Source organism: Colius striatus, chromosome Z (genome assembly GCF_028858725.1).
Source record: "Colius striatus isolate bColStr4 chromosome Z, bColStr4.1.hap1, whole genome shotgun sequence".
Classification (NCBI taxonomy): Eukaryota; Metazoa; Chordata; class Aves; order Coliiformes; family Coliidae; genus Colius; species Colius striatus.
This window is the reverse complement of record NC_084790.1, coordinates 75015226-75128993: the sequence shown is the minus strand read 5'-3', so window position 1 is coordinate 75128993 and position 113768 is coordinate 75015226. Positions and strand designations below refer to the sequence as shown.

General features: G+C 40.4%; 2 protein-coding genes and 1 non-coding gene across 7 annotated transcripts; all 3 read right to left on the bottom strand.

The window, feature by feature from the left end:
* Positions 1–16571: 16571 nt before the first annotated feature.
* On the bottom strand, positions 16572–50990 carry MTMR12 (myotubularin related protein 12). Of its 2 annotated transcripts, XM_062018576.1 has the most exons (16): positions 50857–50990; positions 43157–43211; positions 41888–42027; positions 40094–40166; positions 38748–38878; positions 37990–38083; positions 36462–36585; positions 35230–35305; positions 32243–32349; positions 29889–30013; positions 25858–25936; positions 24135–24205; positions 22941–23113; positions 22046–22213; positions 20955–21116; positions 16572–19885 (listed from the first exon to the last, which is right to left on the bottom strand). In XM_062018576.1, exons 1-16 carry the CDS (start codon positions 50914–50916, stop codon positions 19310–19312), a joined length of 2214 nt encoding a protein of 737 aa, XP_061874560.1. In that variant the 5' UTR covers positions 50917–50990; the 3' UTR covers positions 16572–19309. The 2 variants fall into 2 exon arrangements, with proteins under 2 accessions (XP_061874560.1, XP_061874561.1); XM_062018577.1 differs by lacking the exons at positions 41888–42027; positions 43157–43211.
* A 15463-nt stretch (positions 50991–66453) lies between these two features.
* Positions 66454–109492, bottom strand: ZFR (zinc finger RNA binding protein). Of its 4 annotated transcripts, none has more exons than XM_062017596.1 (20): positions 109394–109492; positions 109002–109086; positions 99730–100012; positions 98274–98418; positions 97307–97525; positions 95513–95760; positions 94334–94525; positions 92387–92687; positions 91282–91475; positions 87521–87640; positions 85826–85971; positions 85281–85443; positions 82508–82713; positions 82129–82279; positions 80610–80751; positions 75541–75638; positions 74626–74721; positions 69682–69793; positions 69474–69571; positions 66454–68844 (listed from the first exon to the last, which is right to left on the bottom strand). In XM_062017596.1, exons 1-20 carry the CDS (start codon positions 109428–109430, stop codon positions 68665–68667), a joined length of 3216 nt encoding a protein of 1071 aa, XP_061873580.1. In that variant the 5' UTR covers positions 109431–109492; the 3' UTR covers positions 66454–68664. The 4 variants fall into 4 exon arrangements, with proteins under 4 accessions (XP_061873580.1, XP_061873581.1, XP_061873583.1 ...); XM_062017597.1 differs by having other exon boundaries at positions 92399–92687; XM_062017599.1 differs by lacking the exon at positions 87521–87640.
* On the bottom strand, positions 102467–102603 carry LOC133628979 (small nucleolar RNA SNORA66). Its single transcript, XR_009820939.1, has one exon. It is a non-coding gene; the product is annotated as a small nucleolar RNA SNORA66 (small nucleolar RNA).
* Positions 109493–113768: the final 4276 nt, after the last annotated feature.

Here is a 113768-nt window from a genome sequence, read left to right as displayed (position 1 = left end):
CCAGGGAAGGGGAGAAAACAAGATGGGAGTCTCATGGGTTGAGATAAAAGCGGTTTAATAGAGAAGCAGCAAAGCCGCGCGCGTGGGAAATGAAGCAAAAGCAGATGAAGCTGTTACTCTCTGCTTCCCATCAGCAGCGATGTCCGGCCACCTCCCGAGAAGCAGGGCTTCAGTACGTGTAGCGGTTGCTTTTGGATGGCCAAAAATGAATCTCGCCTCCCCTTCCTGCTCCTCTCCCCCAGTTTACATTCCTGAGCTGACGTCATATGGTATGGAATATCTCCTTGGTCAGCCTGGGTCAGCTGTCCTGGCCGTGGTCCCTCCCAAGATTGTGCCCACCCACAGCTATTGGTGAAAGTGGGGGAAGGAATGCTGGAGGGACAGCCCTGATGCTGTGTGAGCAGTAGTCATAATATTGATATCAACAGTAAGCACAGCACTGCAAGAGCTGCTGTGGAAAATCGCTACCATCCCAGACTCACTACAGTCTTGTAACTTGAACATCACAAACCTGATGTTGTGTTGGTTAAAGCAAGAAGCTGTGAAAGTCTCTGGCTCTGAAACTTAAGATGTAGTAGATTAATCCTAGTGATGCTGTCAGAGCATCATAACAAGATACTGATAGATTTTTCTCTAGAACAACAATTAGTTTAATAGCATATGCATGTTTGGGAGTTGATACAAGAATACAGGAGTTTTCTATAAGTCTGCTGACTCCGGTACAGCTTCAGAATCCAGTGTTTCCACAAGTCAAGCCTGTTTACATTCCTGCCCTTGTCTACCATTCCCTCCCAGTGAAAGTTTGCCCCTCCCAGTTATGCCAGTGGAAACATGTGTCAGGTGGAGCTATGGCTTGGATCCCTGAAGGGATCTGACTTAAAAACAATAGTCAAAAAGGCACTTGTGCTGTTTCACGGATCTGTTGACAGGGCAGCCTCACAAACAGGAACCGTACTGTTGCTGAAAAGGGTGACAGGAAGATTTCTTAAGGTTAAGTCATCTTTAAAACTATGCTGATTCCAAATATGCTGCTTGAGTTCTGGAGTAGACATTTATGCCAGAAAGCAAGGATAAGAAACAAACTATCTTGAGATTTGTTTAATCCAATATTATCAGCATGATCTCCAAGAGCAGGATTTTCCCTTCCACTAAGAATCCAGATGCTGAAACAAACAGAATGACAAGCTAAGGAGTGTGATTTCCTCAGAAGGCTCTGCTGCCATTCAGTGAGATCTCAACCAGCTTGAGAGTTGGGCAGAGAGGAACCTCATGATGTTCAACAAGGACAAATGCAGAGCCCTGCATCTGGGGAGGAACAACCCCACGCACCAGGACAGGCTGGGGAGCATCTCTGCAGAGAGAGACCTGCGAGTCCTGGTTGATAATAAACTAACCATGAGCCAGCAATGTGCCCTCACGGCCAAGAAGGTCAATGACAGCCTGGGATGCATCAAGAAGAGTGTGGGCAGCAGGTCAAGGGAGGTTCTTCTCCCCCTCTCCTCTGCCCTGGTGAGGCCTCATCTGGAGTCCTGTGTCCAGTTCTGGGCTCGCCAGCTCAAGAGAGACAGAGAACTGCTGGAGAGAGTCCAGCGCAGGGCCACCAAGATGATCAGGGGACTGGAGCAACTTCCTTGTTGGGAAAGGCTGCGGGATCTGGGACTGTTCAGCCTGGAGGAGGCTGAGGGGGGACCTCATTGATACAAGTATTTAAAAGGTACATGTCAAGAGGTTGGGGCATCCTTTTTTTTCTGTGGTGTTCGGTGACAAGACAAGGAGTAATGGACAAAAGCTGGAACCCAAAAAATTCCACTAAAACTTAAGCAAAACTTTCCTGTTGAGATGAGGGAGCCCTGGCACAGGCTGCCCAGGGAGGGTGTAGAGTCTCCTTCTCTGGAGGTTTTCAAAACCTTCCTGGACATGTTCCTGATCTAAATGGACCTGCTTTTGCAGGGGAGTTGAATTAGATGATTGTTAAGATCCAGCCTCTGCCATTCTGTGATTCTGTGATCCACTTTCAAGTGGAAAGAGACTAGAGTCAGTGATAACTGACTGTACAAATTGTGTCTAGTATGTGTCAGTAATGTTCGTTCCTCTGGTTTCAGCTGCACCTGTTTTACTTGTACTGTTATTCTGGTTGCTAAATACATCCTTCACTAGACTGTGCAGATCAGCTGTGATTTTCGTATTCGTATTTCGTATTGGAATCAACTTTCCAACCAAGTGAGTAAAAAGCACCGACTGATACGACCTTGCACACACAAACCTTTGCTTTCACAGCTTTTACTGCCCAATAGATGATGTTTCCATTATTACTGGTTTCCAAAATAAAAATTTGCCAATATATCTTTTCCAATAAGCTTTTCTCTTGGGATGAATTATGAATGATATATTAGGCTTGACATAAAAGATAAAAAATTACTACTTTTATTGGCATGCTGCCAGCTCGTGTCACTTAACTTGTATAAAATCATATGCAGCCACTAAGTAATAAGTTTTAACTTCAGGAGGCTTTGAAATAAAAATTTAGTGCTGCTTTCATTCTCCTATGTACAAAACCAATAAATTGTGTATTTTTGAAGATGTAGTGACAGGCAATTTAGTAAGACCAAAGGCATACATGCAAAGGTGTGATTCACATTTGCTTAATTCAAAAAGGTTTTCTTCATTTCTAGTATTTCCAGATCTTCTAATTTTCTCATCTCCTGTGGAGTTCAAATGATTACTTGTTCTTGAAATCTGATAGCATCTTCCTTCTTGTACCTGAGTGATAGCACTCAGTAGCAAGAATCTGTACTGGATACACTCATGTTAAAGTTATAGTACTGAAATCATAAGGACAGGAGTATCAGTCAAGGTGCTGTTTTCTACACAGGGGTCCAGTTCTACCAGCATCACCAGGAAAAATGTGCAGTTTTCTTAACCAATGCTTGTTGAGTAAAATGAGTCCCATGGAGCCTCCACCAAAACTGTCAATGGTATTTTGGCAAAATTTAAAATGCTTAATGCAGCAAATTTTTATACACAATTAGGTCTGAAAAAATAAAAATCTTAATTTTACTTTCTCCTGTAAAAAATGCTTTACTATTTCTTCCTTGTAAAGTACATAAATACTCATCAACTCATTAAAAAATACAGAAAGCCAGATGGAGCAAAGAAAATGTTTCTGTGGAGTTGCAATTTACAAGATAAATGGTGATTAGAACAGTATTCTTGTTGTTTAATTAGAGAGTACTTGTGCTCATTCAGAAGCATGTGATTCTGTGGGTGTGTGTAGATTACTTTTGGTAGCTTTACACCCTCTCGCGTTACCAAAGACCCGTGCAAAGAGAATCAAAGCATGAATGTTAATTTTGGAACAGCAAAAGAGGCAAAGAGGTCAGTCAGGGAGAAAAACAAGGATCCCAGGATCTAGTGGTCTGTTCGACTCAGCAAAGGTGTGTGAGCAGTTGGGACAGGGGAAGGGAAAGAAAAATGGAGAAATATTTCGCAGCAGCCATCTCAGAGCTTCTATAATGACTGTTATTTATAAATGAGATAAAGCTGCATTTTTTAGTTACCTTGTTCCTGAGAAATCAGCCAAGTGCGCTGCAATGCCCGTCCTGCTTCTGGCAGAGGTTGCGTACCCTGTGTGTGCTGTATGGTTTCTACTTCTGATGGCAGACAGGAGGTTGTGATCGCAGGGAACACCAGAAGGTTTTCAAGTTTGGCAAAGATCATAGTGTGTTCCATAATACCTTCTATCCAGAGAGCAAAAAACTTTGTAGATTAAAGATGCAGACACATTGATTCATTCAAGAGTCAAACCAGGATGGAAGCACATCTAATTAGTTTGTTACGTTTGCCTTTGAAAACATGGAAGGAGAAAATCTTGTGCAAGTTAAGTCTTAGAGGAGTGTGTCTCACTAGCTTGCTGTGAACTACTTTGCCCAGTTGTTGCCATCACAACCTGCTAGACAGCAAACATGGATTTGATTATGACAGGGGGAGAAATTTCCAGATGTTTTTGGAGGGGATACACGTGGGATACACTTGGGAAGTTCCCATGTGAGCAGCAGAGCACTCCACCAGCACTGCCTTTTTCTGTTTTGACTTGTATTCCAGTTGCCTCCATTGACTGAAAGGTAGATGGCTTGAAAATATTGTCCTGTGAACATTTCCTCAGAGGCTTAAAACAAGCCAAATGTGGATTTTGGGGGGTTAATTCTGCACTGGATTATGTCTGTGCAACAAGATTAATCTTCAGTGTTGTAAAATTACATTATTGCTGTATCATTTCTGTGTCACAGCTTTTAAAGATTTTACTGGTTAACACTTTACCATCCATGCAAAGATTTATTAACATATTGGATGTAAAAGAGCTTCTATTCAAACAGAAATCTCTTCATAGTAGACATGAAAGGAAGTTTTGATTCAAATACATACTGCAGACCACATTCCTAGTTCAAACTGAAGTAATAGTTTGAATAGTTTGGACAAAGGTCATTTAGGATGTTACCTGCTTAGTAGAAATTGACAGGCATTTGAGCATTAAACACAGCACTGTCTCTGAGGTTAGCCAGTTATATAGAACTTGTTGCTGCCCAGCTGATTGCATTCAAGAGTTCATTTATAAATTTACAAATATGTAAGAAGTCCTGCCATATGCTCATGTAGCACCGAACACAGGATTACCTGCACAGGCCATGTGAGGATGGTGTACAATATCTGTGAGACATAGAGGGGTGTGATTCTAGAGTGTCTCCGTTTAATACTGGTATTTGTAGCAATCACAATGGGTTCAAACAGAGCAGAAACCTGGCTAGTGGTCAGGAACTATCAGGATAAAGCAACAATTTCACATTCAGCCTTGTACACATATAGCATGCTCATGTTTTTGCCTTTTAGTGGATTTTTTTTTTCTGCGTGTAAACTGGATTGAGGATGAAGACAGCAGATTTGGGGCTTTGTTGTTGAAGTCAAAAAGAGCTAAAACAGCACCAGAATTACACAATGTAGCTGAAAAGGTGATACAACTGTTTTTCCAGGGATCCTGGAATGGAGAAAAGGGGACTCCCTAGACAAATGCCTCTCTTAACTCTCTGAATACATTTCTCTGCATGCCCAGATATGCAGCAGCACTAGGAAAGAGCCGGGGAGCCTGACAAAAAATTCATTGAAAAACTTGGAATGAGAAAAGTTCCCCAAAATACTTTCCTATATTTGTGAGGAAAAGGAAAAAAATTACTAAAAAGTGGCTGCATCAGTAGTTCAGTTGTATGAGCTGCTGTCTTGCTGAGGGCCACTTACTTCTGCATTATCTTTTTTTCTTTAAATAAAGCTATTAAGTTGTTTCAAAAGTTAGCTCTGAACAGGGCAGAAAAAGCTTTCTTTTATCTTGAATCCATTTTCTGTTAAATTATGTCTTCAAGGACATTGATACCTGTCTCCCTCAAAGCCTCATGCTCAGAATAATGGCAACATGCAGCAGGTGACCATCAGATCACTTTCTCACGCTGATGCAGGAAGTTGCAGTACTCTCTGCAAAACATAGCTTACCTTTTGGGCCTCCCAAAAAGCTGCCAGAGGTGCTCACAGTGGGAGGCTGTGTTGCTGAAGCCAGGATTAAACCTTTAGGACTCCACTGACTTCCTCAAGAAGGAGACAGAAAAAAAGGATTAGCAGATAAATTACCTCCAGCTGAAGATTAAGATGGCTGTTAGAAACCAAAATTTAATGGAGAAACCCAATTGCTGACTGGTAATAGAAATACATCCACAGCTTAAGAAGGTGGCATGGTCCTGGAACCTCCAAACAACATGGATGCACCTGCAAGGGAGGCCCTTGGCTGATGCAGGGGAGGAAAAGGGCTGTGTAGCAGTATTTTCTCTGGCATAGACAGTAATATCTATCTCTTGTCTGACTTATGTCATCTTTAGAAGAAAAAATAAATCTTTTCCTGCTCTTGCTGAAATACAACAAATGACATCTGAGCTTTCCATATTTAACACAGAACCTGTCAAAATGATGAGTCAGCTATCTCTAACAAGGTGTCCTACTTGGATGTCTATGGTCTTTTCTCATGAAATGTTTTCCCTAATGTTTACTTTGGCACCAGCTTAATTGTCTTTGCTAAAGGATAAAACAATGATTTTACTTAACAACTATTTCCTACACAGCTTAGTCCTTCAGGGAGGAAAAAAACCCCATCCTTTCAAAATCCCCTAAAACTAGCCTAATTGTTCATAGCCTAAGTTATGAAGCAGCAAATGCAATTCTTATGTTTCTGCAGGACACAGCAGCAGAAGACACTTGAGATTTTACTGACCTTCAGCATCAAAACATTCTGGTGGCTGAAATCCAGTGAGGTGATCTCTCACTGCTTGCAGCAGGAGAGCAGGATCAGGCAGCTCGCCAAAGCAAAGAAAGCACACCCTATCCTGGAAGCACGATCCCACTCTGAACAGGTCTGTAAAAACAAATTTAAGACTTTCCTTCTTTAAATCAAATGGGCTCTGTGTTTCAAGCTGGAATCTCAGCCTGGAACTGAAGAACCAACTTGGCACTTTACCATCAGTCATAAACATCTTGCCACCAAAACCAAAGCATTACTTACATCTGCACAAGGCCAGGACCGTAAATTGGACTCAGATAGGAATGCTATGTTTAAATACATGCTCCCTAGCCATTGTTAATATAAAGGTACACAAAGTGCTGTTTCTAACATCCTATTTTATGACAGGAGCTACATCTCAGGCTTCACAACGTCACGTTGCTCTTAGCTGTACTACTGCAGCAGAACTAAAAGCTTGAGCAAATAATTTTTATGAAGTTGTACTCCAAGCTGACAGTAGCAGGGACTTTATTTTGCTATTAACATTGAGGAATACTAATATATATAGGAAGGCCAAAACTGCTTAAGGAAGAAGATGACATTTTTACCACTTTCCATGGGCAAGACTGTATTGGAAAAATGCTGTGGCACAGAAGTTATTCTAAAATTTGAAAAGACATAGATAGGTAAAACTATTTCAAAGTAGACTTTTTACTATGTTTCTTCAGCACAGTTTACAAAAATAATTCTAAAAAAATGATTAACATTGCCAGTTCTGCTCCATCTGCGAGTTTCCCTCCCACACGAAGAGATCTTTCTTGACCTGGGCAGTTGGCCAGCTCAGAGTCTCGCAGGTTACTCAAGTTACAAATTGAGCATCTTTGATGCAGTTTGGTTTATTTACAAAAATATACAGACTTGCTTCTTTGAGCACAGTATAAATCAAACAGCTGGAGATAGTTTCTTCAAATACAGTTCTTTCAGCCAGAGCCCTTTTACAAGGCTTCTGCCAGTTCTCCAAAGGGCAATGCACTCCATGCTCCTCACACCATTGAATACATCTCAAAAATCTGAAACTGACATGCCAAAGTTACTAGCGAGTGGCCACACAGCCATTGCCTGGGGCAACGTGCGACAGACTGCTTAGACTTCCATAGCAAGGATTCAGCAGTGAGGATTTGGTGACAGCCACACCAAGATTACTCACTTATTAACACAATGTGTACCTTCTCACAGCAGGCCCAAGGAGACATTCAGGAGACCTGGGAAATATGAATAACTGGGTGATTTTAAGTGACTAACATCTCCCTGCAAGTGTAGCTGTCTGGGTGGTACCTACTGGCAAACCACCATTTTTAAAAGTTTAAAAAGTTGAACACAAGCTAATATAGATGCAGGAAATACATTTTCTACACCTTTAAAACAGCCATACCTAAAGAGACTGAAAATATCACCACAAATGCTTTTAAAAAAAAATCACACAGTCAAACAGATGCTGTTAAAAGGTACAACTATTACAGTGTTTGTGGTGGGCTGACCTTGCCCGGCTGCCAGCTGCCCAGCAAAGCTGCTCAGTCACAGGGCAGAGGGAAAAAATACAACAAAAGATTTGTGGGTTGTGGTGGTTTAGCCCTGAAGATCACTCCTCCTCCTAAACTGGACAGGGGAGAGAGACATATAACAAGATGTTTGTGAGTTGAAATAAGGACAGGGAGATCACTCAGCAATTAGTGTCACAGGCAAAACAGACTCAACTTGGGGAGAAAAGGGTTTTATTTATTAATGAACAATCAGAACATAGGAGGGAAAATGAGAAGTAAAACCAAATCTTAAAATACCTCTCCCTACCCCTCCCTCTTCCTAGGACTCCCCTTCCTTCCCATCAGCAGCACAGGGGATGGGGCATGTGGGTTGCAGTCAGTTCATTACAGATGCTGCTTCTCAAGGGGAGGCCTCATCACACTTCTCACTGCTACACTGTGGGGTCCCTCCCCACAGGAGACAGTCCTCCAGGAACGTCTCCTACATGGGTTTTTCATACACTGCTCCAGCATGGGGTCTTCCACAGGGACAGCTCCTCACACCCTTCCCCAATGTGGGTCACCCGCTGCGAGAACTGTGGCTGCACCATAAGGCACAGGGGAGTTATTTTTCCAGTGCCTGAGCACCTCCTTCCTCTCCTCCAGTGACCTTGAAGTCTGCAGAGATGTTGTTCTCACATTCTCACTCCCTGTTGCTGCTGCAGTTTTGCAACTGCTCAGCAACTTCTTCCCCTTCTCCAATACATTTTTCACAGAGGCATTACCTCAGTCACTAATTGGCCAGGCCTGGGTTAGCTGCAGGTACATCTTCAAATTGACTGCCATTAGCCCTGTCAGCTACAGGGGAAGCTTCTGGCAGCCCTTTGCCACCCCTGTATCCCCCCGCTACCAAACCCTGGCCCAGGCAAAACCACTACAGGGTAGAGATAAGGACAAGAAGTCACTCAACTACCATCACAGGCAAAATATACTCAAATTGTGAAAATGAGTTTATTGCCAATTAACATCAGAGTAGGATAATAAGAAATAAGAGCAAATCCAAAAAAATACCTTCCCTCCACCACTCCCTTCTTCACAGATTCATATGTACTCCAGATTTCTCTGACCTCTCCCAAAAGCACCCCAAAAGGATAGGGAATAGGGGTTTGGTCAGTTCATCACACATCTCTGCTGCTCCTTCACCCTGAGGAGGAGGACTCACACTCTTCCCCTGCTCCAGCATGGGGACCCTCCCACAGGAGACAGTCCTCTATGAACTTCTCCAGTGTGAGTCCTTCCCATGGGCTGCAGTTCTGCACAGACTGCTCCAGCGAGGGTCCTTCCATGGGGAACAATCTTTCATGAACAGATGGCTCCACAGCACAGCTGTAGGCTCCTCTCTCTCTACAGGTCCTGCCAGGAGCTGCTCCAGCATGGGCTTCCCATGGAATCACAGCCTCCTTTGGCCAACCCCGTGCTCCAGTGTGGGGTCCTCCCCAGGCTGCAGGTGGATCTCTGCCCTACCCTGTACCGCCATGGGGATGATCTTCCACACCAAACATGGTGTATCTTCCCTCCCAATATTCATGGAAATAAGAGACAATACTTAAGTAGGATTAGATTCTCTGAAGATCTCATAGAATCCGGAATGGTCAGTGTTAGAAGGGACTTCTAGAGATCATCCAGTCCAATGCCCCCTGCTAGAGCAGGTCCATCTCGATCAAGTAACACAGAAGCATGTCCAGGAGACGTATTAAAGAATTCTATTTTTAGTCCTGTGATTAAATTTACCCTAACTTCAGTTTGGTATACCCCAACTGACTCTAACTTTTCCAAAGAAATTTCTCATCAGGGGACCAGCTGCATACAGCGCTTCTCTGACAAATGCAAAGATGTAAGTCAGTTTTTCTCTCATGAGTGTGCACTGGGGAGACATTTTCCTTGCAAGTGTGGAGCTGGTAGGCAGCAGGTTGTATATTAATAACTGAAAGGGAAAATGTTCAAGAAGGAGAAGGATGTCTGCCAGGCTAAACAGAACATTAATGTCAGCAGCCAGCACCAATAGGGCTATTATTGCTTTAGTATCATCCAATGATTACGAAGAAGCATAACTCGCTGGTTGTTTCCTATTACTTAAGTGAGCCTGGGTCCTTGGTAATTGTACTTCATCTGTTTCCAGCATCCATTATTACCTGCAGAACTCCAGAGGCTTTGCATACAGCCTCTACTTAATACCGAGACACTAACTAATGGATTTACTATTACTGTATTGCATTTCAGTAACCAGCCCTTTTGATCATCATCTCTGACACACAGCTATTCAGCTGCAATTTGAATCATAAGAAGGGCCACTGCCTTAGGAACGACACTAGGTGGATAAATTTCTGTCATGGTTTAGTGAGGAGCTGCTTTTGCTTGGTAACAAGGGGATGGGGCTGCAGTGCAGACCTGGTAAAGAGTTGCTGGACAGTCCCCCAGCTCTTGGGTTCAGAGGTGTTGGACTGGTGCAAGATGGAGGCGACCATGCGGGCCCCACAGTCAGAGAAAGAGGAAGGAAGGAAGGAGCGCCAGACCGGAGACCCCTCTGCAACCTGTGGCGAGAATGCAGCTGTGCCCTTGCAACCCATGGAGGGCCATGGCAGGACTGAGAGCCACCAGCAGCTCCGTGTGAGTGCACCTGGACAGGCCGAGACCGTGTGGGGAGGCCACCATGGCGTAGCGCAGGCCATGCTAGAGCCTGTGGGCCGCAGAGCAGCCCCACACGAGAGGCAGAGAGGAGCTGCAGCCTCTGGGATGAACACACGTCAGAGCAGCCCGTGCAGGGCTGCTGGGTGTGTGAGGGACCCCACAGAGGAGCAGGGAGGATCACAAGGAGCCCACCTGCCCTGAGGAGAGACAAATGGCAGAAGCCATCGGCAACAGACTGACTGAAACCCCCATTCCCTGTCCCCCCAGGGCAGTTCAAAGGGGGTGGAGGTAAAAACACCAGGATCAGGACTTTGAGCCCAGGAAGAGGGGAGGGGTGGGGAGAAGATCATCTTAAAAGGCTGGTTGTGCTCATCATCATTGTACTACTCTGTGTTGTCTTACATTGGTTATATTTTTGGGTTTTATGGTGGTGATTTAGTTGGTGGTGGATAGAATTATTTTCTGTTTTCTTCCTCAAGCGGAGTAGCCTGGTCTGTTTTGTCCTGGACCATAAGTGGCAATTAAGCCCTCCCTGCCCTTTGGTAATTCTCAAGTCTGTGGTACTTGAGTCTAATTGCAGACTTGTGTTCCTGGATGGGCCTAAACAACAATTTCCCCTCACAATCAGAATGGAGAGAGCTCTGTCCTACGCCTGAGAAAAATAATGGGCTGCTTATGGACAAAACACATCCCCTGCATTAAATCTAAATAAAATTGAGAAGTAAATAAGTAAAATATGCTTAAAAAGGGGTGGGTCGGTGGGCATGAGCAACCAGTCAGCTTAGCTACGTATGGCTGAAGCTTAGAACAGAAAAAAGAATGCATCAGGAATCCAATCTCACCTTCTTAGTTATGGGTTTCAGATTACAAGTCAGAACATGACTCTTGCTTTTGAACAACAGCACTCAATCACTGCTTAATCACAGTCTTGACAGCATGAAGGTGTAGCAAAACTCTGCCAGTCCAAACCAGGGCACAGCCTAAGGAACCACAGGCCTGAAGTGTGTCAAAGTGTGTTTGATGGCCATAGAATCGATTAACTGGTTTTGCATACCCTACCTTCCTACTGCAAGAAACAGGTCATATCAAATACAACAGTACTTTAAATCACCCACTCAGGTTTCTACAGATAACCTCAAAGTTGGTTTGAGTTGTGGCTTTTTTTTCTGTGCCTTTTGTTTTTTGTTTGGGTTTTTTTCTTCTCAGAAGTGTTAAATAGCTGGAGTTAGCTGTGCATATTATTTACTTGTCAGCTAGCCACATATCAGATGTTCTATCCAGGATCTATCTCTTCAACAGCACAGGAGCTTGAGAGCTGGATTTACTGCACTGCTGGTTGAACCTTTCGCCTCAATGCTGTAACTGGAGGCTGCCTACTGAAAAGAGCACAAACAATCTGCTCCTGTTATTCCCTCTTGCTGCACCGTGGGGTGATTTGGATCAACAAACTGATCTGATGGAAAACTGATCCACAGATCATAAAATCAGCTGTCAGATACATGAGACTAACAACAAAGGTGCTGGGAGGGCAGTGCAGGGCAGCACATGCCAGGACCACCTTTGGCCACTGTCTGCAGTTGCCCCACACTGGGTGTAACTCAAATCCAAACCCTGCTGGGAGGACAGACCTACGTCATTCTTCGGTCGCTCCTGTCTCTTCACTGCAGGCAGCAGCAGAACAAACCACTGCAAGCTACAGGAAGAAGAAAACATGCCTTGGTATTATCACCTTGCTTCTTTGATGTGGTTTGTGTTTGTGAAAATTGCTGCATGGGAGGATTTTGCTTATTCTATGATTCTTTTAATTATTATGGGACAACTTCCGGAGCTGCCATGCTCCATACTGGCAGGGAAGTAAACTATCTCATACACTGAAACCACCAGTTAAGCCATCTATCGTACTTCTTGTCTGGCTTTCAGATATTCCCACCACAGGAAAGACTAAGCATAAATAGCAGGTATAAAATCAACCACAGAATCACAGAATCCCAAGGGCTGGAAGGGACCTCGAAAGATCATCCAGTCCAACTTCCCTGCCAGAGCAGAACCACCTAGAGTAGGTCACACAGGAACTTGTCCAGGTGGGATTTGAATTTCTCCAGAGAAGGAGACTCAACAACATATCTGGGCAGCCTGTTCCAGTGCTCCATCACCCTCACAGTGAAGTTCTTCCTTATGTTTCTTTGGAACCTCTTATGTTCCAGCTTATACCCGTGGTCCTTGTTCTATTGTTGGACATAATTGAGAAGAGGCTGGCTCCATCCTCCATGGATTTCTGTACATCCAGACTGCTCAACTTATCCTTAGCCTAGTCCTCATCAACCAAACAAAACCCCTTCAACCTGACTTCCTCTGGAGTCTGGGGCTCCTGAGGACAGTCTCCAGCAGTATAGACAGAGGCAAGGAAGGCATTTAGTAGCTCTGCCTTCTCTGTCACCAGAGCACCCGCCTCATTCAGCACTGGGCCTACATTGCCTCTATGATTAGTTCTATCAGCAATGTATTCGAAGAAACCCTTCTTGTTGTCCTTGACCTCCCTTGCAAGGTACAACTCCAATGAGGCTTTAGCTTCCCTGGTTGCCTCCCTACATCCTCTGATGACAGCCTTATATTCATACCAAGTGGGCATCCCTTCCTTCCATGACCTATAGACCCTCTTCTTCCACTTGAGTTTGCCCAACAGTTCCCTGTTTAATCATGTCTTCTGGCTCCCTTTCTTGATTTCCTACCCACTGGGATGCTCTGATCCTGAGCTTGGAAAAAGTGATAATTATAGACCAACTATCTTGGTCCCCTTTACCTTTTAGTACCCTGTCCCATAGGATGTCCCCTAGCAATTGTTGAAAAGGCCAAAGTTGGCCCTGCTAAAGTCCAGGGTTGTGATCCTGCTTGATATTCTGTTCCTAACACACAAGATCTTCAACTCCACCATCTCGTGGGTGCTGCAGTCAGGGCTGCCCTCAACCTTTATCGCTCCAATCAGACCCTTCTTGTTTGTGAGTGTAAGATCGAGTAGTGCTCCTCCCCTAGTTGGCACATCCACCATTTGCATCAAGACGTTATCATTGTTACAGTCCAGGAGGTTCCATCAGTGCAAGTGGCTAATCTTTCCCAAACTTAAATGAACAGCCATCAGAAAAGCGTGTCAAGAAAGACTGTTTGAGAGTGAACCCACTGTGAAAAGTCCAGGATGGAAAACTGGAAAATGCAGGAAGTGGCTTGTGGGAAACAAACTGGGACTTATCTGTGGAACTCAAGGAGCTTGGAGCATCCTGTTTTGGTGTCTGAATTGGAGTCATAATGAAAGATGAAATATCTTCTTATATGACCATCAAAGTATGAAGCAAAGAGCACTTATGCCTTCTGTGTAAGATTTTATTCTCTCTCAACACATTCAAGCATAAACCTACTTCAAATCAACACCTGTAGAAACACAAAAGGAAACGAATTCTGCTGACTGCAAAGTGAGCTAGACAGTGAGCCCACAAGGCTCTGACATTTAAAAGCTTACTAGTATTTAGAAAATACTTGAGGATTTATACTCTTAATTAGCAAAACTGCACATTAATTCTAGCTGTGTGAGCTGTTCTTAATTGGAAATTTTCTTCAGATGGAAATAAAAATAAAAATAAGGATTATAAGTGACCTTTCAGAAGTCATTCAAGTGCCACTTGATTTCCAGGAAACTCAGTGGTTCCCTAGCCTGAATTTTGGTTCCTACAGGGTAATGAAAAAATTACTTAAGAACACAAAAACAGACATTAGCTAAGATAAACAGCAAAGAAACCCTGTTGTACAAGGAGAAAACTGGGATACCTGATCTGACTGTAAATGAGCAGATTTTCCCATCTGGGAGTAGCACTTCTCTTAGCCTGAAAACGTAGATTTGAACTGTGCCTCAGAGGCAGGTTCAAGGTTTCTAGTTTCACTCTCACACCCAGACTCCCTTAGTAACCACACAAGGCACCAAAGCTTTGGAAACTGGTAGATAAATGTGACTATACTTGACAGAAAGAGATGCCAACAGGCAGTCCAAAGAGTCTATGGCCTGGCCACTCCAAGTCATGTCTATTTAGCTCAGGACCCAAGATATTGAATTTGGTGTGACCAGGAAGTTTGTAGCTGCAGGAACTGGGGCTATTTAGTCTGGAGAAGAGGAGGCTGAGGGGGGGAATCTTATTAACATTTACAAATATCTAAAGGGTGGGTGTCAGGAGGCTGGGACATCCCTTTTTTCTATAGTAGCTACCAACAGGACAAGGGGTAATGGGATGAAGCTGGAACACAAAAAGTTCCATTTAAACATAAGAAAAAACTATTTTACTGTTCAGGTGAGGGAGCCCTGGCACAGGCTGCCCAGAGGGGTTGTGGAGGCTCCTTCCTTGGAGGTCTTCAAGACCCACCTGGACATGTTCCTATGTGACCTGATCTAGGTGACCATGCTTCTGCAGGGGGGTTGGACTAGATGATCTCTAAAGGTACCTTCCAACCCAACCATTCTATGATTCTCTGCACGTGACTTAAGAATAGAGAGGAGGTGGACAGAGGGAAGTCTGATGGTGCTACAGTATGAGCAAGGGTAGGAAATGCCAGAGTACGAAGCTGAGGTAAATGTGGTATGGCCAGACCAGACAGTGCCATGGGAGATCAGTCCTCCTAGTTTGCTTTTCACTAAACAAATTCACACATGCACTTCCCAGAACCATAGTATCTGCCTGCTCTAAGCATCCAGGTAAGTGCTTATTTCAGTTTTATTGGATTGCTGAAATAGAAAACTGAGACATCGGATACTCACTGAAAGAGGAGTAACATGCTGCCATCAAGAAAGTTTTTACTCTTCCATGGAGTTTCCACATGAGGACAAGTCTTCACAGTGTGGTTCAAAACACAGCAACACGAAGCACCCCTTTCCCATAAAAACACTTGCCAAGATGTCTGCAGTCTTCTGTTAACCTCTTCTCAGCCTCCCTAACAAGCTAAATGCTGATACTCTTTAATGTCACACTTGCCTCCCAAGGGAGCCTCTCTGGGACTCTGAAATGTCTGCAGCCTTTACTATGTTCTTACAATGCAGCTGAGCAACCCCATTTCGACTCCCTTTGTATTTAGTGTGAGAATAGCCTCTCCACAAAAATGTTTCTCCAGCTCTAACAGCCATTCTCATCTTCTGTGTTCAATCCTTTAAAAGGCAACTCTACTCTTCCATGAGACAGGAGTTCTGTTATCTTGTCACTGCTGACAAAAGTATTTATCACAAGTTATAGCAAATCAAGATAAGGGCCCTCAGATGATGTCAATAAAGGGTCTTGCCCCTCCCACCTCCCCTGCCACTCAACTCATCCTGGAAGAGCACATATAGTTCCGTATACAGAATGTTCTTTTTAGACTCAAAGAATTCACTAATCTGTCTCCTTCCTGCCCCAGAAAATGGAAGTCCATCCCCTGTAATTTCTAAATAGAGTTTCATGCAAAACCTAGCTCTTTCCAAGAGAGTACCAAGCAGTAAATACTGCATTTGAAGTCTCCAGCTAAAGATTAGAATGAAAGTAACCTCTAGTGTGACAAAACTAACCCACTGTAAGACATAGTGTCATAGAATGATAGCAGAAAGCAGTCTACTTCCACCTAGAGAATTTATGCTGCCACAGACCAGGTTGGCTCTAAGTGTGTTTATAAAGTAGATGTTTGCATTCCAGTGCAAAGTACAGTAACAGCTGAACATTGCCACTAGTGAACACAGTCTTAAATCAAAGCCAAGCAGTCAAAGTACACTCACTGATCTTTAGAAGGCATGGGTGAGGCAGAGGCACATCTTGTGTCACAACACAGCCCAGCACTTCACAGCTGCTACAAAAGCTCTTGCTCTACAGTGACTTCACGAAAAGTCTGTCACAATCTCCTAATAATCTCTTGGGGAAAAAGGCTATGTGGCATGATCTTTGAATACATGTCATCTGTGCGAATGCTGGTTTTGTACAGAAGCTAATAATTTGTAATCTCTAGAACAAAAACCCAAACATATTTAATTTGTGCTCTACAGCTCACTGTGACCACTTCCCAGACCATTCTGAACACATATCTCATCGGACAAACACACTGCTGTTGCAATGCCAAAAAGCTGCTTATTTTAATGTTGCAAGAACAATGTTCCCCCTTCAAATAGGCGAAGACAAACATATTGCTGAGACTGAAACCAACATCATTTAATAAGCCCTCAAAACTGACATTCATCAACTACTTTCTAGACCACCTTAGTAACTTTCCATAGTCATCCTACTGCACTGAACTTCCTTCTTTCCTGAGCTCACAGCATCTGTCCAGTAAGTATAACGAGGTCTAAAACTGCATAGCTTCCTCCCTGTTAACAGTTTGTAAAAACTCAGCATGTAACTGGAAAAACCTTATCACTGCAGATTGTGAAGTCTCCTATGATGCAAAGCATCATTTGCAAAATACGACCTTAAATATACATTCTCATTTCAGGACAAATGCATCAAAGTATATTTTATTGATACTCTCCAAACAGCCTGCTGGCAGAAATGACAGTATTAAAAAAACCCACCCAAATCTGTAAAGCTTCTTGCTTGCATTCAGTGTAAAAACCTGGAGGTATAAACAGAAGCTTGGAGCAAAAATATTAAGTATATTTCCAATCTCATAGTGCAGAAAACCAGTAACAACGTTATTTGCTCTACATTAGAAGTTTTCCCATGTTCAATTCCACATATATGTTTCTCTTCTATAAAACCTTTTGAGAACTTATGTACAAACAAGATGTCCAACATCTCTTTAATATAAATATGCAAACATCAGTTTGATCAAAAGTATAGAAAAATCCATTTAATTTTTTCCCCCTCCTAACAGCAGTGTTTAAAAAAAACCCCTTGAACCCAAATTAGAATGACAGGTGTTTCTTCACCATAAAAATGCATTATCAGTCATTCAACATGTGAAGTATCATTGCATACATGAGTCACTGGAACTGTAATAATAAAGTCTGAAGGACATGTCCTGGACTGCCCATTCTAGCAAGTGCTAGCTGCAAGATCATATGGAGATCACAGAAGAAAGCTAAAGTACTAGTGTATTTTTAATAAAATCCTACAAACTCAAGTATTGTCCTTGCACTACTAAGACTTAAGGCAATCAAGAGCTGGGAAGCTTCAGTTTGGCACAGCTGCATTAAGCTCTTCCCCTTTCCCCATTAATATATGTATTTAGCATATTAGATTTTATTTTTAGAGGACTGCTGATAATTTTTTGCAATACATATTAATACAACTCAGTGTGAAGTGATTAATCAGTAACACAGTTTAATATCCCCGATTACACTGAGCTGATCCAATGTAAGAAACAGTTTCTCCACCAGTGATACATATTAATACAACTCAGCGGGAAGTGAATAATCAGCAACTTTAATATCCCCAGTTACACCAAGCTGATCCAACGTAAGCAACAGTTTCATCACCAGCTAAGTTTTCCAGCATGAATTTCTAAATTGGTATGAGAACAGAGGAAATAGTCAGTGTCTATCCTCTTGTGTAACTGATTTTATGACTTACATCGCTTCTAGATATTCTAGAGTTTAAGGGTTCAAAATAGATTTGATAGTCAAATAATACTCAGCTTTAAAAAGTACAGTTATTTGCAGTAAAAATACTTTATATATAAACAGACACACAGTAGATCAAAGTCAACAGGCATTTCTCTATGGCTTTTTTCACTGAGGTACTGTTATAACATCCAGCAACAGGATGCAAGTGTTCATACGGTATGAACGCCACATTCATAAGCTGCACCACCAACTCATGATATGTGGCAACCGACTGCAAATACAGCTTTGCTGCAGGATTACAGAAAAAAAGTTTTCCCTTCTACCTGCAGGGTCTCAGTGCAAGCTACAGAAAGCCTCAAAGGCAACCGACACAAAAGGGGAAAGTCACAATGAAAGTGTCACTCTATTAAAAGAAGTATTCATGGCAAATTAAAATCTCAGTCAGGCCATTTCTTACAGTTAATGTCTGGGACAGAATATTCCAAGGCAGCAAGGGCATATAGCACAGCAGCTACACAGCAGGACTTAAAATGTATAGCTAAGCTCTGCATCCGACCCTTAAGCTAAGTGCATGCACAGGCTTAGAGCAGCCAAGCTGCTGTTAAAATACCACACAAGGTGAAGTGCTGCAAGCTGAAGATGAACACTCTCAGAGAAGATGAGGTTAACAGGCACATGACCTCAGCTGATGCCACAGCAGACAGAAGACTCCCGGTGACCACAAGTTTATTCTTCAGCTGTAAAAAGCTTATTTGTGAATGCATGTTAAGTTGGACCTTTCACTGTTTAATGTATATGAGGGAGAAAATGAAGATAAGTTCCTAGTCACAGTATTTCCATCCCAATACTCCTAGCATAAAGGGAGTAAGTTTTATGTTAAGCTAGTGATTGTTGCTGTATGTATTTGGTATTCCACCTTTACATCCAAAAATAATGGTTTTTTTGTTGTGTGTTTTTCTTTGTTAAACAATGTGGCCATGTGGCTACTCCAGCCTACTTTTTTGTTTATTACAGCTATGCTAAAAATGTGTTTCTGCAATAAATAATGTTAGTGAAACGGAAGTTCAAAGTATGCTCAATTAATCATGATGACTGGTTCCTTCCAACCAAGGTGAGGTTTTTTTAAACCCTACAAACCCTTGAGTGAGTTCCTTGTTTCAGGATACAGCACAGTTAAAACTCAGAGCTCAGCCACATACAATTCATACTTTAACACGTACATACTTTATATACAACTTATGACATATCACCACTTAGATCAACAAATTCATCATCCCTCTTGACCAAGTCATCTTCAACTTCCAAGTCTTTCCAGGTGCTAGTGGGTAAAGCTGGTTTGAGAGACTGTCTCTGAAGTAAAGCAAATGGAAACAAGGATGACAAACGGGCAGAATTTCTTATCATTGAAACAGAATGTATATCCCCAGAAATAGCTTGACTATGTTCTTCATCCATTTTCACCTGCAAGCTTTGCACTTCCTCCATCAAGTCCAAAATCTTGGCAGCTGTAGCTATTGTACCACCACCATGAAGCTGGGCTTCAGGGATCCATCGCAAATACCGTTGTGCCCAGACTTTGATTTCAGGGCCATCGATGTGAGGTAACAGAAGACCGTGATAGTCAACAGGTTTACTATGCCAGCTGTCATAAAATTCCCTGAAGCTATTAGGTGGTTCCTCTGAAGAATTTATGAACTTGCCAATTCTTTTACCCAGAATGTTTTTTATTAAATGATCTGTTTCCTCCCTGAAAAATCCTCTCTTCGTGGAAGATTTTGTTTGTGTCAATGGCAAAGAAAGTTGCCGTTGATGCTTTAAGAGGAAAGAAGAGAAAAATATACTGAGATATATATTGGTGGGACTTTAGAAGGCATCTTAAGAGGATGAAAAAACACAACTTGTATTCAGAAAATCCTTACAGGCAAAAAACCACATAAACACAGCCACTCCTTTGCTATACAGTCTAAAACTGTTGCTCTTCAAGGGCTAATACACCAAATACTTCACACAGCATAGTTGATACTCCCAGACACATTCCCTGCACTGCAACTATAGCAATGAAGTAGCACTGAATGAAGTTTTTTCCTCTGAAAAAAGTAGAATTTTTTGCACAAGTTCAAGTATTAGACTTCCATGTTTGGTTTAAGATAGCCATACAAATTCAAAGGCACTTGAAGCTTTTAGCCAGTAGTTCCTTGTTGTATGCACAAGAGTTCTTTGATGAATTAGATCACAGTGTGTGTCTCATTCGAGAATGCTTTGTGCAAAACAGAAATTAATCAACAGGGATATTACAATCAAAAGTGGTTACTCCAAACTTTTTTTACTGAATTTGTACTGCTTTGCACTAATGAGGTGGTCTACCCATAATCCTTCCATACCCTAGACAATTTTTCTTGCTGTTTCCCCTCCCCCTCCAAGTGCATACACACACATTCCAATTGCACTCAGACAAAATTAGGAAGGCAACTGTAAACCTGCTATGTTTAGGTTTATATTTCTGTGTCTATACACACTGTACATATAGGAGTACCTATTTTTGTTAGGTACTCTGTAGAGCAACAAAATTAACTCACTTCAAACATGTCAATGCAACTCATCTGGCTGTTAAGTCCCACGAATTATACCTACACTTGCACAAAAGTATGAAGTAAAAGCCCACTAAGCTCATGGCTACACACACCAACTGCAAAAAGAATGATTTCTAACTGAGATGGGTACAACTTGTATTCTTCACAGCCATGTGACTGTGAGGTGCCCATGCACTTTCTCAGTTAAAAAGCTTTCCACCAGTACTTCCACTGTGAATACATTTGAAGTAGGGGATGTGCAAAATATTTTTATCTTAAAAAGAAACCCAGTTAGGTAGCACATATCTTACTCTGAAACATGAAGTTTTCCGTTGACTTTTGTCTGGTTTTGGTTTCTCTGCATAAAGAGGGTTGTTGAGGAAAGCCTGAGCCTTGGGGTCAAACTGCACAGACCAGTCCCACACAGTAAGAAATCTGAAAGGACCGCTTTGTGTCTTGAGGGTTTCACCGCTCTGTCAAAACAAACAGGCCACAATCAATGCTGCTATAACTGAATTCTATCCAAGTTAAGGTGAAATTAAGAAACTGGCTTTCCACAGAAGGGGCCACAGAGTTACAAGAACACTTGTGGTTTCTACGTATTCAGTAGCTGAAAAAGATTATTAGGTGAAGTGAGTAAAGATATAAAGAGTGTTTATATGTTACTCTCTGTACCTTCAGACAGTATTTCATGTTAACAGTGCAATTAGCACCAAGAATGCCTTGCACAGATGAATATAAGACTAAATAATCTAAAGAAGAAAAGAAGTTTTGGAAATTGGGAAGGAGATAGACAGATGAATTCTTCAAACATAGAAAGCATGTTAGGACTGTGAAATAAACCTCTCCAAGCTTCAGAAGTTAACTGCAGTTATGCAGTGCTACCAGCTACAATTTTTTTATACGCAAGATGGTAGTCTTCTCTTGGTTTTTTTCTTCCAGCCTCTGTGCAGCCTTGCGGAGGATACTCCCATTGCTTCCAGCTTCTTAGGTTAGAGAAAAGCACGAACCAAATGTAAATCAACATTCAGCAAATGCTGAATTTGGAATATAACAGAATATACTATACAATAATTTTATAGATAACTTATTCTGCAGGATGGCAGGATATTCCTCTTAGGTTAAGGAGCTTCATTTTCATCAAAAAGCAATAAATGTAAGCCCATAACTGTACACTAGAAATAACATATTCCTGAGTCGTTTTCCTTTTGTCATCATACACTCACAAGTCCTGAACTTGACTCCTTGCAGCCAAGGTTCAACTCATTCACCTTTCAAGGCACCAACCTTCAAATAAGTTTGGAAAAAAATTCTGCTAGAGATTTTGTGTGTGTGTGTGCCCTGGCTTGTTGGTCAAACCTGGTCTCCAACACATTGCATTGACAAAATAACAAACCCTTACCGTATTAGTATCTTTTTGATGCTGCGAGTTGAAGAAGAAAGTGCTAAAAATAGGCACATAGAGGCTGTCTGACAAGACAGTTAAGTAAGTTTCTGTGAACTCAAATGCTGGAGGATACTGTTGTACCAACTGCCAAACACAATTTAGCAGGAGCAGAAAAACAGGAGCCTAAGAAAAGAAAACATTTCATCAGTTTCAGAAAAATACAGGTTCCACCACACAGATTATTACTTTACAGTATTTAGTGTCTCCAAGTACAAATCTTAAGGAAAGCAATCTGGCTAACTGCAGAACTGCTGCACATAACTTTGGCTGAACTCCGAAGAAGTATCATCTGAGTTACTCTTAGCCAATTGTTGACAAGAAGAAATGAACACTTTCTAACCTGAATTTGCACACATTAACTTGTTATGAAAGTTGCTGCTATGCAGCCTTTTAAAGTTGGCAAAACAGAGCTGGTTTATAGCAATTATTGATCATAACTAGCCAGTTTACACATATGATCTCCATTCTGTACAGCAATCTGACCTATTCCCAAAACATAAACAAAAATGGAGAGGTGAGATCACATTTGGCATGACAGTATCAACTCTAGCTTTGACAAGAATAGACAATTCGCTATTATCTATACACTACTACCACTAAGCACAGTTTCAGAGGATGTGAGATACATGTTTTCTAAAATATACCAAGACAGAATGGGAAATTTTACACCTCCTCAGTTTTAGAGACATTGCTGAACTCTAAAAGGCAAAAACGGTGAAGTGATACAAAACATCAGCCCTTAAATCAAAAATCCTCACAGTAACCAGAACTTCTGAACTGACATCTAAATCCCTCCTTATGCTGACTAAACTTTTAAATAGTAAGGAAAGTAACAGGAAAACAGTATTACCTCTTCTTTGTCACTTTTATGTAAGTGGTTACAACGATCCAAAAAGCTGTGTCCTCCAACTACCCACTCCTTCTGAATAAGGCTCTGAAACCCTGACTTTGTTCTGCTGTATGAATCCATCATCACTTGAACCAGGCTAGAGATCACACAGCACAGATCAGTAGCACTCTCTTCTACAGAAGAGAACAGAAAACACATTGTCTACTAAGCCATTCCTAAAACTTTGGTTAAGAAAGCAATGTATTGCTAGCTTCACATAAGCAAACTGGATTTCTGGATCAGAGAAGTACACACTTCTTGCAACTCTTACAGCACCAGACAGAAATTAATCCCCGTTTCCAATACTTCCCTTTGCAAAAAATGTACAATTTCTTATACACTTATGCTAGGATAATACTTTGACAATAAAACCTGAAAAAAACTGAGCTTTTACTACTATACCTTTCATGCCTATGCCTTTCAGTCTCCCACAATGCACATAGTGCCCCTCCTGCCATATGCTACCAGGCCTGCTATCTGCCCTTACCCTTTCTATTCTACATGCATCTTTTCACAAGATCTGAAACTGCCTCCTCATGCAACACACATTCTTCACATGCCTTCTAGAAACATCTCTTCCCCTTGTTGGGTTTTCAAATGTTAAGTGTGTGGAAAAACAACTGAATTATTAATTGAAAAACTGCTTAACTGCTAACAATGAGTTTGGCTTCCCAGGTGATTCCTTCAATCTAGGAAAGCAAACCGCTCAAGATGCATAATATGCATCTTCTTTCATCTATAGATAATAAAGAGACTACATAATATTCAGTGTATATCTAGAACTTTAAAATGTCCTTTTAGAAAGCTTTCACGCTCCCTGTTCTTTGTGTAGGTGTCTGCCCCCCACATCCCACTAAAGTACAGCAAGATGATAAAGTAAGTTAGGAAACAAGAATGCATAAACAAGTGGTAGGGTGACTCTCTTGCCAATTCATCAGCAGCTTTCTCATTCACAACATTTCTCTTAGCCCAGAACTATGCTTAACATGGAAGCATACAGGAGGAATTTGACTACAGGAGGAATTAACAGGAGTCTGGTACTCTACTAATTTTACCAGCCTCTACTATAATTATAAACTTACAGCTTAAGCTACATCTAAAGAAATTCAAAATACTTTTTTTTTTTTAAAAAGGATAATCTGACAAAATTCTTACCTATCAGGACAACATTGGTATGCTGTCTTTCCAGGCACTCAACAACTTCTATTGCTTTCTTCAAGACTCGCCTGTCGTGGTAGAGGAAAAGATATGTGAACATTTTCATAGCAGTTTTACAAACAAGTTTCTCACATCAGTTTCCCCTAAAAGGGGTTAGAATGTCATCATACTGAAACTTGACTACACCTTTAAAACAACAAAAAGCATGCTCCACTTGTGTACATGAAGAACTGTTTAGCCTCAAGGTGAACTTTCAAAGGTGTCTTTATCTGGCCATTGGTCATGCATTTCAAATAGTTATATTTGTCCACTTGTAACAAAGTGCGTTATTCTGGATCAAAAACAGTGACCACACACCTCCCACACCCCCAGGTATTACAACTGCTAAGAGACGGATGTTTATCCTGGAGAGAGACAACATCACCACACTTATGTTCTGATCTACCACACATTAGATTTCTCCCATAACCTAGTTTTAAGAAGCTGAGGAGGATCAGCAATCATGCAGCCAAAACTTATTCAGAGATTATCACTACACAAAGAAGACTGAGTAAAATTAAAGATCACATAGAAACAGAAGTAAAGCTCTTGGTTTCCAGACCTAACTATTAATAAAGTTGGTTTGTATTAGCTAAAGCTTGCAGACAGATTAGGATTCTTGCAGATGCCATGGTCAGTAATAGAAGCTGATAGTTTGAAAGTGCGGAGTTGTCGGAGTCTTTGTTCTATCATCTAGAATAGCTGAGAGGGCATACCTACTAACTGAACTGCAAGAGTCAAGTACAGGCTGATCCAGGAAGCAACTGGATCCAAGTATGGAAATGACCAATCTCAAAACAACATCAGGATGGGGACTTAGGCTGCTGTTTACTTTAAACTGCTTGTGCCCTGGGTTTTGTCAGTGCATTTCTCAAAACACAATCTTCACTAGAACTTATCATTCAACATACATTGAACTGGACTAAGGAATATCTATCAGTATTTACTGATTGTTATTAAGACTAGAAAGAACAGAAGCTTTCAGAAGCAAAAGATTGCAAAAGCACTTCATGGTAACAAGCTGATCACAGAATAAACTGGCAGACAATAAAGCTAGCAGGAAGTAACACTGAACACAAATAAAACCCCTCATTCCACTATAACAAGCCTTAAGGTAGGCAACACCATTCCAACACTTACTCACTGTGGACTGCTGAGAGAAGAAAAAAGAACTTGAGGAACAATCAGGAGAGGAAGGGGACAAAACTGAGAACAACTGTCATTTTATAAATCTTTGGTGGGCTAACATCTTGAATACTGCAGTTCATCCCGTCCTAAAGGATATTACAGAAGTAGAGAGTACAAAGAATGGCAAGGCTAGTCAGAGACACGGAACAGGTTTCATGCAAGAAACAAACAGGATTCTTCAGTTTGGAAAGAAGGTGACTAAGTGCAGGAGGGAAATTACTGAAGCTATAGTTTTAAAAGGTTTGCTGGAAGAGTTGCAGTTGGAAAGACCTGCTACTTCTTACATCCCTTAACATGGGAGGCTTCACACAAGCCTGTACTGTAAAAATACCGTCTCGACTTCTAGAAATAAGATATATAAATGGGACCATAAGTCTGTCTTAATTTTCTTTCCTACTGGAGGTGAAGAATGTTGTCGTATTTCAAGAAACTAGCTAGAAAACCCACCACAAATGCTTTTAACAACAAACTGAAAGCTACAGATATAGCAAACCTGATTATCTCCAGCCAGTTTGTGCTCTCCAGTAATGAAAACCATTTCACATCAGTTGCCCAGAAGTCTGTACCGTTATCTGCAAAAAACCAAAACAAAAACCCCCAAATTTATTTGCTCACATGTGTAGTGCTAATTAGCAGCCGTACTTTGTATTATTTTTCAGTTATGAACAAAACCACCAGGAGTACAGAGTCAGTAAATCCTAATCACTTTTAAAGTCAACAATCTGTAACTCAATGAGGAAGCGAAGTAGTCCTACAAACACTAGCAAAGTTTTATAGCACTATAGGCTTTTAGAATAAATACGCTCTAGGTTCACAGCAGCCAAGTGAAGTAAACAAATCTGCTGACAAAATGGGAAAGGAAAAGAAAAGGAGTTTAATGGGAGATGATGGTTCTTCCAAGTTCCAGTTCCCTGATTTCAAAGCATGATCTATACAAAGCTCTATATAAAGTGGCTGGAATTTGAAAGCTATTACCATTAGAGCCAGAAACAAAAATGTGCTATCAGAGGGTGGTTACACAAATTTATGGAATGTGAGACTACTTGAAAAAGGTTTTAAAGAGTTTTCACTGCAAATGAAGACTCATTAAAATACACTAAAAAAGGGAATAGCTAAGATAAACAGGGAGGCAAGTACAATATCACAGTCACAAACCCCATGAATTTCATTAAGATTTTTGTAGCTTTTAAAAGGCACTCTAAACCTCTATTGCTTTTATTTCTATCAAAGCCAGTATTCAGAAAGTGCAATCCTCTCTCATAAGCTGATATGGTAGATTACCTTTCCTGCATAAGATAAACCTTGAAGCCCAAGGTCTATCACAGTTCTACTGTTGAGAAACAATTGACATACACATTTCCCTCCTTCCCCGATGGCTTCAGTTCCCTGTTTTCTGTATAACTTCTTTATACTTCCAAAGTTTCTCCATATGCTTCTCACATTTAATTTTCACACACAGACTTCCATCTTGTGTTCTGCAGCTTGCATCTATGATCCTCAAGTACACAGGCATGTATCTGGTTTGCTCCTGTAGATGATCTGCTCTCATGCCTGCTCATGCCCCTCTTGCCCCTCTTTCTGTTCATTATAACTGCAAATTAAAAAAAACTTTCCCTGATTCATTTCACCTTGACCACAGAAACTAGTTCTCCACAAAATCGTTTAAACACACCTTCAAAGCTTCCAAGTCAGTTGTGTTCACATTAGATGTCGGTTTCTCCATTTTTTTTCCTGATCAGCACCCCTCAATTCACTTCCAACCTTTAAGTATGACACCCTTTAAAGTACACACACTGCAGTACTTCAAGTGAGATACCCTTTACTCCTCATTTTGAGAATATTCCCTTGCACCCAAATCTCACATTCCCTTTAGCCTGCCATCACTATTTGAAAAACTTCTGTCCATTCTGAATCAAGGCAAAATTACAGTACCAAGTTATAGTCCTTCAAAACCTCCCAAAGAATAGCAAGGAAAAAGGATTTCTCTTTTCCACCCTCCCCATAGAAATAACAGGCCTTCACCTAGGGAGACATTTATATTCCACACTGAAGTCTTCTTTATTTCTATTACCTTATGGACAGTATAGAAGAATTTTACTCAAAAAATAAGTTGGGTAGCTACATTCAGTGTGGCTTGCTTCAGTGCTGCTCAACCATAATCAGACTCAATAGTATGCAGGCCTCAACTGACAATTGCCTGATCCAGCAGTCCTACCTCAGACAAAGTAATCTCCAAATCAAAATAGGAACTTTTTTAAAGGCACAACAAAACACTTGCAGCTTGTTTTATCCCTTAATTAATGTATGTTGCTTAATAATATCACAAAAAAGATTAAACGTTCCCTTCTTCCCCATTTTCTAGGACAATGAGGAAATTCTCCACTAGGATTTGAGAACTGATACTTCAGTTAAGGTATGTGGATAAATGGCATACACTGAGGCTCATGAGAACTCTAGCAAAAACAAAAGAAATTTAAGTTATGCTGAATTTCACAGAATCATAGAATGGTTTCAGTTTAGAAGGGACTTTAAAGATCACCTGGTTCCAAACCACCTGCCATGGGCAAGGACATCTTCCACTAGCCCAGACTGCTCAATGCCCCCTCTGGTCTGGCCTTGAACACTGCCAGGGATGGGGTATCCACAGCCTCTCTGGTCCACCAGAGAGGTTAGGCCAGTGCCTAACCAACCAGTTTAAAGCCATTTCCCCTTCTTACCACTACAGACTCTTCTAAAAAGTCTCTCTCCAGCTTTGCTGTAGGCCACTTCAGTTACTGAAAAGCTGCTATAAGGCCTCCCCTGAGCCTTCTCCAGGTTGAAAAACTCAAACTCATATGATCTTCACAGCAGAGCTGCTCCAGCCGTCTGGTCATTTTTCTGGCTCTCCTCTGAACCCACTCCAATAGGTCCATGTCCTCCTGTTGGGGACCCTGGAGCTGGATGCAGCACTGCACAGGAGGTGTCCCAACACAGCAGAGTAGAGGGGGAGAATCTCCTCCCTTGACCTGCTGCCCATGCTGCCTTTGATGCAGCCCATGACACAGTTGGCTTTCTGGGCTACAAATGCAGAGTGCTGGGTCATGTTGAGCTTCTCATCAATGAACACCTCCAAATTACCCTTAATCAAATTAACCAGGCACATACAGGACAAAAACAACGGTTAACGTGTTCCGACTTTGAAAAACAGTAGTATTCAATTTCTGTAAGAGCTTAATACTTCTGCAAAAAGCTACCAGAACAATTTTCTCAGGCTCCCAATGCCAACTGCTATATTCAGTGAGATACAGTACACTACCAAAGCTTATTTAAAAAGCAGAGAGACAAAACCACTTATTAGAACGCAGTTTTAATATATTACTTGAAACAAAAGAGAATTTCAGATAATGATACAACTACACTACGGAAATGTGCAGTTTATCCCTAGAGGTATTAAATGACTTAAATTGAAGCTTTTTTTTTCTACTGGAGGGTAAGTTACCAGAAACTACATTAAAATATAGGTAATTATTTTTGGCTCCTAAGATTCACTGTGCATTTGACAGCATACAGTGGACAAAATCCTCAACATGAAACTCTGGCAAATACCTCACATATCTTGGACTTCTCTTCAGACTGTCACTGAAATCTTTACTATGTATTTACCAAAACCCATTCATACTAATTTACTAATCAATAGCAACTTACCAGCTACATTCCCTATATAAAACCAACAGGACTTGGATACTGTCTGTAGGCTACACTGCAAATACAGTTTGTATATAATATACAATGATGACTGGTTTTGTTATGTTCAACATCAATAGCCATAGGTGAACTGCCCCAGTGTTCAGTACTTCACCAGAGATTACATTTACCCTCATTATCTTGTAGAAGACCTACTGTCCAAAACGGCCCAGTGGTACACTGCACAGTTTCAAGGTAAGGTCAAAGTCCCAGAAAAACATCTGAAAGCGTAGATTATGCTTTCACATGGCTCCCATTTTCATTCCTTTCAAGTAAACATAGTATTTATAGTAGTCATGTTTAGCCCTACAGACAGAGTGATAGAATTTTAAGCAAGTTGGTGTTTTATATGGTTTGAGATGTGACTAGCTTGTAACAAAAGTGAGGGTAAAAATTAATTTACATTTAGACTAAACTTTTGACATAGCACCAAAGCTTTAAAGGTCAACACTTAACATTCAATTTCAGTTGCCTACAGAAGACTGAAAATTCTCTCCTGATAAATTTCAGTCCAGCTAGTGTATTCCAACTAACATTTAAACTCCATAGTCACTCTCTTTAAAAGTCATTTTCAGGTACTATGACTCCTTAGCAAAAAATACTAAGAACTAGAAACCTCCAGTAACACACCAGTCATAAGCATGGTCTTCAGCTACATATTTAAAAGTCTACTTTTAACCACAGTCAAAAGCAAGACAACAATCAAGATATGGACTGAATTCATGAGACATAGAACAGTATTGTTACGCTTTGCATCTCAGTCACTTTACAGGCAAAAGACAACTTTGAAGTTTGACTTACCTATCAAAAACAGCTGTTTAAATCTTGTGTATGCTGTCTGGATATCTTGCAGAGATGGAAGGCTGCTTGACAAATCATCCATCTTCAGGAGTTCGTATGGAGGTTTAGAAATTGTCTTACAGATTCTAAATCAAATCATCAAGAGATTAAAGCCTTCTGCTTCACAAGTCGAATAATGTGCCAACTATTATCACTGAAGACAAAGTTAATAGAATCATAGAATGGTAGGGGTTGGAAGGGACCTTTAGAGATCATCTAGTCCAACCTCCCTGCAGAAGCAGGTTCACCTAGATCATAAGCACAGTTTGGGAAACAGCTCTAAAACCAAAAAGATATACACTCTGGAAAGCTAATGGCCTCCATGCGTTTTTACATTGTAGCTGAAAAGTTTTGCTGCTCATAACTGTTACACTGATGAACTAATATTCATACATATTTGTGCAGTTATCAATATTACAAGCATCACTCAATTTCTACTACTGCTTTTTTAGTAATGTCTCACTACACACACCAAAATTACTTTACTAGCAGGCTATTTAGAGGTGAATTGAGAAAGAAGAGACGGATAGAAACACACAAACCTCCCAGCACACACAATTTTTCTTGACTTTTACCAATCAAATTACATTCTAATACCTAGCTGCTGAGTCTGATAATGAAATGCATGAGTAAAAGAAAGAAGAAATAATTTGGACTCAAACAAGGCAGTATACCTGCCTTGTACTTCCCTATGTATCTGACTTTTTCCCTAGGAGGAGAGAAAAAAATACCAGGTCACATGAAGCTTTGGTCTGGACCTACAACGTCCCTTCTCATTTAGGCTCCAGAGCTCAAGATGATCATCAGCTTAATAAATACTTTTGTTGTCATGTTGGATTTTTAATTTCATGATCTGGGAAACGCTGCTCTACCTTATACTTCAGAAGTGAAGCCTTGCAGGCACTTGCCCAGACAGGACAGAGTAGTTTGTTTCCTGTATGTTGTAGCACAGAAGACTGCTTTAAATGAGAACTACAGGCATTTGTATCAGAAATGCAGGTTACTAGACATAATGGAAGATGCATCAGATAAACCAGCTGAGGGAAAGCAATCATTTTTCAGTTGTAATTCTGCTTCCAAATTGATGTAATTAATTTGTGCTAGAAGATCTGGCTCTGAACAGCTTTTTCAATAAAAGAAGCTAACTGTAAACATCTGCTGTGTGCTTAAGTTCAGACTACTATCACAATGGCAGGTTAACACACCCTTATGGTTAATTGTAGATATATTTTTAAACATGAGTGGTTAACCACCAGTACTCATATCAAAGAAAGCCACTGATACTTCCCCCAGTTCAGATGACCCCAGACAGGGGATCAAAATATCAGCTGATACCTTGACATAGGTTACTGCTAGTTTTACTTACTTTAATATTACGAAATAGTGTTAAAAAAGAGTCAAGTCATGTAAACTTCCTAATGTTATGGGAGAAATATTAGAAAACCTACAGGAAGGCTCAAAAGCCCTTCGCATGGAAGTAAAACTAATTTTATAATCAAAAAATGTTTAAGGATCAAGCTATTTTCTGTTAAGTTTTGATTAGCATGTTCTCCGTCTATGACGAGAAAGGAGCTGGCACCAAAGCAATACAAACTGTACATACTAGCCTGATCTAACAGCTTGCTGCTAAGATAGAAATTCTCTCCAGGACACCTGACAGATTAAAAAAAAGACAGAAAAGAGCAGTAACAAGTCATTGCTGTAACTCTTGGATAGGTAGCTGTGCTTTTTCCCTTATGTTAACTTTGGCATTTTTCAGACTGCTGAATTAATTCAGCTCATTACCTCAGCTGAAACAAAGTGCTGTCTGCCACTGCATCTGCAAGTAGCAGTAGTGAACTGCTAGATTGTCACAGTCATTTTACATGACTTCATCTAAAGTTATTAAGGACACAAATCTAGTTATCAGAGGACAGCAGAGTTCAGCAAGATTTAAAACTCAGCTTGGAAATCCATGTTTATATATGAAGTCTAGATTTCTCTTACTTGCAAACACATCTGGGCCCATCTGCTAATGACACCTTTACTGCGTGTAAGATCTACAGGCTTTAGTGCTGCTTTACCTAGTAACACACTACAGTTTGTACACGGGTTCATCTGATTTCTGCAAATAAGCCTTCAGCGATGTTGCAGTCTTTCACAACTGACCAATGCTGTTAGGACAAGGGCTTAAACCCATTCCACTACAGAAAACTACTTTTAGATCTAGAACTTGTTTCCTGATGCGTGCAAGCTTAAAGGTACAGCATATATGGAAAAAGAGAAGCAAGGTCCATACCAAGCAAAGTGTTGTGGACAGAATAGCTATTACTGACCCATCCAAGAAGGCTTTTTGTGTTTCTGAAGTGATGTCATCCTGTTCTTTGGGAAATGCAGACATTTTGAGAAGAGCAGCACCATTATGGCAAGACCAACACCAAATCTGCAGAAAGACATTTACGAGGTGATAAAAACTGGTAAACTGTCTCATATAAAGTATTTACTTAAGTGACTCAGTGATTAAAATGAATTCTCTATGCTGTGCTTCACTGAGTTTTTGAGGTATTGAACAATCCCACCAGTAGAAGCAGACCTCTGCTTCTGCAACAAAACTACATGCATCTGTATGCTGTGTTGTCACTTTCAAGTTTTAAGTTAAGCTTGATACAGGCACAGGAAAATGTAAACTGTCAGATGATACCAGAATATTACTTCCTCAACTGTCCTCATAGGAAAGAAAAAATTGATCAAAATATCTCTGGACAAATTACGTTGGAAGACATGCCAGAGCAGAATAGCTCTTGTAAATAACTTGTATTTATTAGGCATCAGTTTCTCCATAGCTGTGTTTTTCTTACAGTTCAGCTTTGAGATAACTCACAGGAGATAAAGTCAGGCATTTCCATGTGAGTTATGCATAAAGGGTCATCTAGGCATACAAAATGCTGAGGGTGCTGAGAGAGGTGCCAGCCACTATTAGTGCTGGCTCACCAGGGAGGTCTCAGTGGACTGGGAGTTGGTAAATATAAAACCCATCTACAAGAAGGGCCAGAAGGAAGATCTTGGGAACTACAGGCCTGTCAGCCTGAGCTCGGTGCCCAAAAAGGTTATGGAGCAGAACATCCAGAGCACCATTGTGAGGCACATATAGGACAATCACAGGTTCAGGCCTAGTCAAGGTTGCTTAAAGAAGGGCAGATCCTGTTTGACCAATGTGATCTCCTTCTGTGATAAGGTGACTGGCTTAGTGGATGAGGGAAAGGCTGTAGATAAGTTATTCCTGGACCTCAGTAAAGCCTTCAACACGGCATCCACATCCACGGATGTATCAGAAATAGTGTGACCATCAGGATCAAGGAAGGGATTGTCCCCCTGTACTCAGGACTGTTGAGGCTGCACCTCAAATAATGTGTTCAGTTCTGGGCTCTGCACTACAAGAAAGACATGGAGGTGCGAGAGTGTGTCCAGAGACAGGCACTGAAGCTGGTGAAGGGTCTGGAGCACAAGTCTGAGGAGAAGCGCCTGAGGCAACTGGAGTTATTCAGTCTGGAGAAAAGCAGGCTGAGGGGAGACACGATCACTCTCTACAACTACCTAAAATTGGGCTGCAGTAAGGTGAGGGTCAGTCTCTTCTCCCCAGTAATTAAAGATAGGACAAGAGGAAATGGGCTCTAGTTGTACCAGGGGAGGTTTATATTGGAGACAAGGAACTTATTTACCAAGACAGTTGTTAGATACTGGCACAGGCTGCACAGGGAGGTGATAGAGTCCCCATCTCTGGAGATATTTAAAAGATGCAGAGATGACGTGCTGAGGGACATGGATTAGTGGTGGGCTTGGCAGTTTATGATTGAACTTCTTAAAGGTCCTCTCCAACTGAAGTGATTCTATGAGTCTATAAAACAGGATACTTAAACACTCCAGAACAAAATTAGCTTGCATAATCGCAGGTATTCCTTGTAGCAAATCAATCCTCAAATCTTCTCATATACCTTCACACATAATTTCTCAACTCACACTACTGCTTGAAGCTTAAAACAGTAAACTCACTTGAAAAGTGAGTTAGAAGAGTTTTCCTCAAGAATATGACACAAATCAAACCAGGAAGTTAAAAGCTCTGCTACCAATTTGTAGTAGCCCAGAGGTACAACTCAAAGATGCAGAAACCTCATAATCATCAAGAATAACTATTGTCCTTTCACTGATGTCTCAAATCAACTTCATATGGTCAAGTTCTTTTAACACTAGCTTCCGAAAATAATTTGGAAATAGAAGGGTTCTACAAGGCCTCTAAAAAGTAGACAAGTGAACATGTCATCTATCTGGACTTCTGTAAGGCCTTTGACGTGCTTCTGAACAAATTCCTTCTCTCTAAACTGGAGACAGATGGATTTGATGGGTGTACTATTCAGTAGATAAGGAAGTGGCTGGATGATTGCATCCAGAGAGTAGTGATCAACTGGTCAATGTCCAGATGGAGATTAGTGACGAGTGGTGTCTCTCAAGAGTCTATATTACGACAAGTACTGTTTAATATTTCCACATAGACAGTGGGATTTTGAACTTTACTATTCCAAAGGACAAACTAGGCACGACAGTACAGGACTTGAACAATTAATTCAAGAGCATGAAGGGAACACGGTTTTTCTTGGCAAATTTGATTGATGTGCAGCAACTCATAAGACTTCCTTTACTTTACTCTTTGTTTCTATCTACTCTGTCTTATTGGTTCTTAAACTCTGGTATGAAGTGGAAAGCCAAAGCCACCTTGCTACAGGGCACAAAGCTCTGTATTTAACTTTGTTTTCTGTTGAGACTGGTCCAACTAGTTTTTCAGTTAGGCTGCTTGCTTTGTACAAATGCTGCATCATCACAGCCATACAACTTACCAGCACCCAAGCCAGATAACTGCAGGTATTCAGCTATACTTGTATATGTACCATCTTCACCTCAATATCCAAATAGTATTTCAAGCCCTACATCCTGCCCCAGCTAGATGCCAGTCAGTACCATCTCATGAAAAACAGGCTGATGAATAAACAGACTAGTGGTATAAGCAGACTATAGGACATTAGATATCTGATTTAAGTAAATGGGGGCTATGAACACTACATATATATTTTGCTTTACACTGTTTAGAGGAATAGAGAATATTTTCAGCACTTCTTCCAACATATATTTCCCCTTCTATAAGAAAACTAGGTATACGTGTGAGCTGTTAAAAACAAGTTCTGAAAATAACATGCAGTAACATCTGAAATGCTTATTGAAGTTTTGTTCTCTTAGTAAGACTGCTTACCCTCAGCCACGCATATATACTTACAGGAATGCCTTTGCCTTCATACTTCAAGATACTCTCTTCAGAAACGCATATGGGAACAACAAAATACAAAGGCAGCCTAAGATAACAAAAAACCAGTTTCTTGCATTTAAAAGCTGAACAAAGAATAATCTCCAAGCTCTTTCTAATGATGGTGTTTTAGCCCACATGCTAATTATATATTCACTGTTACTGCTACTACAGTCTTTCCTACTAGATAATTCTGTTGTCCTCGGCACTCTCGCTTTATTTTCAGCTGGATAAGAAATTTTCTTCCAATCTTGAGCTCTTCATTATTTTCACTGCAACATGCCCCCACCTTTCCAAGGCTGCAATTAAGTCCTACATTTAATTGTAACATCTCAGACTGCCTTGGTTCTCTCATTCCTCAATGTTTCGAAAGATACCTTTGTAGTACTAGATAACTAGTTCTGCTTTGATGCCTTGTAAGCAGTTCACAGCACGGTTGAAGAATAACCTTTAAGATACCATGAATTTCCAGGATCAGCCAACACTATTTACATTCAAGGCCTACAGAAGCAACAAAATAAGTACTTAACCTCTGCTTGGGTCTCTCAAGACAGTAATAGAAAAAACAGTTAAGACTTCTTTGAAAAATAGTATTTGCTTCCAAAGTTTGTGAAACCCTTCAGCATCTGACTATTAAACAATAGTAGTACACAACACCTAAAAGGTTCACTGACAAACACTACTTAGCTAAGTTGGTAGAAGTATATACATCTCCAATCTTCCACTAATGGCAATGCAGCTTAATTTACATCAGCACATTTTAAACCAGCTACTCTTTCCCCTTGCAGCCTCCCAACTAAAACAACAGAAGATTACAAGTGTATGTAACTTGAAATTTTACCTGAGTAAAGTCAGAGGAATGAGAAAATGTCATCCTTATCAGTATGACAGAACTGTAGGGACCAGAACTATGTATTTTCTGTTTCATTTCAAAGTAGTATTCTCTACTCCTAGAGATATTCAAAGCTTGACTGACCGAGGTCTTGAGTAGGCTCACCTAATGTTGAAGTTAACCCTGCTTGACCAGGGGTTGTGTAAGATGACCTCCTTAGGTCTCAAATCCAAGTATCCCATAAATTAAAATAAAAACCAGATCCAAAAAACCCATAAAACAACTCTATAATGCTCAACAAATGTAGCACAGATTTTTGCAAATCTTAGTAAGATGGATATCCAAAGCTCACTATTAATCAAGGCAAGCTTACTTTTCAGACACTCTGTAGCCCTCATTCGTAGTGACTGCTTTGTATTTCGCATTCCCTTTGGTCCGCTCCAACTCACCACGCCAATCTTCAAGAGTATCAAACATCACAGTTTGGTTTCTTCCATCTGTCAGACACCAATGATGATAACTTTGCTGACTACCAGGAACTCTAACATGAAAGTATTGCTAAATCAAGTTTTAAGTTTTCCTTAAGGTAAGCAAGACTTCTTATATACAGAAAGCCTCAAGTCAAAGATAAAATGTCTTTGTACACTACACTGCTTCTATAGATCTTTAATGTATCTTCTGTCAAATACTGCTCTAACTAATACATTCAGGAATAGTTTCTCCTACTAACCCATTCTCATGGAACTTTCAAATAGTTGAGGCTGTTCTCATATGTGGTCTAAAATCCAGGATATTGTGCAGCAAATACCACTGTACACTAGTGCAGCTGACTGGCTTAAATGCAGAACTCAAAACCATATCTAAAGCCTTTCTGCAATTCATATATTACATTTCATTCTTTCATTGCATTGCATACTTTTGTCATGGCTAGGAATTTTATACTAAATAGAACATTTCAGGCACTTGGTAAGAGCAAAAAATTGATTCCAGCAGTTCAGTCTCAATCATTTCAGCAGAGAACTGTTTAGCCACCTCAGCAACAGTTAGAACAGCAGGTTTAGCCTGAGATCTTGCATAATAACCACAGGACATGACTAGATGACCTCTAGAAGTTTCTTCTAACCTTGGTGACTCTGTAATTCCTTGACATATTTTGGTAAGTATCTGATTAATTACTTGGGTACATCAAAAGTTCGCCCTGTGAAAGGAATAGGCATTCCTAGTGCCTGAAAATCAGGCTCCTAATTCAAAATAGTGCTATTACTTCAGTTGAAGTCTGAACTATGAAACTTGCTATCTTGAATTTTGCAGCTTACTGTATTAATCAGACAAGTTTGATTATGTAAAATTATGTAAGAAGTTAGCTCTAAGAGGAAGTCAAAAGTCTATTTGAGTCTTGCTATGCAAACCTATGGGGTTTTTTTGTAGTTGCCTGGGAGAAGCAGATCGCTTGCAAATAAGAGCAAAAAGGGAAATACTTTGTCAGATGCCACTGAAAAAATAATAATTTAAGAATTAAGAACAGGAAGTTTGGTTCACTGCAACAGTACAGAAAAAACACATTGACAAAATATGCAAAATACTGTCTAGATGAAAGCACTCTAGTCAGAAACACATGAAAAGCATTTTCACATACTGATCACAGTAAGTTTTCAATCTAATCATGCTGCTCTCGCTTGGAAAATTTCTGCACAACTGAAGGACACAAAAGCCAATAGTAGACAATTTAGAGATATTTAGCAACAAGCTAACAATGTATAACAAGAGGAAAAAGTAATTTTCTGAGGCTATCTGCCAGCAGGCAGAGTCATAAGCTAAGCACAAACTCAGCTACTGTCTCAGACTGCTTAAGGAACTACTGGTATGCAACAAATAGAAATCAAAAATAGAAAAACATTTACCTGTGTTGTTTGGAGCAGCTGATGCATAAGAGAACAGAAACAAGCGTTTAAGCAGCTTAGGGGTCTGGCTGTGATGAACTATACCACTGACGATCTAGAAAGGACCAAAAATTAACACCCAAACACAGACTGAGGCTGTCAGTGCAAAAAAAAAAACCCTAAAAAAACCCAACAAACAAACCCAGTGATTCTTTTTACAAGCCCCAGGTTTTAAACAAAATCTTTCAATAGGTTCTATCCCCAACAGCTGAAAAATGTTTTTAGAAAGCCTATGTCTGCAGGATGCAACACCTACTTGGCTTTATGACAAGTATTACAACCATTCAGCTTACTCTTATCAAAATAAAGGTAACAGATTCCTATTTTGGAGGTTAGATTAATCTTTAAAACAACTCAAGGTGTCAGGAAAGTAACTGCATCCATATGAAAAAGGCTGAAGTCTAAAATGTAGTAAAATTGCAACAGACAGAACAAGTTTGCCTGAGCTGAAGCTAATTTCATATAGTACCCTAACGTTCTAATTTTCTTCAAAGAGTCAGAGCATCTGGTATTTTTAATTGCTATACATAACAATGTTTAATGAGTAAGGTTAGCTAGAAATCAAAATCTTTCACCTTCTCTCCCAACTGGGACTGACCAGAAAACACTTCAAGTGTAAGGGATCTCTTAGGGTGCATTTCATTCTACCTTCATCCCCACAACTAATCAGCCAATGCTAAGCTTAAAGAAGAAAAAACTAGTTAAGTTACCATACTTACCCTTTTCACTTCCTCTTCTTTTGTGTATCTCAAGCAGAAATTAAATACTCTAAGGTCTTTACAGTAGATAATGAGCTTCTCTGGGTATTTTCTCAGTTGTCCAGTTAGAAGTTTCTTTTTCTCATCATAAACTGCAAAATTAAAAAGTCTATGTAAATAGTAAAAAGGAACCTTGCCATCAGTTGATAAAGCTATCCTTGCTTGACTTTTCAAAATTCAAGAAACTAATTCAAGTGCAAGTTTCAGCAAGTCAAAGCAACGATCCCACCACAGAGACTGGCAAGCTCTTGTGCTAATATGCTAACTTACTTTTTTTAAAACCCATTCAAACTACTTCCAGCAAGGTAGAAACCAACTTGCAGCAAGCCAGCTGCTCAGTGATTTCTTCTGTTCGCATTCTGACTGCATAGTAGGTTTAAAGTTCTGAGATGCATAAAGACACAATCTAGTAGTTTTGCCCAAAGGCAAGTCCACAAACAACTGAGAGAATTCCAAGTTCCTAAAAAAAAACCAAACAACCAAACCTTTTTTCAAACTACCATAAAGTTTCCAAGAGAGATCTTCGTTCACTTCTGTTTGAGAAAGTATAATTTCACAACTTCAAGTGCTGCCAGAGAGGCCATTGTATTAGTGTCTCATTATCAGCTTCCACTAGCCTGCCACTAGTCTGCTCCTTCACGAATCCCTATCACTATTCACAAACACTCTGAATACTGTAACGCTAGTCTGAGTCCATGCTTCTCCACACAGCCTCCCCTACTTCTTACAAATTACCAGCCCTCATTACATTTCACCGTTTTTAGCAACATGAGCATATCTGTAACTCCTGCTGCAAAACACCTATAGAATTACTTGCAAGTTAAAATACTGTTTTCTGTCTCCTTTGATACTTTGAAGACATTGTGAATCTCATAAAAACAAGTTCTTACAGCCAAACAAAAGGTATTGTTTAGGAATTTGGTACCTGTACTGTTCTGAATTACTATTCCTCAAATGAACACCTCCCTATCTAGAGAAACAGTTGATGCATTGAAAGATCCCCATGCATCAATCTTAATCAGAGACTATTCACAGCACACTCTTCTCTGCTTTGAATCATGTCCTTTTAAAGGAATTATTTCGTCTGTTCCAACAAGATAATGAATCAAAATGCAGCATTGGACAAGACTAGGTTCTGACAGATATCTTCTCTGTCATTTCATCATTAAATATAACTGCAGCTGTTTTTCCTCAACTACTCAGACCTAGTTTCCTGTTATTAGCCTGTATTTGTACAAAGAGGGCCAGCACTGTAAGAAACTTTGAAGTGTGAGGTATGTTAGAGCAAGACGAGAAAGCTGACATACCTCCATAGATTTGATCTACACATTGCAGGGTTATGTCATTTTCTCCTACAATCTTATTCTTAAATTGTGGCTCCTAGAACACAAAAAGAAAAATATCTTAGCAATGTCACACAACTAGACAGAAATACCATCTCACAAGCAAAGGACTCATTGAGGGCATATTTTAGTATCAGCATTACTTCTTATAAGCTGTGTGAGATAGAACATTGGAAAAGAATTATTAAAACACAGACAACTTCAGGTTACACAGACATAGTTCATAAACTGCAGATCCAGTTTATTTAAGTCTTAGTCACACTTGAAATATGGGTAGCATTTCTATTGAGACTCAATTTTCAAACTAGAAGCATTGCAGTAAACAGGAAATACAGTAACTTGATGTAATCCAAGTCCTTTTATGACAAGTTTCCTTGCTATGGGAACCTGGCAGGAAACAGAATGTCTCTAACAAGAACAACTATCTCAGGAATATTCCAACATAACAGCCAGATTTATCACTGCCTAAAATGAAAACAATCTCTAATCTACTGTTTTGCCATACTTAAAGTGATTTGGGGCTCCCTTCACACTTATCATTCCATGATTCCAGAGTTTAGAATTATAATTGAGTGGTGCTGCAATTAAACATTGTGTTAAATACTGTTACCAGAATCTTGATGTACACTATATCATCAAGCTACATTTTACACAGAGATTGCTGTGAACAGTTAACTCCATTCAGTTTTTTTTCCAGGTCTGCAGTACTCTAAATCAGGTGGCTAATACTGAAATTTTGTTAAGAGAAATATAGTTGAGGTGGCATGCTATAAACTCAAAACATGGAGTTAGTCATGGAACAGAAATTAGCATGGTCATTAATGACATTAGTATAAATCTCATGTTATCTGTGGAAAGAGCATTGCAGCTTTGACCCAATTAATTCCAGGAGGTCCAAAAATCTGGTTTTGGCTGCAGAACCCTTAGTTTAACATTTAAACTCCCTGAAATTTTACCCCAAGACACTTCCAACTACAATCAACAGATGTCAAATCAGATCCTTCCCATTCTTACTTCACCATCAGGATCAACTTGCACTCAAAAACCATACAATAGGTTCTCCTTCACTTTTACCACCTAAACAGACCAGACTGTTTCACATCAAATGTGTAATTACCACTCCCCTTTGACAGCTCAATTTGAACAGCTGAACCAGACTTAACTAATTGCTAAGATTTGGGGACTTTTTAGCCTTTTTAATGTTTGCCAGCTCAACAGCATCAGGCTGTTAAATCTTTGCAGTCAACAGCTGACTTTAAATAGAATCATTCTTAACTTTATGTAGAGCATTTCCACTGAGCATTAGCTTACCTAGTCCTGTGCAGCCCTGAAATGGTTCTACAGATGTAGCCCAAAGTCAATTCAGACAGATGTTATAAAACATTAGAAGTACATTTGACGCTCACACTTTTGCAATTGCTACTAGATAAGCAGTCAGAAATCAGGATTAAACAAACTGATGATTTAATTCTCAAAACAATTCATTCTTTTAAGCTTCACAAAATTACCAACTCATATGATATAAAGACTTTTAAACCACATCTAATGTAAGTGTCCACATAAAGTCTTGCACTGTGTTTATTTAGTCATCACAGCTTGAGGAAGTATCTGCACAGATCAAGCAGATGCTGATTAAAATTAGCCTGCACCTACTAAAATATTTGTGTAAATCTATATTCATTTTGTACCCTTATATAACGGAAAGATACTGAATCCTCAGAGCCTGTTTGGTCATAACTAGAAGATTTGTCTTCCTACATTATCATCTGAAGCAGAATCATCGTCAAGGAAAGCAATCTTGAAGTTTGTGCACACAAGTTTCCCACAAGTGCCACGATTCGACCCATCTTCTTGGATATACTTGTACACTGTGCTTGCCTCACAAAGCAGCAGTTCACCTGTATAAAATAAACAATAACTTGCAACATAGCAGACATTGATAATTTCATTATTCCAACTGTTATCTCAAAGTTAGCATTCACTTCCTGGCAGTTTCTTGTAACTTTATGCCTGAAGATATTTCATCCCTGTTATACAAAAAGACTGAGAGGCAGCTCCTGGAATCAGTACATTGTGAGAGCCTTTCAGGTTATTAACATTACTCAAGATGGACTGAACACTGTTCAGCTTCACACATTTAGGAGTTCTGTAACCAGAGGTATCTGCATCATGGCCTACTCTAAGTCAAAGGAGAACAATGTGTGGAGTTGCAAAGAGCAATTATACAAGCACACACACAAAAAATCCTAAACCCCACTGAAGAATAGTTCATACAGTAAATAAACAAGTTCAACTGTTCCAGTTTACTGCTAAACTCTACAAATGCTGAAACATTTGAGTTGACTATTACCAAGTTCATCATAGTTTCATAGCTTTGACTGGAGATGTTGCTTATTGTACAAGTCCTTGAGCTATCTTAAAGTTCTCAAACACAAGTTTGCATAAATAATGGTCAGTTAAGTTCTAATCTTAAAGTCAGCACAAACTGAACATTAAATTTAAGAATCTTATGTGCAGAACACCCAACAGAAAAATACTAGTTTGTTCTAAGCTTTTACTTACATTTTATCTTACTAACATCTTTTCCTGACCTTGGGAAGGGTTTGGGGAAAAAAAATAAAAAGTAAATTTAAAAAAAATTGTTACAGTGAGCGAGGCATCAAAAAGCCTAAATAACGCACAGAAAAAAAGCAACTAGAAAGTAGGTTTCCACTAGTTCTTGGTCTTCTGTTCCCAAACAAACAAAAAACCTTTCAACTTTAAGAAACAGGACAAACTGAAGTACAGAGTTTTCCACATGCAGCTTACCTGAAGATACTGTACTCCACAAAACCTGACATTTCTTCAACAACCCATGAAGATACAGCTACTTTAAACATTTCAACTCATATGGGTTGTTACACCCTGCATTTTATTGCTTGGGACACTGATGTTCCACGTTTGCTGCAGACATGGGACTATTTAAATACTGCTTACACTATTAACTTTTTATTGATGAATTCTAATAACACAATATACAATAGTTACCTGGTAATAAGCGAGGATTTACTTCTTTTTCTATGGGTTCCTTTATGTGTATTTCCTAAAGAACAAAAGAGTAACTATTACTTTGCAAAGACCACACCTTCAGCATACGCTGTAAATGACTGCAACCCCCCTCTTAAATTCCTCACATTCTAGCAAACAGGCACATTAACATTAAGGAAGAAACTTTCTAAATTAAGGAGAGTAAGTTTGCAATGAGCTCTTTCCGCTAAGAGTCAGTAGTCTGCTAGCTAAATGATTGTCAGTGGTTTGATGCACACAGTGTCAGTTACATGCAGTTGTGGACACAAAAAAGGAAACTCACAAAAGTAACAATCAGAAGCATTACCAATGCTTTTAAAGTTCCTCCAGCACATATAAAAGGATAAGCATAAATTTATTATTACATTATCTCCCAGAGTTAATTCATAATCTTTTCCTTGCGTGACTTAATATTTGTTTATAATGTACTCTCCAGAGCTTTTCAAGCTTCAACATTTATCTTGTTTCTGATTTTCTTTACATGTATTATTGCAATCAAAGTATGAAAGTTACTTAATCAGCACCACCAAGACTTAAGGTGATTTCAGAATCTCAAGAGCCCAGAGGTAAAAACTAGTTACAGGATATCCTTTAGTTTGGACTTAAATTGCGTAAAACAAACCTATTATATTCTCAGTATCACTTACTTGAGAGGGCCAAAGTCTGCTTAAAGACTATTAAACTAAGAGGACGTGCTACACCCTTCCTGCTCGGAACTTCCTCCTCCAAGTCACGCTTTGGAGTCCTTCTGGAAAACTAATAGTTAACTGGAAACCCCCCAGGGGCCACTGCAGTAAGCAAGCTAATTTTAGTTTGTCATCATTCACAGTCAGATATTGCAAATCAAGGCAAGCAATCAAAAAGGAGACCTAAGTAACAACAGTTATGCTGGCTTAAAGACTGAGAAACAAAAGCCCTTAAGTGCAGAAAAGTAATTCCCCTTTGCCATTCATATAAACACTTGCTCTCAAAACTAAAACCATCAGGAAACCATGTTAAGAGAACAGTGGAGATGTTCAAGGCAGGTTGAAATGAGGCAAAGGTTATAAAATGAAAGTGGTGGTGGTGTGAAGAAATTGCTAACTACAATTGGCAGCTAATGCAGAAAACAAAAGTCAATTTGCTGCCTTTGGCTTCTAAGTGTGAATGATGTACACCTAAATTCAAACTTCACACTTGTCAACTGAACAAGTTCTTGTGCAAACATGGCTCAAGCTGAATAGTGCTGCATTCAGAGGAAAAATGCATACATGTTTTCCCCAACACTGTCTCTTCCACCACTGGTAGCTCCAAGCTTAATTTTGCATTTAGTAGTGCCTTTAAAGCTATGCTTTTTCCTATCACTATTTGTGTGCAACTAAATGCAACACTGTTTGCTCACAGACTATATGCCAACAATCATGGCTACAGAACAGTAATGCAGTATACTAACTAGGTGTTTTTCCAGTAACTTTTACTTTGGGAAATATCATCAGGCATGTAATAACTACTGTTTATGAATACACACTGCCTGAATGTTCGTACTTAACTGCCATGAGTACTTGTTTGTGCTAGTGTTGGCAGAAAAGACCTGAGCAAAAAAACAAACCCAACACAAAACTGATCCCAAAGAAGTTCTTGGAGGTTACATCCCTTTGTTAAAATGCACTGAAGCCTTTATAATAGGTATCAGAGGCAAATAACTTCTGCCATTGGTTTGGGTTTTGGTTACAAGTTAAATTGGTTATCTTTCGAAAGGAATTAGAACTTTAATTAAATAGTGTCACAGCAGAATAGAGACCTTCAGCAAACGTGAAGATCAGCATGTAAAACCCAGTTTCACTTTCTCTTGACAAAACCCCACAGATATTGAAGTGCTTGCTACAGGTAGAATTCCGGTAGCATACGGCAGCTTCCAAGAGTGAGCCTCCAGAAAAGTTCCACTTGAAAGACAACATTTATATTCTCATAATCATAATTGAAAGACAGTTTTCATACATATACATTAGCTATAATGCAAGTCACAAACGCTGCTGAAGGATCCATGCTTCTGCACTTCCAAGGGAGGATAGTAAAATACATTAAAATCTACTAATGTCATATTTTGTATTTGCTCTTTTAAGAGAGAAGGCAAGGATTTTTATGAAGAAAAGCTGCGAGTCAGTGCAAGTTAGGCAGGAACCCCTAAGTTTAGCTAACATCTCCACTCTGTTTCATTTTTCTGATGGATCTTGGGACTAACTTACAAGGCTAAAACACATGCTCCTCATCATCCCTTTAATCACCCACCCACCTCTTTCATCCCTTGGTTTGTCTGACTACATGGTGAGGTAATTTGGTTTATACCATCAGCTGGAAAGTTTGTGCTACAATTGGTTTTGTTGTTGCTGCCTATTGTTAGCACAATTGGCTCATCAACAGGTCAGATGAGCACAGAAACAAAAGAAAGGGAAGCCGTATAAGTGTGCGCCTTTCCATCAGCTACTAATTCCACACATAACCCAGTAAACTTCACCCTCTAACCATTTGCTGAAGTTAAGCATGCAAGCACTTTCCATATATGACCACTGAAAGCCTCACACGAGCCTCTAGATTGATACTTCTTTGTATGTAGCTTCCCTGTTCTGAGCGCCCCAAGCAGCATCTTGCCACTTCTTACTCATACCAAGATACAACACAGGAAACCCTACAACAGCTAAAAAGCAGATACCCATAGGGCACCATGCAAATGAGGAAAATTAACTTTGGATTTCCTTGGAAATGACAGAAACAAAGACCTCACTTATGCTGAAGGTTTTAGAAACTTCTTTCTCAGAGATGTTTCTCACCTATGCACTTACACCTTGTGTTACATTCCTTTTTCCAGACTATCAGTGATAGACAATACAGCAACACTCCATAACTATCAATTATAGTAGTACAGAGTACCAAGTCATACCAAAAGGGCAGGCTGACACATCACACAATCCTTATTCATAACCCATCACTCCTGGTGGGGAGACAAGACAAGAAAGAAACTGGTTTTCTTAAGGAAGGGCTCACTACTTGTTTTTCTATTCCAATATAGGGAACAACTGCAGAGTTTGTAATACCCAAAAATTACATTCATCTTTTCCCCTAAAATGTATTTAAAGGGGCTAAAATGTAATCTTCTAGTCTGTCTGGGGAGATGTGACTTCCTGAAGTGCTGAAGAATAAAAGAATCACCACAGACGAGACAACATCAAGTTTAAGGCAGCAAGACCAAGTAGCAGCAATGCTTTATTACAGGGTCCTAACAGTTAAGGCAGAAGAGGGAGCCCAAAAGACTCCAGATCTTTGTTCTTGAGCCTTCTCACAACTGAGAGCAACTCCTCACCTCCTGCTGTACAGGAGGTAAGCAACTGTGGACTGAAAGTGAGTAAAAAGTGAAAACATTTCCTGCATGCCAGAATCCAGATGTCAGAGAATCTAATGGTTTTTTTTTAATTGCTTATGCAAAATATATGTTTAGGCCTATTGATACTGGATGTTGCTTGTGGCTCTCGGTAGACAGACTATGCATAGTCTGCTGATCCAAATTACAGGCTGCAACTGAATGAAACACACATTCTTTCAAGGCTGACAGCAAATAGTAGTGCTGTGAGAACAGGATATTTCAATGTTGTTATATAGTTATCCACAAGTAATCTCTGCACAGCCAAGGTCTACATCATGGTGAGGTCTGCCGTGAATACAGATTTGTTTGTTTACTTATGCTTCATTAAAGGACTAAAAGATGGCTGAGACAGCTTTCTTAACTATACATTTATCAGTTGCAAAAGCCAAGCTATATACTGAAATACGTGCAAGTTAATTGTGGTGCTCCAACAAGTCAACACAGTATTCCAGAGTAAAATACATCAACATTTTGTCTAAACATTCCACTGGAATTTCATGCAAAAGAGGAAATACCTGTGCGCATGCTTCGCATATACTTTACAGTCAGAAACAAACCACAATATGTACTTGTTATTTTCTGAAAGACTACTTCTTGCTCAAACAAGAATAATCCCATATTGTGTGCCACAGAATCCAGTGGAGACGCTTTCTACACTTTAATAGCAGTGCTGAAAATAATCTCTTAAGTGCTTGTTTTCCTTCCTTTCATGGTTCCATTATCCAACAGTCCATTAGATCATAGCACATGTTTTCCATGTCCGTTTCATCTTTTACCCTCTCCTCCTTCCTTACATTGTCCTGTCCATCTCCTCTGACTTCAACACACAGCTTCTCCCATGTCAATCCAGAGCCCAGCTGTCCACTTTGCTAACTCCTGTTCCTTATACCACCCTTTGGTGCCACTGTTCCAGTTTAGAAGGAATGACACACTGTTTTCAAAGCAGTTATTACAGAACACAGAATATTGTACTAAGATTTACAAGCTGTAAGTATTCATAGTGGTAATGAGCTAACAGCAGCATACAATTTGAGAGACAAAGAGTAAGAGGTAGGAAAGTCAGCTCAGCAGCCTGAGGTATACTCCAGATTTCAGGGACAAGCAGCATGAAGCAGAACGAACTCTGATACAAAAGCTGATAAAAGAACTAATACCAGAAAAAAATAAAAATGAAGGGTTTAACTTTTAAGAATGCCCCCACAAAAAGTAACAACAGGCTTCAAATTAAGTTCAATATCCAGATTTTTGTTCAAATTAAGATTTTTTTCTTAAGCAATGTATGAACCCACTTGGTAGTCTTGAAAATGCTTTCACTTTTGAAATATTAAGAGTTAGAAATCATGAAGTAATTCACCGGTTCTTGTTTCTGTGTCTCCATAAACAAATACTCCTAGTCCATGATCAAACATGTCAAAACATTGCCTCTATACCCTAGTATTCGCCCCACTTCCTGCAGGGTAGCCAAGTCTGTCCTGAAGGGAAGTGTGTCATTAATATCAACATCCTACGGCCTTGCTCTCAACAGACCATTGATTGATCTGCGATTCTGTATAGCAGAGCATATCTAGGTTATATTTAGTCAGACATCAAAAACTTTGCTTTTCCAGACATTCTGGGGTTTCAAAGCAGAAAATTCTTCTATTCCTTTAACAAACATAATTTTCTGTTCACTCCTTACTTCCATCTTGCTATATATTAACATGAATAGAGCTCCTGTTTCTTTTCATATTAAAACAAACAAAAAATACCCCATACAAAAAACTCCACTCAAAAGCCAAAGCTTCTTAAAACCAACTTCATTTTCTTTTTCTGAACATTACCTAGCGTGTCACTTGGGTATCTGAGGATGGACTAAACAAGTTGGGGCTAAAACTCAGCTCTATCTGTTGTGTTCTCTTCTTGTGAGGCTTCCTTAACCTAGAAGCAGCAACTTAAGGTCTCAAACAACTTTCCAGGTGCACAAGTCCAAAGAATCTGGAGGTTGCAAGCAAGAGGGACCACAGCATAGCACTGCTATATTGCTCTGTATTGCACAGTGGTTGACAGAAAACCTTGCTGCAAGTCAGAAGTATAAACAGATTCAAGTCCAGGCTTCATAAGTTTGCTGACAAGTCCACCACCAACTCAAATGCTATCTAGATGTAACTTCAAGCTCATTAAGTCCCTGAACTGCTGTTCCACGTATTTTGACAGAATCTACCAGAAGAAGCATCACCCTGAAAACACTTCTACCCTGGACTTTTACCCAAGCATCCGGCAGTTTTGCTATCTCGATGAAAACTCCCAGTTGACCAAATCATGTTCCATATAAGAGTGTTCAAGCATTTCCACTGTTTTATTAGTCTAGCTCCAATTTTAAAACTTAACTGTGTGAACATTAACATGTACAGGAAATCTGTCTTTAGAAAGTTCTTCTCAGGTGCACACAGAACACAGTTCCTTGAGAGATCCCCACTTCTGCTTATTTGAGGATATCTAGACAATGTCTTTTCCAGATCCCCAAATAGCTTCACGGGTTTCATCATATCTCTGAAGTTTTATTTCTAATCCTCATAAAACCCACTAACATCTTCAGCTTCCTGTGTAACTATCCCATTAAGGCAGACACAGGCTGTCAAAAAGAGAGCAATACCCAACAAAGCAAATAGTTAATCTTGCTATCCTGGCCACTAGCATCAGACCTCTGTATCACTAAGCAAAAGAGACACTAATTCTCTGGCAGCAGTCAGGTCTGTATTTCAAAGCTTCTGCTGCAAGAGCCCATGAAATTCTCAAATACAATTACATAAAAGGAGATGGTTAAAAGCAGTAAGAATACATAAGGTGTGAATGACTGCAAGCTCTCGTGCTTCCGTATATTCCATTAAGAGTTTCATCTTCCAATATTAAATACCTTCATTACTCTTCCTGCAGCCATTAGGATTGTATTTGAAGAGTTGCATTACTGCAGTTACACGCAAGTTAAAGTACTCCTCTTTTTTATTTGGTATCTTACTGCACGACGTGTATTTAACTATTTTCCCACTGGCCAGGAGGTTTCTCTCCACAAGCTTTCATCATCTAGCATGCTTGTTTAAACAGTGAAGTACCTTTCAGCAAGTCCAGCAAGTGGTGTTCTTAAAACTCAGATTTCACAGATTTCACTCAGACAAATCCATGACCTAAGTTTTGAATAGCACAGCTAACCTAAGCCATAATTTAAGATTCAGAGAAAAATAAAAACAGCAGATTCTCCAAGGTCCTATCAGTGACAAACTCCATACTAATCAACAGAACAGACAAAAATCTCTTCCTGAAGAAGCTCTCAAGAGAACTGAACAATTAAGAAGAACCAGTCTGACATAGTTACAAAGAACTATGGATGGGAAAAGAAAACTCAACCCACAACTGGATAGTTCTCATGAAGACTGTTCTTCCTAGAAAACAGCTGTTTACCAGGAATAAGAATGAAGGAATACTGAACAACAATATCAATCTAATACCATCTGCTAACAACATGACCTCAGTCTAAAGCTACTTAAATCAAACAGCCAATGTAAGTTTCAATAAATACGTGAAAGGACAACAGGAAGAAAAATATGAAAGATATGCACAGCCAAGAGTTCTGCATCGAGCTGTTAAGGAAAGGGCTTTACAGCAACAGATTGGAAAAAAGGGGCGTTTACAAAGACAGAGCACTCGTCGGGAGCGATGTTAAACGTAAAGAAGAGCAGGTTCGCAAAGTCCCACCTCACACGCTGAACTGTCACGATGACAGTCCAACACCTAGCCACTGCTCACAAAACAATTCCAGTGAAGTGCCAGAAAAACGAACCAGTTTAAAATTGACCCGCCAAGTACTTTTATTTAAGCTTCCTCGAGAAGCAGCAAGATGCTTCCCCCTCGTTCTCGGGGCAGCACCTTGCAGGGATCACACGGAAAAACACACGGCGGCTGGCACCAGCCCCACTCCGGCTGCATCTCCGTCCCACCGGCGCTCTTCACTGCCCCCCACGGAAACCGCCGCTGCGAAACCCGAGAGCGAGGTGAGCGGAACGGCAGCGCTGCCGGAGCCCGCCCGTCCCCGCACGCCCACCCGCCCCTCCCGGCGCTGCCGCCCGGCCCGGCGGCCCCCCGCGCCTCCCGCCAGACCCCAGCCGGGCCCGCGGAGGGCTCCCCGCAGCCCCGAGGGCCGGGCCCGCCGCAGCCTGACAGCTCCCCGCCCGCCTTCCCCCCAAGGGCCGCGGCCACCGCCTCCCGCAGGACGGCCGCACCCGCGCCGCACCTCTGGGCTGATGTAGGACACGAAGGAGGGCTTGGCCGCCTTGGCCCCGCTGCCCAACATGGCTCCGGTCGCCTCTCGTCTACCCTGGAGCCTTCCGCGCCACCGGCCGGCGGCGGCACCGCGTCCCACGGCTCCTCCTCCGGGGGGGGGGGGCGGGGGCGGGAGTCAGCCCGCGGCAGCGCCCGGCGGCATCCGGCGCACGCACCCGACCCCACCCCCAGCCCAGGGCCCGGCCGCTTGCGGGCACCGCCTCCCGCCGCCCCCACTGGGCAGCGCCGCTGTCAGTCATCGGCGTGCCCCGCGCTCATTGGCTGCGGGCAGCGCCTCCGGAGAAGAGGGAGACAACTGGGGTGCGGCCCCGGCCGCAGGGGGGCGCTGTTCCCCTTGCCCCCGCCGGCGGCGCGGCGGCGCGGGGCCGGGGCCAGGGCCAGGGCCGGGGCCGGGGTCGGGGCCGGAGCCGGAGCCGCCGGAACACCCGTGTTTGTGCCCGTGGAGGCCACAGGCACCCGCTTTTCGGCGGTTGGTACCCGCGTAGGTTGGCGGCGGCGGCGGGGCTGCAGCCGCACCCATGGGTTTGTCCCACGGGGAATCCTCGCTGCTTTGCACCCAACCGACTGCCCGTGTGTGACCAGAGTGTGTCCGGCACGGCTCTCCCTTTGGCTCTAGCAATGCACAGCGCCAGCTAACTGGCTTCGCGCTGGATTGTTTTCGTTCCAGAGCGTCTGTCTGTCTGTCTTGTGCCACCGCGAAGCCTGGCCGCTGCCACCTGTCGCTGAGTTGTCACTCTGTGGTCTGCAAAATGCCTGTACTGTATCCAAGCTCACTCCCTAAGTAAAATCTAAGCATGGACGTGCTGAGTGTTACTTTTGACAGGAGAGGTGTGAAGAAAGTGACATAAACGAGCTTTTCACGAAATAATGCCCTAAATCCTGTAATTCCTGGCTTCTCGTACATCTCAAGAAGTCCCCTGCTCAATGTCTGTTAAAGTGTTACAGCCTCAGCCCCCCTGGAATGTTGTCTTTGGACACTGTATAATCAGAGCTGTAAATAAACGCCAGGTTTAACAGATATCTAGGTTACATTTAAAAGCCTAACTTGTATGCGGACACAGAACAATGCAAATATTGTTCACTGCCTGTGGCAGTGCAGCAGGCCTACCCAGCAATTTAAATGATGAATGGTAACCCAGGTGACAATTTGCCTACAGAGCAGATATTATTGAATTCTTTCTTTAAAATAAATCATATTCTACAAACTTGAACGAAACACAGGATGTGAAAAACAATAACTCCTTCAAATGCAAATTATTTCACATTTCATGACACAACTGCTTCCACATAATTTCTTTACATTGTATCTGACCTGAGCTGCATCAAGGTCAAAAGTACAGCCCGTGAGATTTACATTGATGTAAATCTAGGGTGAGGGGAAGCTCAGGACCGCACCTCTTTGCTCTCCAGTGTGTTAAAATACACAAAAAGAATAGCACTATGAAAAAATATTTCAAAGCATCTGAATTTACAGTGGCAACAGCAGGACTACCTCCAAACATGCCTTGAAGTTTACAGCACGCTAGGACAGAAAACAGCTCACTGGCATAGGACACGTCAGAGAGCAAAGGATGTTTTGACACCAGGCCAGAGCCTTAACTCCAGTGGGAAGTGCAAAAGGACCTCTAATTCCCACATAGCACATGGGAATTCATTCTTCAACATCTCATCAGAAAAAGCCTTACATTCAAAAAAAAAACACCACCAAAAAAAAGGAGCGTAACTGCTATTCTGCATTAGCAAAGTGTTCTTGTGGCCCCTCATCCTGTCCCTGCTCGTGCACAAGGAGTGCTCCTTCCTGGGGTTTGCTCCCCAGGCTGCCCAATGTGCCAGGCAGAACCTATTGTGGAAGGGATCTGAAGCTGTTTTCCTGACATTTGAGGGCCAGATCCTCAGTTCATCAGTCAGCCTGTTTGTCTTTTGTGGAATGGGAGAAACAAAGCTACCACACATGGAAGTCAACTTACCTCAGAAAAGTACATTTGCATCAGAAAAGGCTAGCTGCAACCCAGACTCTGTATTCCAACAGGCTACAGACCTCAAGGGCTTTGGTGATCTTCCATTTCCCCAGAAAGATCTCTGTGCAGTCTTCTCCTTTTCTCTTTTAAAAGCTTGAGTGCCTGTGAGGAGTCCTCACAAAATCTACTCTCTGTAGATTCCCCTGCTGACACTGGAGGGAACAAGGCTCCTTCTGAATGTCATGGGAAGTACTCGAGTAAACGTGCTTGGAAACGGCCTCAAGAGATTGCCCAGTAGTCAGGGCACCTGAGGAAATCAGCTTGGCTTGGCTGAGGTGGCTCTTCTAAGTGCCTCCCTTTCCCACTCTGTGGTTACTGTAGTCTTCTACTGACTCTCATTTATGTATTTACATAGTAACTTTTCAGTTATTTTCTTGTGCCCACTCCCTACTCAGTAGTTTTGTTTTGAGTCGCCTCTTCTCCATCAGAAAATGAGATGGTTCGGTATTACAGCATTTGGGATTGTTCTCATCACCAACAAAGGCTTTTTTAAAAAAATCACTTCTGCATCAAATAGAAGCTCTTGGGATGGTGTATTAACAGGATCTGCCATCACACACTACTTCTAAATGGGAGGTTTTGTTCCATGCTGACAATGGCTTTCTGTCCATTTTAAAATATTTTTGTTTTTAAAAGTGAGCTTCTAAGATTGTGTCGCTTGATTCTGTTTCATTTCAGAGGTATGTCAATGACAGCCTTGCAAATGTACAAGAGAAAAACTTTGTTAAACGTAAGTTCTAGACTGTCTGTCTGCGGTGGGTGAAGGGTGTACAGCGTTTGACTGCCCCTGTTTTGCATATTCTGATATTTTGCATTCTTTCTAAAAATATAATTGCAATATCTACCTTTAAATCTGTCTACAGGAGGGAAACACACCAAACAGCTCTGCTTTTCACATGAACAGAGATTGCTTTGTTTAAGACACTTACATGCCATTAATTTGAGTAATTCTTTGGGCTGAATTTGCAGCTGTGCCCAGGCTCAGTGGGAACAGCTGATGGAGGGGAGCCACAAAGGAGCTGTTTGCAGCTTTCATATCAATTTTCTTTCAGGGATCCTCTAACTACGACATGTTGTATCTCATATTTTCCTTTGTGGCAGCCCTTCTCATAAAATTTGCCTTATCTCTGGGAAGTGAGTTGCCTGGATAAGGCACTGTCCCAAGCAGTATTTGAAGTGCCACCACCACAGATCACTGAATACAACTTTATAGAATCATAGAATCATTTCAGCTGGAAGAGATCTTTAAGGTCATCAAGTCCAGCCTTTGTCCCAGCCCTATCAACCACAAGACCATTTCCTTAAGTGCAATATCTAGCCATCTCTTAAATACCTCCAGGAACGGTGACTCCACCACCTCCCTGAGCAGCCCGTTCCCATGCCTCACATCCTTTCACTAGAGAAATTCCTCCTCGTATCCATCCTGAACCTCCCCTGGCACAACTTGAGGCTGTTTCCTCTTGTTCTATTGCTTGTCACTAGGGGGAACAGACTGATCCCCACCTCACTACAACTTCCTTTCAGGTAGTTGTAGGGAGCCATGTCACCCCTGAGCCTTCTTTTCTCCAGGCTAAACAGCCTCAGACCCTCAGACATTTGTCATATGGGATGTGCTCCAAACCCTTTACTAGCTTGGTAGCTTGCCTCTGGATCTTCTCCAGCACCTCCATGTCCTTCTTGCAGAGAGGGGGCCAAAACTGGACACGGTATTCAAGGTGTTGCCTCACCAAGGCCAAGTACAGGGAAATGATCACCTCCCTGCTCCTGCTGACAACGCTGTTCCTGATCCAGGCCAGGATGCCATTGGCCTTCTTGGCCACCTGGGCACACTGTTGGCTCATGTTCAGCTGCTGCCAACCAACACTACCAGATCCCTCTCTGCCTGGCAGCTTTCCAGCCACTCTTCCCCAAGCCTGTAGCGCTGCTGGGGGTTGTTGTGGCCCAAGTACAAGACTCAGCATTTGGCCTTGTTGAACCTCATGGCACTGTCCTTGGCCCAGCCATCCAGCCTATCCAGATCTCTCTGTAGAGCTTCCTTATCCTCAAGCAGATTGACCCTCCCACCCAGCTTGGTGTCATCTGCAAACTTACTGAGGGTGCACTCTATCTCCTCCTCCAGATCATTAAGAAAGATGTTAAACAGGAGTGGCCCCAGCACTGAGCCCTGGGGGACACCACTTGTGACTGACTGCCAGCTGTATTTAACTCCATTGACCACGACCCATTGGACTCAACCATCTAACCATTTTTTCACCCAGGAAAGTGTATGCCCATCCAAGCCTAGAACAGCCAATTTCTCTAAGAGAATGCTATGGGAAACAGTGTCAAATGCCTTACTAAAGTCAAGGTGGGCAACATCCGCAGCCTTTCCCTCATCCAACAAGTGGGTCACCCAGTCACAGAAGGAGATCAAGTGTGTTAAAGAGAACCTGCCCTTCATGAACCTATGCTGACTGGGCATGATCACCTGGTTGTCCTGCATGTGCTTAATAATGTAATTTAGGGTGATCTGCTCCATCAACTTCCAAGGAACCAAAGTCAAACTGACAGGCCTGTAATTTCCTGGGTGATCCTTCTGTCCTTTCTTATATATGGGTGTTATATTGGCCAACTTCCAATCAGTTGTCATAGAATCATAGAATGGTAGGGTTGGAAGATCTCCCCTAGTCTCCTCTTCTCCAGACTAAACAGCCCCAGTTCCTGCAGCCTTTCCTTGTATGAAAGATGTTCCAGTCCCCTGGTCATCTTGGTGGCCCTGTGCTGGACTCTCTCCAGCAGTTCTCTGTCCCTCTTGAGCTGGGGAGCCCAGAACTGGACACAGGACTCTAGATGAGGCCTCACCAGGGCAGAGTAGAGGGGGAGGAGAACCTCCCTTGACCTGCTGGCCACACTCTTCTTGATGCATCTGCATCATACCACATTTCAGCTTTTCTTAGCCTGGAGCTTTGTAAACCTTGGTGCCTTGGAGAGTCCCAAGGGTGCTTGGATGGACAAAGGTTGACAGTCACTATGTGTTGTAGGTGTGTTGGTGTGGGTTGGTGAGGTTTAATGAACTGTTAAAAGCCATTTATGAGGATTGAGCAAACTTGCGTGACTACATCTGAATTTCTACTTCCTATTTCCTCTTTTTGAAGAAAATAAAGGGAGCCTTTGCCCTGATGTAGGCCTGCAAAGTTTAAGATGTTTTCAGAGCTTCCATTCCAGAGTGGTAAAACACTGGCAGGGCTCTGTGGATACGCTTCCCCCTTTGCCTTCTCATCATGCCTGGATCCAGGCTTGGAGATTTCTTGTAGTAAATGTGCTTCCCATGATAACACAGGTAAAGATTTTGAAGTGGCACCTAGAAATATAATCCCAACAAGTTACCATTTGTCAAGGTTTCCTGATCCTCTTCTATCCAGAAAAGCTACCTAGGTATAATTTGAAGATTCTTCTTTTTTTACACTTGTCTGGGCATTACCAGAACAACTGCCTTGAGGTGTATAAATCTGGGTATTTCAGTAGTATATGCATAATTAGCCTGACACTTCCCAGATGATCATGGATGGCTGTGCATGCTCAGAAAGTAGGACTGGATTTACCCTGAGTATACAGAAGTTGACCATGCATGCTGGGCCTGATACTCCCTATTGCTATTGTTCAGTTAAATAACTCAGTTTAAGACCTTGTGTATTGAACAATATGAGGCCACATTAAAGCAGCTGAAATCAGTATGCAAGAAATGCAGAAGATTTAAAATGAAGCTGGAAATCAGACTGTTGGAGTCTATCGAGGAAAACTGGAAGTGAGGGATGTGCTGTAATGTCCTTTGACAAAGGACAGCAAATCAGTCTGCCCATACATGACCAGCATCTATCTCTGAGTTACAGAGGTTAACATAATTTCCCACTAAAAGTCATGTATGTTAGTGTTATGCAAATTAAGACTTTAATTCCTTGAAACCAGAAGATGATACAGGAAGGGCTCTACTCTAAGGTGATAGAGATAGTAGTTTTAGTACGGGATTTACGTTGATACCTTCATCTGACTGTACTTTCAGGTGTCCTTTGGGCATTAGTTTCCAAATTTGTTTTAGAATTTATCTTTTACACTCTGGTACCTTCCTAGTGAACCCCAAGGCAGTATTTGTAGTTGTGAAATATAATCATTTGTTTCATTCTCATGTACTAAGTATGTAGTCAGAAACTGTGTCATGCTGTCATGTATAAATTCATGTCTTTCATTTTTGTTGAAGTGTTCCTTCTTTACTGACTGTATTGTGTGTTTCAGTGGTTTAAGCAGAGTTCATTGTTGTGAGAAACTGAATTTCCTTGCAGAGATTTTGTGTGAATTATTGACAGTAAAGGGACAGCAGCTCTGGACTAGCTTTCCTCAGCTGAAGGTTCCTGCTCTGACTCATGTACCACCTTGTGCCTCAATGCTGGGACACAAAGTGCCCATTTCCTCCCTGAGGGTAGTTGAAGAGAAGCATTTTATTTCTGAAGTAAAGCCTTCTGGGAGTTCCCGCTTGGCCAGTTCATGACTCAGATGGCAAACACCATTTCCTTCAGCAGCAGCAATACAGACCATCACAGTTTTGTGTCTGTCACCCCATTAATGAATGTTCTGTTTGTCAAAGGCCTTCCAGAGCTAATGAACAAACTTAAATTTTCAGTCTTGGTCAAGTGATAATCTAGACAGTAAAAGGCTGTGGAGCAGGTCCATGGAGGCATCCCACATCTTATCATGAAGGTACATCTGCCATTTGGGGCATATAGTGCTGAAATATGAATGCAGAAGAGTGCAAGACTAAATTAGCCAGTACATAATGAAGAGTAGGACAGAGACATTAACTGCTGAGAACACACCCTGGACCAAGTGGTTAGTTCAGTCATAGAGACATGGCTGGGAATTGCATGTTTTACACTAGAGGATGGAAAACAAAGTATTGCTATGTGTGCTGTGAAAATGGAGGGAACATCAAATAACAAAACCACCTCCTTTTCTTAGCTACATGTGAGAAATAGTAGTGAGTAACTAACAACTGTACTCACTCAAGGAAGGATTGTATTGTAGGATTGTGTTCTTCCTTTTATTTTCCAAAAGGCTGTGAATCCCAGTACTTCAGGCTGGAGACTTCTTAACAGAACCCAAAAGGTGAGCCAAGCCCATCTGTATCAGGAGAGAGCCTGCACCATGGCTAGATTTGAGGCAAAATTAAACCAGGACTCACATTTTGCCCTCAGTTCTGCTCAATCCACAGTCCAAAGGGAAGTGTCCACATCTGAGCTCTTAGAAAACAAGAATGATAAATAGCTATATGGTTCTCCTCATGTCAAAGAGCTTGAATTGACTCTTCTGTCTTGAAATGAACCCCAGGAAAGAAAAAGCGCAACATTCAGCTCCCAATTTCAGTGCCAGTTTCTGAGCTAGGTGGTGGAAAAAGCCACTAAGGAGTGCTTGGTGGAGTTAGTGGATGGCCCAATTATTTTTGCCCAAGTATCTTCTCCAAATACAATGTAGATGGAAAGTCCTTGGGGAATATTTCCAGCTATCCATCACCAGCTGGGAATCTGGTCCATCTATTCCTTGCAAGACTCTTCTTAATGGGCACGAGGAGTTCTGCTCTGGGAAAAAAGAGGAGCTAGTGAGAACCATCCAACATCTGAGTCATAGGGTACAAGACAGACACGTGCTAAAGTATCATTAGGAAGAAATACTCAGTATTAGGTCTAAAAAGTAGCCTCTTCTTTCTGTGAAGTACACACAGCATTTGCTAATGTCTTTAATTCTTTCCTTTAGCATGGGTAGGACCTGATTTAGGTTCCTTCCAACTCCTACCATTATATAATTCTATGAAAATAGTATCTAGCACATGACTGCAGTAAAAAAATACACTGTTTGTACTTTTGCCTACCAGGCCTTTGACATACTCCTGGCTTTGATTTCCTAATGAAAAATGCATGTGTGAGTAATTAGTCATGGATGTTGGGTACCAGGAGAAGCCATCCAGCTGAATGCTCACGCTGTTGCCCCCAGTTCCCATACAGCTGCTGTAACTGAAAAACCCAGCCCAGATAATTTAAGAAACAGACACAAACCTAACCTTCTGCTCTTTAGCAGAAACTAATGGTAAAACACATTGTGAGTCTAGAAGCTGTCTCTAGCTTCTCGTTTTGGTCTCTGACTCCACAAAAGCCTTTGTGTAAGCAAGCTAAACCTTTATTTGGCTACAACAGACCAATCTTTGAAGCAGTAATATCTGCAGAAGCAGAAAATCTGGTACAAGAAATCTCATGGTCCATATATTCTTCCCTGTTAGCAACTGTCTTTGATTTACTAGAAGTTTTTTCTGCAGAATTGATTTGGTTTTCAGCTCCAGGACTTTGCTAAGTTTCTCGGCCAAACTTTGTAGAATTGAAACATATTCATGCTCACGTCTGCATGGGAAATTGGCACATCTTCATGTCAGATGGGTATTTGGAAACATTTGTCTTAGGCACTCCAGAACTTGCCTGCACATCCAGAACTCCAGAAGTTTGGGGGTTTTTCCAAGGAAATAAGTTATTTTAAATCTTCTTTTCTGGTATGTGGGTGACATTTGTAGAGGCACTTTTCCTCAGGGAGAATATATAAACCAGCAGAAGCTTGGTGGAATTTTCTTGTGGGGACTTTGTTCTGAACCCTTGACTTTCAGGTGTGTTTTCTCTCACTCTTCTCCACTTCTCCTTGGGAAACACTTCAGCCCTAGCTATGCCTGTAACAGGAGCTCTGATTTGGTCACACTGCTTCTAAATTGGCACATCTTATGCCTTTAATATGCTGGGGGACATTAAGTTAAAGCATCCAGAATCCTGGTTTATGATTTACCACTGGAACACTTATCCTGAATCTCTTGCCCAGAAATCACCCCTTGGCAGCAGCTGCTTGCACGTATTTCTTTAGAAATGGGTGCAAAAAAGGCAAAAATGGAACCTATCTCCTCACACAAGAGTTGCATCTGGAGTGTCTCTCTCCCTCTGTTCCCAATGACTTGCCAGCTATACTCTTCTGACACACATTTTCTCAAGTCTTCCGTTACAACCTCATTTTCAGGTTACTTTACTCAGAGGGAATCTTTACCTGAGATAACTTCTTTAGCTCATTTCTTCTTTGTAGCTCCTCAGTGATGCTGGAGGAATGTCTCTTCTCCCTTCTCCTGTGCCTACTCTGAAATGTTTCATTTCATTACCCCCAGAAGTATTTACTTCTGATTTATTCGTGAGACAGTCCTGATTATGTTTCTAACCATTACTCTCTCCTTATGCACTAGTGGAGATTTTATATTGGATTTTGCTGCTATGGCAACTTTCATTGAGTCATAAGGTCATAGAAGGGTGGGGGCTGGAAAGGACCTCTAGAGATCTATGATCGTTGCTGCATCTTCCCTCCCCCTCTCCCCTCCCATCTTTATATTCTTTTAAAATGCATTCTTTGGCAATAGAGAGGGATGCTGGAGTAACTGAAGCACCGCAGTTTCTGGTTCATGCTTGTCACAGGAAGGTGAACGTAACCTTGCCTTTCTGAGCGGAGGCTGCTGCTGAGGACACAGCGCACTCTGCTGTTAAGAGCACCCAAACACAAGTTCCAAGCACGAGCCCAATTGAGCCTCTTGTTTGGCTGCGTAACACAGCAACTTTTTGTTTGTTTGTCGGGTTTTTGGCTGTGCAGTATTCTTTGCGATTTCTAAGTGTTCAGGAGAAACGTGCTCACACATTCCCCAGCATTCTCCTCTCGGTTCCCATGTAAGGAAGCGAGGCATGGACACTAGATGAACAGTTTTGTCTGTCAAGTATGGCAGATGTGTTAAAGGTCAGTCCCTTCTCTTCACTTGCCCCTTCACTTTTCCTTCCAGTCCGTTTGCAGCAACATTTCATGTAACGTTTATTAACACCTGGCCTAAACCATTTCAGTCTCAGCCTCCTCAATCACCTGGCACATCTTTTTTGTTCTTCTTGTGGAGCACATGACAAGTTGTGTACTGGGCTATATCCCTCTGCATGAAAAAAAAGCCTTTATCTTCATTTTTCCACACTATGTTTGTAGTTGACAGTTTTACTACATGATATGACTTTTCTTTCATTTTTATTTCTTTAAATTACTTTAATTCTTTCATTTTCTTTAATTTTTAATTTAGCTCTCTAATTGCCTTCCTCATTTTATTTTTTCATTTTTTCAAATGCTTTTTAAGCATTTCTGTTTTTCTTTCCAATACCATTTCTCTTGTTTTGTTTTTTTTTTTCCTCCTCTTCTGTCTTCTCAAACTTTTAGTTCATTTGTTTTCCCTGGAAAAATGAAGATATTGAGATGACTTACCATCAGAGGTAAAAAGTTTGGGAAAAACAGACATTTTCCTGATAAAATATGTGTGCCTTTGGTTCTGTAAAAGCCCAACAAAACTATAATGAACCTGAAACGGGACACATTATAGGAAACAATATATTGGGTAATGAATATATGTTGGTTGATTGCCGCGAAGTTTTCAGCTCTTGGCCTAAAAACCAGGCTCAAAGTCTGAAACCAGGCTTGAAGCCTGAAGAACAAAACCAGACTCAGTCTGAAACCAGGCTCGAAGCCTAAAAAACAAAACCAGACTCGAAGTCTGAGACCAGGCTCAAAGCCTGAAAAAACAGCTCCAAGCCTACTTCATGCGGCGATCAGCCCAGGGTCCAATTCTCAGCTGGGTGGGAAGAAATCAGTCCTACTCAATCTGAGTGATAGCAGAAATCTTCTTCTTTATTGAGAGCAAGCTCTAACTCATATACACAGCAGCTGCAAAGCTAGCTCAGCAACAGCAGCTAACAGATTCCATTTTCTTGCTCATCCTACTTGCGGTTTCTGCGACAAGCAAGCTCCCTCACATTTTCCCATCTTGTTTTTCCCCAAAGTTGTTTACCACCTTTAGCCGAAAACAGCCCGACCTTGAGGGAACAGAAAGCGGCCTGCTGTCTACGTGACAGCAACTGCTTTAACCATGGCTCTGACTCTGGTCTTGATTGTGCATTAAATTCACATCACTAGAGCCCAGGCTGCCTTGCCCCAACGGGCCTAGCATTATACCCCGGGATCCATGTCCATGCTCCCTCATTTTTTCTCCACAGTTGATACCGATACTTATTGCCATAGAATGCTGGTTGTTTTCTGTGTAAGTAAAGGTACCCATTGTTCTCTTTGATTTTTACCAATGACCAGGATGAAAGGGTTGAATGCACCATTAGCAGATTTGCTGTTGATACCAAACTGGGAAGTGCTGCTGAATCTCTCAATGGACATGAGGCCTTGCAGAGGATCTAGATCAGAGCACTGGGGCATGATTAAAGGGATGAAATGTAATGAAGGAACACCAGGCACCAGCATAAATCGCAGGAGTGTCTTAGACAGTGTCCTGCAGAAAGGGATGTGGGGGTGCTGGTCAGCAGCAGGCTCAGCAGCAGGCAGCAGTGTGCCTGGCAGCCAAGAGGCAACCCACAGCCTGGGTGCAGCGCACACAGCAGAGCCAGCACCCAAAAGAGGGGGAGGGGGGCTTCTCCCACGGCATTCAGCGTTGGTGCGGCCTCCCCTGGAGTGCTCTCTGCAGTCCTGGGCCCCACGGCTGAAGAAGGACGTGAAGGGCCTTGAATGCCTCCAGAGGAGGAGAAGGATCTAGAAGGTATGTCCTGTGATAGTGGCTGAGGACTTTGGGCTGGGCTGGTTTGGAGAAAAGGAGGCTGAGGGGAGACCTCATTGTCCTTTACAGCTTCCTGAGGAGGGGAAGCAGAGAGAGAAGTGCTGAGCTCTTCTCCCTGGTAGTCAGTGATGGGGTCCATGACAATGGTTCAAAGCTGTGCCAGAGGAGGTTTAGACTGGACATTTCTTTACCGAGAGGGAGGTCAACGACTGAAACAGGCTTTTTAAGAGAGGTGATCCCCCTATGCCTGCCATTGTTTAAGAGGCTTTTGGGGAATACCCTGCTTTAACTTCTGGTCAGACCCAAAGTGGCCTGACAGGTTGACTAGATTATTGTTGTGGGTGCCTTCCAACTGAATTAGTCTATTCTTTGAAACTTATCAGAAACCATTTAGATTCTTATCTTTCTGATGCAATGTTTGGCTTTTGATCCTGAATGTATCCAGATGATGACTTAACAGTTTCATACTTTGAGGTATTTCAAGAAAGGCATATATCCTAAGAACTGCACAGATTTATTCTGTTGTACTGTAGTCTATTCCATCTCCCCATAAAAATACACATAGCAAAACCCTGAAGTTGCTGTGAGAAACTTGGGATGGCACTTAATTATCAGAGGCACTTTACTGCTACAAGCACAGTCCATTGCTGATACCACAACGCTTTCTTCTTGATTATCTCACCTGCTTATCTTTGCCATTTCACACAGCTAGATTAGCAACACTGGATCACACTGGCTCAGACTCCCAACAGCACCTGCACTTTTCTATAAATACATGGTAGTTACCTAAACAGTGTAATTCTAGATATCCTAAGGCTTACTGAGGTACCATGTGGGGCTGGCAGCTGTGGGCCTGGGCCTCTGAGAAGCCTGTCCCTTTTTGGAGCAGAACCTACCTAGGAGCATCTATGATGACAGCAAACTGGGCAGAGATGAACCTCATGAGGTTCAAAAAGGGCCAGTGCAGAGTCCTGCATCTGGAGAAGAACAACCCCATGTGCCAGGATAGGCTGGGGATTGACCTGCTGAAGAGCAGCTCTGCAGAGAGAGACCTGAGAGTCCCAATTGATAATACACTAACCATGAGACAGCAAAGTGCCTTCATGGCCAAGAAGGCCAATGGCATCCGGGGATGCATCAAGAAGAGTGTGGCCAGCAGTTCAAGGGAGGTTCTGCTCTCCCTCTCCTCTGCCCTGGTGAGACTTCATCTAGAGTCCTGTGTCCAGTTCTGGACTCCCCAGCTTAAGAGGGACAGAGGACTTCTGGAGAGAGTCCAGCACAGGCCACCAAGACGGTCAGGGGACTGGAGCATCTTCCTTGTGAGGAAAGGCTGTGGAAACTGAGGCTGTTTAGCCTGGAGAAGACTGAGGGGAGATCTCATTAACTTGAGCATTTAAAAGGTGTATGTCAGGATGATAGGACACTACTTTTTTTCTGTTGTTTATAGTGACAGGACAAGGGGTAATGGCATGAAGCTGGAACACAAAAAGTTCCATTTACGCATAAGAAAAAACTATTTTACTGTTCAGGTGAGGGAGCCCTGGCACAGGCTGCTCAGGGAGGGTGTGGAGGCTCCTTCTCTGGAACCTGCCTGGACTTGTTCCTGTGCACCCTATCAAGAGAAATGTGCTTTAGCAGCGGGTTGGGCTGGATGATCTCTAGAGGTCCCTTCCAACCCCCACCATTCTGTGGATCTGTGATTCTACGAAACTTCTGTATTCAGGCACTTTGATCTCTCCAATTCTGTTCAGACTTGCCTTGCTAGCAATGCAGCTCAGCTTACTGTCTTAGTAAGAAAACATTAACTTGTGGATGTATACCAGAAGTTAAGACTGTTTTACATATTCTGGACAGAACTACCTAATCATATAGCCGTACAATGCAAACACAATGTAGCAGAAAAGGAAAGAAAAAAGCTTACATAAGGAGCAAGGTTTGTGATTTTCATGTAGAAACAAGAGGATTTTTGTCTCTCTTTTTATGTTAAAGTGACTTTTACTGTAAAGAAGTGATTTGTTTAGTCTTGGTCAGTCATCCCATTCTGCAAGCTTAAATTTTTACATAAGGGAAGCTTAAAAAGCCATAGAGGTTTCTTGATGCCATGCCATGTATCTTTGGACTTGGGATTTCAACCTGAAATAGGACTCATGTAGAAGTATTTAAGCTAGGCAGAGTTTCTAAAAGCTGACTACGCTGCAATAAATGCATCACTGGCTTCAGAATATTAATGGCCACGGCTTTGCAAAACAGTTTAAGAACTAAAGAAGATAACTCTTAATGATGATCCTTGCTAATGGGTGTAAAGGCTACGTTAAATAGGAAAGTGTGCACTGTGCAGGATGAAAATCTCCAGCAACTGCTGCCAATCATGTACCTGTGAAAGACAATGACCATTACTCTATTAGGAACTTTACCTGTGTCACGTGTTATTGGGGCAGCATTTCTTAACAACAGTAAATTCTCTCAGTACTAGGAATATATATGCACATTTCCACAATCCAAATGAGCACAGTGGGAACACAAATTAACATGTATTTACATAATGGAGTCAGATTTTTATTTGGATGTAAATCAAAACGATTGTGGCAACTCTGTAGATGATACTCCTTGGACTATTTTTTTTCCTCTCCCAAAAACAGGTATCTGTTTAATTTCTAAAAGGCTGAGAAATATCACACTGAAGGAAAAAAGAACTCTTGAGAAGACTTAAGAAAGAATCTCTCAGGAGGAATTTAATTTTCTAGCCTTTTTTGGCTAGAAAGCTCATTGGCTTACAGCTGTCAGAGAAAAGAACCCAGCAAACAGAAGGAAAACATGTTTTTGTTGAATCTGTCACTCCACTTTGTAAACCTACAACGTAAGTGGAAAAAAACTGCACATTGTGCCTATTCCCCCCCGCCCTTATTAATGCTATGCTATTAAAATCTATTTGGGTAGTCCACACAAGTCTTAACTATTTAATAAAGAAATGAATTCAGCAATGTGTGGCATACTTAGCAGACTAATGATCAACAGATACTCAACTGCAACAAGAATGTTAAATACGCACACAAATTGTTGTAGGAATATCTGACGTTGATTCTAACTCTCAGAAAGTTGCTAGGTACAACAATTTGAAGTCTCTTAATAGGTCAAAATAGGCCTAAGAATAGAAGAAGCCCATCACACTGAACAGTTCTGTAAGAGTAACAGTTCAGCTAGAATTTCATGAAAAGCCAAGAAATTGATGGACTGTGTCCAACTAATTTCTAGCAATGTCTCTCTACAGGAATCCGAATGAAACCATGCTGGTCACAGACAGGACACACTTATAAACTAGACAGACAATTAAAAGTTTGAAAAAGCTTCAAAACAAGAGCAGCTCATGTCTTCGCAAACTGTTCTTCTAAGGTGAGCACTGAGGGGAAAAGTCTTGCTGTGTACATTTCTCTTCTATGTATGATGATCTAAGCGGATCTGCTTGAGCAGGGAGGTTGGACTAGATGATCTTTTAGAGTTCCCTTCCAACCACTACCATTCTGTGATTCTATGATGACTGTGAGATTTTGAGATTTAACATACAGCATTGCTGAATAAAAGGGTAAATGCTGCTTTTTAGTAAACTGCTAGCAGTACCGAAACACAGGACGTTAAAATGATTATTTGTTCGTGAAGTGATTACATGGTCTTGGTTTTATCATCCTAAGTTTATAGTCTAGTACTTAAAAAGCCAAAGCTAGCTCTGTCCTTCTTAAAACCTTCTTCTTAGATTAACAAGAGTCAGAAGTTACCTAAAATATCCCACTAACATGGGCAGGATAACCAGAAACAAACTCCAAATTCACTCTTCACCACACAGCGCAAATATCAGGGTCACAGCTTCATGTTTAATGTGGAATCACTTTGAGTATACAGTATTTCAAAAGATCCAGAAACTGCTTAGGAGTTAAAAGCCAGCAGAACAAAAGCACAGGAAATCCAAGATATGTCTTTGACCTTTTTAATCCTAACTTTCAGGGTCACATGCCTTCATAGACAAGTTTGCTTTATGACGAAAGAAACTTTGGTAGAAGTTGAACTAGCCAAATGGATAGCACCTGTAGCTTTCAAAATAAATAGTAATGGATAACTAGACACTGTGGCAGCAAGATACTCGCTCAAAAAAAGACAAAGAACAGCACATGCTTGGAGCTGTGCATGAGGGCTGGACAACAGGAACTAGCATAACTGTTTTTTAAGTATCTTTAGAGGAGTTCTGCTGTTTGTATTTCTGATGCTGAATATTGAGAAATATTTCCTATAATGAGAAAGCTTTCTTTTTTATTTGCTAACCACTACTAATCACTCCCTTGAAAATCGCACTCTGATGTGTGAAGGACACTGTGTTAACTTTTTTCTTTTAAGTCTTCAGACTCCTCCTACTTTGCTAAAAGGTATTTTTATTCCATGGGTCCATGTTTTTAATGGTAGGTGTTGCAAACAGACACATCCCTCTACGCCAGGAGTTGCATATTAAAAAGGTCAAAGACAAACTCAACCTCAAAATGGAACAAAAGTGTTTTTTTTAACAAACGGTATTAGAAATAACAAATGATCTTCATAATGTGTGATTTTCTCCTACAGCAATCAACAAAGTAGTTACCGGAATGTTAGGCTATGTTAATCTGTGTTTTATGGGTCTGCAGCAAAGCATAATACACACTGAACAGAAGGAGTGAAACTTCAGTTTCCAGTGTATAATGAAATTTAGTCATTTAATAAATTTTAATTTGTGTGTATTCCACTGTAGTGCTGTGACAACAAATCACACCTGTGTACCAGAGCATACATCAACAGTATGATGTAACTTTACTTACACCACTGCTATATTTAGCTTTTTGAAAGAGACATAAGCATACACTATGGCCACATCAAATAATTTTCTGGGGTTTTTCTTTGATAGCCTTCACTTTTCCCGTAATACTTCACTGTCAAAATTTGAATTATTGAAAAAAAAAAAATCACAGAAAGATTATACAGGAATAGCTATAGGGAATAACCTCACAGGCACTGATATGACAAACATTTATTTTAAGGGCTGAGAGGCATTAATATCGTATCAAGTTGACTTGAAGAGTGACTATCTTGGTCTACATGGGAAATGCCCGCTTTTGCTTTAGAAAAGAAATTCAGAAAGTTATTTTTTGGCCTTGCTATGTCACAAAGTCAGTCATACAAAGACCTATGCATTTAACCTAGAATGATGGATTTTAAAGCCCTTCTATTAGAAATAAAAACATCATGCAAAACTTTGATCAATTACGCAGCTGCTTCAAAACTGTTGCAAGACCATACTGTATATATTAGCTTTTATACTGCTAATGCACAACTAACAGCAAACTTGATTAGATTAACACAAATTTGTATTAATTACACTGTTATATCACACTAAGGAGACAAATGCCACAAGATTGGCAAAAACATCTAATTCTGAGCACTCAAACGGCAGGATAATTATGTGTTGTAACCCCTTCACATTTAGAAAAAAAAATAATCCTGCAGTCTCACTTTACAAAAAAAAAAGTTCTGTAAAATATTATTTGGGAAGGGAACGGTTTTTACTATCCTACACAAAGTAACTTATACAACTAGTGTCAAAGGCAAACAAAAAAACATCTAAATAAAAAGTCAAAGTACATATAGCAACAGAAGCACAAATGCTGCGTTAAATACAGTCAAGGAAAAAGACAACACTCTCGTTAATAAAAAAGACAAAAAAAAAGAAGAAAAGTCACTAAAGTTAGCAACACATTTAAAGAAAATGCAATGAGAGCAAACTATATTTATCCTATGATAACAGAGCTTCCATTTGAAGTCTTTCCATCCATAACTTGTCTGTTACAATACATCCATTGAAATATTCAGAATCTGACAGAAGAGTTACATTGCTCCTGTCCCATTCTAATCCCCAAGTTGGTTTTGGATGTTTTGAACAGACATTATTATGAATGAAGGAAAAGCAAGGCAACAAACGGACTTTTTATCACCTTCAATCCTAGCACTTATGACAAACATTGTTATCACAGACAAAACATCTTTAAAAGTTATCGTAATCTTTTTTGTCTTTTTTCCCCTCTGCTTCAAATCCATCAACTCCATCACTGTCTCTTCTCCTTTTACGATTATTATGGATGTTGAAGCGCTGATTCATTTGTGGTAATGGATCCATTCCTAAAACTTTGTGTATCTGACGGAATGCAAGGAGTCTCAGTGCAAACTAGAAAAAGGGTAAAAAGAGGTATTTATGTTAGAAACAAGTGTCAGTTTTGAGTATTCTGCCAAACAATGATGAACACTGGTGGTAGATGACATCATCTTTAGCTCTCATTGTCTTCTCTTCCTTCCCCCAACCAAGCCAGCAGCACAATAAAATGTGCATGTCAGATTTGCTGCTTCTGTACAAAGTACATAATCTTAATTAAAAACCTATGTACATATGTTTAAACTGCTGGAAGCAGCCAAGGCTTGTCACATGTTCCAGTGCAAGTCAGTCAACTCTAGCAAAAGCATCAAACGAAGAGGTAGGAGCAGTAACCTTTTAAGCTGCCAGCGTGAATGCTCAATACTGTAAGTGGATACAATAAATATTAAAAATTAAACTTACACAGATTTCTTCACAAAATATTAAATGCCAATGTAATTTAAAACACAGTAACTTTCTGCTGCAGAGCGAGCATCTTTACAGATACATATATAGATGTGAGTGCTCCAAAGTTAATTTGAGTGCTAAAATGAACACTATTATTCATCCTCTGTTGTGACATGTTTGTTGCCTAGCTTAAGACAAAACCAAAGAAAAACCACTCATGAAATTTAGTTACCTCAAACATACATTTCCATACATACCTGTGCACTTGAAGTAATATCCTCTCGTTGCTGATCTGTCATTACAGCAAGTGTATCAAAAGGATCTTTTTCACAAGGGTCCAGAAGGCCAGGACCACCTACAATGGTTAGGCTAATTAGTAGCACATCTCTATGTGATTTCAACCAAGACCACAGATTTTACATTAGTTAAGCGTCAGTGCACAGACCCTGATGAAATGCAACTTGCCTTTCAGGATGATTCCTGAAGATATACACTCAAAAACTCTTCTCAGTGCATCCCCAGGACTCTGTGGTCCAGTAGCACTGCTAATTGCTTTTTCCACAAGCAACTCCATGGCCTAGACCAACGATAAGAGAAAACACCCTATTCAGAAGAAAGATTAAACCAGACAAAACCTGCTACTGTTGTTCAATACAGAACTTCTGAATCTGGCATTTTGAAGAACGTTATACAACATAAAACACTTTCAATTAAAATGGACAAAAAGGTCAGACACTTTTATAAAGATGAATAAGGAGACAGTTGGTGCAAGACTAACACTGAGTACTGATACTCATAAGCTTCTCATCAAAAGCTGTTTGAAAGCATTGTGGACATTTATGCAGTAGTAGCCTGCATCTGCAGATTAGCAACTTCTCTGGTCATTCTTTGAGAAAGTGTGAAACATGATGGGTCACCTGTATCTGTCAGCCACATGAATAAACAGAACTATAGTACATCTAATGAAATTAACAGGATGCTAAAGGCAAAAAAAGATTTTTTCCTACAAGAGCAAAAAAAAAAATAATCATCTTCTAACATTTACGTGGTTACTAGTTCTTCAGTTTACCAGACTGAAATTCACAGCAGGTTTTCTCCTGGAAATAGGCTAAAAATAACTCAGACGTTAAACAAGTGTAAAAAAACCTTGATGATAAACAGGTTTTCTAAAATTTGGACATTATTTGATATTAGTTAAAATGTTTTAAATTACTTGCTGTATTTTAAATACTGGGATTTTTTTTCCTGTGAATATTTCCATTGTTTACCTTTATTAGACACTATTTTTTCCAGAAAAACTAACTTTCTGCACAACTTAGTTCTGCATCCATTAAATAGTTTCAGTACTATGTCTTTGGCAAATTTATTCTCCAACAATGTATCTCTTGTGTTTTGGTTCATCTCCTCCCCACTGAGTATACAGCTGTTCAGAGGTTGCCTTTATTTTTAACTGACTTTGACTTTTTGCTTGTTGATCTGCTTGAGGGCAGGAAGGCCCTTCAGAGGAACATGCACAGGCTGGATCGATGGGCTGAGGAAATCACATGAGGTTCAACCAGGCCAAGTGCCTGGTCCTGCACTTGGGCCACAACAACCCCAGGCAATGCTACAGGCTTGGGGCAAAGTGGCTGGAAAGCCGCTGAAGGAAAGAGATCTGGGGGTGTTAATTGATAGCAGCTGAACAGGAGCCAGCAGTGTGCCCGGGTGGCCAAGAAGGCCAGTGGCAGCTTGGCTTATGTCAGAAATAATGTGACCAGCAGGGCCAAGAGGTGATTGTCCCTTTGTACTCTGCACTGTTGAGGCCACATCCTGGACACTGTGTTCACTTTTGGGCCTCTCACTACAAGAAGGATATGGAGGTGCTGGAGTGTGTCCAGAGATGGGCAACAAAGCTGGTGAAGGGTCTAGAGAACAGGTGTTGTGAGGAGCAGCTGAAGGAGCTGGAGATGTTTAGTCTGGAGAAGAGGAAGCTGAGGTAAGATATGATCACTCTACAACCTCCTTTCAGGTAGTTGTAAAGTGAGCTGTGAGTTGGTCTCTTCTTCCAAGTAACAAGCAACAGGATGAAAAGAAATGGCCTCAAGTTGAACCAGGGGAGGTTTTGATTGGAGATTTGGAAAAATGTCTTCCCCAGAAAGGGGTGTCAGGCCTTTGAACAGGCTGTCCAGGGAAGTGGTGGAGCCACCATCCCTGGAAGTATTTAAAAAGACATTTAGATGTGGTGCTGAGGGACATGTTTTGGTGCTGCATGTGGCAGTGCCGGGTTAACAGTTGGACACGATCGTCTTTAAGGTCTTTTCCAACCTAAATGACTCTACAACTGTATTTTATGATTCTGCTTTCAAGACTAAGGTGCCTATTCTGATGCATGTGAGTAACTATAGGTAGTTCTGATTACAATCCTTCACTGAAGGTGCCCATTCCTTTCTATTTTAGCTCCATTGAACTGATAAATTTCAGTTATTGAGCATGGTGCTTCCATACTCTCACTGTATCACTGAGGATTTAGCAACAGTAATTTAGTTGTTTTAAATTATGAAGCAAAATACAGTAGGAAAGAAAAAAAAACCAGAATGAACAGAATCACAGAATTGTTACAGTTGGAAAAGAACTTTAAGATCATTAAGTCCAACCACTAACCTCATACTGCCAAACTCACTACTAAACTAAATCATATCCCTCAGTACTCCACATCTTTTAAATATCTCCAGGGATGGTGACTCCACCACCTCCCTGGGCAGCCCGTTCCAATGCTTAATAACCCTCTCAGTAAAAAAGTTCTTCCTAATGTCCAACCAAAACTTCCCCTGGCACAACTTAAGACCATTTCCTTGTGTTCTATCATTCATTACTGGGGAGATTGACTCCCACCTCACTACAACTCCCCTTCAGGCAGTTGTAGAGAGAGATCATGTCTCAGCCTCCTCTAGGCTAAACATTCCCAGCTCCCTCATAGGACCTGTTTATGACCTATTCGGCCACTCCTCATAAGACCTGTCTCTAGACCCTTCAACAGCTCCAGTGCCTGTTTCTGGACATGCTCCAGTACCTCAATGGCCCTCTTGTAACAAGGAGCCCAAAACTGAACACAGCATTACAAGAAGATAATCACTTTCATGACCCTGCCAGGTCACACTATTTCTGATATAGGCCAGGGTGCCACTGGCCTTCTTGGCCACCTGGTCGTACTGCTGGCTCATGTTCAACTGCTGTCAATTAACTCTCACAGGTCCTTTTCTTCAAGACAGTTCTTGAGCCACTCTGCCCCAAGTCTGTAGCACTACCTGGCCTGTCCAGGTCCCTCTGAAGGGCCTTCTTGTCTGCCTAGCGTGGTGTTATCAGCAAATTTACTGAGGGTGCATTTGATTCCCTCATCTAGATCACTGATAAAGATGTTAAACAAAATAGGCCCCAGCACTGAGCCCTGAGGAACACCACTGGTAACTGGCTGCTAACGGGAGTTAACTCCATTCCCCACCACTCTCTGGGCCTGGCCAATTTTCTACCCATTGCAGAGTAGGTCCTTGCAAGCCAAGGGCAGCCAGTTTCTCCAGGAGGATGCTGTGGGAGACTGTGTCAAAGGCCTTACTGATGTCTAAGAAGACCACATCCACAGCCTTTCCCTTGTCCACTAGCAGGTCATCTTGTCATAGAAGAAGATGAGACTGGTAATGTTTTTGTATTTATTCAAGTCTAGTTCCTCCTACAAGACACTGAGGTGTACACTTAATTCTACGAAAAAGTGAATTATGATGACCTGGTGCTTATGTGTATGAAAGGAAGACTTCCAGTTTGAAAAACCAACTTTGTAGGAAGCTGACAAAATTCTTCTAATTTATTGCTTTTAGGTGCAAAAAGAAGGTGCTACTAACTTCCCAATATCTTCTACTTTTACAGCTACTAAAAAAAGTTCTAGCATTTCTTTGGTTTGTAACAGACTTCTAACATATGGGTTTGGAGAATTTCTGTACTCAGAAGAATATACTGAATCTATGAAACTCCACCTTTGACTGACAGGAATTACATATATTTAAAATCACGACCTTCAGTCTGTCATTATTAGCAAGACTTTGCCAACAAGCCAAAAGAATAGCTGACTACACAGTCTTCAAGGTTGATACATGTCACCGATAATGGATCGGGTACCGGAAGCAAATCAGAAATCACTTTTGGAGAGAGCTGAGACAGAGCTAGATTGAGAGACTGCTTCATACCTCTCTTCCCTTCTGGATGTGCCTTAGAACAGATAACATAAGAAATAAGATTGCTTCTTTTTTCCTCTTTCTTCATCTAAGAATCTTCAACTAAGGCTGCTTTTCTAAAAGTATGCCAGAGTTTATTCTTTGGCAAGTCAGTATCACTACTGAGAGGGCGCTTAACATACTTTTTAGCTTCTTTTAAGCTATATTTGTACAGTGTGTCTTTCATGAAATGTAGCACAGAAACTGGCACTATTTTTTCTATTTTAAATATTTTTAAAAAACAGAAATAACTGGTCCACATTTTTCCCAGAAGCAATAAATATTATCAGAACGAATTTAATAAAAAATTGTCTGCAAGCTTACTACAGTTGTAAAACATTTCTGTTTGAAATAATGCCAACTGCTCAAATCGTCTTGACAATGTTAGCACTGTTCCTGCCACAAATGAAAAGGAAGCAGCACAACGCAAGGTTTGGTCTGTGAGACAAACAAGTCAGGGCTAAGTTTGCTTCTACGCAATACAAGTTTCAGACTAGCTTTATTCAGTCCACAGACTGAACATTTGTTAATATTGAAGCACAACTTGCACTCCTGGAGAGTATAATTTAAAACAGTCAACATAAAAGGAATGCTCCAGAACACTAGGAGACATTACCTGGTACAAGCTAGAGATGTAAATGACACTGACTGAAATGCTAGTGGTGATGCATCCACAGATTGTTCTGAAGTATTGTGGTATTTTATCTTGTGGAAGGGATGTATTAATTATCACAGGGATTACTGTGATTTATTCTTTCAAGTAGCCTTCTGTTATCACAGAACTATCTGGGCACAGCTGATGTTATTTTAAATTTCAGTAAATTCTGAGCAATTCAGAGTAGGTGGTTAAAAAAAAATAAGACTCTCCAAGGAAGGGGAAACAGGAAAAAACCACTAAGGGTGCCGCCCACCAAGAACGTAGAAGAACAAGAAAATTCCTTTTGGGAAAATAAAAAAATTGAGCTCCAAATGACAAAACCTCAGAAAATGGTTTTTTTAGAGGGAATCTGGATTATTTGTTGGCAGAAAAATATCCCCAAAACCATACAAAATCCTATGTTACCTCTTGTGAAGAAGTTTGCATTTAAAAAATGTAGCGACACTTCCCTATGCTTTACTTGTAGCACCATCTGTATTAAAAACTCTCTCTCCAAAGAACATTACTCACCCAGCTTGGAAAATCAGACCAAGTTGGAACCCGCTGACAGAGGTCACGAAGAATACGTATGATAATCACACAGGACTGCAGACCATTAGCTCTAGCCTTGAGAGCAATACAAAATCAAATTAATTAATCCCAGCACCTACAGCAAATAGGACTCATTGAAAGACTAAAACACCACTGTTCAATGGAAGCTCAGATACAAGACTGAAACAAATCATTCTACAACATTATTCCATGAGCTGCCATTTACAGCAGTATTTTATACAGGGTTAGTAATTTGAGGTGGTAGAAGTCAAAGTGCACAGGTTATACAAGAATAACATTTCTTGATCCCCTGTACACTTTGACCTATGTTCACTTGTAACAATACAGTATCTTTCTACATTAGAGATAAAAAGGATAAAGTAAAGATCTAAGAAATCGGTATAGAGACTGAAAGGTCAAGGGAATCTGTTTGGTTTCTTTATTGTGCCTTTGCCAGAACGCAAAGTCACTAAACCAAACAGTTGCTTCTCACCTTTCATTCCCTACACTTAATGCACTTAAAGAAATAGGAAAAAAAGTCTTAAATCTAAACATGAAGCTTTAAACACATATTCCATTATTTAAAGCAAAGTTACTCTGCAGCCTTATGGAACATATAACAAATATACAACATGTGATCACCCCAAGCGAGTCAAGCTTTCAACGTCGCCTTCTCCATGACCAGAAAAAAACAAAATCACGTCGAATGAGCAATAACTGCGTAAAGCAGTTCCTCCATACTCAACCTTCTACCTTTAAATTTAGGGACCAGAAAAATATTAAGTATTATTAGCATGAACAGCGCTGAGTGTTTTCACACAGTTAAACACTTACATTGCAACTGAGCTAATCTCTCATAAGGCTACAAGAAGAAAGTAAAATGATGTTCCGAACCTGGAACCACTTAGCGTGGCGTAGAGCAGCCAGAGCGTCAAGGCATTTTTGCCTGTCCAAGACGTCCGGTGGGTCTTTCACCATACCCGAGGTTACATCTAAAATGGATTGAATTGGCAAAATGCAGTGAGGAATGGGTGTTTGACCAGGTGAGCAAGACACTTCCTTAAAGTAGCTTCAATGTCACACATGCCATTTAAAGTTCAAACCCTTCAACAACAAATGTAAATGTTCAACAAAAGCCATTCAATTAGGACTAGGGCATCAACCCAGCATGAAGATCGAGAGCATATTATAGTTTAGCTCTGATGTTGTTTTCAAATGCACTGCGGGTTATGCAATGCGTAGCACTTCTTTATTTAAGCTAACACTGGAAAACACGTATCCCCTAGAATCAAATACTGAAGGAAGGACGGTTGGACACAGTGCACCAGCACAGAGAACACAAAACAGAAGGAACACAAAAATCCACTTTAACTAAGTAAAAACGTTCAAATTTAGTTTCTTGTAAATTTTAATGGTCACATGTTGCTTGGGACCTATTCTTAAAAGAAAAACTAAATGTAAGAAATCTTAAAAGCACTAGATGTTTAGTAATGATATTATTTTCATATCTTAAACTTGAAATTATTTTGTTTTAAAACCCGCCTCAGGGAATGCAAAACGTTCTTCAATATTACATAGTTCCATTACTTTCTAGTACCCTCTCTCTTACTCAGATAAATAAAAATTCCTCAGCCCATAATATATGTATTCCAGTATCATTTAGGATGCAAGGATGGATCTGAAAAGGGACTGTTTTACTTAAGATTCACCAGGAAAATGAAAAGCAAGGAATAGTTTTAAAAACACAAAGCAGAACGTCTAAGAGATAAAGAAAATATATAGGAGATCTTGTATATTTAAATGTTCAGAAACTGAATTAAATTATCAAGCTGATTGCTTTGTTACCAAAAATGAAAAGACCACAAGGACCTTTTGGAAGTGGTTTTATCAGTCAAACTAGAACCACTGAACAATGTGAAACGGTATTCCTGGCTTACTTAAGACTGTACAGATATAATGCACCGATCAGCTTTAAAAGTCCTTTGTTTTACTAATTATGAAAATGGGTACTGTGGCTAGTAACAAACTGTATTAGTAGCATAACTGGTGATACACCAGATAAGAAGAAAGAAAAAGCCCTCACTCAAGGGTAGTCATTTCACAGGAAGCGGCTGTATGGAACAATATATATTTTACTCCAGCAACATAAACATTTAAGTAAGTTGGAGGATAATTTTATAGAAAAGAAATATAAATTGAGACTTATGAAACATGCCTGCAATGATAAGGTTTTAGGCAAGCTGTAAAAAGACAGCTTTGAAACAACCTATTTCACACCAATGTAAAAATAAATAGTAGGATACTTAACTACACAGAGAGCTAAAAAACCACGAATGAACTTGTTGGTATAATTTTGCAATATAATAATTAATCTGAAGTACTATATTCAGGTTTGTGCATTTTTTACAGGATAGTCCCATTGCTCTGTAGAGGGCTAAAAGAGAGAAGATTTCAAAACATGAAGTTGAGAAGAACGTAGGTATCTTCTCACTTAGATATTCAAACTTACAGATTGTATGTTAAAAGTGGAAAGATGAAAATCTTAACTAACAAGGCAGTTACAGAGCAAATTAAGACATTTAAAGCGGTATTTTCTTTAAAGCAAAGCAAATCCAAAAAACCCCCAAACCTGTATGAGAGAGGTGCCAGGTAAGATAATTAATGAAATGACTACAACCTGGATATAATAGACAACGAGTACATTTAAAGAAAACCCACAGCAGGAAAAAAGTAAGGTTGAGAGAGTAAAATAAAAATATGGGTTGTTGGGCCTAGCAGCCTAATCAAGTCAGTTACTTACATTATTCTAGAATTACTATGCAAATAGGTGACACTGTGCAAACTTTTAGCACAATCATTCATTCAATAATTTGAAATTCCAATTACTCTTAGCTTTGAAAAAATCTCAATTTGGACAATAATTTTACTAAGGAGAATTCCAGTTTAAATGTGTGGAAAGAGACTCTTATTCGGTGCTGTAAATGTCCATCTGAAATGCACTACCGATTGATACTACACGAATACTCCTGAAACTTAAAAAGACTCTGAAAGCCACAAGTTGCCAAGGCACCTATTGCACTGAGAATATTTTGACTGAATGAATATGTCAAGAAAACTCTTTTAATATTTAATCTGTGGATTTTTGCATCTGTTTCACATTTCAGGATTAACCCCTTAAAGACTATTTAACTAAATTCAGATGCCTAACCTACCACCCTGTCAAGCTAAGGCAAAAAGATGGATTAATTTACGAAACATGAGCACGAATTCTCACCTTATATAACTTACTTTAACTACTTGCCTAAATATAAGGGGTTAATCTTCTGTTAGACATGCTGTGTCCACACTACCTCTTCATTAAAAGTTAACAGGTATGTCAAATTCATTAAGTTTTATTATGTGAAATATGTTTTACCCAGTCAACTATTTTAAGACTAGTGTGAACACTGCTTAATTCTAGGAGAGAGACAAAGACGGAAAGAAAAAAAAAGAAACAAACAAAAAACCAAAACACAAAGTAACAGCAGATGCTAGGACTATGCATCCAAACCCCCTCCTTTGTAAAGCATGGCAGGTGTGACACTGAGCTTTAGAAAACCTTGGTCAAAAATCCTTCCGATGTCTTGGCAGCAACCCCTGACAGGGAACAAGTCCTCTGCTAGAAGGCTTTGGACCGGGGCTGTTGGCTAGGGATAAAAAAAACACACGCGCACACATCTATGTGTTTATAAGTATGTACACTTTGTATGCTGAAGGAAAGATTCCACAGCAGGGGTTAGAGCACTTTGAATATATCAGATTCGGCAAACTGTCAAACGCACAGTACTGTTAAGAAACAGGAGCTATGCGGTTAACAATTTTATTTCACTGGGGTTTTTTTTTTAGCCTTTTATCATGTAATGGGATTATTCCATGTCAAACATGATTCTGCTCCAAGTACAAGTCTCAGTCTCATCTTTACTCAAACTGGTTCTTCCGGTAAAGCCTTCCTTATCACCTGAGCTAGCTCCCCAAGCGGGATAAAAAAAGGAAAAAACTTTAAACCATTGTAAGACACAGAGCATGAGAAGCTGCAGTAAGGAAAAGCACAGATGCATACTGTTACTCTGCAGCAAATAAGCAGCAGTTTTCGTAATGAGGCCTTCTTTGCTGCAATGATTTGCAATTCAGTTTTCTATTTTTTCTAGTTTCAAAAGCAAACTTTTCTGCACATCCGTTTTATGCTGCTCAGTGTCTTGAAGAGAAATCTGATTTGATTTTCCTTGCCCAGAGGCAGTACTGCATTCAGCAGTGAATAAACTCACAATTTTAACTCAAGTGTGGGTCAGACAAAAATACAGATTTGTTTCCTTTAGGTGGCATAAATTAAGGGATTGATGGCAGTAATTTGAAATGCAGTTTCTTTTTAGTCCACCTCATAGAATTTTAGGCCAGAAACCACTTAATTGAAATTCACTATTGTGGCAGGAACCAATATCGCACTTCTGCACAGTACTTAAATAAAAATGGTGCTTAGGGTTACCTTCATTTAACAGTTAATCTAATTTAACACTTGAATCCTTTAAGTTAAAGCACTCTTTATGGACTTAAATAACATGTGAAGTTGGATCCAGCAGAGACAAACCAAGAGTCGTGTTACACTTAAGATTGTCAAAAACCAAATAAAATCAGTTGGTTGTGACAGTACATGTACAAAGCCTTTATAGCTAGGAATGATAAGCATAGCTTAAAAATTATGTACAAAGCATTCTTAAAGACTATTCAAAAGTCATCCAAGCCAGAGAATGCACCTTGAAATTTTTCTTTCTGATTATGCCGGACGACTGTTAAGACAGCTTGCTTATAATGCACTAGTCACAGCTACAGGACATTTACTAATGCAATATAAAAACTTCAAGAATTTTAGAGGACATGTAATGATGAGATGAAGTAAAAAAACCTCCGTGACTTATATAAATACGGATATACACCAGCACATTTATACATACACACATTCAATTTTTTCAACCTGCATATGAGAAGTGTTAAGATAGCCTGAGATTTCCTATTTGTAGGTTCACTGTCAAACACTAGAACCCTGTCTGCAATGATCTCTTTCAACTACAAAAATACAGGATTAAAAGGAAACAAAAGTTAATTTTATCTGACCCGTACACAAAAAGAACCAACGTACTGCAGACACTAATCATGCTTCTTGGCTTAAAAGCTTTTGGAGCTTTGAAAGTGTTACGGAACAGACCCTAAAGCAACACTGCTGGCACCAGAGAAACTGTGGACTTCAGAAATGTAAACTGTTTTACAACTCCACCTTCTGCTTCAGCTCAATGACAAAGTCATCCCTCATTGTACTAGTCTTGGTTTGCCAGTTGGATAGAAGATTGATTGTAATACCAGGAGCCTAAATATACTCAAAAAGCACTCCAGACCAAAAAGCAACCTCAGAGAGCTGGAAAAAATCACATCGTCTTTTAAAGTTAGAAGAACTGCTGTAATCAAAAGTGTCATTTTAAGTGGCGCTGCTATTGAAATGTGCAAGTGATAGTGACAGGAATACTGATCCAGTTTGAATCAAAAAACCTGCAATTTGATTTTCTAAAACCATACATTCTCTTAGGGCAAGACTGTTCTAAAAAGCCAGTTTATAGCCACTTGCTATAAAAGACTTAAGTTTTCCACACAATTTTAAAAGAGGGGGGAAAATGGTCAAGTTTGTACCTTTTCCAGAAAGCTGAGGTTGGACATAAAGTTATAAATTTAAAAAATTAAATAAACGCATCATATAAGCATTTATTTTAACCAACTGTTCTCTACCAAGACTAGTTGTTGAAAAACAAAGTTTCGATCAAATACATGTGCCAGCATGTTGCCTTCCAGGACCTTAATGCCATCTTAAGCAGAACAGATAAATGTAAAAAAAAAAAAAACGTGTGAGAAAGAAGTAACATCTTTAACAACTTCCCAACCTCCTTCCCTCATGTTCTCTTCGCGAATGACTGGAGATGTCAGTGTGATAGTAACTTGCATTTTGGGTTCCACACATGAATTTAAAATTATTGCTGCTTCTGGAACTGCACACTTGATATCGTATTTCTCAGGACTTATTACCTAAATATTGAGAAACAGAAATGTTCATTAGCATGAGGCCAATAAAAGTATGGTGAAAGAATGGATTTCGACATAGCTCTTTTTAACAGAAAGACAGAAACAGAATGTAATCATGTGAAGCATATACCTCTGTATTCAAAGAAACCACAGTATACACAATTAAGGTAAATATATGAACTCAAACGCTGTTTCCACATAATTAATGAAAATACACAGCACTCACCAAGCACACACAAAACTAAAAAAACTACCCAGAAAGGAAACTCATATGCTGGTAAATTACATAAATAAAAGCCCCAGTGCCACTTAAAATGTCATATGGAGAGATTTCTCATTGGAAAATAGAAACCTTTAAAAAGCACAAAGATGCAGTGGCTGTCCTTTAAGCTCACAGTTACAGGAAGGGTATGGGTGGGTGCATTCCACACTTGGCTGCACAAGATGCTAAGACCAAAGGGCAAGACAAATACTAGGGAAAAAATCTGAGAGTAACTAACAAGGTGGGTATTCCAAACTGCTTCTCACAGCTAGACTAAGTAATTCTAAACACTCTCAAAAGGCAGCTGCTGGCACCTCTGCAACCTTCTTCCACAAACAGAAGGAGGACAAATGACTTCCTCACAAAGCCAGATCAAGATGTGCAGTTTTTAAGTTTTCTTCTGTTCTGTTACCTCAGACAAGAGCAAACTTAGGGTTATTTTCTAATTAACCCATTCCTGTTAAAGCTTCTACTATGCCATTGACTTTGCCAAACATTCTACCAGACAGTACTGAAACATTAAGGTCGTGACAAGCATTCTAGAATAACTGTGGATGGGCTTTGTTCAAAAAACTTTATACTTTTAGTTTCTTGTGGGAATACAGAAAATGGTTTACATGAATTCCACCGAATGGTCAAAGACTGAATGTACTGTTTTGTTTTTTTTTTAAAGGGATGAATTAAAAAATCCCAAACACACAAGACTTAACTATGGAACTACAAAGCAGTGGCAGATACATATTGTAAACAAGTTCTAAGTACAAACTGGCAGAGAACTTCAACTTTCTGGCAGACCTTTGACCTTCCTGTAACACCATAGAAATTACATCTGTTGCTGCTGGTAAACTGGATAATAAGCCTCTCTTCTGTTCATTTTTATCTCCCAGATAAATGAAATCTACTAAATGAAGATTGCTACTACTCTGCTAGCAGAGACACCTAGACACTTGCATGGACACATTTTACAGAAAACAAAACATGTGGCATAGTCCCCGAATTCAGGTGGAAACACAAAATGGAAAGAAACTGAATGTGGGCAGCACAGTGAACCCTGCAGATATTTGACTTTTACAGTATTTTTACAAAAATTCAAATCCAGTAGCCTCAGTTCTACTTACTGCCAGTTGTTTGGGAAGACTTTCAGCAATACGACTGAGTAACGTCTTTGAAGGTTTCTCAGCACACAAGAGAACGAGATTGACATTTCGGTCTCCACGGAGCAACAAACCTTTAGCCAAAACACCTACTCGCAGAACTCCTTTCAAAGCTCTGGGAAGTACAGTTAAAAGATGCGTTTAAAATAGCACAAAAACCTTAAACTCAATCTTGAAGACAGAAAAGTGAAAGAAAGTAGTATTCCACACACTTTTGAGGACAAAGTAACACGGACTGTACCAAAACCCGAAGAGAAGAGAATCTCTGGACGCACTCATAAGTGTGAGGAAAAACTTAAGGAACAAGTGATGAAATTATTAATGAGGAATTTTTCAACAATACCTATCTTTGCTGCCATCTTTTTTGTCATCTCCCTCTTTGTTCTTGCTTTTTTCATGATCAGTCATGTTGTCAGAAACAAGTTTCAAAGCACGCTCAGTAATAGAAACAATTTTTTGGACTGCTTGAAGCTCCTCCTCTGTTGGATATATGGCAGCATGTTTGGTCATCACGTAGCGGTCATCAGAGGAGTCAGGGCGGCGTAGAGGCTGGACAGACAAAAAAGCATACCTCTGAAATTTGAGTACACTTCCAAGTTCACAAATGCTGCAACCAAAACCCAAACATCTGGCTAAACATTGCTGGAATGCAACAACACGTGAGGTATCCTTTATCAACTTGGACTGGTCACAATCAATTGTATTGGAAAAAAACATGAAATGTGTCAAAATGAAACAAAATAGGAAATATCAGGATCAAAAGTATGTTCCCAATCTGATTATATGTTGTGTTCATATCAACTGGGAAATACTTGCATATTGCTGCAAAACAAAGTATCCATGATTGCTTTCAGAGAATCACAGGAGAATTCAAACAGGAAGGGACCTCAAGAGTGGAAAACATGGTCAGCTAGGAGACCACATCTGTTGCTCAGGGCTTGTATCCAGTTGACAAAACATCCAGCCACCAAGGATGGAGGCTGCATAACATCTGTGTGAAAAAAAAAATTATTTCCTGTATTCAGTCTGAACCTCATTTGTCTTAAGCTGGCTGTATCTTGCCCTCTCATTACTGTAAGGAGCCTGGCTCCATTGTCTTTGTAATGCATGGGTGTTAGAAGGCTATTACGTGCCACTGAAGTTCTCCCTTCTGCAGGCTGAACAAGCCCAGATCTCTCAGTCTTTTCTCAAAGGGCATACAGTCCAGATTTCTAACCACCAGGCAGCCCTACTGAACCTGCTATGGTTTATAGTATCTTTATTGTACTGGAAAGTCTCAAAGTTAAATAGTATTACAGTTTGGGAATAATGAAAGCTGGTCACTTCCCTTCATGGACTGATTATGCTTCTGTGAAGTTAATGCAGGATGCTGTTGGCCTTCATTGCTGCCAGGGCAAACCACTGACTTAGATTGCTATCTGCCATCATCCTCAGATCACTTTCAGCAGGACTGCTACCCAGCCTGTCCCTCCCCAGCCCGTATCAGTGCAAGGTGTTATTCTTCCCAGCTGCAGCATTAGGCATTTGTCCTTACAGAATTTTGTACAAGTTCCTGTTGGTCTGTTCCTCCAGCCTGCCCAGGTCCCTCTAGAGAGCAGCCCTGCCCTCCAAGGTACCAACTATTCACAGAATCACAGAAGGGATCTTGAAAGACCATCTAGTCCAACCCCCATGCCAGAGTAGGGCCACTTAGAGTAAGTCACGCAGCAACTCATCCAGGTGGGTTTTGAATGTCTCCGGAGAAGGAGACTCAACAACATATCTGGGCCGCCCATTCCAGTGCTCCCTCACCTGAACAGTGAAGAAGTTTTTCCTTATGTTTCTTTGGAACCTCTTATGTTCCAGCTTGTATCCATTGCCCCTTGTTCTATCGTTGGACATCACTGAGAGCAGCCTGGCTCCATCCTACTTACACTCACTTTTTATGTACTTGTAAACATTAATGAGGTCACCCTCAGTCTTCTCCAAGCTGAGGAGCCCCAGCTCCCTCAGCCTTTCATTGTAAGGGAGATGCTTCACTCCATCATCTTTGTGGCCCTGCACTGAACTCTCTCCAGCAGCTCTCTGTCCTTCCTGAACTGAGGGGCCCATAACTGGACACAATATTCCAGATGTGGTCTCACAAAGGCAGAGTAGAGGGGGAAGAGAACCTCTCTTGACCTACTGCTCACAGCCCTTCTAAAACACCCCAGGATACCACTGGCCTTCTTGGCGATGAGAGTACATGCTGGCTCATGCTCATCTTGCTGTCCAGCAGGACCTCCAGGTCCCTTTCCCCTACACTGCTCTCTAAGCGTTCATTCCCCAGCCTGTACTGGTACATGGAGTTATTCTTTCTCAGATATAAGACTCTACACTTGCCCTTGTTCAATTTCATTACATTTCTCCCTGTCCAACTCTCCAGCCTGTCCAGGTCTCATTGAATAGCAGCACAGTCTTCTCATGTGTCAGCCACTTCCCCCAGTTTGGTATCATCAGCAAACTTGCTGACAGTGCCCGCTGTTCCCTCAGCAAGGGAATATATTGAACAGTACCCATACCAGCACAGACCCTTGAGGGACTCCACTAGACACAGGCCTCCAACTAAACCCTGCCCCCTTGATCACAACTCTCTCCTGTCTTTCCCCAAACTGATTCAGTCTGCTGCAAGCCTTGAGTGTGCACTCATTCCATTACCCTTCAGATCATGCATCAGGTGCAAACAGGAGAAATCCCAGTATAAACTCATGCACTTGTTGCTGATCCCCAAGTGTATGACCCACCACTAAGTATTATTCTCTGCGACTGATGATTCAACCACTTTTTATCTAGGCATTTGTCCACAATTAAATAAATAATGTTGTTTATACAAATAAAAAGTAGCACACAAATCCAGAGAGACTTGTATTTCAGGAGAAACAATATCTGACTTTAAGGCATCCTTTGGTCATTTCAGCGGACTTTGAAAGACAGGCCCACCTACACAGTTTTGTTAGCATACAATTGATTCTTCACTTTTCCAAATCCTTTACTAAGAAACACTGGAGACAATTGAAACAGAACTTATAATTTATAGTTCTTAACTGTGTCTCCTGCTAGGTATGATTTAATTTTTTTCCTCAAGTTAAGAAACTCACAGCTGGTCCTTGGGGCTGAGGAGGCATTCCTGGTCTAACTCCCAGCAGACCTAGAGGTCCTGGAGGACCATGAGGATATCCTCCATCTGGTATTCTGCGACGGTCATCCCAGTGATGCTGCTCTTCCTCCATTCTCCTCCAGTACATGTCCTCTTCATATCGCCTGAAAAACATCAGTCCAAGTGTTCTCTTTATATAGCAGCTGAGCACTTGCAACCATTCCAAATAAATTCTTGTACATCCTCAGTAACTCATTTCTAGTAGACATAAGCAAATAGCAGTGAACCCCAGGGGGTAACTACAACAAATGATTATTTTGAAGGTAGGTCTGAATTTACAGAAAAATAATAAAAAGTCTCCATTCCTCAGAGTGACTGAACACTCAGAAACAAAAACCTCGGAGGGAAAACGACAACTTAATTAATATGAGACAGTAAAGAGTTTCCATAACAATTACCCCAAATAAGTAACTACAGAACCAGAGCTAGCTTTAGATAAGCTGACTATATCTTTATCCCACTCATTCATAAAACGGAATATATTACCTCATTTCCATCCTCCAGCGTTCCTCCTCTTCTCTCCTTCTCCAATATTCTTCTTTCTGCATCTGTTTCCTCATCTTCTCTTCTTGAATTTTTCTTGCTCGAATACTAGGCTTTACTTCTACTTGTAAGTCTGGGTTTACTTTTTTCTAGTTTAGAAAATAATGAATGAAATGGGGTTTTTTTGTCTTCTCAAGGTTACAGAGTTCTTCTGACATATTTAACACACACTAATGGTCTATGATAAAATCAGGGGGAGTAAAATGCAGTTTTAGAACTGCACTGAATGTATAATTGAAGAAAAATCTGTGTCCAGTATTTTAAAGGAAAGAAATAGCAACATATTAGAAATAGTATGGATTCTCTGTTCATTTATATGAGAATAAAGCAATTTAAGTTTAAAATGTGATATGAAATACTAAGTAATTTGCTGTTAGTTCTGAGGCAGGGTGACTACTGTATAGCCTCAAAACACATTACACCTTAACTACAGTGTGCTTCCTGATGCTCTGTTCCTCGAGGGAAACTCATTAGAGACATACTCTTGAGTTACTGTATAAAATTTTGTATTTTTAATCTTCTTTCACTCCTTTCATGATTATTCAGGTCCATTGTGTCTCCTATGACTACACTAGGTTCCTTCCAATATCATCAGATAAAACTCAAAATGCACCCTGTATGTCAGTACAGGTGTCTCACCATTCAAGACTAAAAAATATGCAGTGTTTGTTTCTCAAATGTCTCCATATAGCCTATCCTGCCAAAAAAATTGAGTGCTACTACTTTACACTATTTGAAGTTCATGGCAAACAACATAAAGAAGGTGTTGTTGCTTGCATACATTGTATCCTATTTTAACATTGTAAAGGTTGTTTGGAAGCAATGTTCAAAGTGTTTATAAAAAGATTAAATTGAAATACAGTTTCACAGGCTGTGTTACTTCTCTAAAGACTATACACTCCTGTGGTGGTTAAACTCCGATGTAACAGCTAAGCACCATGCAGCTGCTCGCTCACTCCTCCCCTCTACCAGTGCAATGGAGAGGAGAATCAGAAAAAAAAAGAAGTAAAACTTGTGGGTTGAGATAAGAACAGTTTAAAAAATAAAATAAAATAAAATATAGTATCAACAATATACTAGAATAACCATAATAATAATGAAAATTAGTGTACCAAAAAGAAAGAAATAAAACCCAAGAAAAGAGAAATGAAGCCTAATGCAATTGCTCACCACTTGCTGACCAATACCTGAGTAGTGATCAGCCCCTCCTGACCAACCCTCACCAGTTTATATACTAGACACGACATTTTATGGTATAGAATAGCCATCTGTATAGTTCAGGTCAGCTGTCCTGGCCATGCTCCCTCACAGCTTCTTGTTCACCTGCTTGCCAGTAGAGGATGGGAAACTGAAAAACTCTTATCACAAGAAAAGTGCTACTTAGCAATAACTAAAGCACCAACATTTTTCTCACACTAAATCCGAACCACAGCCCTGTACCAGCTACCAGGAACAAAATGAATTCTATTTCAGTTGAAACCAAGACAATTTCCTAAGAAATACATTTCTCTACTTTTTTTTTTTTATGCTGTTTCCTCAGAATACCTACTTTTTTCTAGTCTTTAATGGCAAGAATGTCTGATCAGTCAGCCAACATCTGGGGGATTTTCAGATTGAAGCATTAGTATTTCTACTAACCTTATACTGAAGTCTGTGTCGTCTCCCTTTTAAGTGCATCTCCTTGGCATTAGGGTCATTAAAACTGCATTCACAGAGTTTACAGTGAAAGCGGATTACCTTTCCTTCATCATTTCTTACCTGGAAAAGAAAGTTATAACACAACAAAATCAGTCTAATTCAGTGACACTGGATGGTGCCTACCTGTCTCAAGGCATGCTAAAGCATTCACACAAAGAAAGAAGTCAAAGTAGAACTTTCAATTCTGACAGGTACACCATTGTGCTTGACAACAAACAAAGAAAAAAATTTTTCCCTTCTAAAGCATACTGAGCTTTACACTCAAGCCTGAATATACTAAGACAAGTAATTAAAAACTTGCAAATCACAGAAAACTTACATCAGACGTAATCCACCATATCTCATGATACCCACATGGAGAATACTCCACTGGGCATGAAGACAAAATATATAAACATATGCGTAAGCCTTGCAGGTTCAATGCCTTGTCACTCTTAAGGACAACTCAGGGAATTATGGGTCAGTCAGCCTCACTTTGATTCCTGAAAAGGTTGTGGAACAGCTAATCCTGGAAACCATTTCCAGGCACATTAATAGCAAAGTCATGCTTGAAAAACTTGGTAAACACCTGCGATGAAATGATCATCTAGGTAGGTGAGGGGACAGCAGCTGATGTTGTCTACCTAGACTTCAAGAGGCCTTTGATGCAGTCTCACCATAATATTGTCACATACAAGCTACTGATGCATAGGCTGGATAAGGATACAATGATGTGGACTGAAAACTGGCTGAATGCCCAGCCTCCCCAGCCTCAGAGGGAGAATGAAGCCTAGTTGGAGGCTAGAAACTAGCAGTATCAATACTGGGTCCACTCCTGATTAACATCTACATTAATGACATGAATAATGGGGCAGAGTGAAATCTCTGCAAGTTTGCGCATGACACAAAACTTGTAGGAGTGGTTCATAAGCCAGAGGGTTGTGCTGACATCCAGAGAAGAGGGATTTTGATCAGCTGGAGAAATGGGGTGACAGGAATCTCATGAAGTTTAACAGGGGAAGTGCAAAGTTTTGCACCCGGGGAAGAAAAATCCCTTGCATCAATATATGCTGGGGCTCATTGACCTGGAAAGCAGCTTGGCAGAAAAGGAGGTCCAGGTGGACATCCAAGTTGACCATGCTAGTGATATGCCCTTGCAGCAAGAAAGGTGATGGACATGCTGGTCTGCATTGGAGAAAGTACTCCCAGCAGTTGAGGGAAGCGATCCTTCCCCTCTAACTCAGCACTGGTGAGAGTGCTGTGTTCAGTTCTGGGCTTCCAGGAGAAGAGAGACATGGGAGTACTGAAGAGAGTCCAAACAAGGCCCCAACAAAGGTACTGAAGGGCTGGGACTGCAGCATCTCTCTTAGGAGGAAAGGCTGAGAGATCTGGGACTGTCTAACCTAGAGAAGTCTGAGGGGGAATCTTCTTAATGTATATAAATACCTGAAGGAAGGGTGCAGAGGACAGAGCCAGGCTCTTGTCTGTGGTGCCTAGTGACAGGACCAGAGGCAATGGGCACAAATTGAAACACAAGAGGCTCTCTCTGAACATCAAGAAACTCTTTTTTCTTGTGAGGGTGACTGCGCCCTGGCACAGGTTGCCTGGGGAAGTCGTGGAGTCTCCGTGCTTGAAGCCACCCAAAAGCCATCTGGACATGGTCCTGGGCAATGCCTCAAGGTGTACATGTTTGAGAAGGGGGTTACCTCTAGAAGTCCTGTCCAGTCTCACTCACTGTGTGATACTACTTCATGTTGAACAAATTTTCACTAAAATACTGTTGAGGTTTAGCTCCAGCAACTAATTACCATGCAGTCACTTGATCATTCCTCTCCACCCCCAATGAAATGGGAGAGAGAATCAGAAAAAAAAAAGAACTCATGGACTGAGATACAAACAATGTAATAATGAAAGATATAGTAATAATTAATAGAAATAACAGAAATAACCCCCAAAAAAGACTAAGACATACACAACAGAATTCCTCGCCACCTGCTGATAAATGCCCAGACCACCCTGCCATGGTTTGACATGACAGCCTTTTCTGGTAAGGGGGAAGGGGCTGTAAAGATGGCTCCTGTAAGAAGTCGCTCACAACTCTCTCCAGCTCAGAGCCAGACCCACTGCTGGAGCTCAGCCAATTAGACATCTCCACAATCACTTTTTAGGAAGAAGCCAGAAGAGGAGGTTTTTCTTCCTCCATCTTCTTCCTTCTCTGTCCTTTCTTTTCCTTCTGGCTGGTGTGGTGCAAGGAGTAGGAACAGTGAGAGAAACAACCATGAGGACTCCAAAGTCCGTGAGGAAAGAGAGGAGGAGGTGTGCTGGAGCAGAGGCTCCCCTGCATTCTATGGAGAGACCTGGTGAAGCTGAGATTTATTTTCATTTCTTTAAAGACTCCACATCAGTGGTAGAGACTCATTTTGATAATGAGCCCGTATCAGGGCAGAGACTCATTCTGCTAAAGCTGGCCCCGGAGCAGGGGCAGCCATTCACTTCATTAAAGGCCCCGAGCCAGGGACAGTGACTATGGCCAGAGGAGGCCGTGTCCTGTGGGAGGGACCCAACCACTTCACTGCAGACCCTGAGCCAGGGGCAGTGAATTTCTTCTTTAAAACTATGGCCAGAAGAGGCCATGTCCCGAAGGAGGGACCCTTTATCCACAGCTGTAACTGTGGGGAGGAACCCACGACAAAGCAGCTCATTAAACTTATGCCCAGAAGAGGCCTTGTCCTGAGACAGAGACCCATTAACTGCAGAAACTGCAATCGTGGCAAAGAATCCACGCCAGAGACGTTCACCAAGGACTGTGTCCCGTGTGAGGGACCCTGTATTGGCAGAAGCTGCAGCTGTTGGGAACAACCGACACCAGAGAAGTTTGATAAGGACTGTGTCCCGGGGAAGGAACCCTGTGTTGGAGCAGGGGAAGAATGCCAGGAGTTGTCCTCATCTAAGCAGACAGACGCGGCAGAGCCCATCTGTGACAGACTGACCACATCCCCCATTCCCTGCCCCCCTGAGCGGCTGAGGTGGGGGGAGGTAGAGATATCGGGAGCAGTGAGCTGGGCCTGGGAAGAAAGGAGGGATGGGGGAGGGAGACCTTAAAAGGCTGGTTGTAATTTTCTCATCATCCTACTCCCTTTTTGCTTTTATTCTGTTCTGTCTCTTGTAGAATAAACTTTCCTGCTTTCCTCTCTAAGTTGAGTACTGGAGTCTGTTTGGCCCAGAACCGCAACTGGTAGGGAGCCCTCTCTGCCCTTGTCTTAATCCACAACCGTGCTTATCTTTTTACTCCCATTTCGCTGGGGCCTCTGCCATCCTAACGAGGGTGGGGGTGAATGGGGGCACCAAGCAAGAGACTGTTGTGGTGCTGCTGTGCTAGCTGGGCCAAACCACGACACACCCTCAAGCAGCAATCTGCTCCTCCCCATCAGCTCCCTCCAGTTTATATACTGGGCATAATATTCTACAGTATGGAATAGCTATGTCCTGGCCATACTGTCTCTCAGGTCCTTGTGTACCTCCCTGCGGGCAGAGCACAAGGAACTGAAAAATCCTTAACTTGTGATAAACACTAATCATAAATAACTAAAACATCAGTGTTACCAACCTTATTATCCCAGTAAATCCAAACCACAGCCCTGTACCAGCTACTAGGGAGAAAATTAACTCTGTTCCAAATTAAACCAGGATAAATAGTAAAAAAATAATTTTCATATCAATACCTCTTCCACATAGTCATGGCCCACTGGCTGGACATCACTTTGCAAGGCAGCAAGAGTTGTGGGCGTTACTGCTTCAGCTGCTGTGTCTGGTTTTACTTCCTGTGTCTGAACTGTAGCAGCAGGAGTTGTTTTAATACTTTCAGCTGATTTCATTTCTTCCAGTTTACTTCCTGTTGTCTGAAGCTTATTGCCACCTACAAGTCAAAAAAGTTAACGATTTAACTTTCATAAAACGAGAATGTGATTACTTATGATGTGCAAATTGAAGGCTTTACTTGCAATTCTAGCCAAAACATTATCAGTCTTTTAAAATGTGTTAAAACTTCAACATATCTTAAAAACAATTAAATATTTAAAAAAGTTTAACAACATTCAAGTTATTTAAACAATTAAGATTTTATTTTAGCAAGAAAAATTTTTGCTTTAACTGCAATTTTCATGTCTTCTCAAAAGACACAAGACTGAATGGGAAAAACTCAGTAAACATATTTTAATAATTTCCGTTTTGTCATCAGATAATATGCTTTTTTGCTAAATAGATCCAAAAAAGTACTTTAAAACCTTACAGTATTTGTAGCAACAAGGATAACAGTATATTCTCAGTGCTGCAACCACATAAGTCTTTCCCTCAAGAGCAAGGTAGCTTATTGTGGAACAGTTGCTTTCCACCTCTAAATGTCTGTCACACTTATTTTAAAAGTTTCCATTGTTATATTTACACTGTTAGCAGGATATTTCAGTTGCTCAGTTATCAACCACCAATCTACTGCAGGTTGCCTTAGGTTCTAAGACTGTAAACTGGAATAAGGACAAACTAGACTGTAAACTGCAACACTCCAGCAACTACTCCATAAGAAACCAAATGTGGAAGGCTTCTTATGAAGATGGGAGAAGCCTCCAAGAGATACGAGGTGGAGACAAGTGGGCAGAAAACACCATACATTTTTAAGTGAAACTTCTACAGACAGTTCTACTTTCATGTATCAGTAATCCCCTTAAACACAACAGTTACTCATGCACAAAGTTAACTAAATGCATTTGTCTTTGCTGTGCTAAGTCTTAAGAAAAAATATAAAATAGGTTAGGTTTCAAAATAAAGACTGACTTCTGTACTTGCCAACAAAGTTTATTTTCGGTGTAGATATTTTCTTTACAGCTATATTAGCAGCAGCTGAAGATGTTTTGTTGTTGGACGCCGTGTTAAGTGGTGTGTTTGTCGTGGGAGTAAGAACTTTCACTGCAGAAGATGCAACAGAGGAGTTCACAGTACTGCTGCTAGTTGCTATATTTGAAGCAGAGGCAGTTGGTTTGGAAGCAGATGTGGATGTTGAGGAAGTAGCTTGGGTAACCACATTTGGTTCAGTTGAAGGAATAGGTTTGCCAAGTTTTGTGTGCAACTTCACTACCTGCAAGAATTAGAGGAAATCCATAATATGGTTTCCCTTAGATAACTATGAAAAATGAAGAAACACAAACATCAGTATCACTAAAAAGTTAGGTATTGGTTTTTAAAAAAACTGATCTTGGGGAAAAAAAGAAAAGATAGACTTGTAAAAGCTCTCATCATCTGTAACAAGAGTCAACAGTTACCACACATTGCTTATTTTCACTAGTAATTCAGATATTTACTCAGAGCTATGTAGATGGGAACAGAAAGGCCATAAACTCACAAGCTGGTAAAACTCAAGGAAACATTTTGCTCCGACTGCTTTAATATGACCGTTTTAGTGCCTCATTGCTTTTTTCTCTCTCTAAAAGTGTAGTACATTGAATAATTCTGTTTCCAAACAGTATTTGCAAATGAGAGTTAATTTAATTCAGGTTTAACAGTACTGTCTTTTTTGATCACTACATTTGAAGAGCACTCATACTGTAAGAAATTCCAGGTTATCTAGCAAAATGGAATAGACTCCTTAGGCAAAAGATGAGTTTTTTTTAAAAAAGCACATCAGTAAAGATAGTTCAGGAGGCTGCATGTGGTGTATTTCAGAGCTCTTTAGTGTCTCATATAAAGTAATGAAGTACATGGTTATTCTTAGAAGTAATAAACAGAAACTCTTCCACAACATGGTTCAGATAAAAATATATTTCTTTTTGGTGATAGCCGACCATCACCTGAAAAAAGGGTACATGTAGTCCAGAAGAACAAAACATGCAAATTCAAAACGAAGGACTGGGTTTGAAAATAACAGTAAAACCCCACAAATCTGTGAGACATGCCTTTAATGCAAACATGTCTACAAACATATGTGCTCCACATACTGTGATATGCACACAACTCTATATATACACTTCTCTAGGTGTTTTCTCTTTTGATGTTCCTCATGAGAACACAGACATATTAGTGTCACACAATACTGTAAGTTCAAGCAACTTTATGAAATTACTTTTTTTTCCAGTAGAATGCACAAGTTTCTTCATTGTACCGCAGAAATAAATAGACTCCCCTGAGATTTCATTTTCACAGTGACAATAACCTAAATTAGCAGTGGTTAGTGACTATTGCACTGCAAGAGGGACACTGAGTACATCCAGAGACAAGCACTGGAGCTGTTTAAGGGTCTGGAGCACAGGTCTGACGAGGAGTGGCTGAGGGAGCTGAGGCTGTTTAGTCCGTAGAAGAGAAGGCTGAGCAGAGACATGAACACTACGTACAACTCCCTGACAGGATGTTATGTGAGGTGAGGGCCAGTCTCTTCTCCCACATAGTAAGTGATAGGAGAAGAGAAAATGGCCTTAAGATGCACCACTGGAGGTTTAGATTGGAGATTAGGAAAAATATGTTCCCCAAAAGGGTTGTCAAGCATTGAAACAGACTGCTGCTTCCCACTGATAACCATGGCAATATTTTCCCCCTTTCTTGGGACAAGGCCCCTCTGCTAGTGAGCTCAAAGGTAAGTGTGAAACAAAAAGCAGAACTAAACATATATACACAAGTTAATTCAAATTACATTGTTTCTGCCTATTTTTCCCTCTCTAAGATGAGAAGCAAATACAGGAAGAAATACGCTACTGACATACAACCAAAAAAAACAAAAGAGAAAACTCTTACTTTCTGATGCTTGGCTCCACGGATATGGGCAGCATAGGCATCTGCCCCTGTACAAGACACATCACAAAGCTCACATCGCAATTGATTCTGAGTTCCACGAGCAGAAGTGCTGCTGTTATTTGTGTTCTGGGACGCTTTTAACGCTGCTTCTTTCTTTTTGTGTTTCTGGCCTTCTAAGTGTTCTTTATAAGTCTGTTTAAATAAACAACACACACAATAAGCTGTCTTTGTACTGCTCATTCATCATTCATATTAATACATATAATATAGAATACTGCATAAAACACATACTTTGTGTAAGAAAAAATTCCTACACTGGGCATTTTTTACATACGACATGCTGTAAAGCACTAGCAGGCCACTTTTAAGACCACGAAATTTTCTTCTCTGCCATCAGGATTCCACTTTAAGCAACACAAAATGGACTTTTTCTCCTATAACTTCTTACTTCCTTAATGAAGTATTGGTTGACAAATACTACCATTCAAAAATGATCTGATCAGAAAACTGTAGTTTCCTGCATTTCATTCAGTTATTCTTGATCTTAAATTTCCCTCAAACTGCAATACCACAGTGATCAAGTGTATCTAGAGAACCAAAAAAACAAATTCAAAAGAAGGTAGTACATAAACAGCTATGCTGAAAATGAAACACAGAAGTTAGTAATTGCTCCTATAGCAACACTGGCAATCTAGAGAGTAGATGATGGAAATATCGACAAATTTACCTAAAAATTAAGAACTGTTTAGCCAGACACACACACACACACAAACACTTTGCATGAATTGTTATCTATTTCCCATACACTTATACCCACTCTGAAACTAGACTGGGATGTGGACTATATTGAAGAACTTTCAGGTTTACTATTCACAAAATTTATATAATTCCATACTTTTGAAACAAGTATTTTCTAAGCTCGCTATGCTAAAAAGCAAATAAAATTAAAATTTTACGATATTTAGAAGTCCAATGCAAAGCTGAAGCTTCTCTGTACAAGCTCAGGGGACATATCTTTTTGTCTTCCTATAGGAACTCTTTCTATAACAGTGCACAATTTTCATTTGACTATTTCTTCAGTACATAATGGGGTCTTTAAAATATTCTTAAAGGAGACATTTTTTATGCTGAGGAAATTAGGACTGAAATGTATAGCAGAATATTACATAATACAGATACCTGTGGTCCAGCACAGCTGATCTTACAAACATCACAGTAGTGGATCTGGGGCGGTTTGGGAGGTTGTTTTGGTTTCAGTTGTTTATTTTGGAATGGTGCCTTTTTAGTAAAGGTGGTCCCTGTCCAAGCAGCTGTTGCAGCAGCAGCAGCTGCTGCTGCTGCTGCCTGTTTCTGTTGCTGCTGCTGCTGCTGGTAGTAGGATGATGCAGCTGAATACACTGCGGCTTCATACCCAGAATAAGAGGTACCTCAAAGATCAAAACAAAATAAATGTTACATCACTGTACATCTATGTATCAATTACATAATACACTAATTCAAAACATGTTGCATAATAGAGTTGGAAGGAGCAGGGCAGGATATAAACCATTTATTAAGATCTTGTTAGGCAGTCTGATTTTTTCTTGATGTTTCGCAGTCCACAAATACTTAGCTACCAATTATATCAAAAACATATTTGATTTCACACACATCTTTGCAGACATGCAGTCATGTTAGATGTACCAAAGCATCCCTAAATAATATATGAAATTTCCTCGTACATCCAGTAAGATCTAGTATGATTTAACAAGAATTTTAATAAAAGATTTATCAAAGGCCACTCAAAGTAAGCAGTCTTCCAGTTTCCAAATGCTAAGCAGGATAGAAGAAGGGGAAAAAACTCAGAAGACAAAATGGCTAGTGCTATCAACATTCCCTTTCACTGATTTAAGTTGGTTTAGTGCAGAGAAGCTGCATGCCTGCTAAAGCCTGGGTATACAGTCCTTGATTTCCAGTATCAAAGCTGAGTAAATCAAGGAAACTGGGCTTCCATACTTTTGAGTCAGTTTTCCCAAGAACTTTCTACACTATTGGTTCAAATATTTTAATCCTCTGATCAGGCTCTGTCTCAAGGAAGTCTTAAAATCCCTTTTTAAACAGAAAACAAAACAAACACAGAAGTTCAAGGTTAACTACTTGGCCATGAAGTTAACACAGAATCACAGAATGGTAGGGTTGAAAGGGACCTTTAGAAATCATCGAGTCCAATCCCCCTGCCAAAGTACATCCACCTAGATCAGCTCACACAGGAACAGGTCCAGGTGGGTTTTGAAGACCTCTAGAGAAGGAGACTCCACACCCTCCCTGGGAAGCCTGTACCAGGGTTCCCTCATCTGAACAGTGAAATAGATTTTCCTTACGTTTAAATGGAACTTTTTGTGTTGCAGCTTCTTCTCATTACCCCTTGTCACTAGACACAACTGAAAAAAGGGTCATTCCAACCTTCTGATATCCACCATTTAGATATTTGTAAATATTAATGTTATCTTTAACTACTTTTTAGATTTCCAACGTTTGAAGGTAAGGCTTTTTTTCATCACCCATGCTCCTTCCATTCTGGATCAAGACAGCCCAAACTTAGAAGATTTATACTGGACTCTTGCTCTCTGACTCTAACTGCTGTTGCACGCCAGCATGCTCCCTTCCAGTTTCCGTGGGTAATATTTGTGAGGATGTGTTGCCTTATTTTTTATGTCTCTCATCTTTTCTTTCTAAACCTTACAGTCAGTCACAAAACACCATGGATGCAGCAATGCCAATGCTTTTTATATTTTCACATGTAACAAAATACCCACGTACAAACACCAAACCTCCTTTAAAGATACAGCAACGTATTTTGGCATTATAATGACCAAACTGGTACTTCTTGGCAGATTGATGCAACTGAACACAAACTGCTAAAATTGGGAGTATTTAAAGTCTCTGCTGTAGCAACTGCAAAGGTACCACTAACATAATATGCAAAATTCTTACCAGAGTAAGTAACCGCTGTTGTACTGTACGTTGCACTTTGAGTATAGGATGGAACAACAGTAGCTGCAGCTGCTACTGGCTGCACGGTAGAGGACACCGGATATATAGAAAATGTAGTTGTTGCTGGACTTGGGGTTGCAGGTTTTATAGCTGTCACTTGCCGTGTTTGCTGGGCTTGGGTATATTGAGTTGCCCCTTGGCTATATCCTGCTTTTGGAGCTAATTAGAATAGAAAATAAAAAGTGTACAAACATGGATATGTTTTAGTTTAATGAAATGCAAAACACATGAAGTCATATGTAATGATATGATGAGGAATAAATATGTAACAAGTGGGTTTTGGTTTAGGTTTTTTTCTTGATTGGTTTTGGTTTTTTGTGTTTTTACATATTTAAGCATTGTACCACACAATTATTCAATCATGAGCTTACAGCTCATGCTAGAAACCCTCAGATTTATTTGTTTGTTTTTAACTGTGCTGTCATTTTGCTAGGCAACCTTTCATTCAATGGTTTTACAAGAATACACTAAATCAAAGTACACCTAAACTTTTTTGTTATTTCTAGCTGAAGTAAAACAAACAGCATTTATGCTTTGTAGCAATAGCAATAAATAAAGAACTAGCAAGTAACTAAAGAATTAAGAGCCTTTCTAATTAAGTTATCATGAACATACTTCAATAATGGTTCTAGACAAATCAACCTGTTTGCCTAGAAGTATGTTTTGAGTGTATTTAATGACAGAAACCTCAGAGACAGCTACTTATCGCAATGTCGCAATAATGATCAAGTTCTAGGTGCAGTAACTTTTCCTGCACATTGACAGAGATTACGTGACAAAACCAAAATCTCAACCAAACAAAAAATCTGGATCATGTGAAACACTCAACACCCTATTTCTAAGGTATTAAAGCAGAACAGAGACTGTGTATAACAACTGTGTATAATGTTTGAATCATGTCACCCACCTGTCTGGTAGTAGGATTCAGCTACTGAAGGCTGAGGCTGGGCAGCAGCAGCCACAGCTGCCGCAGTTGCTGTTGGCTGCTGATAGTACTGTTTGCTGTCATAAGCTACAGCTGGGGCAGTAGATCGAACGTATGAGTAGGAATCCTAAAAAGTAAAAAAAAAAACCAAACCAAAAAACAACAAATTTCTCCATTAGGTGCATATCTGGATTAATAAAAATCATAAGCAGAGTCAAAAAAAAAAGGTATTTTCTTCTCGTCACTAAACTAGATTTTAAAAAAACTACCTTTACACATAAGGTACATAAATACATTAAAGAAATTAAGTTTATATTTACAAATACTTTAGGCTAAGAACAACCCTGATTGTCTTTTTCAGACTTAATACAGGAATTAACCTCGTGCTAGTAAATCACTTTCCCTACCAAATTATTTTTGTACTCTCACTAGTTTTTCACTAGAGCTGATCAACTGAGAGGCAGCAAGCAATGAACTCCTACTATAGATGAAACATACAAATGTATAAAAATTCTTTTTATTTCCAAGAAATATAAAATCTCCTTCCCATTCAACTTGTGTAAACTGGAATTATTTTTATTTAGTTCAGGGATCTCTCTTTTCTGTCTTAATAACTGACTTTGGATTCTGACTACACATGCTACTGGAACGCCTCCTACGTTATGATTCATTACCATATATAACAAATTCAAAAGAAATGAGAGCATGGAGCAATAGCATAGTCCTTTGAAATAAACTAAAATTAGAATCTAGATAATTCCTTTATAAGATTAGAACTAAAAAGCTTAAGAACATTTACAAGACAGATACTATTTCAACATCCAAGATGAAATAGATGAGTAGTTCCTTTTTCTTATAAAACCTGTAGCCACACAAGGTTAGGCACTGATCTCAAAAAGGGTACTGAAAAACCATGCAAAAGACAGTTTCTCTCCTAGGGCAATCTTACACCCTCATCTGCTAGGCACTAGAGCACCTTTGGCACCCTGGAATCTGACAAGGGCATTGTCTCTATCTCCACTGAAAATTTTTATTGGAAGGGTTTTTCAGCTATATTAGTTCCATGACCCAGTTTATTGCATACCACTTGAACATTTAAGCCTTCTGAGACAAGACAGCACTACACTTTTTGGCAGCAGTTTCACAAAATCACCTGGAGGTAAACATCAGTTTACTGTTTACTATTCTAATGTCTAAATCATAGTTCCTGCAGTATTAGTGTTGATATTCCTCTATATGGGCCACATGAGACTGCACTCACTTCCCATTCTATCACTTTTTGTTACTAATTGTATTCAATTCTGTTGTATTCAAACTGTGACTCACGGAAGAACAAACCATAAATATAATTACATTTTCTTAACCAAACAGATCTCCTCTTTTTAACATATCATTTAAATATCCTATGGCAGAAGCCTTTTTTTTTTTTGAGACCCACCTGGTAATTCTGCGTAGTGACAGGAGGTGGTGGTGGTGGAGCTTCTTGTTGTCTCTGTGTATAACCATAATCTGTAGCTGTGTGTGCTGTAGGATAGCCTCCATACGCAGCAGCTGTTGCGGCAGCTGCAACAGCTACTGGAGCAGGCCTAGCTACTGCAACCGTAGCTGCTGCTGGAGCATAGGCTGCAGTAACTGTGTGCGCAGCGACTGGTGCCTGATGGACAGTGTAGCTAGCAACTGTAGTTGGATGGGAATAGGCTACACCCGAAGCTGGCTGCTGGCTATATTGGAAAAACACAGTGAGTAAATAATCAGATTAATCCAACACACTAAGCTAATGCCTACACATTTCAAAATCCCAGATTTGATTCATGCTTGCCTGTTCCACAAACAGAACCGAGGCAGCTATCTATCTGTGCATACACTTTAATGGCTTTTATTGCTCCTCTTCCACTCCCATTAAAAAAAGGCTGTTTGAAATCTGTGGGTGCACACATTATCATGCAGGTGTTGACTTTCTCAGCGAGGGAGGCATTTGTGTTGGGTTTTTTATGTCCAAGCAGTAGAACACAAGTCCTTTATTCAAAATACAGGAGTCTTAAACTTCTCTTTTAATAACCCCCAAGTTTTTAAGCACTTCAGTAGCTCTTGAATAAAACTGATACATCTGTCAAACTAAGAAAACTATTTTTTTGTGACAGCTCAGTATCAACCTGCACTTGTATAAAGTTTTTCAATAAACTACATTAAAATAATGAGTTTTTAAAGGCTTCCATAACTCTGACATTTAAGGTAGAGACACTTTAAATACATCCTTGTGATAGGAGACTTCTTACATAGATGCCTAACATCACAAAAGCTGGCCCTACTTGCTTTTAAAGAAGTCCACTGCCTCACAACACAAAATAAAAGACAGTCAGATTGAATGACTACTACCTTCCTATCTTCCTGGCATTCTTCCAGATACATGCTGAGACTAATTAGCCTCCCTAAAATCTGCAGGCAGGGCATTAATATGTTGCTATTTACCAAGAATGAGTAAATATTAACAGCAGCAGTAAAAAAATGATGGCTTCAAAGACTGAATTATTTGAACTGAAATTATTATTGTCCTATACTGATGTGTAACTGCATTGTGATGAGAAGCTTAAGATAGTTATTTTTATACAAATGACGTGAACCAGGCAAAATATCACTATCTGGAAAAATGTTCTGAATTTTTTAGTACATTTCCTGCACTATTTAGGAATCTCTATAGGATTTCACATCTCCACAGCACTATTAAAAGATAATTCAAAACCACATCTCTATCTATCAAGAAGGTAGCATCTCCCAGTCTTCAGAAGAAAATAGAAAAATTAAATCTAACTTGAAGCAGACATACTCAGTGGCACAATGGAACTGCAGTATGCTTAAGCTCAAAATCAAAAGGAAGAAGTTGCAGTGAGCAATATTATCTCTGATATAACTAACAGAAACAAAGTGCCTTGTAACCATACATACTATTATTTTTGCAAAACATTTCCTTAACTTGCCTGTGTTTGATAATTTTTCTTTATAGAAGAACATGTCATTTTAATTACAGCAGAACCCATTCACTTCAAGATATATTAAAAAAATCGTAAGAGCAGAAACACGGCAAAATTTTATTGCTATTGGACTTCCATGTCTGGACTCCACCTTCTTCTCACCGTAGGCCCCTAACTGGTTAAAAGATCACTTGCATTCCATCCAAATAAAACTCAGTTGTCAGCTGTATTCACAGTTAAATTTCATTTTATTTTCAATCTCCTAGTGTAACAGTGGAAGGAAAAGACCTAAACCACTTTGGAGTAGCTCCTACCACAGCTTGAAACAATTCTTCCTACCTGACATATAAAGGAAGATTCTCTTGTTTTGTCAGTTTAAGGTAAGAAATTGGTCTCTGTCAGAAAATTCAGGGACACTATTATGTAATAGTAAAAGTGAAGGACATAAAATGAGGCTGCATTATCTACATAATTAACAGTACAGAAGTGTAAAATACTCCCAAATTCTGAGGTAATTATAATTATCATATATATATACTAAAAAGGCATTAAATTAGGAAGACAGACAGTAGACTGTTAAACTGAGACTGCAGTGGAACACATCAACAGTCCAACATTGCCAACAAAGAAAGTCTTGCTGCAGCCTATCTCCACTCCTTCCTCCCTTTTCCCATATACCAAACCCAAATATGTCATCCTATTCATCCCAGGTGCTAGTTCTGCTACTTGTCAAGCTATTTGGTGCACTGATATAACTCAATAATATAGCAGTAAAAAATGAGAACTGTTTTTGCTGGGCTCATTTTCTAACAGCAGAAACGTTAGAAACCAAATTGGAGTTTAAAAAACAGGCCTACTAAGTGTCAGAATCTACAGAAGTTATAAACAGGGAAACGGCCAAAAAATGCGACAGGAAAGAACAGGGACCTGTCTATGAAGCATTAACTTGTCTCCTCCAAGTTTTGTGAGGCTGTTTTTAAGTTATGACTACAAAATATGATACAGCACACACACTATCACATAACAGTACCAGTCAGTTTACCAAAGAAAACACTTTTCTTCTCAGAATACATTTATGATTAAAGCTACCTGACAGTTTTCAGTATTTAATATTGCAAAGAGATCACAACTATTATCAGCAGGACTATTAATAAGATTCTGGTACAGATAGTTTCCTATCTCATGTGCTATTTTTGTGTTGAGATTTCTTATCATGGTATAGAATTAACAGCCTCAATCATTTGATTTCTAAGGCCAATAGAGTTCTATGACCATGTTTACTTTAGCAAACCTGTTCCCCTTGCTTCTGCAACACCATGCAGAGCTAGTGATCGAGTTTGCAAGACTGAAATATACTAGAGCTGATTGCCTTTTCCCTTTTAAAAAATTACATTACATTATGTTACAGAACTTAACAGTGATATTTTTTTCTAAATTTATGACATTCCTTTTTCTCCCCATGGTCGTATTCAAAACCTTTTAACACTAAGATGAATACAGATTTTCATATAATGAATTTTCATAAAAACATTTTTGTGCCAATTTCTTCATTCAACTTCCAAGGGTTTTTTTAATCCTTGTTTGGTGATTAGCACCTCATCACATTTACTGAGGTGAACTTCCCTCTCCTAGATTATTTTGCCTGACTCCTCTAATCTTTTTTGCAGTTCCCTGTGCACTTATACTAGTATTATCTAGTCTTTCTTCTTGACGACAGATTACAAGAAGCCTATGCATCATTTCAGACCAAGTTTCAGCTGTGCTATCTGCTTTGCTTCAGATAGTGCTTTCTTTACAAACAGTCTAGCTTCTTCAGAGTAGCTTCTTGTAAAGTTGCCAGTGATATTGACAATATTTTCCTTTCCTATTATCATGACATGCCATACTAATATAAATACTAATTAAGACTCAGAACCAATCGCTAGGGAACTCCATTGCAGTTATTCCTATTTGATAATTACTCTTCTAATTCTACTAACCACCTCTCTCAGCTCCTCCTATACAGTTTTGACTAATGTTTACCTTAGGTAACAATTTTCTACACTGCACTACATCAGGTATTTCAACATAGTCCGAGTAAATAAGACCTAATTCTGCAAAAACAGAAAGAAGCACTAAAATCTAATGCTGCTTCAGATCTCAGCCTAGGAAGATGCATGACTGAATAACTAGGCTGCTAAAGTTTAGCTGTATTAATAGAACCTGGGCAAAGTAAAAATGTATTTGAAATAGCAATTAAAAAGAAGAAAAATCAAATGAGTATTTTTTTCTCAACACATTTGACAATAAACAGCAGAAAATGTTGAAATTAAATATCACACTACTGTAAAGTTGTACTTTACTAGCGATTACAGTTCTACTTTTCTAGAGCCTGTCACTCACTACAGACATAAGATTTCTATGAAGACTGAACAGATCTCTTTAGAACTGTAATAATACGAGATAATTTTCGTTACAGTTTTGTCAATAGAGCATTGTTTGTAACGCAATTCACTAAACACAAAGAGATGCCTGAAGGCATGCAAATGCACAATACTCTCTTGAATTACGTTAAATTTCAGCAGCCCCTAGTAATATCTTCTATGGTTTAACTACATCAGGCTTTAAAAAAAAAACAGTTCTTTGAAGCAATTTTGAGTTTCCATTTCTCTTCCTTGTTTCTAAAAATATTCTCACATCATTCCATTACAAAACAAAAATACTGATTCTATTAGATTGCTAAAGCATATACTATCAATAACTTGCCTTAAAGATCCTCAATATCTTGTTTTGAATACACTCTTATTGCCTTGTTCATCTACACATGTAGTCTCATGACCTGATGTAAATACAAACTCTGCAATGCTCTCCTCACTGTACATTACAACATAGCTGCAGGTGACTGTAACAGCTATGCAATATATGCTCTATATCTATGTCCTTACTCAGTCGCACACAGTGGCCAGCTCATTGCCTATGCTGCTTTCCTCATTATCAAAACATTAATTTTACTCAAATCTAGTCAACAGCCATGTTCATAGTAACATGTAAGACAGAAAGAACACTCTGAGCTTGAGTTGTTACGTCTGCCAGAAAAAGTACCAACTACTAACATTTTACCTGTCAAAAATCACAGAGTCAAAGAATGGCCAAAGTTGGAAGGGACCTTTGCTTGTCATCTGAGGGTCCAATCCCACTCAAACAGAGACATCTACCATAATTCATCCAGAACTGTGTCCAGACAGTTTTGGAGTACCTCCAAGGGCAGACTCTACAACTTCTCCAGGCAACCTGTGCCAGGGCTCAGTCACCCTCACAAGAAAAAAAAAAAGTTTCCTGGTGTTCAGAAAGAATCTCTTGTGTTATGATGATTCATGCCCACTGCCTACTGTCACTAGAAACCACTGACAAGAGCCTGGCTCTGTCCTCTTTGCATCCTTCCTCCAAGTATTTGTGCACGTTAAGGGAGATTCCCCCTCAGCCTTCTCTTCTCTAGGCTAGACAGTCCCAGCTCTCTCAGCCTTTCCTCCTAGGAGAGATGTTGCGGTCCCTTCATCACCTTTGTTGGTACCTTGTTTGCACTGTCTCCAGTATTTCCATGTCTCTCTTCTCCTGGAAGCCCAGAACTGGACACAGGACTCTCACCAGTGCTGAGTCAGAGAGGACCATTGACCCGCTGGCAATACATTTTTAGACAAACAGCACAAATGACAAAAGGGTACATTGCTGGCATGCTCAACTTGGGTGTCCACCCGGACCCCCAGATCCTTTTCTGCCAAGCTGCTTCCCAGGTGTGAGTCCTTGTTCTACCCCTTGCTGAACTTCATGAGACTCCCATCAGCCTACCTCTCCACCCACTGAGGTCTCTCTGGATGACAGAGAGGATAGTCTATCAGCCACTCCTCCCAGTTTTACTTCCAGAGGGTTCATTCTGCCCCATCATCCAGATCACTAATGAAAATGTTAAATAGAAAAAATGCCAAAATTTTCAAGTTCTCTATGAAAGAAAAAACTTCAGTTGTATGGAATATTATATTCAATTCATAAAACATTCTGTATTTCCTGCCCGAACCTATTACTTTGCTTTTCTAGTACCAACAATACAACTACACTTTAACCTACTCTTGGGGCATTTTAATAGACAAAATTTTACACACAATTTAACACCCCAGAGTTAAGCCTGCAACCATCAATCCATTTTCAGGTTATAAATATGGAGGACATAACTATACCATTAACAGAAAAGCTTCCCCAAGTGCTCAGCATGCAACTAGTTGGCAAACTTCCCTCCTAAAAAATGACAAAGGTTCCTGTAATTAGTGAGGCACCTTTCTTCCCCACCATCTCCTCTGTCTCCCATCATTAGTGAACTACAATAATGGCATACAGCCCATGCTAACAAGCCCAGAGACTCTTACTGCCTTCCCAATGTTGGTACACCTCCTTTGAGAGCGAGACCTCACTGACTTGAAAAAAAGTCTATAAAAATCTTTTTATAAACAGCAGTAGCTTACTGGAGGCTTCTTATGTACATTATGTAAGCTAGGACAGCATGTTTGGGATAATGGAGACTAACACTGGTTGGCAAATGCGAAACAGTAACATGCAGCTCTACCTTATTCAGTGAAGCTTTTTTTCTAAAAATGTATATGTGCTAAGATGTGATGCAATTCATGAGCATAGAATTCATGCATAAGCAAAAAATTCCCAAAAGAAAGCATCTGGAATTTTTATACTATGATATAGGGAACTTCATCCTATGATTACTTTAATTCCCCCTGCATTTCAGAACAGCATGCCCATAACACAACATTGCAAGATTAATAGATGTTTTTCTTAGCATAAGCTTAAGACTAGCAGTACATTTTCAATTCAGAAGAAACCACTGAGCTCTGCATGGTATGGTCTGTATCTTCCTGCTGTCCATGAGTACAAGTCTCAATAATGTTTAATGACACTTTAAGGTTGGGCTAGTAGGCCCTGTGTGAATCACAGCCCTAATGTCTCTGAAAGACTAACTACTTTTGAAACCAATATCTAGTTGAAGAAGATGTAACTGCAACAGACACTGAAGTAATTAGAAGTACTAGCAAGTGTGAAAAAAAATAACTCTACACGCAAACAATTCTCAGTAGACAATTTAACCATCCATAGCACTTCACTGTCCTTTACTGTTCTGCATCAGTCCTGAATATCCTGTAACACTGTGCACTGCACTTGAATTCCAAACCAGTTATAACTGCAAGAGTTCACTTTCACATGGCTGCCTAGAATATTGCATCTTAAACCAAACTCACAGGCACTGTGCTCTGCTCTGGACCTGAACTGCTGAAATTGCCTTTACCTGTCAAAGCTCAACACACCTAGTAATACTGATGCTACTTGAAGGCAATTCAGAGTTTACAAATCACTTCTAACTGCCCAAGAATCTCCCATCTGTGTCCTGTCTCATTTGTACAGGGACATGGTATGAATATCAGATGAAACTCAGACACATAAAGATTCTTTATCTTTTAACAGCAATCAAAACCTTAACACAAGGTTAATCAAATGAGACCACATTTGCACACTTCTCTGTCCCAACATTTTATGATGCCCTTATCTCTCCAGAATACCTACATCTCAATCAGCCAACTTTAGAATGAAAGCATAACTTTGCCTCTCTACAGGACTGAATCAAGAATGCCAGTATTTGTTACACATTAAAGATACACAGTGGTACAGATCACACACATATAAAGAAATGAGAACTAGCCTCCCAAATTTAACATTTATGTCAGGCTCCTGAACAGAAGGATTCATACAGTTGCTTAAGTCACAGATGAAGTTTGCATTTCATGGAGGTTTATAACATTAGGTCCCAATACTGCCAGTAGCAGAAAGCACAAATTGTAAAGGTACTGCAATATTCAGAGATATTTCCTCTATTGGTACTTGCATAATCTAATGTTTCTCTCATTAAGTCATGATATTATTACTGGGTACTGCACACAAAGAATTCTGAATGAGCAGGGCAGCAGGCAATTTTATGCAGTGACAACGCTGAAAGTAACAAGAATCCTTATAATTCATTATTTACAGGTTTAAAGGGCACTTAGCTCTTTTACTGCCTTTGATTAAGTATGAAATGAGTTAAGATTTCAAATGTGTTTCATCAAAAGTAGTATCTATAGTCTAATAAAGTAAGAAGTCTATTCCTTTTCTTACCCAGTCAATTTAGAGACCTATTCTGCTTACACTACATGCTACTACCTCCTGCACACACTACTAATGAATTTCCCAAATCCAATATCTAACACCTGAGCAACTACCAATCTGGCCTTTATAACCACTTCAAATACCATTATTTAATGTTAAGACTACATTCCTTAGAAAAATTTGAATTAATCCTTTGGATAAATGAAAGGATGAGAAAGTATTAAATGATCCAACATGGTCACACATAAACTAGAATCACAGGAAGTCATAGTGATTTCTGTGCCAATAATAGCTTCATCTTTCTAGCTGTTGATTAATTAAACTATTTCCTTGAACCCAATAGTTTGAAATATTGTCCCAATTTTAATCCTCTAATTATTGAATACTGGAGTAAATTAAATTGAGTGTACTTTATTGCCATTTGCAGGACAAAAGAAGTAGAAAGAATAGATTGAGAGTCATTGCAAGGACTCTGTAAAACTGTATAGTCCTGAAACTTTGTCCAGTGTGCATTTTTATAAGCAAGTTAACAGTAGCATACATTTGCATTCACTTTTTAAAAATCCCTCACGTATTTGCTTTCTTCCTCTGTTGTTCACATTAACGAAGACTAACGTGTCAAGGAAGATTTGTATTATAGATTGATGAAATGTATAATATTAAAATGTGAACTTTAAAGTGCTACTCCAATACAAGCTAAAGATGTTCCTTATTGGATGTTTTTTGCAAAATCAAGCAATCTGAACTCAGAAAATGTGACTACATTCTACAAACTGCTTTCTAACACGCGGCTACAAAACTCTAACACACACAAACTACTTATGAGTTATGTTATAATGTCCACACAAGATGCAGAGTTACAGGTCTCTGAGCTCAACCACAAGACCTGCTCCTGCTCTTAGGTATCAAAATAGGAAACCTTTTTAATAGGTGCCTGGCCCTGAAAATATCTTCTTTGCTCCCTTACAGATATTAATTATAACACTGCTTCAACTGGATGAAGTTGCCTGTATTTTCTAGTGCTTCAGCTTTTCCCTTATTCAGAGTCACCCTGAGGCTGGGTTCTATCTTATGTTAAAAAGGATTCTGTTATCCCACACTGACTGATGGAGATTGAGCCCCATCTTCTCTGAAGCTGAAGGAGTAGAGGGCCCAGGGCGACAGACACTAACTGGCTGGTCGTGTTTACTGCAAGTGGCCATTTTAATTTAAAGGCCTTGGGACCTGATGCTGCCGCTGATTCTCCTCCTCCGTGGTGCCCAGCTCCACCTCCCCACCCTCACGCCACTGGAGATACAGGCGAAGCCCTTTACAGGAGGATGAGAAAACACACCCGCGGGCGGGGGGGACAGCCAGAAGGGTTCAGGCACAACCAACCGCAGGCGCGGGGTGCAGCAAAAGCCCCCGCACGGGGCAGGGGGTGGGAGCAGTCCCGAGCCCTCAGCCCGAGGGGGCGGAGAGATCCCGGTCAGACACATGGGACTGGAGGCGAGGAGAGGAGAGGGGGCGGCGGGCCCGGACGCAGGGAGGGGCGGTCAGGGCAGGGAGGGGTCGCGGCGGTTACCTATACTGGGCAGCAGCCCCGCTATGGGTGAATCCAAAGTAGTTGCCGGTGGCCATTTTGGCATCTTCTCCCAGCCGGCTGGGCACTGTGGCGACGATAACCGAGAGGCGGCGGCAGCGGCAGCAGCGGCGGCGGCAGCGGTCGGGGCCATGACAGGAGGCCCGGCAGGAGGAGTGGTGCGGGGGGGGGGGGGGGGGGGTTTGGCACAGGAGGAGCGGGGAAAGAAGAGAAGGGGACAGACGGACAAGAGACAGAAGGAGCGGGCGAGAGCCAGGTCAGACACAGCGCTTCAGGATTACCCCGCTCCGCTCCGTTCCCCCGCCCCGCGCGCGGGCCGCATCCCCTCCCCCTCCGCGCACACGGACGCACACACCCCGAGCGCCGCTACTTACCATAGGTGAACGAAACTACCGGGCATATGGGAATCATGAGTCCGAGCTGGCAGCGATAGCGGCGGCTGAACTCTCAACTCTCACCCCCCCCTCCCTCCTCCTCCTCACCGCCGCGCTCGCTCGCTTGCTCGCTCGCTCCCTTCCCCCCACCCGCCCACCCACCTACGGCGACAAGGCGGAGTACGGCCGGGCCGCCGCCGTGCGCACGCGCGGGATGTGCGAGGGGCCGCCGGGAGCTGTAGTGCGGCCCACGGCCGCGCCCCTTGCCCCCGACCGCAGAACAGCGCGCGGGTTGCCGCCACGGCCGCCGCCGCGTTGGAGGCGCAGGCCCGCGTGTGCGCATGTGCGGGATATGCGAGGGCTCTTGGGACTTGTAGTCCGCCTCCGAGAGGCCTAGGCGCCGTGGAGCGCCGCTGTAAGCTCGTTGCTTCCGCCTGTCCTTGTCCTCCGTTACCCCCTTTCCCGCTCACACAGCCACGCGACACGACTGCCCGCGAACTCATAGAATAGATAGGGTCGGCTTGTTATTCTTGCCTGAAAGGCACAACACACCAGTAGGTTGCTCCAGTAACAACTTTGGGTAAAGAGGGTCACTGCCACATGTGCCAAAACTCGTGTTTGTCCCCACACGTGTACTGCACATGAAGGTATTTCCCATGCAGGCATCAGGATACCCAGTAGCACTCTTTCTAGGCCATGGATCTAAAAGGCAGCAGTTGCAGTTAGTACATGCATGAGGAGTTTGTGGCAAGGCCATGGACTTGCCTAAACTTGAAATTAGTTTTAGGTTCACTTGTGCCCCCAACTGCCCCATACAATGCCCATTCAGCTGATGTTTCCAAGTCCAGGTAGATTGCTCCTAAAAAATGTTGGGCAGCATATTGTGGCAAGTATTGTAACTTCTCTTTTGAGATGGCTGAATTTGCATTTGGGCCCCATGACTGTTCTAGCTTTTGGTAATTCTTCACTTTGATCAGGAGTTACTTCTCAAAGTACTGAAGGAAAACTTAAATTATTAAATACTTGCATTTTATTTGTGTAGTTTGCGCTGTGACACACATTTTCATTGTCTAAACAAGACTTATAAACCACTTCTGGATAAAAGTTATAATTTTGGAAGTATTTGTATTTTGTAAGCTCCATTAACTCATAACACCCATTTGGGATCTACAGGCCTCACAAAAGCAAGGATTTCCTCTGTCCCAAAATACCTGCAGCTGTCTTAGGCAGCATGACTTCAACACAGGAAAAAAACCCAGTCATTAAAAAAAGAAATAGCAAAGTAATTTCTTGTCTAAAGCTTACATTATTGCAGCTGTATAGGAAATATAACTACTTAAGGTGTCAAACATCCTTGCTAATTCATGGAACATAATTTGTTGGTATTTTTTTTCCATAGGAATTAAATAGTATTGTACTTCTTATTCATTCTTATCCTAGTCAAGCGCAATGGGTAAAGGAACCCCCACATGAAAAGGAATGAATTTCCAACCTCTGTGGTGCACTTCCACTCCAAGTACTTTTCTGTGAAGAAAGCAGCTATTGGCTGAAAATATTTAATTGCCATTCCTTAAAAAAAACCCCTCAAATCCTGAAGTTATGTATAAGAGTCCTTCAGGAGAGAGCTCTACACATCTTCTGTAAAAGAACTTACAGGGCATGACCTCTGCCATGAGAACCTCAATGGACTTAGGATACAGATTTCTCTCTTAGGTTTCAGAACATCTTTCATAGAAGTAATTTCTAGGAGTTCTAATTAAAATATTGTGCCGTATGTGTTGTGATTTCAGCCCTGCATATGTCTGAGCATAGGCTCCGATTTGGCAGCCTGATTCAGCTGCAGTTTCAGCAGAAGTTTCAGATTACTTTTCTGGGTGAATTTTGTATATTGAATCTTCAGTACATATATTACTTTAGAAAGACTACAAGATACTTTATGAGAAGTCACACTTACTAAGTGTGACCAAAAGAAAAAAAAATCATGGTTTCTCATTTTCTTGGAAAAAAAAATTCTCGGTGATATTATACAAGTCTTTCCCTCAGCCGTTTCCTAATAAGAACCTGATGCTTCCTAGTGACTTTGCGAACCATTACATAACATCTATTTATGTTGCTACTAGCTCGCAGGATCAGATTCATAGTCTATACTTAAAAAACCTCAGTGTGTTATAAAACAAGATTGCATCTCTGTAAGATGTGTATCCTTGCTTCAAAATGAAACAATAATAAATTCAGATTAGATCCTTTAGGGCATTTTTAACTTTACTGATTTCAGTATCCTTAACTGGAAGGAAAATAAATGGAGTGATAAAGTGTAAATCAAATGGCAAAGGGAGAAAGACAGAAAAGCTTTAGTGAAGCTTTTTTTTTTTTAATAAGAAAAAGAAACTTATCCATCTCTTTTCCTATTAGGATTACAGAAGGACAGACAAGAATTTTCAGGATGAAAACATGCACTGGTACACAAAACTTTAATTTGGAATTAAATACTGCCGCTACTCTGTTTGTGCGGAGTTCAGTGCATCTAAAAATATTACAGACAAAAATGGCCAGCTAGCATTCAGAAAAACAAATCTTTGACCTTCATTTCAACTATATGAAAGGAGATGTTCAAAATGTGATGATAAGAAAAAATACCATATAACATGCAGTGTCATCAGTCCTACTATTTCATTTTAATGTCCAAGATGCATGTCTTTGCTGCTACCACAGGACTGCAAAGTTGTAGTTGAAATACAGTGAGAAAAACTCTAAATCTTTCGTACCTTCATTACAAGCCACTACAAGTAATCAAACATAAACTTTTCTCTCACTTTTCTTGGTAAGTTGATGGAGTTAAGATTTCTTGGAGGCAACCTTCCACTTTATTGAAGACCACTCTCTCTGTGACCACCGGAGGGCAGGACAGATGCAGCAGAGGATTCAAGCTTTCCAAAAAAAGAACAGTTCATGTTAACAAAAGCTGCACTCCTCTTTCCTGAAAAGGTAATTTAATACTTAGTGTTTTCTTTGTAAAGGCCCTAGATAGTAAAAAGGTATAAAATTGATATAAGGGGTCCAATACCATCTTTTCACCTAGAAATTATTGCACACAGCTACAGAGACATCAGCTTACCAGTCTTCTTATTTTAAAATGAAATTACTTTATTTTTTTTTTAAGCAGCAAAGACAAAGACCCGATGTTTTCACCAAGGTTTTAAGTGATGAAAGCAAAAATGTTTTATCCTGTAACAACAGGGTTTAGATGTTGAACAGTGGCCATGGTAACAGAAGTGTTAATAAAATAAAGTAATTCATTAAACCACAAATGGAAGTTACCAATGTCTAGAATACCAAACTGCAACATAAAAAGCCCCATCAGCCAAGCCAGTGTTAATGCAAACTCATATTACATATCCTACACATACAATAAATAAACCATTTACAGTATACAAGCAAGAATACTGCCTGGCAGCATCCCTTACTCTTTCTCTCGTGCCACTTTAATTAAATTAGTGTCCATAATATAAGCTGTTCTTCCTTTCCTCAGCTATTTCTTCACCTTTTTATGAATACTAAAACTCAAAAGAGCTGTCCCTCATTCTGCCTGCCTCAAAATGTGTTTCCTGCCAGCTCTACTGTTTCTAACTAGAGGAGTCACACACTGCAGTTAGTAATTGCTAATTAGCTTGTATTTTTCAGCATTCCTTTGCAAATCTGCATGCTAAAATTTCTCTCTGAAGAAAAAGCTAATGCTTCAACATTCTTCCCAGCCAAAGACGTGTGGTATGAAAAGAGGCAATCAGTCAGTAACTAGAAGAATTTAAGCCCTTTTAAGGCAGCTACAGAAGGAAAGTATCTGATGAGGGAATAAACCCATTACAAAAATCTATTTTAAGAGCTCAGAAAGTGAACAGTACCTCTTGGGGAGGATAGATGACTCACTCAGAAGGTAAAAGAAGAAATTTACCTTGGAAAAATTAAGGCTTCTTTCCCAGTTTTCTACATATGACTTTCCCCCCCCCTCCCCTTACTACCTTATTTCTTCTTTCTATTAGAATTTAAAAGGGTAATTTACCAAAACACTCTACACTCAATGACCAGAATAATTCTCAAATACATTTAACATTACTGAGAAACAGAACATGACATTCCAGCTGGAGCAAACACTCCCTTCCCCTAACTAACCTGTTATTTAGGAATTTTGATGTAAAAACAAACTAGATGCTTGCTTTGAAGGAAATGCTGCTGATGGCGGAAATTAAATCATTGAGATATAGCAGAAAAATATCTTTCTTTTAGCAATTTTGATTTATATAAAAGCTTACAGATTTCATTAAAAATGCTTGAAGAATTGTTGTTTTGAATGTGATGCTCCTAAAACCTTAGCATTCTT

What these genes read in the sequence shown, in the direction of transcription:
- MTMR12 (XM_062018576.1), bottom strand. Translation starts at nt 50,916, where the DNA reads ATGTTGGGCAGCGGGGCCAAGGCGGCCAAGCCCTCCTTCGTGTCCTAC. An exon ending in TGTCCTACATCAGCCCAGAG is followed by an intron (nt 43,212 to 50,856) that starts GTGCGGCGCGGG and finishes TTTGTTCTTTAG; the next exon opens with GAAATACACATAAAGGAACC. An exon ending in ATCAAAAAGATACTAATACG is followed by an intron (nt 21,117 to 22,045) that starts GTAAGGGTTTGT and finishes TTGTTTTGACAG; the next exon opens with AGCGGTGAAACCCTCAAGAC.
- ZFR (XM_062017596.1), bottom strand. Translation starts at nt 109,430, where the DNA reads ATGATTCCCATATGCCCGGTAGTTTCGTTCACCTATG. An exon ending in TCACTACGCAGAATTACCAG is followed by an intron (nt 98,419 to 99,729) that starts GTGGGTCTCAAA and finishes TTTACTTTTTAG; the next exon opens with GATTCCTACTCATACGTTCG. An exon ending in CGCTGGAGGATGGAAATGAG is followed by an intron (nt 85,444 to 85,825) that starts GTAATATATTCC and finishes GATGTTTTTCAG; the next exon opens with GCGATATGAAGAGGACATGT.